The 124,233-nt window shown below is 37.1% G+C and overlaps 7 protein-coding genes and 1 long non-coding RNA gene across 20 annotated transcripts; 4 read left to right on the forward strand and 4 right to left on the reverse strand.

The window, feature by feature from the left end:
• The first annotated feature begins 8,081 nt into the window (after positions 1–8,081).
• Positions 8,082–11,960, forward strand: SNRK2-8 (Protein kinase superfamily protein). Its single transcript, XM_088891132.1, is given in 9 exon segments — positions 8,082–8,797; positions 8,971–9,045; positions 9,708–9,809; positions 10,070–10,120; positions 10,231–10,323; positions 10,406–10,498; positions 10,612–10,716; positions 10,810–10,908; positions 11,017–11,960. Coding segments are annotated over 9 exon segments (1,017 nt in total). The 5' UTR covers positions 8,082–8,677; the 3' UTR covers positions 11,296–11,960.
• A 4,557-nt stretch (positions 11,961–16,517) lies between these two features.
• Positions 16,518–19,833, forward strand: LOC104608653 (small ribosomal subunit protein eS6). 2 transcript variants are annotated; one of them, XR_016078393.1, is made up of 7 exons: positions 16,518–16,734; positions 16,821–16,885; positions 18,443–18,500; positions 18,591–18,699; positions 18,866–19,138; positions 19,271–19,681; positions 19,733–19,833. XR_016078393.1 is itself a non-coding variant. In XM_010274699.3 (6 exons), exons 1-6 carry the CDS (start codon positions 16,729–16,731, stop codon positions 19,507–19,509), a joined length of 750 nt encoding a protein of 249 aa, XP_010273001.1. In that variant the 5' UTR covers positions 16,518–16,728; the 3' UTR covers positions 19,510–19,833. The 2 variants fall into 2 exon arrangements, 1 of the variants encoding a protein (XP_010273001.1); XM_010274699.3 differs by having other exon boundaries at positions 19,271–19,833.
• Positions 19,834–31,238: 11,405 nt separating this feature from the next.
• Positions 31,239–33,378, reverse strand: LOC104608654 (peroxidase 17-like). 3 transcript variants are annotated; one of them, XM_088891168.1, is made up of 4 exons: positions 33,085–33,378; positions 32,789–32,980; positions 32,082–32,687; positions 31,239–31,907 (listed from the first exon to the last, which is right to left on the reverse strand). In XM_088891168.1, exons 1-3 carry the CDS (start codon positions 33,301–33,303, stop codon positions 32,091–32,093), a joined length of 1,008 nt encoding a protein of 335 aa, XP_088747294.1. In that variant the 5' UTR covers positions 33,304–33,378; the 3' UTR covers positions 31,239–31,907; positions 32,082–32,090. The 3 variants fall into 3 exon arrangements, with proteins under 3 accessions (XP_088747294.1, XP_010273003.1, XP_010273002.1); XM_010274701.3 differs by having other exon boundaries at positions 32,075–32,687; XM_010274700.3 differs by lacking the exon at positions 31,239–31,907 and having other exon boundaries at positions 31,945–32,687.
• Positions 33,379–35,782: 2,404 nt separating this feature from the next.
• Positions 35,783–76,400, reverse strand: LOC104608655 (putative glycosyltransferase). 3 transcript variants are annotated; one of them, XM_010274702.3, is made up of 16 exons: positions 76,060–76,400; positions 74,182–74,292; positions 73,739–73,794; positions 73,457–73,599; positions 56,962–57,159; positions 56,680–56,879; positions 51,890–51,989; positions 51,067–51,654; positions 49,357–49,479; positions 47,591–47,671; positions 47,170–47,501; positions 46,785–47,036; positions 39,589–39,673; positions 39,317–39,494; positions 38,176–38,344; positions 35,783–36,121 (listed from the first exon to the last, which is right to left on the reverse strand). In XM_010274702.3, exons 1-16 carry the CDS (start codon positions 76,203–76,205, stop codon positions 35,983–35,985), a joined length of 2,901 nt encoding a protein of 966 aa, XP_010273004.1. In that variant the 5' UTR covers positions 76,206–76,400; the 3' UTR covers positions 35,783–35,982. The 3 variants fall into 3 exon arrangements, with proteins under 3 accessions (XP_010273004.1, XP_088747265.1, XP_088747264.1); XM_088891139.1 differs by lacking the exon at positions 51,067–51,654; XM_088891138.1 differs by lacking the exons at positions 73,457–73,599; positions 73,739–73,794; positions 74,182–74,292; positions 76,060–76,400 and adding an exon at positions 58,778–58,850.
• On the reverse strand, positions 64,559–73,447 carry LOC148803663 (uncharacterized). The gene is made up of 2 exons (XM_088891155.1): positions 64,908–73,447; positions 64,559–64,671 (listed from the first exon to the last, which is right to left on the reverse strand). The coding sequence occupies exons 1-2, from the start codon at positions 66,106–66,108 to the stop codon at positions 64,643–64,645; spliced, it is 1,230 nt and encodes a 409-aa protein (XP_088747281.1). The 5' UTR covers positions 66,109–73,447; the 3' UTR covers positions 64,559–64,642.
• A 790-nt stretch (positions 76,401–77,190) lies between the features above and the next one.
• Positions 77,191–92,201, forward strand: LOC104608656 (uncharacterized). Of its 8 annotated transcripts, none has more exons than XR_016078402.1 (13): positions 77,192–77,590; positions 77,838–78,364; positions 78,491–78,580; positions 78,726–78,965; positions 79,891–80,112; positions 80,252–80,567; positions 80,679–80,989; positions 81,090–81,211; positions 81,309–81,415; positions 81,490–81,578; positions 81,697–82,185; positions 82,277–82,390; positions 89,497–92,201. XR_016078402.1 is itself a non-coding variant. In XM_088891148.1 (12 exons), exons 1-11 carry the CDS (start codon positions 77,425–77,427, stop codon positions 81,784–81,786), a joined length of 2,280 nt encoding a protein of 759 aa, XP_088747274.1. In that variant the 5' UTR covers positions 77,192–77,424; the 3' UTR covers positions 81,787–81,788; positions 82,277–88,500. The 8 variants fall into 8 exon arrangements, 3 of the variants coding, with proteins under 3 accessions (XP_088747274.1, XP_010273006.2, XP_010273005.2); XR_016078407.1 differs by having other exon boundaries at positions 81,697–81,788; XR_016078410.1 differs by lacking the exon at positions 89,497–92,201 and having other exon boundaries at positions 77,191–77,590; positions 81,283–81,415; positions 81,697–81,788; positions 81,907–82,455.
• A 171-nt stretch (positions 92,202–92,372) lies between these two features.
• Positions 92,373–98,129, reverse strand: LOC104608657 (ras-related protein Rab11A-like). Its single transcript, XM_010274708.3, has 2 exons — positions 97,578–98,129; positions 92,373–93,179 (listed from the first exon to the last, which is right to left on the reverse strand). The coding sequence occupies exons 1-2, from the start codon at positions 97,805–97,807 to the stop codon at positions 92,732–92,734; spliced, it is 678 nt and encodes a 225-aa protein (XP_010273010.1). The 5' UTR covers positions 97,808–98,129; the 3' UTR covers positions 92,373–92,731.
• A 227-nt stretch (positions 98,130–98,356) lies between these two features.
• On the forward strand, positions 98,357–99,674 carry LOC104608658 (uncharacterized). The gene is made up of 2 exons (XR_737133.2): positions 98,357–98,697; positions 99,136–99,674. It is a non-coding gene; the product is annotated as an uncharacterized LOC104608658 (long non-coding RNA).
• Positions 99,675–124,233: the final 24,559 nt, after the last annotated feature.

Below are 124,233 nucleotides of genomic sequence, written 5' to 3' on the forward strand. Positions count from 1 at the left end.
TGGGCCTTCTAGGCCCATAGCATCTCTTTTCTTTTAAACTCCTATCTATCTTCTATTCTAAATCTTTCCTTCTGGCAATGCCATTTCCAACTGGGTCCAAACATTCCATGAGATGTTTAATGTTCATTGAAATGTTACCAAAGGTTACTTTATCTTCTCAATTCACCTTTAAGATCAATAACATTCTCGACTAGCTTAAACATTTGTAATCCTTAAGTATTCTCTCTCCACACCCTATCAATAATATCCTTATAATCAGGATGAGTGGTCCAAGCTTGCTCAAACCTAAAAGACCAAGGGTGCCAATCCCTCAGAGGATTAGAGTCCAATATAATAGGATTGGACAATGGCCTAAATGTGCTCTTGGAAAATGCACTAACTTAACATCTTCAACCAAAACTCTCTGAGACAAGTTAACACAGCACAATCCAATCAAATCTCCACAAGATTCAACTCCCTATTGTTGGTTCATGTATAGGGGTAGCCACTGAACCCAAAATCCATAAGGCCTAGAGAGTCAAGCATTGCATTAGCTTCTTAAAGAGTAGATATGGGAGGTATGACACCACTAAACAATTCCAATCTCCAAGACAAAGAATGGGATAATTCACCTTTCTAATCGAAGATACCATGTGATCAAAGAGCAATCTATATTGTTACCTATTTGTCTCACCATAAACAAAATTGATGACCCATTTATTATTGTTATCATCAACCAAAACTACCAAAATACCAAATTTACAAATTTCTATAATAGTAACATCCAAAGAAGAATCTCAAGACATGAACATGCCACCTAAAAGACCTTATGACTACCAACCCACATTGATTTTAAATTTAAATTCTTCCTCACCTCTTGTCATTTACACTTTGTTTCTATCAAACAATTGAATTTTGGATTGTATGCTCTCAGAAGGTATCTAAGATGGTGAACCGATGAGAGGCTACCAATCCCTTGACAATTCCAAGCTATGAATTTCATGTTGCGAGACAACCACCAAAAGCCCTTCAATTTCAATATACAAGAAAGAAAATCAAAAAATTGTAACAGATGGATTCAAACTCAAGGATGCACATTTATTTAACCCCTATTATCTCTCACATTACTTCTCTTTGTATTCACCACTTTGAAATCAGTTGATCAAGACAATCCCTCTATCTTTCTATAACAACCATGATAAGAACATGGCTACAATTGTAAAACAAATTAAAAGTATTAGTACTTTGAGTGGGTACCTAAACCAGTGGTATGGTTGGACCAACAAAGCTCCGATCCCTATTTCAATAGAATGGTTGATTAGATTTTGATATGGTTTTCTCTTCTATCCTTTTTAGGTCAACTGGTTCAGGTCATTTTTTATACATAGATCATAAAAAAGCTCTCTTAACACATAGATTTTGAGCACTTTGGTGGTCAACATTCTTTTCTAGCAAAAGTCCACTTTCTTGGATAATTGTTTTTAAGACATGCCAGGATCACTTATTTTATAAACAGAGAAGTACGGACATGCCTAATGCAGATTTCTGATTCCCACTACAGATCTATAAACATTCAAAAGGTCAAAAACCCACACTCTATGCACCCATACCCGCCCGTGAATTGGCATCAATTCCGAGCTGGCACCTACCCCAAATGTACCTACAAATTCTGACCCAGGGCTGAACCGTCATTCTCCCTCTTATAAAAGGTTGAAATATGGGTTTATCTGTTTGTCCTTCTTACCCATTCATTCATGGTCAGCATTATCTTGGTTCTTAAGCACAATTTTGGGATCACCACTGATGATGGTCAAATCGAACAGAATTCCCGCTAGCAATGACATCTCGGAACTCAGCATAGTAGGTTAGCAGCTGAATTTACAAGAAAATGAATGTTAGAGGACCCAGGGGGATGACCCAGGCAAGGGACTCCGACAATAAGCAAGTACCGAGCTGGAAAGGTGATAGAGAACAAGCAAGTAGGAAGTTAGAGCAATAAAGTGTAAGACAAATAGTGAGCTTATTTTCTGAGGGTGAAGGGTCAAACTTATATAGACCTTGAGACTCATTTATAACATGTCTAACACATTCGGGGTGGTGATGCTCATCCGTCTATTGTTTATGGAAATATGATTACACGGCATTGCGATCGCCCTTATTCAGCTCCCTACGAAGCAGAGGGAACCAGGTTTATTATTTCCAAGTGGGTGTCGTGTCTGCGTACATCTTGGGGGTGCTATCTAGCATGAATGGATAAGATGCGACGTGTCATGTAGGTTTGGGGCATGCCCAAGTTGGCATGATCCCCAGATCGTAGGCTGCCTAGGTCAGAGAGGTAGGTGGGTGTCTGGAGCAATCATAGTGGACATGCACCCCAAGCCTGTAAGCCGGTCTATTGGTCTACTCTTAAGCGAGGTCAGAGTTCGTTCAAGCCACATAAGCCAATCTACCGAGGAGAATTCACATGAAATCATGCCACATGTGATGCCAAGGTGTTATAAACGATTTTGGCCACCACATGACAAAACATAATTGGAGGTTTAAATCGCCCCTCATCAACCACATATAACATCATCCTAAGAAGGATACTTTTCTTGTAAGTAATGAAGATTAGGGCCTACAGGCTACGTCTAAAACCTTAAACAAGTTTGGATTTGATTCTAAGACAAAGGTGGATAGAGATTTCACGACTTCCTTTATTGGGTTAAGAGAGGATTGCATTATCAAATCCATTTTTGACATTGTGTTGACTTTGAAAATCGAGCTACCTCCACGGGGTCTGTAAACCTGAAAGGTGGCTAGAATTTCATCATCGGTGGTGGGAGCTATTGGCAATGACCCTAACTCAAACGTATTGGATCACTTAGTGGGTGTTAGGCATTGATACCATTTTCTGAGAAAATGGCACCATGTAGGCACCACATTAGAGAAGGCGGTTCTTCAAACAACGTCCTCATGTTTGATACCATTTTTCTAGAAAAAGCATTGCTCCAGACCATGCCTTGGAAATCGAAAAAGTGTGGTATGGAGCAACGCCAAATTCAATGTTTTTTGAGAAAACGGTGCATTGTTGCCAGTGGTGCAATGATGTGGCATCATCTTGGACGTTGGATAATATAGACCATGTTAAAAACATTGTTGTCAACACCGATACCAAACAAAACCAGTGTTGTTTTCTCGAAAAACAGCCTATATGGCAGCACTGGTTCCAAACAAAAAATAAGGACTCCACATGCCCAGCACCATTTTTCTCAAAAAAACAGTGCAATGCTCCCAACACCAATGCCAAACACCTACTTATATTCTTGGAGTTGAGGTTATAGGGGCTAATCTCCATAGGGGTAGGGAGTATTTGGGCATTATATTTTGTTGGAGAAGACCCACCCTTGAACCACAAATCACTAGATCTTGAAGTTTTCCTCATACCATCATTTTGATTCTACAATTTCTAAATCTTTAAGGCAAGATGCAAGTGGTCAGGGACCCCTACATGGGCATTAACCAAGGACTAGAAGAGTGGGACCCAGGATTGTTGTTCTTCTTTATCGTTAAAGACTTACCATGAGCTCTTTAATCACTTCTCTAGTTCAAACTTGGTGGAGCACCTAGATTCTTCGTGAACACGAATATCACAAAAGTAATAAAACATAGCAAGTCTCTCATACTAAAAATTAAACCAAGCCTTCTCACCATAAGAATTAATACAAAACACACATGTGGGCATAGCGTAGTGATATCAATTCTAACTTGAACCTTGATGAACCTCCCCCATTGAGTGGTATAAATATTGTTTCTGAATTCAACTTTAATGGGTTTACCAACTTTCTTAATCAAAGCCATACCATCACCAACTGTCATGTAGTCCACTGGGAGGTCAACTATTCTAACCCAAAAGGTGTTAATGGAAAAGTAATCACTCATAGGTAAGGGTGTCAATGGACCGGTTTTGGATTGAACCCTATCCAGTAGGGTCCAATCCAAAATCAATTTGGACGGATTGGATGGACCAACAAGACATATTGGATTGGACCAATCCGATCCAAAATATTTATTAGATTGGACTGGACCTGGTTCATCCATAATAAATTTATATTGGATTGGGTTGGATTAAGCCAATATCTGGTCTATTGATATAAGATAAGAATATAGGTGTCAATGGATCGGGTTTGGATTGAAACCAATCTAAATCAAAATGAATTTGAATAGATTGAACGGTCCAAACATTTAATTGGACCGGTCCAAAATGGTCCAAAATATTCATTGGATTGGATTGGACCTGGCTCATTTATAATGGACTCACATTGGACTGGATCGGATTGGACCAAATCCAGTCCAATTGACATCCCTACTCATAGGGACTCCTAGTGTCCATTCTTTTAATATTAACGGTAACTTTTGATGGACCATGGTTGTTCATCCCAAACATTGTTTTTGTCTAGCTCATGATTAAACCGGAACAAGAAGATATTACTGTGAAGATCAGGAATCTTAAACCCCATCCTCACGTCTAAGAGTTCATGATAGCCTCCTTAACTCCATCAAGATTTAGAGGTTTATCACAAATCATCTTTCCTAAAAGGCATAGTTCACTTTCTTCATTTGCTAGAATGCCATCATTGAATAGAACTTCTAATATCTTTAGAGGCAAGGATTTAGCAACAAGAAGCTCTTCCAAATTGTCTAGCACATAATGATCCTTTGCCTCTTTTTGAGAACCTATAAGTTCATCTCCTTCCATAGTGGTCATGACACAAAGTAAGTTGTAGCTAAACAAAGAAGATGGGTTATTGAAAGGATAAAGGATTTACTAAGGAAACAGAAAAACTCATGAAGGAGTAGAAACAAAGAAACAAATCTACAATCTCTCTAGCAATCTCTCTAGCATGTAGAATCACTCACAACCTTATACTAAATGAGATTGGCATGATACCATTGGGCCACTAGAGGATCCTTTCCTCACTGACCTGGAGAGGATCTTTTGATCCCATGCCTAGGGTTGCAAATGGATCAGATCTGCTTTGGTAAAGGGTGTAGGATCACTCACAACCTTATATTAAATGAGATTAGCATGATACCATTGTGCCACTAGAGGATCCTCTCCTCATTGGCCTAGAGTGGATCTTCCGATCCCATGCCTAAGGTTGCAAATGGATCAGATCTGATTTGGTAAAGGCTATATTTGATCTGATTCGATAAGAAATCCAATTTATCCGGATATGATAAGAATCCATCAGATTTCCAAGATTAATAGATTATGATTTGAATTTGAACTTATTGGATATTGGATTCGATTTGGATTGTAAGAAAAACACTTTGTGATATAATATAAATAATATATTATATCATGTATATAGGCACCACTTTCCCCCACTTTCTCTTCAATTGTCTCTAATTCCTATTTATCTCCTAAGTTATCTCTAACTCCTATTTATCACTTAAGTTATCTCTAATTTAGTAGAGAGATTCTCTCCTAAACTATCTCTATTCCAATTTATTCTCTCCCCTACTTTTTATCTATATCTATCTAAAGAAAGTTTTAATTAAAAATTTTTAGAATTATTTAAATATTATAAAAAAATTATATACTAAATTTAAAATATTTATTCAAAATATAAGAGATTTAATAAAATTCATATTATTGATAATTCTATATTTTTAAAAAATTCATCACTAAATTATGTAGTAACAATATAAATTATAATTTTATGAATTATTCAATTTAAATGTTATTCAAATAATAACAATTTAACATTAAAAAATAAAACATTTTTTAAAAATTTCAATAACTAAATATCTTAAATAACAAAACATTAAAGATAGCTAGCAATATTGAATTATGTAATGATAGTACTAATTATAATTTTATGGATTATTAAATTCAATAAATAATTAATATTTTAAAAAATGAAATAACAATATCATTTAAATAGATAAATAATATTGTAAATAACTAATTTCACTTATATCAATTAATAATTATAGAAAATAACTTTCAAAAAAATAAATACTTATTAGTAATAATTTTATAATAATAGTCTATATTCATTATATATTTATATATACTAAAATTAATATTTATTTTATTTTCAGAAATTATTTATTATATTTTTTGATAAATATGTTTTCAATAATTGTTTATAAATCTTTTTTTGTTATTCAACAGAAAAATTGTCAATTATTATTGGAGGTTAAACAACTATTATTTAACTTTTGAAATTTAATTTATCGTATTTATTGTATTTTTGTTACAAATTTATTTTTAGTAATTATACATTTTTTATAATTTATAGAGTAATTTTTATTAGAGATTACACTATTTATTGACTAATTTAATATATCTTCAGTATTTAATGTATTTTTATTAGATATCTATTATGTTTTCATTATAAATTTATTTTCAATGATTGTGTACTTTTGCTATTAATTTTCAATAATTATTAAAGATTAAACAATTGTTATTTACTAGAGATTATACTATTAATTTATTTAAAATTAGGAGTGTTTAAGGATTGGTTCAGTTTAGTTGCAGGTTGTTTCAGCAACCAAATTGACCTAGTAAAGTGGGAGTTTGTCACCCGAATCAAATTGACCATTAGTGAAAATCTACCAACTCGGGTTGTATTTGGTTTGGGTCTATTTTTTATTTGGTTTGTTTGTTCAAAATATTTAACTTAAAAATTAAATTTAAATTTAATAAATTATAGTGATATTATTAAAAAATAAATTAAAAAACTTAAATTCACGATATAAAATATTTTAGACTAAGAAATATAGGAATTTTCCCACTTTCCCGTATTAAAAATTATATTTAAAATATAAAATATTAATATATATGGTTAGATCGATTCAATTTTGATCGGTTTACAAATGATCAAACCAAAACTGACCCAACTTGGTTGTGTTAGAAAATTACTAAACCAAAGCCGATCGGAAATACTAGAAAATCGACCAACTCAGGTTGAGTTTGATCTGATTGATTATTAAAAAGTTAAAATATAAAACAATTATATACTCTTATGTATTTTTATTGTTTAGCTTTCTCTTAACAAAACCCATATATCGCATAGTTCCCCATTAGTATAATATAAAATATTTCATAACTAATAGATGAGATCAGGGTATATTTAAGTTAAATTCAGAACTTTTTCTATTCAATCTGATTTATTCGGATCAAGGAAGGTACCCAAATCTGTCTCTTACCGGATCGAGTTCAAATTAAAATCCGATTGATGCCTGAGCCAAGCCCTCGTACCAAATTACAAGCCCAATGTCCAATAGCTTATTTGACATCCCTTGGGGTTGGTACTAGGTAGTGTACTCCAATTAGTCTAAATATCGATTAGATTGTTTTAAAAGTCAAATAAGCATATTGGCGAATAAAATGCATATCGAAATTGATTAAAACTTATCCAAACTAGAAACAGGATAATTTGGAAAAATGGGTTTATTTGAGTGAGAAAGCATAGATACTGCCCCTAAACTAACAGAGATCATTACCAATTTAGTATGTCAAACTTTGCTGTACAAAACAAGAATCCTCTTCTTCTCTTTGGTTCTCTTTGTTAAGGCATAACCTACCACCAAACTAACAGAGAACACTGAGCTAAATAACTTAGATGGGCTTGTCGCCTGGTTCAATCGGTCAATATACACTAAATCTGGGAAGGGACAGATGTACACGCAGCTTTATCCCTACAAGCTATAGATAGACAGAGAAGCTGATCCCAAGATTTAAAACTTGGTCACTCAGGTGGCCAAAGGCCTGCTGTTTCTCAGTAAAGGTTACTTGCAAGTGGAAGATCGCAACGCCTAAAGTAAGATTAAAAAACAAGGGTATTAATACCTAGAAATGTTTAAAAGATCAAAATCAATAAAGATTTTATCTTATCCCAACTTCTTAAATAGCCCCCTTTCTATATGATAAAGATAATCTTAAATTGGCTTCAGCCTGACACATATACAATTGTGGTTGGTCCCGATTCAATTGAATAGGATTGGATCACTGTGGATTTGCCCTTTTAAACAAAAAGAAAGGGATATGGCTGAAAACAAGAAATGAAGCAACCGCCAAGACACTCCGGTGGTGGCAGTGTTCTAAATTCTAATGTAATACAAATACACGGCGTGTAGTCGTGCACTCCTTTCGCTTTGAAATCAAATGGTCCCTCCCAACTTTATCCTGATTCCTGACCATTAGAAAATAATGGTGACTCCTACCAACATTCCCGTCACCATCATCTTTTGATTTACTGTTGTGACATGCGTTAACATTCGCTCTTTGGTGCGTTCAAAGACCGAAAATTTGTTCACTGTCACACCGTCGATCGCCCACGTATACCCTCGGAAAGATTTTGGGCTCCACTTTCATGTTTAGCCGGGTCAGTCCTTTTATCTCCTGCTAACGAAATGGATTCTACTCTGCCACATGTCTTTCTCGTTCTCCGTCTCTATGTATCTGTCTCCCGGCTGAAAATCTCCCCCACTTCAACCACATTTAGCTGATGGGAAATGCATTTCGCTGCTGCCTCTCAGAATCATCATTTGGTATATTTCTGTTTTATTTTTGGTTGGTAACTTCCTGTATTCGTTTGTTGTTTCTCCCTCCCATTCATTCATCACATCCATGTGGAAGTAAACAGCAGCGGAGAAGTAGCCAGAGAGAGAGTGAGATTGCTTTGTTTCTGTATTGTCCCATGTCATGGAGCGCTACGAGGTACTGAAAGATATTGGATCTGGAAACTTTGGGGTTGCCAAGCTTGTTAGAGATAGGTTGACTAAGGAGCTCTTCGCTGTCAAGCTTATTGAGAGAGGGCAGAAGGTAGGGTATCTGCTCCAACCCCCTAGCTTGTTTTCCGGGTTTCCTAATTTGATTTTCTTTCGTTATTTCTTTCCTTCTCATTGCATCTTTTCCATATATGTACTTAGTCTCACCATGAATTCTTGTATGGGTTTTTGTTGCCGTGGAGTAATCGATAGTTTTCTCGGTTACAGATTGATGAACATGTACGGAGGGAAATACTGAACCATAGATCCTTGAAGCATCCCAACATAATTAGATTCAAGGAGGTGTGTTTAATTTTATTGTTACTTTCTAAATGCCCTTCCCCCTTTATTTCTTTCTTCTTTTATTTTGTTGGGGTGTTTAACAACTTTAACTAGAAGTATCTGTACAAGGAGCAGAGTATTTATAATCAACAACAGAATATGCTACACTTTGTCCATATCCCTTCTCTTTTTGCATTTAGTCAGTATTTTTGGGGTTTTCCCCTTTATTTCTTTATAATTTAGTAAAATGAAAACTGAACGTCTATATGCTTTTATGCTTTGTTCAAAAGAACAGCTACTATGGTTTGATTCACTAAAAAATTTAAATCGTATTAACCACTTTGGTGCTGGGAGAAAAACTGTTCATGGTTGAGCTTGCTTCTTTCACTTTCTTAGGTGGACAAGGGTTTTCGAAGCAATTTTATCCTGATTGGATCTTTAGTAGTTGTCCATCATCTCTTTTATTTATTTATGATATTAAAGTTGAATTTTGAGAATGGTCAAGTACTGATTTAATTCGTGTATTATGCTCAAAGATGTAACTTGAAGTCTGCTCATAGGATTATCTCAGTTGTTTTTATTTAAGCATTCATTCAGTCATTTGGGAATCTCAAACAAAAAGGGACCACAATTGCTTTTATTGGAAAATGGATATTCAGGTATAACAAGCCTAATTCCTGCAGGTCCTTCTAACACCTACTCATCTAGCCATAGTCATGGAATATGCTGCTGGCGGTGAACTCTTTGAGAGGATATGTAATGCTGGTAGGTTCAGTGAAGATGAGGTAAAATAAAGAGATGTCATGATGAAAAATGAGAATCTTGTATTATACACATTAGAGCTGTGGTTACTGGTGATAGAAAGTGTTTGTAATTATGTTATTTGGACTTTGTTCTTTATGCTATTTTCTAGGATTCTTTCACATCTAAAAGATGGACTGTCTATTTGAGTTTGTAGTTATTGATGCATCTGTATCCATAGATGGAAATTGTGGAACAAAGTATCATTGCTAAGTAATATAAGGTTACCTGTTCTCCCTGCAAGGTATAACTCATACAAGAACTTATTTCGGGGGTCAGCTACTGTCATTCAATGGTATAACTCACCCTTCTTGTTTAAATGATTAGTGCATCCTTTCATGAAAGAACGAACTCTATCTCTTAAATCTCTAGTTGAACCCTTTTAATTTGATTCATTTATTGTAGCAAATTTGTCATAGAGATCTTAAACTGGAAAACACACTTTTGGATGGGGGCACAGCACCACGCCTTAAAATATGCGATTTTGGGTATTCAAAGGTAATTGATATTTACTGAAACTAAATGGCCCTAATCACTTCAATCACTCTGTTTACTAACTGAACCTCGCCTTGCCTTGCAGTCATCTGTCTTCCATTCTCAACCCAAATCAAAAGTAGGAACTCCAGCTTATATTGCACCAGAGGTCCTATCAAGAAGGGAATATGATGGAAAGGTGATATTAATGATGTATCTATCTTCTATTCACTTCAGTTTAACCATTTTTAACGTCCTTCAGTTTTAATTTGTTCACTTTAAAATGCTTTATGTAATCGTTGAGTACTACAGGTTGCAGATGTTTGGTCTTGTGGGGTCACATTATATGTAATGCTGGTTGGCGCTTATCCGTTTGAAGATCCTGATGATCCTAGGAACTTTCGCAAGACAATTGGGGTGAGTAATGCTAGCAACTGTAATTCATCCACCTGCTCACAGCTCACTCCTCTGTTATCGAATTTAAATTGGATGTATTATGACTTCTGGCAGCGCATACTTAGCGTCCACTACTCTATTCCCAACTATGTCCGAGTGTCCTTGGAATGTAAACATCTTCTATCCCGGATTTTTGTGGCTAACCCTGAAAAGGTAATCTGTTTTATGGTTTTGTACCCAACTATTTCATGGAAATTTTCATGTTCTTTTTCTTCTTTTTTTGAGCTTCTCTTTAGTACCTTTCACTTTTTTTCCTTTCAGTGGATAACCATTCCGGAAATTATAATGCACCCATGGTTCTTAAAGAACTTGCCAATAGAATTAATGGAAGGAGAAGTAAGCTTGCAGAGAAATGACATAAATGATACATCTCAAAGTATTGAAGATACATTATTTATAATACAAGAGGCACGGAAACCAGCTGAAGGGCCCAAGCTTGGCAGTCATCTCATTGGAGGCAGCATGGATCTTGATGATATGGATTCAGATGCTGACATAGATGATACTGAGACAAGTGGTGACTTTGTTTGTGCTTTATGACTGTATATATAACTTGCAATGTGATCCAGTTGAAGATCGGCAAAAAGTGGAGAGTTCTTTCAACAACTCTGTGTGTCCACAGTTCATCCAGTTGAAGATCGTCCCTTGCACACAGGAACCTTGTTATGTTGTATTTGTAGATATATGTGCTTTAAATGTGTGTTTGTCATTGTTGCATAGGGCCTGTTTGGGGGGCAGGGGCGCTGAACTGAAGATTCAGCTAAGCTGTTCAGCTGCTTTGAAGCACTCCAAATAAGCTATTTAAAGATGCTGAAGCCAACAGCCGTTAAAATACTGATGGACAGCCGAGTGGAACTCACCTCCGAAAACACGAGCGGCTGCACGCTTCATCCCTCCCAAATGGGTGCTTTATCTGCAGAGCACTGCTTTATCTGCCGGGCCCTCTAATCTATATTGTATTTATTAGTAAAGTTGATTTGATTATTATCATTACTGTTAAGTCTCGGAGAAATTTGTTACCAAAAAAATCCGGTAAAAGTTATTTTCTTTTTTTTTTTTCGTATTTAATACGATACATCAACTTTTTAACGTAGTTGGTAATAGCGGGATTCAATACGCATTTCTACTACGCGTACCCAGCTAACATGCCAATCGAGTTACCACTTGTTAATTATTTTCAATTGATATGTTGAATTGTATTAATATTTTAATAATCTTTATTTATCATATTAATAATATTTGTCATTTTTAATCTAACTTATTGGGGGTATCACTTATCCAAGAAAGTGATATCCATATCCTAGGTGGGTAAATAACTTTTCCACATAGGGCTAAAGTTGTCAACACTTGAATGGGACAAAAATGTCCCTTTTAATAATGGACTTTTCTTGTTAAAATGGTCATTTATTTACCTAAGAAATAAAAGAATATGTACTTGAGTAAGTGTTTTTCGAGAAAAATTTATCCAGGTAATTGCATTTACCCAGGTAAGTAACTTTACAAATTTATCAAAAACACAAGAATAATTATAATAGATTTAATAATATTTGATAATAAATATTATCAGGTATATCCCTTACTTCCTATTGGTTTCAGATCTAGTTCGGTTTTGGTTTCAGATCTAGGTAATTGCATTTACCTATTGGTTTCAGATCTAGTTCGGCAAGGGACTCCGACAATTGCATTTACCCTGCTACTTCGTATCAGGTATATCCCTTACTTCCTATTGGTTTCAGATCTAGTTCGGTTTTGGTTTCAAGAACAAACCTTAAAAATGCAGTTTTCTAAATTAGGGAATGCGATTTCCGGATAGGAGAAAAGAAATTTTTAAAATTTCACCCAACCTTTCTGCAGGGTTCGGTCATCTATATGATGGATCTTCCATCCCTTCATCTCTAACTTTTGAAACCAGTCATTTGAGAATAGAAATTTTCAAAATATAAAACTAAAGACATACTTTCTACAATTTATGGTGGAAATTATTTATATTAACTAATATGAAATTAAGAGTTTCAATCTGGGGATGCAAATTGTTTAGTTGATTACATATATATAAATAAAATATTCATCAGCTTCAAATGAGTAACCAATAATAAATATTTACCATAAAAAAGAAAATCCAAACTAAGGCCCCATTTGGTTCGTGGGAATAGGGTTTGGAATTGGAATCGGAATGGACTATTCCGATTCCAACTGTTTGGTTGACTGGAATTAGAATCCCATTCTCATTCCTGCTGGAATGGCATTCCCCCATTTGAGGGAATGGCCATTCCCTGCCCCTCCCTTGGGAATGAAATCTCATTCCTGCTAATTCCAATTCCCATTTCCATTCCTATCTGAACCAAATAGACTATGGGAATAGACCATTCTGATTCCGATTTCGGATATGAACCAAATGGACCCTAAGAAATTAACTCATTAAAATATATCAACACTTTTGATTATATTTCCTGATATAGAAGGGAAAAACGAAAAATAAAATAAAGAATCTTTACCTTCATGAATTAGGTTGCATAGTTTTTGCTATTCTCCAAAGTTACGTCATCATATTGAACCACCTTGTATCATATTTTTAAGTAGAGCACATAAACGATACATAGGGTGGGTAGGGAAGATGTGAGGCCTTAACCCAAAGAGAAAAAACAAAGCTCCATTAGTGCGGATGGATGCCGTTTACTAGAATGCCCCTAAGGACTTGTAGCAAACATGTTGCGTTGTTAAAGCATCTCCTATTGTTGGTCTCTAGAAGCCATTGGCATTGTGAAGATAAAAACATCTCTAGTAATTGAGGTCAACAAGATTGAAGTAATTCTTTGAAGTTGGGATGAAACTTTTTAGTTACAAAGGCTACTCACATTCATGTGATTGTTTCTTTAAATGTTTAAAGAAATAATCACCACTCATGTGGCAATACTGAAAGAAGCTTCTTTTAGTAATTTAGGAGCCTACTCAAACAAGAAATAGCATTCTTTTGGATAAATAATTGATAATTTCATTAAGAAACCACATGACTATTCAAGCCCTAAACATCTCTGTTCTAATTGGTCCATTCCCACCCTTGCTCTTTCCTTAGTATATTAGCACTTATAGAAACCTACTTGAATGACTAGGTGGTGTGCCTATTTCACCATCGGCTTAAATTCACAAGGAATTGATTCTTGATATTTATCCATCATATAATTGTTTGACAATATATCTCCACTTCCACATCTTTTATTCCCTACAACCCCATCATCTTCAATCTTAAATAGTTGAATCAAGGTCAACATTTTTACCCACAAAGAGTTACTAAGATCGATTGGTCCTGGAATGCTGAAAAGTATGTTGCCATAATGGTGTCTTACAACTCACAACTCACCATACACCTGACAACGTTGGATTCTTGTAACAACACCCATGAATAGAGCAAGAATTAATACTTCAAAGTCTAATAAAATTAGAGTAGAGCTCAGTTGGTTGGTTCTTTGATTCGTTGGAGTAGAGACCTGGGATCAAATCCCGCTGCCACTAATGTTGGGAGGGGGGGGGGGGGGGGTTAAGGGAAGGGGGATGGACTACCCCCCATTGTGTAGCCCAAAATTTCTATACTATTATTAAAAGTTTGAATGATAGTGTATAACTTTTGTTTGACTAAAATACCCCAAAGGGTTAAGGGAAGGGGGATGGACTACCCCCCATTGTGTAGCCCAAAATTTCTATACTATTATTAAAAGTTTGAATGATAATGTATAACTTTTGTTTGACTAAAATCCCTCTTTAATTGTAAGGACAAAAAAATGTAATTTATTAAATCTTTTTCTTGACTAGAATACCCTCACCTTTGAATGTGGTCCCTTTCTAATTGTGAGGGCACAAATATAATTTGAACTACTACATTTCTCTTCATTCAATCCCTTTTCATTAAGTCTTATATTTAGAGTATTAATTTCAATTATTTCATCGAATCTAACATTAATTAGTCATATTAAAGAAAAATAATTGTGATAAAGAGTAATTGATATTATTGATGATAAAAATAAAATACAAATTTACAAACAATTGAAAAATAGAGTTGCTTTTTTGTTTGGTGGCAAGTCAATAATTCAACCTTTTGATGATGATGATGCTTAAAAAACATAAAAACACAAAAAATATAAAAAATACAAGAATTATTCTAAAAAATATTTAGGCACATCTCTAATTATCATATATTTATCATTATTAAACAATAATGTGCGGCAAATAAGAATATTTTTTATAAACATACAAATTAATATAAAAAATTATAGAAAACTTTAAAAACATATTATTTACTATTATCGTCATCATCATCATAAAAAATTGCCACATGCACACTTACTAGTGGCTTCAAATAGAACGAATGAGCAAAACAAGATTCATGTAGCTACCCATATCCCATATGGTTGGGGTAAGGCATGAATTATAATGATGATTGGTATAATGGCATAGCATTTGGGTTGATCAAAACGTTTTACATGGAATAATCTCTTTCACAAATTTGTATTGATTGACGAAAAACAAAACGACAACCTAAGACCACTTTACCAAACACCCCCCTTAGTTTATTCATGATGATGCATGAACTGCGTTGAGTCCTTGCTGGCTTTGATAGCTTAAACGAAGGTTGGTGAAGTCGACAGGCTGGTTTTGCAAGAGAACACATCAGAGAGCATGCACACGGGCACGTTCAAGGGGGGGATGACCCGGGCAAGGAAGCTCCAACGGTTAAGTTAGTATTAAATACTTGATGGAATGAGAGCCGGTAGGCAGAGATTCAAAGTAGAGAGCAAGAGAGTGAGAATAATAGTGTAAGCATATGTTAGAGGGCAAGGGGTCACCCTTATATAAACTACAGAGTTCAGTCAAAGCATGTCCAACATATTCAGCGGTAATAGGCCTTATCCGTTCATACTTACGGAGTACTCTCACACAGCATCGCATTGACCCTTATCCGGTTCCCTGAGAAGTGGAAGGAATCAAGCTCACCGCTGTCAAGTGGGTGATGTGTCGCCGTGCGTTTCGGAGGCATTAAGTGATGCAAACAAATAAGGGAGGATATTCCATGTAGGTCAGTTAGTTCATCAAGTCACTAGTTGCCCGGGTCGGAGTTGTTGCAAACCGCCTAGAGGGTCTCATTTGCTGATCTATTGATCTACTATGTAAGCGAGGTCGGTGTTATTTATGTGGCATAAGCCAATTTGTTGAGGAGCATTCCGAGGTCATGCTACGTGTGACGCCGAGATGTCTTGAGACGGTTTAGAGCACCACATGGTAGCTCGTAACCGAAGGGTCATTTTACCCCTCAACAATTCATAATGTAACACATCCCCAGGTTTAGGCTGAGCTTAACATAAAATTATTAGGCTCGACCTTGAACCTGTTCCGAACATTGAGCGTAGATCTTGACCTTGAGACCAACCATATATAAAGCCCGAAGCTTAATATGAACAGATATTTTATAATATATTAATTATATTATTAATAATATATTATATATTATATATTATATTTTTTATTATATATAATATTATTTGATTGGACTTATTTGGAAAAGACCAAACCCAACCAAAAAAATCGGGCCTAGTATTTAAAGCCCAAGCCCGGGCCCGAGCCCGAGCCCATAGACTTAAAATCTTGTCCAAACCCGATAACGGACGGGCCGGTCCGGGCCAGCCCGTCGGATTACCCGGCCCATCAACAGCTAATTTTCATTAGCGATACAAAATTTTTACTTTTTATCCTGACTTTGCCTGTAACTACATGAACGGCTAAGATTTAGGATAACGTGCTCTACATAGAAGGAATTCGTCTCAACTCTTAAAAAGACTAAGCTACCATATGATGGTATAAATATTAGAGTGGGAGTCTTTCACAAAAACCCTAAATCTTTGCGGTAGCCCTGAAGGAGGAGAATTTCCGTTTACCTTCTTCGCTTCGTCTTCTCGCCGCTGCGGTAGCGACACTCTATTGAAGATGAAGGTTCGTTCTAAAAACCTTATTATGGAATTTCTTTCTGAACCGTAGCTCTCCTGTTCTCGTTTTAATCATCCTCATTTTCTCTGCAGTTCAATATCGCAAATCCTACTACAGGATGCCAGAAAAAGCTTGAAATCGACGATGATCAGAAACTGTGAGTGCCATTGCCCTTCTTCACTCTTCAAATCAATGATCTGCTCTCTATTTCATCATTGATCTGTATTTACTCGATAGAAGCAGACAATAAGATCCAATGGGTAACTTGTCGCCTGGTATTAGTGACTAGTCGTCATGTCAACAGTTCTCATGATCTACTTTTTAGGAAATTTTAAGTTTGTAGTTTTGTCACTATAGTTTATAGAAAACTTTTAATGCCTCAACCTTTGCTTGAACGTTTTGTTTTTTAGCGATAGCAACCAGGCATTTTGCGTTTTCTTGGTGGGAATTCTTGTTTAGTTTCTGAATTTGACCGACTGGTTCTAGTGGATCTAAGAAAAGTTAATGTTGAATTCTCGTAGTATGAAAGAGGGGTTCCTCTGTAAAACAGTACTATCTTGTATCTTAAATAAGCTCTGGGATGTTTTTCCCTTCTTGAGGGGCATCTCTATGCCTTCATTGATGAGTATTATTCCTTAACCCCATGATCTTTGGAATTATGGGAGGTAGCATTTGCTGGCACAGAAGAGGCCATTACTTCGTCTAATGTTAAAATCTCGATTTGGCAAGAGTGAGAACATGGGTTCAAGAATGAGAGAGGCCACTTTGTGCAAAAAAAGGAAAAATAGGAAAAATAGCCAAAGGTTACGACCTTGTCTAGTCTAGCCCTCTCAAGACCCAGATAGCTAGGATCAACATTGGGTATTGGCCTAGCATTTGCTGGCACAGTAATCAGTACCCTCTACCAGCGGATATAGGGGAAGCCAGGTGGAATACGCTGATGGTTCCATTAACCGTGGCCACAAGAGAATCGTAGTCGAGGAGATCGATCTAGAAGAGGTGGAGAGACGGGGACTCTTTTCCTTGTATAATCGATGTGCCATTATCTTCTGAACTCAATAGCGGTCAGCTAGGTAGAACCAAAATGGTCGAGTGGGATAGTGTTCTAGTAGCGTGGTGAGGAAGAAGATGAACAGTGTTATTTTAATTCATAAAAGGGTAAAATAGGTATTTTGAAAAAAATGATTATCTTTTTAATGTTTTCCGTCTTGGTCATTGATGGAAGGGAGGTATTTGTTGAATTTTTCAAAAATAGAGGGAGGTTTTTATGATTGTCAGAAACTTCAAGGGAGGTTTTTGTATTTTACCCAAAGGAAAAGGGGGGGCTGAAGGAAACTAGTGCAATCCCTTTACTCAACATCCCTGTTGAGATGGTGTTTCTAAACTGAATGATCTTAATTCTATCAATTGTGGATACGTTGCTTCATTTTGCACTGTATGTTATACTTTTAATCAGCAACCTAAGTAGTGGTGCTTACCATTGCTTTGGTGTCTAGGAGGATGCTAAATCTGTGTATTGGGAACACATATTCTTATTTGGTTCTTGTACTTCCACTTGACAAAAGACATAAAAGTTGCTATCATTACCATTTTCAAGAAAGATATTGCCATTGTTTTGCACTACTTTCCAAGAACTTTCAATTTTACATATGTTCTTATCTCCTTAAAACACAGTGTCCATGATTTCTTACTGACTGATGTATTATTGATACAGCCGAGCATTTTTTGACAAGAGGATCTCACAAGAGGTCAGTGGAGATGCTCTGGGCGAGGTATGTTTTCACTTGTATCCAAATGTGAAGTTTCTTTCAATCAGGGACATTCTATAACCTATAATTATAACATCTTGGTAAAACTTTCAGGAGTTTAAAGGATATGTTTTCAAGATTATGGGAGGCTGTGACAAGCAAGGTTTTCCCATGAAGCAGGGAGTACTGACCCCTGGACGTGTTCGCCTCTTGTTACACAGAGGTTGGTGGAAGGGGGACTCTTTATACTTTAAAAATATTACCATTCTAGATGCAGTTTATAGAAAGCTATTTAAGCCACACATCTTGTTGAACTTGGAGCTCTACTTTTAACAGCATCAAGCGGCACAGGTTATTGAACTAATTTCTATTCTTCCCTTTTTTGTTAGGAACGCCTTGCTTCCGTGGATATGGCAGGCGAAATGGAGAGAGAAGGAGAAAGTCTGTTCGTGGATGCATCGTCAGTCCAGATCTCTCGGTGTTGAACTTGGTTATTGTGAAAAAGGGTGAGAATGACCTTCCAGGATTGACTGACACAGAGAAACCAAGAATGAGAGGTCCAAAGAGGGCATCAAAGATTCGGAAGTTGTTCGATCTCTCCAAACAGGATGATGTTCGCAAGTATGTCAACACATACCGCCGAACCTTCACAACCAAATCTGGTAGGTTCTAGTCACCTACTGAAGCGTTGTCTTTAAGTGTAACTGGTATAGTCCATTAGATGTTGGAAAAGCTTAGTTGCCAGAAATCTTATTCAAAGAATTTAATAGGGTTATATTTTCTCTGGTCCACAGGAAAGAAGTGCAGTAAGGCTCCAAAGATACAGCGATTAGTAACTCCATTGACCCTACAAAGGAAGAGAGCAAGAATTGCTGAGAAGAAGAAGAGAATTGCAAAGGCCAAGTCTGAGGCTGCTGAATACCAGAAGCTCCTTGCCTCTAGGTTGAAGGAGCAGAGGGAACGTCGTAGTGAGAGCCTAGCCAAGAAAAGATCAAGACTCTCTGCTGCTTCTAAGCCATCTGTTGCAGCTTAGGTTCATATGTGAGTTTTTGGATACTTCATTTAGTTTATTATTCGCTTAGAGGGGATTGGATTTCACATTCTGGGGTAATTTGGCCTTTGTTTTCCTTGTTGGATGTTGTGGTATAGACATGGCAAGGATTTCACATTCTGGGGTAATTTGGCCTTTGTTTTCCTTGTTGGATGTTGTGGTATAGACATGGTAAAGCACCTGAGACTGTTCAGTGTTTTTGGAGGTGGTATCTGTTTATTTATATTTTAGTTTTAACAAATTGCTACTCTGATATACTTAAAATATATCTGCATTATATTTGAAAGTTTCTTATTTTGGCCTAAATATTCAAATTGCATTGCAAATTCGGAAATATTCCTTGCACAGTGGATGAGTTTCTGGGCCTCGTTCCTTTTAGAAGCCGAATTACTTTTTTTTATCATGCAAATAGAAACCGGATTACCGAGTAAAACAAAAAACCTTTGGCTTGGAAAACTCGAAAAGTAATTCTAGTTGTGCGATTCTATTGGCTTTGGAATGAATTGAGTATTTTCTTCTGTAGTTTTCAAAAGAATGTGTGCATTGAAGAGCCATACAAACTCGATTTTTTTATCTGGATGCAAGGCCCTTATGTGCAATTTATCCCAGGATCCCTGCAAAATGACGTGGATTATTTATCTCTATATTTGATGGCGTTGTTTTGGATCTCCGAAATCCAATTTCAACTTGTATGGGACCTAAACGTTTTAAAAACGTAATATTATTTTTGGTAACTTGTTGATTCCCTCACCTCGTAAGTCATAAATCTGTCCCTGTTTGGAGGGAGTGTTTGAATTCAAAATATTGAAAGACTATGAAAGTTTTACATGTAAAATATTAAAAGAAGCACATAAAAGCATCACTGTTCACCGGTAACTATTAAGCGATAAGTAGGAGTGTCAATGGTCTGGTTTTGGGTTGGACTCTTCTCGATGGATCAATAAGACCAATTCAGACTTCATGGTCCAGAGTATTTATTGGATTGGATCTGGGCCATCCTGTAATGAATTTATATTAGATTGGGTTAGATTGAGCCAATACCTGGTCATACAGGTGTCAATGAACCAGGTTTGAATTGAAACCAATATAAATTACAATAAATTGTCTAGACATTGAATTGGACCTCTCTAAAATGGTCTAAATATTCATCGAACTGGATTGAATCAGGTGTATTTGTAATGGACTCACATTGGAGTAAACCCTGGTGATAGATGTTGATCCAATCAGTTGAGTGTTAGATATAAGCGAAGGTCTAACCAAATGCATTAAAAGGGTGGTAGTTTTGGATTTTGGTCATTATGGTTACTGGAGTGCGATTTATTTCTTGTTTTACTGGTCCCAAGTCTATATTATGTTACAATTACTTAGATTAGAATCATGACTTTCAACAAAAAATTTAAATCCAAAAAGGTTTCATTTCTAGTTGCAACTGGTAAAGCATGGATATCTGGTCTTTCCAACTAGTTCTCCGTTCCTTCGTAATTTGCATCGTTTTAGAGCTTGGTTCTTTCTTTGTTAGTTCTTCCATGTTCCAGTGTCCAAGCAGGTGATGGTTTTAGCCAAGGTTCAAAATATTGATACGTCCGATGTATCGGGTATTTTGATATTTATTACTTTTTTTTTTAAATTATTTCAAGGAGCCGGTCTAGGACCCCTCCATCCCTTGAACCGGTCAGACCCCCGATACACTCACTGTAGGGGTATATCTAAAAGGTCACAGAATGATACGTATCAGCTGATACAAGCTGATACATAATGATACTTTGAATATTGGTTTTAACCTTCTAGACGTACAAATTTCGTTGTGAGATTTGTTTCCGTTTCTAATGACGTACATGTGGCGTAAATAGAATTGTCGAAATTTAGTGATATCTTGACATACAAATTTCGTTGATGGCAGGCTGGCAGCTGTTTTTGATGCGACCTTGCAAGCTTTTGGTTTGTAATAAGATCTGGCAATGGCTCTTTTCTGATGGTTAAAGCTTGGAAGTGTCAAGGCGTCACCACCGTTCATGGCGGAAGCAATGGGTCTGAGAGGAGTTATTGAGTCCAGGCTCAGAAGTTATCTGCTAATCGTCCTTTTCTTTTTGAAAGCGATCGATACAATGAGTTTGATACCCATAGGATTGTCTTAAGGAGTTTTTTTTCTCCCGTCTTGGAACTAGGGGTGTGTGTGATCGAGTCGAGTTATCAAGCTGCTCGAGCTGGACTTAGAAAGGCAGAGCTCGAAACTTGATTCCAGCTTTCAAAATTTCTGGTTCGAATTTAACTCGAGTCAATATTCACGAGTTACTTGAGCTTAGGGGTGTCATTAGGACTGGATATGGTCCAATCAGATCCAGACCAATGTTAGTCCATTATAAATGGACCAGGTCCAATCCAATCCAATGAATATTTTGGACCATTTTGGGCTGGTCCAATTCAATGCTTGGATCGTCCAATCTATTCAAATTTGTTTTGATTTAGATTGGTTTCAACCTAAACCTGGTCCATTAACACCTTATATTCTTATCTTATATCAATGGACTAAATATTAGCTTAATCCAACCCAATCCAATATAAATTTATAACGGATGGACCAGGTCTAATCCAATCTAATAAATATTTTGTACTGGATTGGTCCAATCCAATGTCTTATGGGTCTGTCCAATCCATCCAAATTGATTTTGGACTGGATGGGGTCCGATCCAAAACCCACTGACACCCTTACTTGAGCTTAGCTCAATTCGATCTGATTATAAATAGATTTTTATTAAAAATTATAAATAAACTCATATTAAGTATATTAAAAATGAAAAAAAGTAAAAATATATTTAGTATATACCAATCGGCCCCCACGCGTCTCCGGTGCCATGCACAAGTATTCTTAAAAGAAATTGTGACAAATAATATCAATTGGGCCAGCCAAGTGGTACCTAGTCTACCCCAAACTATTTTTGGGTTACATGTTGTTAGACAAACTTGTGTTAATTTTTATTATTTACTTTAACTTTTACTATTTTATTCTAATTTATTAGTTTTATTACTCTTAAGTGCAGTGCATAGGCTTTTGTTAAGTAACATTTAGACAAAAGTCTTAGAACATTCGTAATTGGACCAAGTTGAACCTATCCATCTTGGCATTATCGTTGGGTTATGTATTGTCTAATAAAGGATATTATTGTATTTTAGTTTTTAAGTAAAAATTACCCACACGTGTAAGAACAAAGAGATATAAGCCTTCGTGTGAGCATTGTGGAGCATTACCCTTCGCCTCTCCTCTTTCCCGTTTATTATATAGATATAGCTACTAGTAGTGGCCCGTGCGATGCACGTATTACTGTATTTTTATCTACATATAGTGCTGTATTTTAGTTATCGAGCTTCAAACTTTCCTTTTTATATAGTTTATATATTATGAAAGCACATCAACCAAGTGATTGTGGCTCAGTTGATACTTTATGGGTTGGGGCAATGGGCTATCTCCCATTGTGTGGCCCTATAAAACCAAAAAATGTGCTTAGAATGAGATTAATAATCAAATTAAAAAATAATTTCAAAATTGAACTTATGAAGATAACCAAAAACTCACATTAAGTTCTTTCTTACTACATTTTATTATTGAAACAAAACAACAATTCATTAAACAGATATGCATTAAATTAAAATTTAAAAAGGGAAAACTTGAACCCAAGGAGGGAAGTTTCAAGTATCATAGATTGGATGTGGATTGAACAATCCATTGCTTAATCGGATGTGGATTGAATATCCAAATCAGATGACATAAACACCTCATCCAAATATATGATTATCGGATCAAGTTGTGAATGTTTCAAGTATCATTGATAGGCCTACTTGATTGATTAGATTTTTTCTTTTTGTAATATTTAATCTTTTTGGTGTATCTTTTTTTGTTCATTAATAAAAAAATTATGATTTAAATAGAAGGAATTGAATGGGGTAAAAAGTAGTAGTTTCATTTACAATTTAAACATCATAATTAAATAGGGACTAAATTAAAAAATGAGTATATTAGTCAAAAGAAAGTTCCACAATCTTATTCATATTTTTAATAGTAGTGTAAATGTAGAATTATAGATGTGTTTAATTTTTTCTATTACTTTTTTTTTTGTATTTTGTCTGTAAAAATAATTCTAATATCTCACACTTACTTTTGTTTAATATGATAAATATATGATATTGTACATGTGCCTAAATGTTTTTTTTTTTGCAAAATTTATGTATTTTTTTTTTCATTTTTGTACTTTTATATTTTATTATTTATTTATGACATTAAAGGTTAACATGTTTGACCCAAAATTTGAACTATTGATCTTTGCCAAATAGTAAAATAATTTCATTTTTGGTCAGTTCTAAATTATGTATTTCATTTTCATTACCAATAAAAATAATTCTTATTTATTACACTTATTTTTTTTTAATTTGATTAATAAAAATATTATAAATGTATCTAACTTTTCTACATTTTTTTGTAAGTATCTATATATTTTAAAAATTTTATTACCTAACTATAACTTCCTAGGTTGATCAATTTGACTCAGATGGTTGAATTGCTTTAACCACAATTTGGATTAAAACTAGTTTTGTTTTTGAGTTAGATTTAAAATATATGGGTTTATATTATTAAAAATATTGACACATGTCTAATTTAATAAGGAAATTGGAGCTAATAATTGAAGTATAAGATTTTTAATGAGAATGGATTAAATGAGGCAGAAAGTAATAATTAAAGTTACACTTTTAACTTTACCATTAGAGATGGACTAAATACACAATTATAGGCATTTTAGTAGCCATTAAAGTTGACATTAAAGCTGTAATAAAATAACTTTTATACCCTTTTTCAAATAAAGAAGTAGGGGTAATTTTAATCAAAAAAGTTTCAAATTTCATTTACACTTTTATATATAGTATAGATATAGATATCTATACTTCTTTAAAAAGTGCAAATAGCATCAAGAATATTTCTGGAATTTTTGAGAACAAAATTTGCCCCTCCATATTTAAATTTATTGATAAAAAATGAGGGCAAATAGCATAATTGATCATTGATGCTAAAAGAGGTAACTTTAAGATATTCAATGCATTCAATTCCCTCTCATTAAATCCAACACTTAAGGTATTAATTTTTATTCACCTTCATTGAATCATATATTTAAGACATTTTTCTTTCTTCTTATTATTAAATTCTATCAGTTAAATTCATACATAATAAATTAATAATTCCAATAACATAAAAACTTATACTTTTAAAATTTATTGGAAAAAATAGTGTTTTCATCTAGGTGGTGGTAAGAAATTAAATCATTTTGGGTCAAATGGGTCAATCCATGTTGCCACAATTAAATAATAAAATTCAAAGATAGATAAAATGCAAAAAATTGGAAACATTTTTAACATCATATATTCGACATGTTAAACAATAATAAATGTTTTTATTAATGATAGAAATGGAATTTAAAATTTAAAATCAATGGAAATAAAACTATTTTTCTATTCTCTCTTATTAAATTTCATATTTGAGGTATATTCTCTCATTAAATCCTATATTTAAGATATATTTCTCTCATCATTAAATTCTACTAATTAAACCCAAAACATTAATTTTAATAGTATAAACATAAATATTTTGAAAGTAAGTTGAATAAAAAATCCATTTTCTTTCCTCCCGGTGGTGGGTAAGCAATTCAACCATTTGGGGGTCAAAGGGGTTAATAAATAATGCCATAATTAAATAATAAAAAAAATTAAAATAAACAAAATATATAATACAAAAAAGTAAAAAGAATTGGGCATATCTCTAATATTGTATATTTATTATATTAAACAAAAAGAAGTATGAAATGTAAGAAGTATTATTATTAATGATACAAATTGAATGTCAAAATTAAAATCAACCTAGAAATGAAATTATGCCATAATCAATTAATAAAATTTTAAAAATAAAAAATATAAAGAATCACAAAAATAAAAAAAAAAGAGAAAAATTTAGGCACATATCTAATGTTATATATTTATTTTTCCTCTTTTGTGCTGCCAAGGGAAAAAAAAAAGAATTATGTGGAGATGTGCAAGAGTTGTGTTGATCTGGTCCATGTGGGAAGAAAGGAATACCAAAACTTTCCAAGAAAATGAGAGAAACCTAGAAGAGATGAATGATTGTATTCTATATAGGGTGATCTTATGGCTAAAATTATTGGACCTATTCCATCAATTCTCATTTAATGATATTTGGAGGAATTGGTTAATAGTGGCTAATTGTTCATCTAGAAAGATTAAAGTGAGTTTGACTTGGGAAACCCCTCCTAAAAGCTTTTTTAAGTTGAACTTTGACGGAAATAGTCTTGGTGATCCAGATCTATCAGGGGTGGGAGGGGTATTGAGGAATGAGGCTGGGAATGTGGTTCTTATTTACTTCAGGCCCATAGGAGTTGGAAACTCTATTAGAGTGGAACTTGCAACCGTTATCCAAGGAGTACAGCTAGCTGTGTAGATATGTGTGGAACATCTGATAATAGAAGGGGACTCCAAGGTGGTAGTGGGATGGCTACAAAATCCGGACTCTATAACGTGGTGTTTTAAGAATGAAATTAAAAAATTCAACTGCCTAACAAGGAGTTTGACAGTGAGAACACAATGGTGGAACTTGCAACCGTTATCCAAGGAGTACAGCTAGCTGTGTAGATATGTGTGGAACATCTGATAATAGAAGGGGACTCCAAGGTGGTAGTGGGATGGCTACAAAATCCGGACTCTATAACGTGGTGTTTTAAGAATGAAATTAAAAAATTCAACTGCCTAACAAGGAGTTTGACAGTGAGAACACAATGCATGGGGAGATTAGCAAACTCTATGGTTGATGGTCTTGCAAAGCAAGGGGTAAATAGGGAAAGCTTATATTGGGCTCAATTGTAGATTGAATATGTTTCTTGTTTCCTATTTTCTTTCTATCTTTCTTCTTGCTATTAGGAGATGACGCAGCTCGTGCCTCTCCATGGGAAGCTTGTAATTGCATTAATTCTCTATTAATGAAACTTATCTTATTACTTATAAAAAAATAATGTTATATATTTATAAGAAAAAAAATATTGGGTACATCTCTAATATTATACATTCATTATATTGAAAAAAAAATAAGTATTATAAATAAGAAATAATTTTATCATTGATGGAAATGTAATACAAAATTTAATGTCTAACTAGAAATCAAACTATTTTCCTTTTTGGGTAGTGGTTAGGTTTGGGTAAAATGGATTAATCGAAGAAATGATATTTAAATAAGAAATTTTTAAAAAATAAAAAAGTACAAGTAATCAAAAGAATATATCAAAATTATATATTAATTATGTCAAACAAAAATTAAGTGTGATAAGTAAAAATTCTTTATATAAAGTAGATGAAATATATAATTTAAAACTAATCATAAAGCAAAACTATTTTCTTATCTAGATGATGGGTTAATGATATAACTTTTCAAAGAAACTCATGATGTCATAATTGAATAATAAATATTTAAAAAAAGATATAACACAAAATATGAAAAATGATGAAATTTTGTCAAAAACATTTGAGAACATTTCTAATGTTATATATCCATCATATTAAAATAAAAATTAATTTTATTTGTGATAATAATAATAATAATAATAATAATAATAATAATAATAATAATAATAATAATAATAATAATAATAATTGTTTTTTTTTAATTTAAAATTATCATGCGTAGTGAAAGTGCACATTTACTACAAGTGTTTAAGTTTATATTTAATCATATTGTTACTTTTGCTAATTTTCAATTTCTATCTTAACTATGGTATATCTAAAATTCAAGTAATTAATATGAAGAAAAATTACTTAACATGCAAAGCACATGCTAAGTTACTAGTAGATATAAATATATGCATTCTGTTTGTGCCATATTTATTGCTAACTTATGGAGATTTAAATCATTTTTTTTATTACTTTAATGCAAATCCTTTTTCGTATCATACTACTACAGGATGTTAAAATTAAACGGGCTTTAATTTTATTTTTTTAAACACCTTGATAGTCTATATAACCTATTAAGATATGTATCTCTGATGAATTTATATCTTATATGTATAGTTGCTTAAGCCTTAAATTCAACCTTATAAATGCACTTGTGGGATTCATATGAAACTATGTATACATGCATATCCTAATCATAACACTACTATATATCTTGGAATTGCGTTTCTATACCCTATCTAAATAACATGTAGATATATTTTTTTGATACTATGTGATACAATTAAATCCAACGAGGAAAAGGACACCCTCACACTAAAGCATGTAACAATACTATATAGTCTAAAACTTCCCCACATTACAAACATTGTCAACAATCAAGCCCTTTTGTCCCTCATATGCTAATCAGTCAGCCACCTCTTGAATGTGGTTTTACACAATCTCAAGTCCGCCCTCCCTTGTAATCCTCTTGCATTCATCTATAGTGTGTTAGGTGGTTGAATTGGTTCTCTCTATAGCACCAATCGTTATTTTTAATATGGATGCAGTGTCAACGGTATTCGAAAATCAAATCGAATTCAAATAACTCAAATATCATAATCGGTTGAATTTGGATATCCTATTCATACTGATTAGTTAATTGGATTCGAATTCAGATATGACCTTATTCAATTCGATAAATATCCAAATTTGATTGATTATTTAATTTTTATATATAATATATAAAATATTTAAATTTGAATTGAATCAAATATTCAAATATTTAATCGAATTTAAATTCGAATATTAAATTTCAATATTTGTCGGATATCAAAATTTTTATTCGGATTTGATGATGTGATCTGGTTGCTCCTAGCTAGAAGGCAGCTCTGACGTTTGTCAAACATGTGGTCGGTCGAACTACTAGAAACATAGTATTAGAGGTCTTGGGGCGCTTTATCTGGTGTGGGCACTCCGATGCTTAAATTAGCGAAGAGTGTTGTAATGAGCTGATTTGCTTATAAACAAGAGAGCAAGAGAGCTAAATCACGTATACCTTATGAGGCTGGTGGTGATGCCCTTATATAGAAGATCTGCTGTAGGCCTCACAAAACATATCTGAGATCTCTGACCCACATTATCAGGAGTCTGTTTCGCACCCAGAGATAGACTTCGTGTGAGATGATAAGGCTCGAGCTGACCTAGCATGTTGAGGTGTTTGATAATGGTGAACTGTCATCTAATCATTAGGTCGCTCCACATGTCCGATCACCAACAGGTCGGGCCAAATTACCCCTCATCAAGATTCAAATTCAATTTATTTACACCCCTAATTTTTAATTCTCCTTCAATGACCACCTTTTTTAATTCTTATTTCAATTGACAATTTATAGGCTTCTAAGCACGCTTTCATTTCGGCCACTTCTATTGACCAGATCCCAATGGATCTAGTACTTAGTTTGATAACTTTTCCTTTGGTTCCCTTGAGAAACACCCAAAATCACAGTTGTTTTCCATATCCTTTGATGCATCAAAATTTATTTTGAATACATTTTCCTCGAGTGGGATCCGATGCATCCATATTTTCCTATAGGTTTTGGACCCATGTCGATAATTGAAGTATTGAACCTTGACAACTTTCATCATTCCCTTTAATGTGCAAGCCACCCCTACAAGAAAAAGTCAGGCATACCCTCATCAGGCCATTAGGTTGTTACGTGAGCCAATTGGCCAGTGAACTGTTGCACTCAAATTTGTGAAAGAGAATAAAAAACGTAAATGGTTGGAAAATTTTAGAGTATGACTAGCATCTCTATGTTAAAGGACAAATAGACCTGTTAGTCCGATCGCCTGGCCCATTATTTATTGGATTTGGACAAAATTTAAAGCCTGTAGGTTCGGGCTTTTTAGAGTAAGTCTGGCCCCAGCTCAAAACTGGCTTAATAATATTATATATAATAATAATAGTTTATATATATTATATTATATAATAATAATAATAATAATAATAATAGTTTATTAAATTATATTATAAATAAAGTATTTTTACGTTTAAATCAGACTTTTGGTCTTGGGCTCAGGTTTTGAACTTTATATAAAGGTCGAATTTGGTATCAGATCTAGACATTTTCTATTAATAAAAAGGAAAAACCTGGCCTAGATCCATCTGTGAACAGGTCTAATGATAAAGAGTAGATACATATGGATAATCTTTTGAGCTAATTACTTTTCTGTAACTCACCATTATTTAACTAGGACCCAGAAAATGGTCATGGGTCAGTGGTTCAACCATCTGATCCCGTCTGAGTCTTAGACAATGCATTGAACAAAATCACGTATCCAATTTATTGTTGTTTGGTTGGTGGTTGTAAGCTCACATTCTTTGCCATAAATGCACAATTAATTAAGGCTGTACTTCTGAAACAAACTTTCAGAATTGTGATATGGTGTGCTCTACAATGCTACCCCTAACATAGTGTGTTTGAAGAGTTTACATCTCCGCGTGTATTGAGAACATCTCCCGATGATAGATGCACAATTAATTAAGACTGTACTTCTGAAACAAGCTTTTAGAATTGTGGTCACAAAATACTGAAAAAGTATGGTGTGCTCTACAACATTACCTCCAACAGTAGTGTATTTGAAGAATTCACACCACCACCCCACAAGGAACCGCCCCACAGCACATCTCCGCCGTGTATTGGGAACATCTCCCGATGATTAAGGCGTTGTGGGGCGGAGATGTGATCTCGTGTTTGAAGATCAAGGTTATAAAAGTCACCATATTCTTGATGGTGCATTGAATGTTGAATGTTAGGTCTGGTTAACTCAACACATAAAAAAGGAGTGTTCTGTTCACAGTGTTATGTGTATTTATTATTGGATGACAATAGTAGTAGTGTGATTGTTCTGAAACATGAGAAACAAGAGTGTCCCAAAATTCACAATATCTTCAGTTTGTAACGTGTTATGAAACCAGTAAAATGGACTTTTGTCAGAGTACCCCTAGTCCTCATTTGGCAGTGCTTATTAGTTAAATAAGTGCTTATCCTAATTAATGCTTATGAAGGTTTGGTGGAAAAGCACTTCTTTCATACCGGGGTAGTATAAGATTTTGAAAATTACTGACAGGCCAAGATGGATCAGAAGCACTAATTGAAAAAACGCTTAAAAATAAGTTGAAAATTTTGACTTTTAAAACGTGCTTACTTTCTGGAATAAATGGTTAATTCCAAAATGCACATAAGTGCTTATTAGTGTGGTCTTTACCCAAGATAAGTACTTATTATTTGAATAAGTTTTTAAAAATAAACACCCCCGAACGAAGATTAGAGCTAAATATGTTGGTTGTTGGACATTCTGGCAGCTCAATTTTGCAATTATAGTACACATTTTTTTTAAGCTTAAAACACAAGCAACCAGGATCAAAATTTCGCAATATCGTACGGGTGATCCACCCATACACAATGGTAGGGATGGTTTGGGGGTTCATATCATTTGTTGCTTTCTTTCCTTTTCTTTAGGGTAAATTTCTAAAACCTCTGAGTGTTGCTGAAATCTCTCATAAAATTTGGTAATTTTAATTTTTTCTCTGAATTTTTTGATACAGTTGCAAAGAATATATTAGAATCCTCTAACGAGAGCCATTAAAATGTCCAAAACACTCGTGGAGTTACCATTTAGGTTGGTTTATATGAAAAAACAATACAAATTTAAGAATAATAAAAAAGAAGAGAGAATTTAAAATTGCAAAGCTTTACCTTAGAGTGATTGATATAAATGACAAATTTGAAAAATAAATCAATTTCAAAAAAGAGATTATAAGGGTTTGGGATAGTGATTTATCCCAATAGATACTTCGAAAAATAATCAGATGTATGCGCATTTTGGACATTTTCATGCTGTTGCCTCTGTTTAGAAGATTCTAACGAGGAACCTACTTACAATTATGTCAAAAAGTTCAGACTTCAGAGGAAGTGATTGTAATTACCAAACTTCTGGGAAGGTTTTAGCAACAACCAACAATTTTAGAGAAGTTTGAGCAATTTACCCTTTTCTTTAGTTATTTATTATTCCCTCCACCCATTTGTTTGTTGATTTTCACATGCTAGCTAGCATTTGCCCTCAACCTAATGTCAAACTTGCTTCATTACTAAGTCGTCTGCTGCATTAATTGTTTGAGCATGCCAAAAATTTCTTTGTATTTCTGTTAGACATGGCGTGGTGAATGATGAATCCCGGAGCTCCGTGATAATCTGATCCATCCAGCTAGTAGATGAGGACCTATCCAACAATCACATTGTTCGATGCTTTTAGTCGTCTACAAGTGCGTTTTCATGGCCGAATGCCTCTCCATCAACCATACAAGATGGCCGACTGTCGACTGATGCAGGCTTGTATCTATGTTTCTGTTAATGCAATTCATGAAAAACAGAGGATCAGAGATTGATAATTAAAACACGCCCAAACACCACTAAAACCAACTAGGAAGACAGATTATGGCACTAGGCAGCATACTACTTGAAAAACTATAGATTTCCTCCAATAAGTAACTATTAATTCGGGTATACACAACTGTTTACTCTTTCTCTCTAAGTCTCCAAAAGCGCATGTAGGGGCCGGCTGTTTGCCACTCTGCAATTCCTTCGGATCTCCCCTGGTCGGCCGGACTGCAAGTCACCCATCTTTATCATCCCTTCGACGAAGGCCGCGAAGAACGCCTCTTGGTCCCTGCTAAAATATCGGACATACTTACGTGTCCGAGCGGCTGACGTGAAGAGTGTTTGGTCGGAATTAAGGAAGCCTTTAAAGGAAACGAGGTCCTTGAAGTACTGGTTGTCGAACACATAAGGAGTTGCGTCCAGGTCCCCTGTTACGTTCCCGTCTCCTCCCAGTGGACAGAGCTGGTCCAGCTTCTCCCTGTATTTGGGATCCATAGCTGGGTCAGGCCTCTCCGTGCCCGACTGGTTGTAGAGGCGAAACACGATCGAGAAGCATCGTCCTTTGCCGATGGAGTGAGAGCCCGAGAGGGCCACTAGGTCCTTCACTGAGAGGTTGAACTGGCTGAAGAGATCGACGAGGTAGCTCGCGTTGGCTCTGGGGCTCGGCATGATCCTGTCAGAGTCTTCTTGGCTGGCTGTCAAACTATCCAGTCTTCCCAACTTGACTTCCCAATTGGGTCCTCCACTCTGCAACCAAAACACAAATTACTCCGGTAAATGAAAGCACAATGTGAAATATCAATGGAATTAATTGGGTGCTTGCAGTTTCAGTAATTGATGTTTGTTACCAATACAACGGCATCTCTAGCGGCCATGATTATGATATCTGCGCAAGAAATGACCCCCGGACAGGCCTGCTCCAAGGCTTCCTTTGCCTCATCGATGACTTCATAGGATCTGAGCGAGTTTATGTTAGACAAAGAGAGTTTCTCGCCGAGCATATCGGGTGTGTCATCTAGTAACAGAGAAGCATCGCAACCCTGCATTGGCAAATAGTAAAACAAGCAATTTGTAGATTAATTACTGAATGTAAAGAAGAAAAGAAGGGAACCCAAATAACCTTAGGGACATTAGGGAAACCTACATTAACAAAGCAGTCATGGAACTGCAAGCGCATGACTGAGGCAGCACTTCTGAGCTCTCTCTTCATGGCTTTGATTATCACATCTCTGACTATCTTTTCGGCTGCCGGGCATGTCTGAGCATAGAAACCAGGTCTCAATTGGGTTGGTGCAGCAGCTGTGGTTTTTATCTGGAGGAAGAAGAGGAGGTAAAGGAATTGGATAAGAAGCGCATGCATCATCTTGTGGGTACAAGGCGAGCGAGAGATGCTTTTGGTGATGTGATCACTCCATTCGGGATAGCGTTAATGAGAAAGTTCCCAGATATTTTTATACGTTGGAGAAGCATGGGCGGATGGATGGGCATGGGGCATGGCCGCATGGGGCATGGGTTGATGGATGGATGGATGGATGATGTAAGATGAGGTTGCAACAAATGGCGCGAGATTCTTGCATGGGTGTCTCAGTGTCAGCCATGAACGAAGTTCGTTATCTCATTTGTGGGGGGGCCTGAGGGGAAAAATACAGGCCCAGATACCCAATGGGAGAGGGAGGTCGAGCCCAGAAGAGAAGATTCCTGAAGGTGTTAGTGGGTGGGCTCCCCGTTGATCGTCACTCCCCTTGGCTCTTGGCCCTTGCCCCATGGGACACGCCGACACCCACCTCGTGAGATTGTGAATACTTTTTGGCCGTGAATTCATGTTTATCCTACGCAACAGATTGGGCCCACCCTTTTTCTTTGGTTAATTGAATTGGTTCAAGCAATAAATATGGGCTATGAGGGGATCATCCCTAGGCCTCTGGGGTGCGCGGGGGCCCATAATGCATAAAGTAAAATTATACAAGTAAATATCTGATTGGGGTTGTGGAATGGGGACAGTCCACCCTCAGTCATCCAAAATGTTCAATTATTCATCGAATGTGGGCTTTGTGGCCCAATAATTGAGATGTTTCACCACCGTAAAGCAGATGATGTAGAAGAGTAGAAGACCAAGTGGGGGTGCCGGGTGGCCCCCTCCTTCCCTCTTCTTCCCGTGATCGGAATTAATTCTCTAATAATAAATAAAACTGAATATTGTCATATTGATATTGATGTTGGCTCTTCAACAGCGGAATTAAAATGATGAATATTGACCGCAAATTAAAGGCTTTAATGTGGAAGGCCTGCTTTTTGAAATAGTGATTATTTGGCGTGTGAGTACTGAGTAGTAGTAGTAGTAGAGAGTAGAGAACGAAAGGCTAAATTCCTAGTGACTAATGTCGATGACACGGTTGAGAGTGATACAAAACACTTGCTTGCTTTTCTAAATCTTCTCTGCTGCTAGGGAAAAGTGACTCATGAAAATAGATGAAGAGAATGACGTATAACCTTTGGCTTCCTCAGTGCAAATATGTCGTTCTATTCCAATTACTGATGTAATGTCGTTGTTGCGGTTTGGGTGGGCCACATTTTGCTTTGGCTCTAGTCCAAAGGCCATCATACTCACAGTCCACTACTAGCCTATAGTCATCCAACTTAGGGCAGCATTGGCATGTTATTTTTGAAATTTCTATCCGGAGCATAAGCATAAGCATCCAGCATTGAATATGCTTAAGAGTTGAGAGTTAAGATCGTCCAAATTAAGCCTTACATCTATGCTTGATGGTTAGGTTACTACTCCTTGGGCTGGGCCATACTCCAACATATACTATCTGGGTTGGCTTGAGGACCTTGAGGTCTCATATCATATGACATCGAGCATTTCGATGCCTGGGTGGGTGCGTACGTCAGAGGTCAGACCAAGTCGTCATTACTTTTAGGCTTTAGCTAATAAAGATGGATAATGAATATATTTGGTCGAAATAGAGGTTGAAGCTCTAACTTAAGTTTTGGATTGGATTAGTGGACAAAGATATATAAAGGCGTGCTGTACCCCCACCATTAAAATCCGAATGTTGCAAAGAAAGATGAGAGACTGGATGGAAATAAGATAAGGCTTCCTTGAAGGTTGTTGTCAACTTCCTTTAACTGAAAAGAAAAGATAGAAGCTCCGTGGAGTGTGGGAACTCTTATCCAGGAGCAGGAAGCCATCACCATCACCTGTGGCTGTGGGTACCCTGATAGAAAGTGAGGCTGGATGGATCAATGCGTCGTGTGAAGATAACAAAGCGGCCGGACGGACTTATTACTGATATCAGGATGGGCCTAGTAATAGGGGAAGGGGACCACCTAGCTTGGTCGGTCGGTCGGTTTGAATATCATCTGTTTAGCTAGGTTACTTGTTACAGAATTAACGCCCATTTTTGCGAGGTGGGAACCATCTGAAAAGACTATACACAAACACAATGGTTGGTTCAAATTCCAGAGAGCCAATTTTGACCGGTGAGAACGCTGATTTGTGATTGTCTGATTGGTTCATAAAAGAGGGTTTGTTTTTCTCCTGTTTGGGTTTAACTTCCCCCGCCCCCTAGGCCTAGAGGGAGCGAGGGACCTTATAAACACTAAATAGGAACAAAGTTTTAATGAACAACCTTCACAACAAACTGATTACCAAACAAAAAAAAAAAAAAAAAAAAACCTCCACAGCAAACTGCCTATAATGTAAGAAGTAAAAGAAGACTTAATAATACACGATCGTCAAATCACCAAGGTCTGTTTAGTTACTTTATATATATAAAAAATATATATATATATATATATATATATATATAAGAGCACAGTATAGCAGGATAAATAAGATATTGAAGCAAAAAAATATCAAGGAAAATTCTATGGCACAAAGTATGCAAGTTATCTGTTAGTAAAACCGCATCAAAATAATTAGCGGCAACAGCCGGTAATCAGCTTCTACAACAATTTCGGCAATAAGATGCCAACCGTCCAGCAGAGATTCCCCTTGACGGATCAAATGTTCCAGTCACTAAAAGAGGAGTTTGACTAATTAGCAGAAGCCCTCATAGTTGTTCAATTCACCCCACACAGTCTTTTCAACTTCTTCCCATGAATTGGCTCCTCTCAGTTCCTTCCACAAACTAAAGATGGCTCCTAGGACGTTTTCCTCATGCAAGATACAGTAGCACCTGCAATGATACGATGTCCATATGTAATATGCACTCTATAAAATTTTTCCTCGGCTACAATTAATAAATGATATAACATCTGTAATATGCACACTTGTCATGGAAATAAGTATTAGGATCATTGTGATGCTTACGGCACGGTACTCCTACTATAATAAAATAGAAGTAGGGCAAACATACGAGTACTTGTATCAATGGATAAAAATCTAATATGATGTAATTGGCCAGTATTAATATTCTTTCTCTACGTTAATTTGGTTTTCAAACTGTTAGGATGATCATCCAATTAGGGGAATTTTGGATTGTTAATCAATTAGAAGGGCCGCACCATTTCACAGTGCAGAACAACCTGCATGAGAACCATGTCAACAATTGAATCATACTTCATGCTGTACTGCATAAACAAAGACCCATATCCTTCCCAGAAAAGTATGACCTGCTTCTTCCCCTAAAAGGCCGGATACTACCCACGGAAACCAAAAAAGGAAACAAATATGATATTTCTTTGTACTCTTCATACCATACCATAACCAAAAAAAGAAGCAGAATTTATTAAACAAAACCTTTATTCATCAAATCAACTCTCCTAATTTTGATCACAATGATATATATAGACTCAAAATAAGAGCTCAAATATCCCTTTACAGACTAAAAAATTGAGTCAAACAACTTCTAATTGCATCAAAACCAAGAGAAACCCATAGGGACACTTAAATAAAGACTCTTAACTCCTAAAATAATGCCAATAACTCATTGCTAATCCCACTAAAACTAACTTAATCAAAAGAAACTAGAAATGACCAGAAAATAAATAAATAAATAATTTAGTAAAAAGTTACCATATTTGAATTTTGTAAGAATAGTAATAACCAAGGTTCAAAGTATCGATACGATATGCCCCGTATCATGCATGCCGTATCGTATGTTTGGGCCCCTGATACACCTGTTTATAGGTGTTTTCAGGAATCCATTTTTTTAAAACTAAAAAAAGGCATATGGTGTAAAGTACCGATACACCTCTGCCAATACACAAAGGTGTATCGATACTTTGAACCATGGTAATAACTCCAATAACTCATCACTACTTCCTATCACCCAAATCCGGAATTTAGTGTAGGAATTTGAATAAAACTGATTTCGTTCTCCATACTACAAATATTTAGAACTTCTCTTTGTCCCTTGTTTAGGATGAAGTGGTTCTTTTTTTTTGGCATTTGATATACACCCGAATCCCCATAGGGGCTGTTGAGTAGCACAGCACCACAACCCACTCCCTAAAGTGGTTCAATTAAACACCAAGAACTTTTAGGTATTATCTATGCAAGGGTATACTGAAGTGTTATCTCTCCAAGGATTATTGAAGGGAAGATGCCAATCAGTGGATTATGCTCAAAGGTTAAATCCTCAATTCTTGATCAGGTTTGGTTTTGAGGGTTTGGCAGTATTATGTAGTGCTTATACTTTTATATATTTTTTATCAGCATGCTTATACTTCTGTATTGTACTAGAGAATGACCCTCCGTACTAAGTACAGGGCCAGTATTCTGATTTTTTTTTTTGTTATTCATGTATTCTGATAAATTTTGTTTGACACCTATTTTTTTGTTTGACATGAGTTTTTGTTTTTGCTTCCTTTTTCTTTTTAGTGAAGGTAACTACCATTTGAAGCTCATGCTTTTTTTTTTTTTTGAGTGGGTAGACACATGCTTGAGGAAGGAAACTTTTGCTTGAGAGTGGAAGTAACCACTTTTGAGATGCTCTTTCTTGGGAAAATAAGATGCCACTTTTCTGATGGAGAAGCTCTCTATCTGAATATTAAAATATAAATTAAGAATATTGGAGTAATTAATACCCAGAAAATACCAAACCATTAAACTGATTCTCTTCTCAGATGTGGATATTGCCTTTTTTTGTGAAAGCCCAGTAAACAAATTAACATTTTAATAGCCAAAATAAATTCAAATGCACATCATGCACCTAGATTAACAATCTAACAAAAATAACCCTGCCAAGAGATGAAATAAACAGTAGGACAAAGCATATTCTTAACTTACATGGCATGGTATGAGAGTCGTTCAAACTTATTTCCACTTTCTAGTGGTCTACACTCTGATGTTTTCCTCATAAAAGGAAGCCTATAGCTTTCTAGGAAGCGCCAAAATAAACGTGAATCTCCCTTAAATACATCCAGATGTATTGGTATCAAATCATATATGGGGTCGCCTGCAAAGGAAATCAGTTATGGTGAGCTACCAATTGTAAATCATGAGTTAAAAGAACATATATTTCTTTCTAAGATAAAACTAGTACATAGTGTTCAAGTTTGTTATAGGAATAAACAACTAAACTTGGATTGAGCTTGGACTAGACATATAAAACTGATAGCCATTGTGGCAGGTTTACAGCTTAAGCAGTCAATTATGGGCTAGTGGCCCTTTCTTAAGTAATATGCTTATAGTGTGATGTACAGGACATTAATGCACTCACTCAAGTAATAATATGACTATCAAGTACAAACTGAAACCTCTCTATGCTCCCCTCAAGCTGAGAATAGAAGGTAAGCATGCCCAGCTTGACAAGTAATCAATCAAATCTTGTTTTAACAACTCCTTTTATAACTATGTTTACTATCTCATTTTCTGACTTCATAAAAGTGATACATTTCAAGTACAAACTGAAAGTTCCCTACACTAACCTGTGCAACTTGGATCAATTTGCACCCTATAGTGATGGTTTGAAAATATAAATGATTAGAGAATAGTATTTTTCATATGTTTTAGCAAAGGGCTACTTGCATCAAGATGAAATAACGAGTTCCCTTCTCATGTGTAGTACACATGACACATGTGTGCAAGGAGGACAAATAGGGAACTGTTTGGTGATTAAAAAAGCAACCTTCTCACATGCAAAGATCAACCTGATTTGATGATACTGACCATTCATAAAATGTCTTATATTTCCTTCTAGACCAAAAAGGAAGAAAAAGATAGATAAAGCTGTTAAGTCAGTAATCCAATTGGATTGGTTATGGCTTGAAAAAAATAGTAATGCCTATCCAAATGTCGACCATTTGTACACATAAGCTGGGAAGGTGGCACATATCCCATCCTTCCATCCTGATAACAGTGAATTAGGTTCCACTAAATTAAAACTTTGCAATGTAACTAGTGAAACCATCTTATTAAAATCATTCACCTATGGACAGGTCACTGAAGTCAAGAATGTGGTTAGGACTCCATTTCTGCTGCTCCCTTATGTCACTGCAACCATTTTCAGAACCAAGCAAACATGGTTCCATGTGAATATTGTCATCCATGATATCAGAGTGTATCCAGGTAGAAGTTCTGCAAGCCTTGTATTGTCCATCTTCATCCTAAAATAAGACAAAAAATAATTTTAGAGATCATAGGAAGAAGAAAAATATCATAAAGTTGTGAAAAGAACAAAGTGGGGAATTTTTTAAAAACCTTGAATATGTTAAGCAACACTGATAAATCATCTGGGATGTACTCTTCTACTTTCTCTATCAGATTGCTTGGAATTGGATCACCCCTGCAAATAGAAACTGACACATGCTATTCATATTTGTAGAGAGACTGGGCCGAATGGGCGCTAGTACTTATTTATACTTTACGTAGTGTTCTGTTTATATTTTATGTGTTAATGCATTTTCATTATAGGCCTGTTAATTAGTCTTTTTTAAGTGAGACTAAATAAAAGATTAAGAGAGAGAAAGAGGAGGGAATCCATCAAACTTTCTTCTCCATCTTCTTCCTTCTTCTGTAATCTCTTTTCTCTGTTCTTTTATTGCTGTGATCAGATTTGAAGGACTGTTTTACATCTATATTCATCTTTTAGTTCCTTTTTAAGATTATGCAGGATTCCAATTATCAAGTTGGATTTCTAAATTCAGTAATTGTGACACCAAGTCTATCAATACCACTGGATGCAAATAAAAGAACATAACCTATGTGGTAAAGAAAATACATTCAGTGAGACACAGAAAACCCATTTGTAGTCCAAATAATATTATAATATACTAATAATTATGGATGGAACAATGTCTTAAATCTCAACTTTGTCAGTCAACTTTCCAGTCAAAATACAAGCAAATTTGCTCCTCACCTCAAAGAAAAGAACATTGTCAATGTCGTCATACTGAAAAATTTGCATGAACAATGTCCGGAACTTAGTTGATGTTTAAAAATATAAAAAATTTAAAATTCAGTCAAATCAAATAAACTCCCAAAGTTGTTATTGCTTCATTAAATTCGAACTCCATAAAAGAGTTAGAACATGATCCCATGCTTATAATTAAGACACAAAGCATGCAGAAAATATGCTTATTGTTAGGTACTTTTATCTATATAGAGTGTCTCATAAGAAAGTCTGCATTGAGGTTTTTGAGCTTTAGGAAGTCATAGCTGGGACTGAAATTTGGTAATGGCCTTTTATTACCATACGGAAGTTTAGGACCATCAGCAATGGTCCCACCTTGACCTACAATTTTCAAATATGAGAACATCTGCATGCATAGAGGATAGTTACTGTTTGTTGGAACACAGCAGCCGAAGAAGAAGAAGAAGAAGAAGAAGAAGAAGAAGAAGAAGAAGAAGAAGAAGAAGAGAAGAAGTTTTGAGAAAGGCGGCTTACCCACTTCAGCCGGCCCTACAATCTTATATAGATGATTATAAAATAATGTTACATGAATGGACTAGAATGCCCCTGATTAGTGATGGGACACCTAGACAAATAAAACAAATAAAACATTAAACAAGTTTAGGCCCAATAATTAAGGCCCAATAACTAAGCATGGATGTCAGTTATGTTTAGCTTGCCAAGTAAGTTTGAGAACTTCGTTGAAGCTAGTCCTTTAGTTAACACATCTGCAATCTGCATCTCGGAAGGAGTATAAGGAATGCAGAGTTCTCCTGAAACGATTCTTTCTCTAACGAAGTGTCGGTCAATCTCAATGTGCTTCGTCCTATCATGTTGCACTGGGTTATTTGCAATGTTGATGGCAACCTTGTTGTCACAGTACAGCCTGAGTGGACACTCGACCTTTACCCCGAGCTCAACAAGAAGGGTCCTAAGCCACAGTAGTTCAACAACACCATGAGCCATAGCTCGATATTCAGCCTCTGCACTTGATCTAGCAACCACATTCTGCTTTTATATTCGCCATGTAACCAGATTTCCTCCAACAAACGTGCAATACCCAAAAGTAGACTTCCTGTCGCCAATAGAGCCAACCCAATCTGCATTAGTATACGCTTCAATTTCAATTTTATTGTGTTTTTTGAACAAAATTCCTTTTCCTGGGCAAGTCTTCAAGTACCTAAGAATTCTTTCCACTGCTCTCATATGAGGAATCTTTGGAGAGTGCATGAACTGGCTGACAACATGTACAGCATAGCAATATCTGGTCGAGTGAGAGACAGATATATCAACTTTCCTAGCAGTTTTTGGTATCTTTCTTTATCAAGGTAGTCCTCTCCAACTGATTCCTGTAGACCATGGTTCTGTTCTATTGGAGTATCTGTTGGTCTACACCCCATCATACCTGTCTCCCCTAGAAGGTCAAGGACATACTTCCGTTGACATATATAGATGCCCTCTTGTGACCTAGCAACTTCAATTCCAAGGAAGTATCTTAGATGGTCCAAGTCTTTGATCTCAAACTTAGAAGCCAAGAACTCCTTTAATCTTTTTATCTCTTCCAGATCATCCCCTGTAATCACCATATCATCCACATAGACGATGAGTACCGTAAGTCGACTATTTTGTTTCCTTATGAACAAAGTATGATCTGCACCACATTGAGTGTATCCCACTCTCTTCATGGCCCCACAAAGTCTCTCAAACCAAGCCCGAGGAGACTGCTTAAGGCCATATAATGCTTTCCTCAGTTTACATACTTTCCCATCAAAGCCATAACCTGGTGAAGGATCCATGAATACCTCTTCACATAGATCACCATTTAGAAAGGTGTTCTTCACATCCAACTGACATAGCTCCCATGAGAAATTTGCATCTAATGACAATAAGACCCGGATTGTGTTGAGCTTCGCGACTGGAGCAAAGGTCTCTTTGTAGTCAATCCCTTCCTTTTGAGTAAACCCCTTTGCCACAAGTCTGGCATTGTATCTTTCAATGGACCCGTCCTCCCTATGCTTTACAGTGAACACCCACTTGCATCCCACAGTGCTCTTCCCTTCTGGTTGGTCCACTAATTCCCAAGTCCTTGCTTTCATTAAGGCTTTCATTTCTTCATTCATAGCCTCTTTCCATCTTGGATCAGACACTGCCTCTGAGTACCTAGTAGGAACATGCACGGAGGAGAAAGCAGACACAAAGGAATAATAACGAGGAGATAAATGTGAGTAAGAAACAAATTCAGCAATGGGGTGTCGGATAGTACAAGAGCGGGTAGACTTACGAAGAGCAATAGGGAGATCCAAATCAGAAGTATTGAGTGATAGGATTACCTGGAGCTGCTGAGGCAGATTGATCTGAGTCCGATTGATTGCTGCCATGAGTTAGAGGATCTTTTTTCCTTCTGTTGTAGGTGATTCTTATATCTTCTTGTTGCTTACTGTTGCTTACTGGTGTCCTCAGTTACATCTGCAACATCAAGAGTGTTAATAGGTGCAATGGGAGCCTCACTAGGTTCACCCGAGATGCTACAACTAGGAGGATCAGGAGGAGAAGATGGAAGGCCCGAGGTAGAAAGAGGCACAAAAAAGGAGGGGAAAAAAGAATCCCCTTCCACCCCACTAGTCTCCCCCTGAAGAGGATTCTGGGAAGAATGAAAATAGGAGTGAGACTCAAAAAATACCACATCTTTTGTGACATATTTCTTCTTGGTGACAGGATCATAACACTTGTAACATTTCTGTGTAGGAGATTACCCAAGAAAGATTCCCTTCGTAGCCCTAGGATCCAACTTGGTCTTCTTTGGATCCTTTACATGTATAAAACATACACAACCAAAGACTCTAGGTGGAAGAGGAAAGCCGGGAAGATTAGGGCAAAGGACAGAGAAAGGAGTTTTCATACCCAACACCTAGGGTGGCATCCGATTTATTAGATATGATGCGGTAAGGACTACTTGAGACCAGTAGTGCTTGGGAACCTTGTGCTGAAATAATAAAGCTCGAGCGGTCTCCAATAAGTGTCTATTTTTGCGCTCAGCAACCCCATTCTGTTGAGGGGTACTAGCACAAGATGACTGATGTAGCATGCCAGCATCTTCCATGAACAAGTTCAAGGATCTTTCAAAATATTCAGCAGCATTGTCTGAACAGAATTGCTTAGTCTTCTTGTCAAATTGAGTTTCAATCATTTTACAAAATGCCATGGTTATCCGTGGCACTTCATCACGTCCTTTTAACAAGTAGATCCATGTGCATCGTGAGTAGTGATCAATAAAACTGATAAAGTAATGAAAGTCATTCACAGAAACAAGGGGTGAAGGGCCCCAGACATCAATTGGTAAGAAGAAAATAAAGAGGACATGTGTGTTATGTGGTTAGTTGCACCGGAATCAATAATCCAAGAAGTAGAGTCTATAGAACTAGTTGTGCTATAAGCAGAGACAATACCTGATTTGGCAAGAGAGGTGGAAGCAAGGGAATTAGTCCTTAGACGGGTTAGGGCCCGGCTAAGGACCTCTACCTCATCAGCAGTGAAACCCAAGGACCCGGATGTGGAGGAATTAGCAGTCTGTCCCATGGGAGAAGATGCAACTGTAGATGTGTTCTTCGAGCTATCACCACAGTGACTAGTAACATGGTTCCCAATTGCTGTTTGATTCTTCTGGGGCTTCTTGTCTTTCCTTAACGCAGCTGGTTTCAGATGAGGATAAAGAACCCAACAAGTCTCTTTTACATGCCTTTCACCACCACAATGAGAGCACTTAAGATGCCTCTTGTCTGAATGCTTGGTCCCCTTTTGGTTTGAAGAAATCAGGGCTGAATGTTCAACAGGCTGTTCAGCTGGCTGTATTTGAGTGTCAACTTGCATCTCTTTCCTCCTAACCTCTTCATTCCTTACTAGATAATAGACATGGTGTAAATTTGGCATTTTATCCCTTCCCAGAATTTGAGACCTTATGCTCTCATACATTGGGTCTAAACCAGCCAAGAACATAAAGGCTCTACCCTCTTCAATTTGTTTGTCATGCCTCTCCTTGTCTTTTGTATTCTCCCAATCAAGAATAAGATGATGATCAAGTTCTTCCCATAGTCCTTCTAGGGTTGCAAAATACGTTGCAACTGTCATATCTCCTTGTCTCAATGCAACAATGTCTTGGTTTAGCCTATAAATTCTGGCATTGTTCTTTCTCTGTTCATAAGTTTTAGAGACTTTCTCCCAAATCTTAGCAGCAGTAGGAAAGTGTTGAATAGTCCTGGCCACTCTTGGAGTCATCGAAACAAGCAGCCAGGACATAACAGTAGCATTTTCCTTACGCCATACTGCATACTCCGCACTACCCACTACAGGTTCCTTCTTTTGTCCATCTAAATAACCCGTCAGTTCCCGGGAAGTAATAAAGAGCATGGCTGAAACAGACCATTCTCTGAAGTTATATTCATCCAACAATACACTTGTGATCTGCAAGCTGTGCAGATTTGGATTTTCCAGATTAGGAGACCTCCCACCAGTTCTATTATCCCTAGAAGAGACTTCTCCCGATATTGAAGACATCTCCTTCCTCTTACAATGATCACAATTGAAAACTCAGTACAAAGAACACTATTTCAGACTTACCGAAGCTGTTGCAGGTCTGAAAACCCCTTGTAACAGGTCTGAAACCAAGAACAATCCGCCTCTGTGCTGTGCTGACTCTTCTGGACTAGACTGGGCTTTGATTTCTGCTCTCGTAGACTGGGATCACCCTTACGATCTGTACTAGGACTGTCGAAGTCAGTCCTTCCACCTAGATCTGTTCCACACAGATCTCTCTTAGCAGCCGAATGGCTACTACCTGCTACAAGGTGTCTAGTAGGGCATCGGTTTCTAGAACAAACTCCCCTTGGGCCCTACAACCAAGGGAAACCCTAGATACAGACCTTGCTGTGTTCTACGGTCAGCCCTAGGGTTTCTTCACAGCGACCAAGATAAGAGAGAGAGAGGAAAAAAAGGAATAGAGAAGAGCAAAGAAAGGTGGCGGCTGTAACCAGATAGACAGATTAGTGCTCTGATACCATGTTTGCTGGAACACAGCAGCCGAAGAAGAAGAAGAAGAAGAAGAAGAAGAAGAAGAGAAGAAGTTTTGAGAAAGGTGGCTTAGCCACTTCAGCCGGCCCTACAATCTTATATAGATGATTATAAAATAATGTTATATGAATGGACTAGAATGCTCCTGATTAGTGATGGGACACCTAGACAAATAAAACAAATAAAACATTAAACAAATTTAGGCCCAATAAATAAGGCCCAATAACTAAGAACTTAAGACACAAATATAACTAACATAAACACTAAAAACAGCCAAACCAACAGTTACAATTAAATCAGTGAACCTGCCACCACTGTCTTGAAAAAACTAAACAGATCAGATAGCTACAATAGTTTGATCATTTGACAACTGAAATGGTCCATACTTAACCATTTGCTAATAACAATTCACAGTTAAACAAGTAAAGAGGTGGACTAATGGTAAATAAGCAATATATGAAAATAAGAGGTCATGGGTTCAAATCTTGTTAAACACATTTTATTCATCACTGTGATTTAAAAGGTGTGCCTAGGCACACAAGTGAGGTGCATTTAGGGTATACACCTTGCCTAGGTCCTAGGCGTAACCCTTTCAAAAGGCGCACGCCTGGTGCGACTAGGTGTGTGCCTAATGCGCCTCAGCCCAGGCGTGCGCCTTTTGAAAATTTGATGCTTTTTTGCTTTTTTTGAACCTAGCAGCTGGTACCATAGCAGCTCTGAGAACCCCCTATTTGCTAATGTTGTTCATTCATTCGTCCTACTAAAATATCTTTTTAAAAAACAATTAAAATTATAAAATCATTATTTTTTTGTGAGAACTAAGAATTTAAGACCCTAACATGGACTTGTTTGGGCTTGCCTCGAGGGACGTGGCACAAAGGCAGCTCGTAGAATCAGGAATGTAAAATGTTTTGCATCACATTAACTACTTGAAGTAATGCAATTGTGGAAAAAAAGAGATTGTGGGTTTTACATACTTGAAAATGTTTTATATGTTTGATTTTATTTTTAAATTCTCATTTGAATACACTTTACATGTTATATTTATGTATTTTAATTTTAAATAATAGGTTTTTTTAAAACATTTATTTTAAAATTTAAGTTTATATTTTTATTTATATTGTGTTTAATATTTTTTGAAAATTTTGGCATTTTGTGAAAAATTTCACATTTTTTTATTTTTTAGCATTTTTTTTTGTATTTTTGCGCCTTGCACCTTGGACACAAATTGGCCCATATGCCTTTTGTGCCTTGCTCTTTTAAAACACTGATTCATCAAAAAAATAATAAAAAAAAACAGCTCACAGTTAATAATTACTATCAATAGAACTAACACGAAAGATCTATCCCTGTGAAAAACATCAAATGAATGCACATCTCAATGCCTTCTAAGCACATGGTACCCTTGGAAAAAGTTCTAGTATGGTGAAATAAGTCATACCATCTAGCCAAGCGGCTAGTGACATCCTTCTTCTTCTTGGTCATTGTTTCAACAAAAATTACCCATTCTGCTGGTACTCTGAACCTCTCAGTAACTTCTGTAAAAGTCACCAAAGGCAAATCTATCTTCCTTTGACTATCTGAGCATATGGACTCATCCAAAGCAGGTACTGGTAAGAGGTGAAGGTTACGCAGTTGATTTCCCAAAAATGAAGCTAAATTTAGATCATCATCCCATGATAGTATATCTCTTCTGCAAACAAAACAGAAACAATGTAAAGACCCAACTTAGTAAATTCCAATCATGTTACTTCAGGCATATCAGAAATTTTAGATATTAAGCTTGCTCAATTAGAAATGAAATGAGTAAATCTGGAGTAACTTACAAATGAGCAAATATCTGTCCTTTGCATCGTTTAGTTATTATATATGGCCATATCCTTGTATGTTCAACAGAACTAGTTGATTCATTTATTGGTGAGCCAACTTTTCTACACTCAAATATTTTCTTGCTCCATACACCAAAAGAGAAGCCATCTGCTGATATATTTCCCGAAGTCACGTTGTACTTGGAAATCACATCTGGAACTCCTTTTCCATCCCATGGCACAGCTTTATAAGATCCGTTTTCATAGAAGACAATCCCACTCGCAAAAACATCAGGAATATGATCTTTCAGAGGACATCTGACTTTATTAAGTAGACTGTAGAACTCAAGCTGTGACCAAGTGGTAGAAAATTCATAACAACGCATAAGACAAGGTCTAAATCTTTGACAACAAGATATAGCATAAATTGAAACAATACCTCGGTGCCCAAGCCATGAAGAGAAGATTCCAACCCTCCTTCAACGTAGATCTTAATAACATGGTCAGCAATGAGATAAACCTATTGAGAAGTTGGTAGATGGGTTACAATGGAACCTCCAGTAAGCTAATTAAAAACAGACACTTCACTTTTTATGCTATGAAAGGTGACATTTTCTTTTGTGGAGAGTATATATATATATATATATATATATATATATATATAAATGTCTATCATGATCAAGCAAGTTGCTTAAATATCATTAACAAACACATGGGACAGCTGAGCAAAATTCAACCAACAAGTGGTATTGTTTAAACCTTCTGTATCAGGTAATTTGAATCAGTATGTCCTAAAAATAAGTACATTAAAGGATTCTTGAGATGGCAAAAACTGAAGGAAAGATAAAAGAAATAAGAATATGATAGTTTGAGCATGTGAAATGAAGATTAATGGCTACATCATTGAAGACCAGTGATCACTGCAAATTGATGCCTTCAAGGCATCTACGCAATTCTGGCAACATTTGTGCACCTAATAGCCTAGTTGCCTAAGCAGGTGCCTAGATGATAAGAATTCTATAAAATAAAAAACTAACTTCTGGTTAGTTCCCTAGTTTTAATAATCGGAAGGCACTATTTTAAAACCTGGACCATACTGGATAGTAGGACTATACAAACCGGGAACCGGGCATATTATCAGTTTGGTTCACTAACTTTATTATCTTGATATGAAAACAAACAAAAACAGTTTGAACCCTTTGTTTTTTTGGATAAAAATGACCCTTCCTGTTTTCAGAGAACCATTCACTTTGATACGTACAGGGAAAATGGAAGAAACATATCAGATATCTAGGCTGAGTTCTCCATTCTGTTGCTTTTGTTTTCTTTGATTTCACTAACGACTCCGTGCTTCACGAGAATATAATCATTTGAACCTTTTTCCCCCAGTTTGTCACAGTATAAGAGAAGCAACAACATGATATACCAGAATGCAAAAATGGATGTTTGATTTTTAGCCCTTACACTTATTATTTCTTTTGGTAAGAGAAAAAAGGCCATGTGTGCCCCTGTCATTGTAAAATAGTAATGTAAATAGCAGTCAGCACCGCTCCATTCCATGGCCATTTAAGTTGTGATGCAACATTAAAGATCTATTCTGAAGATGTGCTAGAGTTGGGAGAGGTGGTTTTAGGAGGAATGAGGAGTAAAGGAGGTAAAATGATGTTCTTGAGCTTTAAAATGGTGATGAGAACAGGAAGGGTTTTGGTCTTGTGGAGAAAGAATAATGGATAGATAATATGATGTCTAGCATCCTATATAATACACAGTTGATACAGTGTGCACAAAGTATGGAACTAGTGACCAATCTACTATATGCATCACTGCATGGAACTAAACAAACCAACACTCAAAATTATGATGAATTGGACAACTCCTTTTCTATACACAGAAATCCCCAAGAATAGTATCATGGACCTCTAAGTTTCATGCTTCAAACTAGACACCCCACGATAAGTTGATTTGTTTAATTATTTCATACAAGAAAATCAATCTTTGTGGAAGGTTTACATATATATATATATTTTTTTTTAATTTATTGTCCTCTAACATGCCCTAGGAATTTAATAATTTAGATGAAAAAAAAAATCTTAATGAAGACTCCAGAGATATCTGGTGTGATTGGATAACGTTGAAAGAGTAGGTTTTCTAACTAAACTTTCATAATATCAGGATTCATGCATAGATGGCCAGGAAATTACTTACAGGATTACTACCCGTGCCCACAGGAAGCCTCTCATCATCTGAGGGAGAAGGTAAATTATGGAAGGCACATACTTCCGCCATGCATGCTAACCATTTCTCTGCATTTAGTGCTATACATGCGCCCTAAGACATTTCAAGACATGAACTAATCATATTATAGATGATGTACAAAGAAGTTAAGGTAATCAAAGAACTGAAAGTACAAAACCAATGCAGCATTAGTCATTGGACAGGTTCATGCAAAACAAAAGGATTAAATACCTCTTGCGTAAAATATTAGTTACGTATCCATTCATGTTGCACTTAGTTCCTTAAAAAATAAATGAGAAAAGGAAAATAGAGTCTTTCAGGCATCTTAGGAAGATGCTTTTCTTACTTATTCTCTGAGGAATCATGTTGTGGTGCACATGGTGATGGGAAACACAAGTAGCAAAAGGGTATTTGGCACATGACATGACTGCCACTGGGGCTCCATTTAAGGGCTCTCCTAGGCAAAATCTCAACTTGATTGGATGATCCTAAATATAATCCATTCTTTCTTTTCTGATACAAATGTCATGTACACGTCTGGTTAGGATCACCTGATGTGTGAATACTTGACCAAGGAGATTATGGGTCAATTTGCGCCTGAGGCGCAAGGCACAAGGTGAGGTGTGCGCCTTTTTGAAGCAAGGCGCAAAATACAAAAAAAAAATTCTAAAAAATAAAAAACGAATATCAGAAAATTCAAAAGAAATGCCAAAAAATTAAAAAAATAATAATAAAAAATTATTAAACATAATGTTAATAAAAAATATAAACTTAAATTTTAAAATAAAGGTTTTAAAAAACCTATTGTCTAAAATTAAAATACATAAAATAACATGTAAAGCATATTCAAATGAAAATTTAAAAACAAAAGCAAACATATAAAGAATTTTGAAGCATGTAAAACCCACAATCTCTTTTTTTCCTCAATTACATTACTTCGAGTAGCTAATGTGATGTAAACATATGGCATTCTTGATTCTACGAGTCGCCTTTGTACCACGCCCCTCAAGGCAAGCCTGAACAAATCCGTGTTAGGGTCTTAAATTCTTATTTCTCACACAAAAAATAATGACTTTATAACTTTAATAGCCTTTTAAGAAAATATTTTATTGGAACGAATGAATGAACAACATTAGCAAATAGGGGGTCTGGAGGCAAAGCCCCCGACCTAGCTGTTAGGATAAAAAAAAAAGAAAAAAGCGCAGCCATTAGGCTGAAAAAGAAAAGCAAAAGCGCAGAATTTAAAAAAGCGCATGCCTGGGCTGAGGTGCAAGGCACATCAGGCGCACGCCTAGGTGCACTAGGCATGCGCCTTTTGGAAAGGATGCACCTAGGACCTAGGCGAGGCGCATACCCTAAAATGTGCCTCACCTGTGCGCCTAGGCGTGCCTTTTAAATCACTGGGTCAAACTAAGTGATGGATCTCAAATGATGTACCACTATGATCTTGGTAGTTATCCTAGTGGTCTATATGGTGGACACCTTGTGTTTCCTCATGCTGTGTGCACATATTGAAAAGGTTGTCTTGTCTTCCATGTCCAACATCTAGAGCACTCTTTGTCCTTTCTCCAAGCTGTCTAACATGCATTTAGACATTCTATGACTTGTCATTCATATTAGGAACCAGTCTGTCAGATTTAAAAGGTAAATAAATAAAACAAAGGGATAATGTAGAACTACCTTCCATATTAATTCCCTCAGAGTTGGTTTTCCAACCCAAAGCTTGTACAACCATTCTCTCATCTCTCTTTGTCCTATGCAATTCCCAGAGCTCCAAGGGGAGTTGTAGTGGTCTCTCTTTTCTTCTAAAAACATGGATAAGAAGTCAATACTATAAGAGAAATCTTGATCTTGCAAATTACTATAACCTTTTGAAGTATCTTTTGTAGTGCCTTGCTCATTGCCACAAAATTTATTTTCCCCCTGTTCAAAAAGTCTGAGCCTCTTCTTTTTTCTGATAATGTCTGAGTAACTAGACTGATTTTTATCATGGAATCCATTCTTTTCAGCATTTTCAAAACTGCTATTGTCGATAGCAAGCAACCCAGCCCGAGTAACTCCCTTGTGATGATGGCCTGGAGCCATATCCAGACATACAAATTCAAAGTTCTTTGAATTCACAAAGTTCTGAGTAACAGCAATAGTGGTCTCCAGATTTAGTACACAATGCCACCATCCACTTGGAACGAATATTGTCTCACCAGGTAGTTGTGTACACTCTATTGGCTTGTTTTCATCTGTCAACATTGGGTAAATATCTAGCCACCACTGTTAAGATATAGAAACATCAAAGTGATTAATTTTTTTTTTTTTGAAGAATCAAATAAAAATTCATTAAGAAAAGATGAAGTACAGCAGGAGGTTATAAGACATCACCAGAAACAAGAAGAACCCAAAGAAAACCCAAAAAAAGATCCTAAAATTATTTTGGTCATATGAATAAACAAATAAAAGATTCAACTCCTGGATGGTTATCCACTGTTGCATTGTTAAGCTAGGATACCTGCAGAGATGATGGAGTCTCAACATTTACATCACCATCTTCTTCATTCACATGTACTGTAACACCCACAGGTACTCTGCCAGGAGGGTATAATGCCCACCTAAAAGTGAACAAAGAATTGGCATGTTTGTCAGCATGCAGTTCCTTACAATACAGAAAACAACATTCTAGAAGAGAGCAACTAAACAGAGAAAGAAATTAATTCTGCAAATAAAGAATGGAGGGAAAAAAAATCAAGAAGCATAATCTGTACTGAAAAACACAAGTCATTGGAAGATGGAGGAGAAAAAGTATTATCTTTCTGTCCTAAATGGTCACTTATGAACATAGGAAAAATCAAAATCTCACCCAAATATTCTAAACTCAAACTTATTTGTGGTTTAGCACCATTTTTATATCAGTAACTGAAAACTTTATTGACTAAAGTAAACAATTATGATGATAAATTGGTGTGCTTAAGCACCCCTTGAATTGGCCTAGCCCTGCTAACCACCCATCCTTTTTACATATTCCCTTCTTAGGGAATCAGATACCAGAAAAGCTGAGTTCTAGTTGCTCCTTGTTTTGCTAGCCCATCTTCTGTGGTTTGGTGCCATTAAAATTGGGAATTCCTTTTTATCCTATTTCTTGTCATGCACATTCTTTAGATTTGACAATGTATAATCGGTTTCATGTTTCAGATTTTAAGACATCCTGAAGTGCCACTTTTTTCAGACATAATCTCAATATGATTGATATTTTCTAATACAACTTCCCTGGAGGCTGGGCCCTGAATTGATAGTGAGCCATATTCATTGAATTGAGCAAGTCCCAGGTATCCTACTCTTGTTAATTATTACTTTATTTGTATTTTACTTCTTTCTTTAACTCCTTTTTTATCTTGCTTATGAACTTGAACTCTATCATGTTTGCTTTGAAATTATCCTATCCTGCATCAGTCTCATGCCTTTAAACTCACCTTACGACAACAACACTAGGGATGTGAATGGGTTGAAAATCTGCCTTGATCTAACCCTATTGAGTTGAGTTCAGAACAGCCTTGGTCAGATAGAGGGTCTATTTTGAGTTAAGTGAGCCTAACCAGGGTCAGGTTTGGATTAAGCCAATTCCATACCAAATCCAACTCCTTGATATCCCCAGATCATAGTTGCTGTTCATGGGGCAGTGCAGGGCAGTATCAACTGAGACCCTATAATGGCTTCTTGAAGGAATAAGAGAGAATAGGGAGAGAAAGAAGAGAGAAAATACCAGGAATCACACACAGGGTGCCTAGAATCACTCTAGGGCATGGGAATCACTCACCATAACTAGAATAAGCTGAAGAAAACTCAATATAATTCATTGCTTTCTGTATAATGTCCATACATATTTATAGACTCTGAAATCATAATAATCCTAGGAGTCGAACTGTTAAGGGTCAATAATCCTAATAGGACTCAAAGTAAGTTGTCATATCCTATTTCAATTCAAAGAACACTCAAATGACTCAATAACTCTAATCCTACTTATGCAATGACTCTGAAATTTTAAACATAAACAAACTATAACTAGACAATCAAACCCTATTATTAGATCCCACAAAAAAATGCAAAAATGACAAAAATACCCCTACTGTCCAAAAATACAGAAATACATAAAATTCCAATTCTGCCTCTTCATCTCCAGCATCATTCTCCTCCGGTTCAAAAAAACTCGTCCTTGAGTTTTAAAGAACGTGAGGATGAAAAGATGATATGCCCCAATTACAAAAGGAGTAGGACTTCCCACAGCTGCATGCTTGGACTATAGAGTAGAGGCCACACACATAACTAGAAAAAGGATAATGTATTTCTGAAACACTGCCTTCCATAACCATCTTTGTTAAATCATCAATAACATTAGTTTCTTGAACACTTAATTCATCAACCAGTGATTGTGATAAATCTTCCCTCGCTTATCCAAACTCCCAACTGCAACATTTGGAACTTTTCCTTCAACCTCTAGCTTAGGAATCACCATCTCTATGTGTTCTGCTATCCTTGGTTCATCAACAAACTCTAGGACTCCTTCCACTGTTGATGTTGGTGGACCATGTGCTATGTCAGGTTGTAATCCTTGAATTGGTTCTAGTTGAACTTGAAAGGTAAAGTCACTTACTTCCATACTAGGATCTACTACAATCAGCCATTTGTATCTTGCACCTGAATTTCTTTAGCTTGCTCCACTTCTATTTTTTCTTGACCATTAACCTCAAGCTAATCATGGGTGTTGGAAACTTCAGCAATTTCTGTTTTTTTCCTGGCCTGCACCTTCTTGATTTTTAATATCTACAACTCCTATATCTTGAAATTCTTCTTCTTTAGCTTCATCCTCTACTTCAGCTCTAGGATAGGCATCAACTTGCAAGGAATTATCTACTTTCTTTTGAACTCTGTACCTTCTTCCCATTGACTTCATGTTCATTGTTGTAACCTGCTGCTTCTTCTTTTGCTCGAAATTAGTCAACTCCATATATAGATCATCATAGAAGTCTAGAGGGATGTACTTTTCTTGCAAACACCTCTTCATCTCTGCCCATGTACTAATTGAATCATCGCCTTTTTTTCTAATTGTTGCTCAAGAGTTCTCACCATACTTAAGCATGACCCGTCAGCTTCATGCATACAAATCTAATCCTTTGTTTGTCAAACATATCATGCCAATCAAAATATTCTTCTAGTTCAGCAACCCAATCAAAGAATGCTTGTGGATCATCATCTCCTTTGAAATCTAGTATTTCTCTTTCTCTTCTAACATGTTTGAAAACCTTACTCCCATAGCCAACATTATTAGATCGGTTTTCTTCCACCATCTTCTCAAATAAGTCAACCAAAGACTCTTCATCTGGTTCAGAGACCCAATCATCATTGATTCTAGACTTGTAAGATTGTCTAAAAGATACCCTAGGCCTATAGAATTGGTCACTTTGTGAGAACATAGTGAATAAACCATTAGCTCTGATACCAAACTGATGTAGGACCAGCTCAGTTCTAGTCCTTAGAAAATGTTGAATGGTCTTCTTGGATCAGAATTTTATGGCTGTTGATGGCTGTAATGGCTTCTTGAAGGAATAAGAGAGAAAATGGGGAGAGAAAGAAGAGAAAAAATACCTGGAATCACTCACAGGGTGCCTAGAATCACTCTAGGGCATGAGAATCACTCACCATAACTAGCATAAGCTGAAGAAAACTCAATATAATTCATTTCCTTTTTGTATAACGTCCATACATATTTATAGACTCTAAAATCATAATAATCCTTGGAGTCAAACTGTTAGACTCATAATAGTATTAGGAGTCAACTGTTAGGCTCAATAATCCTAATTGGACTCAAAGTAAGTTGTCATATCCTATTTCAATTCAAAGAACACTCAATAACTCTAATCCTATTTATTCAATGACTGAAATTTTAAACATAAACAAATTATAACTAGACAATCAAACCCTATTATTGGACCCCACAAAAATTACACAAATGAGAAAAATACCCCTACTGTCCAAAAATACAGAAATACATAAATTTTCATAAAATTTCAATTCTGCCTCTTCAGCTCCTGCATCACACCCCTAAACAAGGTCAGGAGTGGAATAGAGTTTATCATAAAATCAAGCTTTTGCTCACTTTGATAATTTTTTCCAAACTAACCTCATCCATTTAACATGTTACATGTTCTTGCAACTCCTTCAGGTCTCATTTCAAATAAAGGATTTCTACTGAATGTTAAGGGGTTGAGCCAATAGCATGGAATGCCATTTTTAGTGATCACATTACAACCGTCTGTTGGAACCAATTGTTATTTTTAGGGTGAGCCTATTTCTATTCCACTAATTTGCTATTGTGTCTTCCTGTTGAATATTTTCAGTACGTGAATATTTTTAAGAAAAGGAAGAGGTTTAAATCAAGTTAGATGCATTAAAGAAGAAGATCAAAGAATCATGATAAAAGATCAGGAAAGATGGAAAAACTATTATTGGTCATTCTTGTTAGGTTGAAGGTTTTCATGTATTGATGGTTCGGCTGATAAGAGTTCTTATTAGCCTGTATTTGAGTTTAAGTTGTTATGTACTGGGCCTGTGTTAATGGGCCTAAGTTTGTTTAGTGTTTTAAGTTGTCTGGGTGTCCCATCACTAATCAGGGGCATTCCAGTCATTTCCTGTAACATTGTACTGTACTCTAATATAAATAATAGTACTGTCGACTGGGTCATTCAGTTCGACATTCTCAGCATCTCTTGGTCTTCTCCTCTCTTCTACTGCTTCGGCTACAGCATTTCAGTTTTCAATGCTAATTTGTTTAAACCTTCATCATCATCATCAAAGCCTTACCCCATAGTACCTAGGCGTCACCTTGACAAATGACAACTATGGTTCGGGTTGAGGCAAACCCATGCTGAACCTCACCTGTTGACGTCCCTACCATAATATGTTTATTATCTAGGTTTCAAAGATGAAAGTCATTTCTTAAGACTTACATATTGTCAAATTTAATTAACTTTCTAACATGTACAGATTTTTTATGATATAATCTGTTAAAATATACCATGTTACATGTTTTAAGGGTATCAATGCTATAGGATACATCTAGAAATGTCCATGCACTATCTAGTATTGTATCTGGTAAGTATTGCATCCAACACCAGTATGCTAGGCATGTAGAGGTATCTGGGTATCATAGACCAATAGGCATCTGCCCTTACTATGATACTGATACACAACACTGAATCTGATCAGGTAGAATAAAGAAAGATTGCTTCCATCCAGCGATTAACTTACCTTTTCCGTCCACACAAAAGAGTATTCCAGGCACTGGTAAGAGCTGGATCAACATGCCAAGATGCACCAGACCTCTCTGGCCCAATAATTAGCCACCTAAAAGGTGGTCGTTGATCTCTATCTAAGATATCAAAAAAGTCTTCCCGGAATAGATGAGGCACATCATAATCCTCCAACAAACCTGGTGCAACTTCCCCAAACTGTAAGAATACAATGTTAGTAATTCAAGCAGTTTTAAGAAGCTCTGCATCTCAAAGATATCTTTAATATTATTTGAAGTACCCTGTCATCAAAAATGTAGAGAGGGTCCTCATCATGCTGAAAGTTCATGTATGAGACATAATCCTTGAACTTCATAGTGATTTTCCTAGAACTTCTTTGAGAAATCTTGAATGCTATCTCTCCATAGTTTAGTAATAAATGTTCTGCCGACCACATACTTCTTGCTGGCCAAGTTTCAGCTAGTTCAGTAAGCAAAACCTGGAAAAGAATTACCAACCAAAAAATAACTGAAGAAGAATTTAAGATGATCTCATATGAACAAAATAAACCATTTATGATTCTTTAGAGGTAATCAACATAGATTATAGAACTATTATTGGCAGGAGTCGCTGGTTTGTGTGATGGTAATGTATTAGGCTGATAAGTGTGGGGAAATAGATTCAAATCTGAGACAGCCACTTTGCAAACAACATTTGGTCTGTATCCAGTTCACTCCTCCCAAGACCATGATGTCTGGGACCAGAATTGGGTAATGGCCCTTTTAGATGATAAAACCATTAAAAGGAATGGAAAGAACATCTGTTATAAATTTGTGACCATAAGAGAGGCATGAGGAAATAATTTGACAACAGCAACAAATCATTTGCTTCTATAACCATTTATTATGAATAAAAGGATTCAGTTGCCAAAATAATTTCAGAATGTATAATTTAAAGAAACAAAACAGGAAAACCATACTCAATGTATGGCTATAGCAATTCCTAAGGAAGCCAAGAGTTTACAAGTTTTGGTTACTCATTGCAAAAAAAAAAAAAGGTTTGAGACACAATTATTGAGAGTACAATTTAGAACCCCTAGCATACTCCTTCATACAACACCCAAATTTGTTCATCCTTTCATACTTCATATAACACTTTCATTAGTAATGATAAAAAGAGATCAATGCATAGAAAGGGCACTCAAAAACAAAAGGGGGCCAACCCAAAGAGAAATTCTAAAGGAGTGAAACACAAAACACAGACAAGTACTGTAAGAGATCTTACCTGGGTTAGAAGATCCCTGATATGACTTGACTGTATCCATGCGACTCCTTCCCATACTATAAAATGATAAATGGTGCAACTGCAATATTCATTATGAAAAGATGTCCACTTTTCCAACAAGGCTTTGACCTGGCTAACTCTAATATGGTGTTACATCAAAATGGCGCTAATGGAATCACCACATACACCCAAATGACCACCTGAGATTTACGTTCAGCTTCCACACTTATGTGTGTCTATACCAGAAGAAGAAAGAACTCAAGGTCATAGAGGTAGGTTATGTATGATTTTTTCAAGAATGAAGTCTCCATGTCCTTGGGCCAGAATCAGACCACAATAAATTCATCAACTCCACCAAGACAAGGTTCCATTGAAGCTTGGCTTAATGACTCCCATGGAAAGATGTTAGCAATCCTCAAACCATGGCCATAGAATCTGCAGTTAGGAAATGATTTTCATCCTCTAACACAACCAATCCCCTAAAAGCATCCCTCATCAAAATCCAGGTGCAGTTCTGATTATAGTGGCCAAGTTTAAAACAATCTAATGATTTTGTCTTGTATCTGAGAAGTTCCTGTAGTTCGCTCCTCCCATAAACTCCATAACATGGCATCCCTACTAAACCAATATCTTTCTTGTCCATTATTCATTACAATGTTGAAAACAGAGCAAGAAGCTGGGTTGTGGACAAACTTTTTTTATAAATAACAGAACTTTTTACTAATAAATTAAGAAACAGATACAAGGAAGCAAGGGGAGGGGTAAAATCTCTTAACCCTCCCCAAGTACAAATTCAAATATTGTGGACAAACATTTGGTGCAAATATTGTTACCCTTGGGTAGAATTTCCTTGTCTTTACAATCTTTTTCAGCTCCATGGATTCTCTAGCATACAAGATGATCTCATACTACCTTTTAATATCTCTTGGAATCTGAAATTGAAAAGTTTTAGAGATGTTTAACTAATAGGATTAGCTTCTAGCTTGTAAAACTAAGGACTCCAACTCTAAAACATAAGAAATGGACATTAGAACCAAGTAATCATTGTATAAATCAATGTCAGCATTTAATAACTAAATTTGTTTTTTTTTTTGATAGATAAAAATTCAATTGATTTCATTAGAAGAAAATGATAAAGAGTCTGTTACAAGCATCCCAATATGAGGTGCAAGGTGCAGCCTCACTCATTAATACAGAAACATCATAAAGTTACAAGTTGGCCTAGTACAACTGATCCCTAGTTACTCCTTGTTTAGCTAGAGAATCAGCAAAAGCATTTGCCTCCCTCCTCACCCATTGTATAGTTACATCCATCTGCTGAGTTATCCACTTGAATTTCTTCATTTCATTTCTGTAAGCCCAAATCACTAAATCTAGTTTTTTAGCCAACCCACCACCACCTTGGAGTCCCCTTCTATCACCAAATTTTCCAATCCTAACTCTCTTGCAATCTGTACGCCTTGTAGGGCTGTGTATAATTCTGCCTTTAAGGAGTATCCATTCCCCACCAGTCCTGAGAAGAATGCTCTTAAATTTCCTTCCTTGTCTCTGATGACCCCTCCTATTCCAACTAGGCCTAGGTTGCCTTGACTACTCCCATTGAAGTTTAGTTTTAGAAATCCTCCAATGGGAGGTGTCCAAGCCAACCTTGCCTTAACCTTCTACACTGAGAAATCACTAAAGGACAATTCCTCCAAATATCATCAAATGTGAAATTTTTGAATAATTCCAATGTTTGTAGCCAGTGTATAACCCTAGTCATTACACACTCCATAATTTGTCGTTTTCTCCTTTCTTTCTCTTGGAAGATTCTAGCATTTCTCTCTTCCCACAAAGTCCACACCACTGCTGCTCTAGTGTTCCTCCACATTACTCTTCCCCTCTTCTTCGGTAAAGAAAAGGTAGATGGGTCAAATAGCATTTTTATCTCTGTTGGCATATTCCACCTGCACTCAAACAAAGAGAGAAACCAATCCCATATATCTGTAGCAAGTGAACAAGAAATTAGTAAATGGTAACAAGATTCACCATCAGATTTGCATATAATGCACCAATTCGGGAAAATACACAGAAAAGGCCTTTTCTTTTGCAAATAATCTAGAGTGTTAATTTTCCTAAGAGCCACTTCCCAACAGAAGGCTTGAATTTTAGGGGGAATCAACTGAAACCACACTTCTTTCAAAGGAAAGGACAGAGAGGAAGGGGACTGACAAAGAGCTTTAAAAAAGGAGGCACAAGAAAAGGAACCTTTAGAGCTTGGGAACCAAACTCTTCTATCTGGACAAGGAAGCTTTAAGCTGACACTATCAAGAAGAAGGAGAAGCTCTGACAGACAAGTTGCTTCCTCACCCCTTCAAAATCCGAGATTCCAAATAAAACTCAAAGGCAAAGAAGGAAGAACAAGAAAATTTGAAATGACCTTTATAGAAAGAAATAGAATACAAAGAAGGAAACACCTCCTTTAAAGGCTGGTCACCAAACCAAGTGTCTTCCTAGAACCGAATTAAATTCCCTGAGCCAAACACCTCCTTTAATAACTAAATTTGTTCCTATCCAAGAATGGTGTATTCCTCAGTCCTTTCAAAGGCTAGGGCTTCATACCAGAGTCAGTTGAAGGCAAGATTCAGACATGTGAAAATTCACAGAAATGAAGTATAAAATGAAATATCCAATTTTTATTTGATGTCCATAGCAGTCATGCAGTCCATAAATCATTTATCCACTAGAGCAAAAAGGCCCAAGAACTTTGGTCCCAGCTTTTGAATTATTAGAGATGGTTCATGATGGAGAGCCAAAACCTGCTAAGGAAAAGAGGATTCTGTTGTGGGCTCCACAGCCCACACACCATTCATGGGCCTACTAGCAACCAAATGCATCAAGAGTTTTCTATGGATGTAACTTATTAGATCCACTCAGCCGTTTTAACTATCAAAGCTGCCAAAATCTCCTATTTTGAAAACTTGGAAGAAAATAAAGTTTGCATTGAGATGTTAGTAGATAATAATCTTAGTTGCCGAGTTTATTATTGAATCGTCTTCTAAGCTATTTCCTATTTTGAATATAGTTAGGAGTGTTAGACCTTAGGAAATATTAAGAGATTCAAAAAGATCATTAAAGATAATTTGTTCCCTTTTTCTAAATTAGAAGATGATATTTTGTTGTAATAAGAATATCCTATCCTATAAGTTTATAAATAGGGCAGAAATTTTTGAAAGGGAATGAAGTGAAGGACATGCATTTTTTTTATCAGCAATAAGGATTGATTCATTAATTAAAATATGTGGAGTTAAGTACAAAGTCTACAGACTAATGATCCAAACGTCATCCCCAAGAATTACAATCAAAGTTACAACAAGGCCCAATATAAAAGCTGCCTTGTAGCCCCTTGTTTGGCTAAAGTATCTGCTAACCCATTTGCACTCCTCCTGATCCACCTAAAATCAGCATTTATATCCTTTGCTAATCTCTTTACATCTCTAAAGATATGTTTGAGGGTCCATGGGACATGTCTATTACATCTTGCCTCTTGACAGTGTAGCCGGCCAGAGATAAGTGGAAGAGGAGAGAAGAGAAGAGAAGAAGAAGAGAAGAGAAGAGAGGAGAGAAGAGAGAAGGTTTGCAATGTAACAGTACTGGCGGCGCCAGTGTTTATGTTACTATATATAGGACGACAGAAATAACAAGGGAAAAGACCCTTGTGCCCTTGAGTACAATAATAGACATAACAGAAATAAAAAAAACGAAATAAAAAAACACTTTAATTAGCCAAACAGGCCCTAACATCTGCAACTAAGTTGTTTTAACATTATTCCAACACTCCCCCTCAAGTTGGAGCATAGATGTCAATCATGCCCAACTTGTCACACAAATCTTTGTGCCGCACATGATGAAGACCTTTGGTGAAGATATCTGCAAGTTGCTCTTCCGAGCTGACATATGGTGTGCACACTTCTCCACTTTCAAGTTTCTCTCTGATAAAATGCTTGTCCACTTCAATGTGTTTCGTCCTATCATGCAGAACTGGATTAGCAACAATATTGATGGCAGCTTTATTGTCATAGTAGAGTGACATAGGATTGCTTACTGCGAAACCCAGTTCACCTAACAGATTTCTTATCCACATGATTTCTGCAACCCCATGAGCCATCGCTCTATACTCTGCTTCAGCACTGGATCTAGCCACCACTCTTTGTTTTTTGCTTCTCCATGTGACAAGGTTTCCTCCTACAAAGGCACAATAACCACTGGTAGACTTTCGGTCATTGACTGCTCCTGCCCAATCTGCATCAGTATATACTTCCACTTTTAAGTGACTGTGTTTCTGGAACAACAAACCAGCTCCAGGAAACTTCTTGAGATATCTCAAGATCCTCTCTGCAACCTCAAAGTGAGTTGTCCTCGGGCTGTGCATGAATTGACTAAGGACACCCACTGCATAGGCAATATCAGGCCTGGTCATAGACAAATACAGAAGTCTCCCCACGAGTCTCTGGAACATCTTTACATCTTTAAAAAACTCTCCCTGACTGTCTCCCAGATGATGATTAGGTTCAATAGGTGAATCAGATTACCCCCAACTTGCCTGTATCTTCTAGTAGATCTAGTACATACTTCCGTTGGGAAATAAAGATGCCCTTGTGAGAGCGGGCAACTTCAATTCCAAGAAAGTATCGTAAGGGGCCTAGATCCTTCACCTCAAATTTAGTGGCTAAGAATTTTTTTAGTCTCTGGATTTCAGCCTCCCAATCTCCTGTGATCACTATGTCATCCACATACACAATAAGAGCTGCAATTTTACCTTCACCTCTTTTTACAAACAGGGTATGATCTGACTAGCATTGTTTGAATCCCATCTGTTGGACTGCTAAATGGAACTTACTAAACCAAGCCCGAGGTGATTGTTTCAACCCATATAGGGACTTTTTTAACCTACACACCTTTTGTTCACTGCCTTTGGCACAGAACCTTGGGGGTTGGGTCATGTACACCTCCTCTTCCAAGTCACCATTCAAGAAGGCATTCTTGATGTCCAATTGGTGAAGATCCCAGTCAAGATTTGCTGCCAAGGAAAGGAGAATCCGGATAGAGTTCATCTTCGCTACTGGAGCAAAAGTCTCTGCATAGTCCACTCCATATACCTGTGTGAAGCCTCTTGCTACCAGTCTAGCCTTGTACCTTTCAACAGTTCCATCAGCTTTGTGTTTCACTGTGAACACCCACTTGCACCCCACTGGTTCCTTCCCCTCAGAAAGATCTACCAACTCCCACGTACCATTTTTGTGTAAGGCATCAATTTCTTCCTGCATTGCATCTGTCCATTCAGGTTTTGACAAAGCTTCTGCCACGGTCTTAGGGATGGGGACACTATCCACAGAAGAGAGAAAGGCACGGTACGAAGGTGAAACATGCTCATAGGACACAAAGTTAGAGATAGGATGATTAGTGGTACAAGATCTAACACCCTTTCTCTTAGCAATAGGAATATTAAGATCATTGGGGACAGGTGAATCAACATTTAAAGGAGCAATGGGAGCAAGTGTACCTGGCTGATGAGACGGATCTACCTCGGGTGAATCCGATGATGTTGTTGCATAGTGTCCGGCTCCACGGCTCTTGAACTCTGCTAGCTCTTATGGCAACGATGAAAAACCCGGAACGGAGGAGGATCGGGTAAAGGAGGTAGTTGAATCTGAGTCGTCGCCTGTTTCTCCTCAACCCTACTCTCCCCCTGAGGAGAAACCGAGAAGAACGGTTGACTCTCAAAGAATGAGACATCAATGGAAACATAGTACTTGCGGGCAATGGGATCATAGCAACGATACCCCTTTTGAGATGAAGGGTAACCAAGAAAAACACAAGGAATAGCCCGAGGGTCAAGTTTACCACGAGTAGGTGACAGGTTGTGGACAAAACAACGACACCCAAAAACACGCATCGGAATGGTGGACAGCGGGGCAGTAGGGAACAAGAGCTGATGTGGGGCCTTATACTCTAGTAGCCAAGAGGGCATGCGATTGATGATATATGTCGCACACAATACTGCATCCATCCAGAACTGTTTTGGCACATTCATATGAATCAGCAAGCCACGAGCAACTTCGAGAAGATGACGGTTTTTTCGTTCAGCCACACCATTTTGTTGGGGTGTCCTGGAACAAGAGCTTCGCTGAAGTGACCCACTCGAAGCAAAGAACTTCGTGAGATCACTATGAAAATATTCCTTTGCATTGTCCGACTGGAAAATATGAATTTCCGTTTGGAACTGAGTGAACACCATGCATTGAAAATCTTTCACAATTTGTGGCACTTCATCTCGATATCGCATAGGGTAAACCCAAGTGTATCGAGAATAATCATCAATCAAAGTAACAAAATACTTATAGCCAGACGCAGTAGGTAGAGTAACAGGGCCCCAAACATCAGAATAAACAATATGAAATGGAAATTCGGATCTTTTATTTCTTAAAGGTAAAGAATTTCTACAATGCTTACTCAACTGACAAGTTTGACATTGTAACTGACTCACTGACAAGGACTCAAACAACTTTGGGAACATAACTTTTAACGACTCAAAAGAAAGATGACCTAAACGACTATGCCATAAATAGGCCTGACTCTCACTCGACGAACTTGTGGACTCAGTCGCCACTAGACCAACATTATTCTCCAGCACGTAGAGACCATCCACCATGCTTCCTCTACCAATCGTCTTCCCCGAGGTCAAATCCTGAAACACACACGAAGACGGAAAAAAGGTGACTGAGCAGTTCAAAGAGTGAGTAATACTACTAATGGACAGCAAATTAATAGGTAATTTCAGAACATGCAGGACATTAGGAAGAGTAAGGCCAAGTGGGAGAGATATGGTGCCTCGGCCAGCTATGGTAGAAAAAGAACCATCAGCCAGTCTTACCTTATCTCTCCCAGAGAGAAGGTTATATGTCTGGAACAAATTTGACTTACCGGTCATGTGATTTGAGGCTCCGGAGTCAATAATCCAAGGTGAATCAATAGTATGAGATGACACATGGAAGGCTGTGGCATTACCTAATGTAGACGCAAATGAGGTAGAAGAAGTAGGCCCAGAATCCACCTGGCGGAGAGTCCTACCATACAATTCCAAATTTTCACGAAAGGAGTTGATAATATCTTCCTTAGGGTCAGAACCGGGATGTCTCTCCTGAGTTACGGAAGGACTAGTCTCTGTCGATGCCATATTAGCTGAGTTATACCTTTTTTTATTCTGCTGGCCTGGTTTCTTGCCTTGATCCGGTGCTGACTTCTTACCAAAATCCTGTGCCCATTTAGGTTTTCCATGAAGATCCCAGCATGTATCTTTAGTGTGTCGTGTCTTCTGGCAGTGAGTGCACCAAAGCTTGCTTTTATCTTCTGATTTTTTCTGAGTGTCACCCCTTTTAAAGCCACCTCCGACATTTGTATCTGAATTTCCCCGGACTGCTAGGGCAACTGACTCCCCTTCTACACCATTCATCACACTTCTTCTGCTTTCTTCTGACTGCACCAAGGCATACACCTCCTGGACTGATGGCAAGTCTTTACTACCCAAGATTTGTACCCTAATGGACTCATATGACGAATTCAGCCCTAGGAGGAAGGCAAACACGCGTTGCTGTGATACAAGTGACTTATAGGCCTTTGCATCTTCATCACACTTCCAATTCACATTCTGATAGTGATCAAGTTCTTTCCATATTGATGTCAAATCAGAATAGTACATCGAGAGACTCCTCTCCCCCTGCTTGCAAGTAGAAGATTCAGCTTGTAGTTGATATATCTTGGCATAGTGTCTCTGTTCTGAATAAGTGGACTTCGCTTGTTCCCATATCTCACAAGCAGTTTCAGCCCACATAAAAGTCTTCCTTACTCGTGGCAGCATTGAAACCAAGAGCCAAGACATCACCATACTGTTCTCTTGGTTCCACCTATCATGCTCAGCACTTCCATACTTCGGTTCCTTTACTCTCCCATTGATGTATCCTATTCGCCCCCTAGCAGTGATGTAGAGTTTTATCCCCCTAGACCACTCAAGGTAATTCAGACCATCAAAGGGAATGACAGCCATGGAAAAGCTCATACCCATTCCCCCACTCACTCCATTGTGGCTCCCTGAGATCTCTGAAGTAGCAGAATTCTCAGTTGACATGGTCAAGCAGTTAATCAGTCCCAAACACCGGACTTAGGACCCGTCCTTACTCCACAAAACAATGCTCCACTCAGTTCACACCCACACACTCGGGTTTACCAACCAGATTGAGCACAAACAGTACCAAATTCCGGACAAAAACTGAGGTAATATTCGGCAGATTTCAGACCTGTATAGTTTTATCAGTCCCCACCTACCAGAATTCCAGAATGTCTAACAACCACTAATCAGCAGGAGAGATCCTTCTTACTTATAGTCAACTCAAACCATTGAGAAGACAGGTCAGCATTGACCTACAGTTGTCTTAACACATGAACAGGATCACACGATCCAAGAAAACTAGGGTTACACAGGTTCGACAGCATTCAGCCGCCCCAGATTCATAGGGTTTTCACTCGGCACATGACCAAGGAGAGTAAAGAAGAGAAAAAAATAGGGAGAACTGTACCAGTTGTAGCTATTCTGTAGTCCAGAATCAGATTTCTTTTCTACTAGTCTGTTCGATTTGTTCTTTGGGTTGATCGATCTTCTCTTGACAGTAGGGTTGATCGATCTGCTCTCTTTTAATCAGCATTCCCGCTCTGATACCATCTTGACAGTGTAGCCGGCCAGAGATAAGTGGAAGAGGAGAGAAGAGAAGAGAAGAAGAAGAGAAGAGAAGAGAGGAGAGAAGAGAGAAGGTTTGCAATGTAACAGTACTGGTGGCGCTAGTGTTTATTTTACTATATATAGGGCGACAGAAATAACAAGGGAAAAGACCCTTGTGCCCCTGAGTACAATAACAGACATAACAGAAATAAAAAAACACTTTAATTAGCCAAACAGGCCCTAACATCTGCAACTAAGTTATTTTAACATTATTCCAACATTGCCCAAGATATAACAACTTTTGAATCCCTTTCCACTTCCACCTGACGAAAAGCCAATTGCTTCGAGCTTGTAATGCCAATTGGCCCTGAATATAGAACCAATATCTTGCATTCTGCATTCCTGGTTGCTCCCCCTATTCCTGCCGCTCCTAGGTTGCCCATAGAGCTTCCATCAGAATTCAATTTTATTTTGTTAACCTCTGGCTGTTTCCACTCAACTCTTAGAATTCCCATGTCTCTAGAGGGCTGTGCTATTTTCTTCAATGAAGAACATGCATTTTTTTTATCAGTAACAGAATCAATTTATTAATGAAAACAATTGATTCCTTCCCACCCCTTGTTTGGCTAGTGCATCTGCAAACAAATTAGCACACCTCTTTACCCATTGAAACCTCATTGTCATGTCTCGGATCCACCAATTGAAAATTCTCTTCTCATTTAGGTAACTCCACATTCTGATTTCCTCTTTTTTGCAACCAATTTATTGCCAGTTTCAAGTCTCCCTCAATAATTAACCTCCTTAAGTTGAGCTCCTTTGCCTTTTCGACACCTTCCATAACAACTAGAACTTAGGCTCAGAGAGAGTCTCCTTCCCCAATTGGACCTGAGAACATAGCAATAATCTCGCCCACCTCATTCCTAATTCCTAAAGACCCCTCCAATGCCTGAAGGGCCAGGGTTTCCTTCGCTACTGCCATCAAAGATTAGCTTTATGAACCCAGGAGTTGGAACAGTCCATAATGGATGAAGAACACTTTTGTTGGGAACATGCATTCTATTAGCAGGTTTCCTTCTTTTGTTTGGTTCAGACTCTAGACATTTTTGAAGGTGCTGCCTCCTTCAAGTTATTAAGATAACAAGGTGGTTTTCATATATTATGGTATATTTGAGAATCACATTTGAAAAACACAAAGGCATTCATTCCTCCCTAATCATCGGTAATCAAGAAGAAACCAAGTAATTCAAGTATTTCAATACAAGGGGATTCAAGAAATGCTAAGTCAGGAGAAAAAAAAAGAAAGAAAATGGGACTTGGAGATGCCCCCAAATCAGAAGGGAGATCAGAGACCTAGAATTTCTATTGGAACTCGATATGCTGGCTGTCTAAAGGAAGTAAATCTGTAAATGATGTTGGAGATGATTTGACTTTTAAGGGTACCCATATAAAGTATAAAACTATGCTTCATTTCCATTATAGATTGTATTTTCATTGGACACCTTCTTTGCATACCCTCTACATAAATCCCTTGTATCTACAGAATTGAAGAGATAGAAAGGAAAAGAGAGAGGAGGAAATAAAGGCATTGGGAGAGTACTATACGATCACAATGTTGATGGGGCTGTTGCATGGGCTTTCAGTGGGCCTATTGGGGATGCTGATGCTGCTAGAGCTCAATTTGTTATCCTCCTTACTGGAGTCAGGATAGCCAGAGAGAGATGGCTGGGCTCTTTAGTCATTGAATACAACTCTGCAAATGCGACAGTGTTGCATGGACTATCCTAAATGGATGACATGTCCATGTGGGACAAGCATCAGAAATGCAACATCAGAAATGGATGACACTCCAGATATTCTTGAGGACACTTCTGCATAACATTTCCTTTTTCTCCCAGCTTATTTACATCAATGAACAGATAATGTGCAAGATGAATTTCATATCAAGGGTTACTTGGTAAGAAATGCAACATCTATCTAAGACCCTTTAAAATGTTAGAACACAAAAAAAAGAACTTCATTAATAGTATATACTTTTCCATAGACATGCCTGTGAGACCATGCTTTCTCATCTTGCCAAGGCAGACTCTTGGGCATGTGTCAGATTCCAACTCCCCTGCCCATGCAACACTGAAATGCAACCAGGTGGAACACCAATTACATAAAAGAGAGCATGTTGCTTTTCTCAACCCAAATCAGATGGATCCTTAGACATCTAAACCAAGTGGCTGATGGGTTTACTACAGCAGGCTCCCTTCCTTAGTTTTAGTTTTTGTGGTGGGCCATCTGCTTTTTTTATTGGAAATGGTGACTTTCATTAAAATTAGTAATTCTTCATCATACAATGTCAACCAGTCAGAAAATGAGTGTTGACCCAATCAAACTAGGAAGTTACAATACAGCCCAAAAAAAGTTCTCCCTAAAGGCGCCCTGTTTTTTTTTTTTTTTCTTTGATCAATAACACTTTCATTAAATCATCAATAGAAGATTTACAAGAGGAAGACAAACACACTTATCTTCCAAGAGCAACAAAGAACCTCAAGAACTGGAAAAAAAAAAAAAGAAAAAAACACTAAAGTTACAGCTTAGCCAAAAACAGTGAATCCCTTTCTGCCCCTTGTTTAGCTAAACCGTCAGCTAGCGAATTAGCCGATCTTTTAACCCAACATGTCTTAACTTCCATCTCCCGCACCAGCCACTTGAATTTCCTTCTCTCATTGTTGTACTTCCATAAGCCATTGTGATCTTTAATCAGCCACCCTATCACCACCTCTGAATCCCCTTCAATTATGAGTTTCCTGATGTTCAACTCCTTAGCTTTCCGGACTCCTTCTATAACTGCAAAGATCTCAGCTCTAAGGGAGTCACCCACTCCAATTGGGCCTGAGAAAATGGCAGAAATGACCCCATTTTCATCCCTAAAAACATCCCAATCCCCGATTGTCCCGGATTCCCCCTACTACACCCATCAAAGTTTAATTTCAAAAATCCACCAGGTGGAGGGGTCCAAGCCACACTCATTATTGACTTGGTCTGTGTGCAATTTGCAATTTCACCCCACTTCCTCAACATGTCATCCACAGTGTAATCTGTGAATAGCTCCAAAGATTTCAACCACTGTACCGCCCTAATATGTACGATAGCCCTCAGATCTGCTGCTCCTCTCTCAGCTTCTGAGAATATCCTGGAGTTTCTTTCTTCCCAAAGTGTCCAACATACTGCAGCCCTTAGTCCTCTCCACGTAGTCCTTTCCCTTTTTATCCGACACCTGAAAAATGAAGGGGAAAAAAGGCCCTACAAGTCTGATGGAGGATTCCAGCTACATCCAAATAGGGAGAAAGCCCAATCCCAAATTGACCTCGCAAAATGGCAAGACACCAGTAGGTGAAAACCAGTCTCCCCATCCGCTTTACAAAGAACACACCACTGAGGTGACAAGCAATTATTGGGTCTCTTCTTTTGGAGTAGATCACCAGTGTTAATTCTTTCCAGATAGGCTTCCCAACAAAAGCTACCAACCCTAGGTGGTATTGCTTTGCACCAAACCTCATCAATAGGGAAAGGGGGGAAAGTAGGACTGGTGAACTGACTTAAGACTTTGAAGAAAGAAGCACAAGAAAAGATGTCATTGGGGGTAGGTGTTCAAATTCTAGAATCCGCCCTAGTGGGGTCTAAGACAACGTTATCAAGAAGTGCAATAAGGCCCGAAATACTATCGAAGTCTGAGTCCCTCAAATCCCTTCTTAGACCCAAGTTCCACCCAATCCCAGAAGTGGAAAAGGACGGGGTGGTGAAAGACGAGATTGGCTCATTTTTCAACTCAGAAAGAGCATACAAAGAAGGAAACTAATCCTTTAGAGGGGCACTCCCCACCCAGGTTTGTTCCCAAAATTTTATGGAGTTACCGGAATTCAAATCATACTTGATATTAGGGGAGAAAACTGGTAGCAGGTCATGAATGGCTTTCCAAGGAGAATTGCTTGTGGTCTTAGCTCTGGTTCCAGCGTCCCATTCATTGTGCTCCAGCCCATGTATACTTGCCACTATTCTAGCCCATAGCCTCTCCTTCTCCATAGGGAACCTCCACAACCACTTTCCCAACAGGGTCATATTCCTTCTCCTAATACTCCCAAGCCCCAAACCACCACAAGTCTTACTCCTACGCACTATCTCCCAGCTAACTCTATGATCCCTCTTCTCCTCTCCCGGCTCCCATAGGAAATCTCTCATTAGCTTCTCCAATCTGTTAGCAACCTTCACTGGGATTTTAAACATCGACAGGAAAAAGATGGTAAGTTAGCAAGCATGGCCTTAATTAGTGTAATTCTCCTACCAAGAGAGAGGTAGTTCTTTTTCCAGGATACCAGTCTTTTTTCAAACCTTTCCACCACCGGGTTCCAAAAGCTCTCTCTCATAGGATTATCACCTAATGGCAACCCTAAGTAGTTCAAAGGCCACCTAGAGACTTCACACCCCAGCACTTCAACACTCTCCCTGATCTCTCCCTCCTCCAAATTCACCCCCACTACACAGCTTTTCCCAAGGTTAACCTTCAAGTTGGACATTTGCTCAAGCAGTTGCATCACCGACTTCAAGTTCCTGATAATGCTCACATTACCGCCTTCACAAAACAGAATCGTGTCATCAACAAACTGTAAGTGAGTGAGGGGGGTTTCCACCCTCCCAACTCTCCAGCCTTTAATGAGCCCCCTATCTGCTCTATGAATCAGTTTCCCCAAAACCTCCGCAATTAGAATGAATAAGAAAGGAGAAAGGGGATCTCTTTGTCTTATACCCCTACTGACTGGAAAGAAATCTACCACTGTCCCATTCACTAGCACTAAATAATGACAATTCTGAACACAACCCATGATCCACTTACACCATCTAGCCCCAAACCCAAATTTAGTCAAAACTTTCCTCAAGAAATCCCAGTCTACCGAGTCATAAGCCTTTTCCAAGTCCAACTTACAGACCACTCCCTTTTTCTTATCCCTCTAAAGGCCCCCTGTTTTGCCAAACCATCAGCCACAGAATTGGCTGATCTCTGTACACATTTGAAGATTACCCCAGCCTCCCTTGCTAAGCATAGTATTTCCCTTATCTGTTGTCTGAAAGTCCATACATCCAGATTTTTTGTCTACAACCATCCTATCAACAGTTTAGAATCTCCCTCCACCTCAAAGTTCTGAAATTCCTATTGCTTAAACAATCTCAAGCCTTGTAGTATAGCCATAATTTCAGCTCTCAGAGAGTCTCCCACACCTATGGGACCAGAATATAGTGCCATTAGTCTGCCCTCCCCATCCCTAAAGACCCCCCAACTCCAGAGGGTCCTAGATTACCCAAGGAGCTTCCGTCAAAGTTTAATTTTACCCTTTGTTGTGCTACAGGAGTCCAATAAGGTTGAAACACAGACAATCTAGTTGAAGAATTTTCCACTGCTGACCACCCCCTTAGTATATCATCCACTGAAAAGTCTTTGAACAAGTCAGTAACTTTCAGCCAATGTATAGTTTTAATGGCTATACAGTCAATGACTTGTTCGTTTAATCTTTCTACCTCTTGGAAGATTTTGTTATTCATTTCCTCCCATATAAACCAAAGGATGGCTGCTCTTGTTGCCATCCACATCACTTTACCCCTTTTCTTTGGTAGTGTGAAAAAACATGGGTCAAAAAGGCTTACCACATCCGGGGGAGGGGTCCACCTATAGCCAAATAGGGAGGAGAACCAATCCCACACAAGGGAAGCAAATGGACAAGATATTAAAAGGTGTGCAATTGTCTCACCATTTCCCAAACAAAGGCAACAAGCATGAGGAGAGAGGCAATGATTCGACCTCCTTTGTGGTAATTTATCCATAGTACTGATTTTCTGGAGCACCACCACCCAGCAAAAGGCTCTTATTTCTTTTATTTTATCAATAAGCAAAAGGCTCTTATTTTTGGGGGTACAGGATTACACCGAACTTCCTTTATAGGAAAAGAAACTACCGGGTGTGAGGAGTGAAGGAGGGTAGAGTAAAAGGAAGCACATGTAAAAGAGCCAGAGGGGGACACCGACCAAATCCTAGTGTTCCGACAAGAAGGGTCCAAGGAAGCACTGCTAAGAAGGGCAATGAGATCATCTATTATGCCCAATTCAGATTCCCTACCCTCTCCTTAATCCCAAATCCCATGAGTTTACATTAGCACACACAGAAGAAATCACTCTCCCTTTGTTGAGGGATAAGGAGTGGATAGGTGGAAATCTGTTTTTAAGAGAAGTATCCCCAAGCCAGACATCTTCCCAAAAACACACTCTATTGTCAGCACAAGCATCATACCTGATATACAAGAGGAAGGAAGGTAGCAAGTTGTGGATTGCTTTCCAAGGAGATGCCCGTGATGCCCTAGGATCAAGACCAGCATCCCATCCGTTGTTTGCCATGTCATGTATACATGCAATTACATTATGCCAAAAATTTTCTTGTTCCAAAGGAAACCTCCATAACCATTTGCCCAATAGTGCCAAGTTCTTGAGTTTGATATTTCCTATCCCTAAGCCTCTGATATCCCTGTTCCTTGACATCACCTCCCACTTTACCAAATGATCCTTTTTTGTTATGAAATAACAATGTTTGGCACAAGTGTAAGATTTAAGAATTGGAGGATTTGGAGAAAATATGAAAGTTGTACAGGATGAAAACAAATATTATCGTACAAAATTTTGCATAAAATCAACTTCTTTAAAATTCAATAAAAATATTAAAAAAATTTACCGGTTTTTGCCCATCATATAAATGATGAAAATCCTCTAGAGAGAGGTTTTTCTTTCTTTCCACATTTCCTTTGTCAAAAGAGAATGCATTCAATGTGGTACAGCACCTATACAATCTTTTGTACAGGAATAAAGAGTTGAATCCTGCAAAAGGAAAATAATATAGTAATTGTTCTGAATATTGAAAGAAAAAGGAAAGGAAGATAGGAGGGGGAAATTGGAAAGAACAGGCATTGCATTTCCATCAAGAAACAACAACTCATAACACAACATACTATATTACCATCAAAATGAATTGGTTTCCTGGCAGATCCAGCAACTTCATCGGGTATATTTTGTCTGGCAAAGTAAACAAAATTTAGGTTGCAAATTATAGGCGACAAAGTGAACAAACAAAAAGAATAAAGAAAAGAAACAATGAAGCTTTTGAAATTTCCTGTGAGTTAAAAAAAGATTCATAAAAATAGTTAAGGCTTAGGTTGGTGACATCCTTAATCAGGGCCACTTGAAGTCAAGGCTGGTTTTAGACTTTTGAAACTGATTTTTTTATTGGCTCTTTTGAAACTGATTGTTACTCTGTTGGGACATATATATACAGGTTTTGACTGAAAGGAAAAAGAATCTGCTGGTTCAATAGTTGGTCCAATTCATAAGGACCAATAGGATCCAAGCTTCAATAGTGTATTGAAATCTCTGCAACATTTGGACATGAGATATTAATCATACTTGTGTAGTGTTGTCTTTTTCCAGGAGCCTTTGTACTCAAGCTGACCCTTGACACTGTTAAGGCATAGATTCATCCACAGTGGCTCTTCATTGCATAGTATGTACATCACACTGCGTATTTACACAAAAAGAGTTTGATCAATAGCAATATAAAATAGAACAAAGAAGCAAATATATTACAACTAAATTCCTTCAAGCCTCTGAGAGGAAAATAACGCTACTACTCTAATAACCAAAAAGAGACCATGGTCCATATGGGGTGGTTTCATTACAAATTTAAAATTTTCAGCAGTACTAAAAGTGAAATAAAATATAAAGTTATAAAGCTTATGCCAATAGTCAAACTACAAGATGTGTTGGCACTCCACCCAAAAAAAATAAAAAGTAAATTCAAACCACAGTAGCCAAGTGCCCTGTCTGGCAACTAATGTGCAATACCTCAAACCTTAGAATCTTTCAAGAAAAGGAAAGGAGCAGTCAGGTTTTGAAAGACTGTGTGTTAAATAGGGCAATACATTGGCTGAAGACCTTGGAAATCTTTCATCAATTCTCCTTTAATGACCTTTGGAGAAATTGGTCAGCAGTAGCGAGGTGTTCATCTCTAAAGGACAAATCAATTACAAGCTGGTCTCCTCCATCCGAAGGCTCACTAAAGTTGAACTTTGATGGAAGTAGCATGGGTAATCCAGGTTTATCCGGAATGGGGGGTGCTTTGAGAAATGCGAAGGGAGAGATTTTGTTGCTTTACTCAGGTCCCTTGGGATTTGGGAACTCCATCAGGGCAGAACTTTTAGCTGCTGTACAAGGGGTGCAATTTGCAAACCAGCTGGGGGTACAACAACTAATAATCGAGGGGGACACCAAAGTGGTGGTGGGTTGGTTGAAAAATTCTGAAGAGGCTATGTAGCGATACAAGAATGAAATGAAGAAATTCAGTTGGTTGACAAGGAATATGTTGGTCACTGTACAGTGGGTGGGGAGATCAGCAAATACTTTGTCAGATATGTTAGCTAAGCAAGGGGTAAATGGGGAAGAATTATTTTGGGCTCGGTTGTGATACTTGTTTTTCTTTCCTAGTTTACTTGTAAGATTCAAGGAGGGGCTGCAGCTTGCGCCTCTCGCTGGGATGATGTATGAACTCACTCTAAATTTACTTCCGAATCAATAAATTTATTATTATTCATCAAAAAAATACCTCAAACCTCAGAGCTATTCCTCAAGGCATTCCAGCAACAACTGATTGGATTATGATGTACAAACATTTTCTTATCAGCTTAACAACGTAAATCATAACCTTTTCAGAGCATACTTTAAGGAAGATTTCAAACCAAATACAATCTAGGGTGCAAACCTAGTCTCCATAGCCTGACTTCGGAGTTCATTAGTTTTAACTCTTCTACCACACCTCAACAATTTTATAGCACATTAAAAAAAAAAAAAGAGAATTCTGTAGAACAAAAGACCATCTTTTCAAAGGCAGTAACAGGTCTAAACGAATAGAGCCAAGTTAGCAAAATATTAGTAGTACCCGTCCTTCATGGATATACAAATGGAGAAGATATGTGAGCACTTAGAATCATTATAACTTTGTAGTGGACTTCAGGATACTAGATAGAACAGTTAGAACAAAGATTCAATACGAAATGAGACATCGCCAAACCAAGAAAAGGAAAATGTGGCCAATGTTATTTGAAAGTGCCCTTCAATGAATACTAACAGCAATAACAATAATAATTCTACCTAATAAAAATTAACAACAACAATTCCAACCAGGTGTGAAGTTTTGCTTTCGAAAGTGAGATAAAGAAGAAAAAAACAATTTACAATTGAAATTAAAAGAAAAAATAATACAAAGGAAACCAAGTGAAAAAGAGAAACCTGCTAACACATGCAAGGCGAGCGACGTCTCGAGGAGTGAGATTCTCCAAGATAGAACAGATGACTTCGTCGGGGAGGACCCGCAAGTCTCCAAGAGCATCCGGTCTGCGATCTTTCATCTCCAATTGGTATTGAGAGATCTCCATTAATGGTGTGCGACCTGAGATTCAAGAATAAAATTGGAGCTTCTCTAGCCTCTCTTGTTCTTCTTCTTTCCTCCTTCGGTCTGTGCTTTAGAGTTTAGATTGATCGCATATAGCCATATAGATTTGGGAGGGAGCACGCTGACTTACAATAAGCGCGCGGAACGCGGGAGGAAGGAGCAAGTTACGCAACCTGCCGGCCGAGCCCGCGCGTGCGTTCGTTTTTCTTGCGCGTGTAATAACCGTGTGTCATTGGGCCACAAGGACCCCGGGATCTCCAGCAACTACAAGGGAAAAAAGAAACGCTGTTCACATAACATCCTGTCACACATTGGGAATATCTCCCGTACATTGTATCTTAAATTCATAGGATGGGAGATGTTCCCCATGTGCGACTGGATTAAAATACTTTTTAGTGTGTGCAGAGTTTTGGTCCCCATCACGACCACACGTGATACGCGAAACGAACTTTTCCGATTGGAAATTATTCGCCCACTATTGTCTTGCTGGGTTCCGATAAAGTGCATCTTAAATGAACGGCTCGGATGCTCTTCTTTTTCCTGCGTAAGAATAACGTACCGGAATCGGATTCATAACTTGGCTTCACCCAAAGTGTCATGTCATCCAAGAATTCCGTGATGCTTCATTGTAGATGCGAAGTGAGATACACATGGGATCAAAAGTCCAAAAAATATCCAAATTGAAGGGTCCAGTATCACTCGATCCTTTGATCTGGTACGAAAGTAAAATCGTTCGTAGTGGTAACGATTCGTATAGTCTCAGTCAAGCAAGTCTACGACAGACAGGATCGCCAAGTGGATTAACAGATGGACCCAACGAGATTTCAATTGGCTATACTAGCCACGTGTCAAAGGACAAGCCGACAAGGGATACTCTTACACTGCTACAGCTAGGGTTTTGAGCTCTGAAGCTATTGGGCTCCGGAGTCTACGCATAAAACACGCTGGGTCTACTGCAAAGCGTATTTTATTTCAACTTGCACAGTTCCACGTAGTTGATCCATATGAAGTGCAAGGGTGAACGGCGTCAGATACACGCATCAAGTCAACGGAGATAAGCAGTCAAAAAGAACGAATAGATTACTTTTCAATCTCATAGATCGAACTTGTTGCTTGGATGCGAAGAGCTTAGCTTAGCTTTCCTTCTTCAAGGTATTTCTGGATTTTGGCTCCGTTACAGTTCTGCTATACTCAATCCGGCGATGCCGCCTCGCGCAATGAGACGACCGTCCACCGCCACCGCAGCGAAGAAGAAACCACCAGTGAAAATCTCCATCGACATTAATGAGGAAGCTAAAGATACTGATAGCATTGAATACAAGAGCATTAGTAAGCAAGAACGCCGAGAAGCCTCTCCACCTCCAAAAGGTTATTTTCTCTCCTCTTCCTCCTCCTTTTTCTTGTCGAAATTTTACATCTTCTTTGGTTATTTTAAGATAAAACGTGTTAAAGGAAGCTAAAATTACAAAGCCCTAGAATGAACTATGGAAACGGAGAAAGAAGAGGAGAAAATGTAAGATTGTAGATAATATTTTAAATAATTAGCTTTGTTTCTCCAAGAACCAAAAGATGAATAGCATAAAATAAAATTGGTATTTTTCTTTAAATCTTTTAGCATCACCCGAAAAAGAAAAGGAATTTGTGTCGTTGAGTTATCACGAGGTCGATCGATCGGAAAGACTGGAGCTTGAAGATAACGACCCCCAGTCTGACGCGGACGACGAGGGCGGGCCGAATATAGAGATGGAAGAGCATAGAGGGGCGATGGAAGATGAGGAAGAAGAGCATGAAGAGGAAAGGATTGATGAGGAAGACGTGATGGAAGAAATCATGGAAGGTGAGGGGGAGGAAGAGGAGGTGGAAGAAGATATGCATGGTGAGGAAGTTGATGTAGAGGAAGAGGAGCATCATGATGTGGTGAAGGAGCGACGCAAAAGAAAAGAATTTGAGGTCTTTGTGGGAGGATTGGATCGAGATGCAACCGAGGAGGATCTCAGAAAGGTTTTTAGCCAGGTTGGTGAGGTCACTGAAGTGAGACTTATGAAGAACCCGGTAACTCAGAAGAACAAGGGTTTTGCTTTCCTACGCTTTGCAACTGTTGAGCAGGCTAGGCGAGCCGTTAATGAGCTTAAACATCCAATGGTACTCATCACCTTCCATTTCTGACAAAAGTTTTTTTTTTTTTTTTTAATTCTGCTCCTTTTTCTGTTTGGCGTACTAGGAGGTTTGCTTTAAGATGATAACGTGTAACTGTATCGTTACCGTCAGGTTAATGGCAAGCAGTGTGGTGTGTCTCCTAGTCAGGATAGTGACACCCTGTTTGTTGGCAACATATGTAAGACGTGGACAAAGGAAGCTGTAAGTAATGATCAAATCCTTCTGGTGAATTTGTATTCAGTTGGACTATTGTCTCAGTTGTAACTTCTCTTCGACCCTCAGGTTATCTACCCCAAGTTTTTCTTCATGGATTTCATTATGTTCAATCACTTTCTTTCTTCTACAGCTGAAGGAAAAGCTTGCACATTATGGTGTTGACAACTATGAGGATTTAACATTGGTTGAGGACACTAAAAATGAGGGTATGAATCGGGGATTCGCCTTTCTGGATTTCTCTTCCAGGGGAGATGCATTGGATGCATGCAAGCGTTTGCAGAAGAGGGATGTTGTTTTCGGTACAGATAGGACAGCAAAGGTTGCTTTTGCAGACACTTTTATTGAACCAGATGATGAGATCATGTCACAGGTTTGTTATTGTTTCTGACATTAATTTCTCCTCATGCAGATCCAATGGTTTCCTTTTTCTTTCCACAAATTCTTTTGGGGACTTTTAAGACACTGCTTTCTTGTATAAGAAAGTAAAAAACCAGATCCAGGCATATCTGGATATTATAACTGGTGAATTCATCGTATCCTTCCCTTCTGCATTTCTGTGCAGCTGTTGAAATAGTTTGCTACTTTTAGTGCAAGTACGTTAGAAAGTCAAGCTGCCATGTGTGGTTTATGATTTCTTACCGGTTTCTGTTCCTATATGGTGGTATTAAGTTCGTTGTTTATATCTTCTAATCATCATCATCATCATCACCATCTAAGCCTTGTACGAACTATATGGGTTGGATACATGCGTTATCTTTTGCCATTCCATTCTGTTCACTTTTATGATCCCTCAAAATCATTTCTTACTATTCTACCCAGGTCCTTCTTAGTCTGCCCCCATCTCTTCTAGCCCCATCAACTTGTGAAGATCACTTCTTATGGGTGGTGTAGATGGTTTTCTCTGATGATTAATATAAATTTTCTCAAGTAATACAAGTATGAAGTGTCCAACATATGCAACATTGTGTAATGGGAGTCCTGCATACTTTCGTTTGTGATGCATTTTTTATCAGCAACATAATCATGAATTTATTGATCAAAATAAAGGCACAACAGTAAAGATTGACAAAGCTTGCCTCTTAATCCTTAAAATAGGATATAAGAGGTAGAACTAGGTATCCTGACACACCATTCATCAGTACTACATAGTTGTATGTCATGCATAATGGTAATGTTAAATCACCATAATCCAGATTCCTTCTCATAAGGTTACAATGCCTGTGTCTAAATAGGGAATGCGGATTCTAATAATAATTAAAGTTCTTAAGGATGCTACATTCACTGTTATTATTCAGGTTAGGACAATATTCCTTGATGGTCTGCCTTCCACCTGGGATGAGGACCGTGTCAAGGAACATCTCAAAAAGTTTGGGAAGATTGAAAAGGTTGAACTTGCGCGGAATATGCCTGCAGCTAAAAGAACAGATTTTGGTTTTATAACATTTGACACGCATGATGTGGCAGTTGCTTGTGTTGAAGGTCTTAACAACACAGAGCTTGGGGATGGTGATAAAAAGGTTGGTTGCTAGTCTAATTCTTTAATGTCAGAGGATATAAGAAAATTACTTTCCAAATTAAATAAAAAAACATTGTTTTTCCAGGATGTTGATGATACATATACTTTAGTATTCATTTAGATACATATTTTATTTACAGGTTAAGGTTAGGGCAAGGCTTTCAAGGCCACGCCAAAGAGGTAAGTCAACAAGACATGCTCGAGGAGGCTATTTAGTTGGGCGTGGTAGTGGTAGGGGTGGAAAGGCTCCTTGGGGCTCTGGTATATCCCGCATGGACTCTTGGAGGTTTTCAAGCCGCAGTGGACGAACCATTCCAAGCCGTAGCACATACAGTGGTAGTTTTAAGAGGCCCTTTGACTATAGGGATAGACATCCAGTTATGGATGTAGTCCCTGATAGAGTTGGGAGTAGAAGATTACCTTCTCCAGAAAGGTCCTTTGATAGGAGATCCCCAAGTATGTATCTCCTGATATTGATTAGCATTATTCACATTATGTTGTTGTAGTTCATTATTATTTTCTCCACAACTCATATTACACCCTCCGCTCCCCTCCCCTTTCAAACAGTTCCAACCTACAGAAAGAGCAGCTCAAGAAGGGACTACATCAGACAAGATGAACCTTTCCCTAGATCATCTGATTTTACTAGAACACCTCCTGAGAGGCGTTCTTCCTATAGAGATGCTTATCCATCTCGTGGATCAGGATACTTTGATAGTCCTCCTCAGAGCACTTACCGTGGTGGTGACCGTAGACCACCTCCTCCTTATGCTGAAGAGAGTTATGGAAGGCAAATGGAACGACCCTCAAGCTACCGTGACAACCATAGCCGTGAATATGGTTCTCTTTCTGGTTCAAAACGCCCTCATTCTGCAGTGGTTAGTGATTCCATGAAGTATAGTGCAGCCCTTGAATTGTTTATTAATGATGGTGGCCTTTATTGATATTCTCTGTCAATTTCTTCTCAAAATTTTTTAGGATGATCTTCACCCTCGTTTTGCTGAATCTACACTTAGGCAGTCAAGAGCCCGATTTGACTATGGAGGGAGCAGTGCTTCTTTGCCATACGATGATGGTGCTTATGGAAATGAGCCTACAAGGTTTGCCATTTGCACTTAATATCATATTTATCGTCATCAGTCTCTTCATTCTGGCCGTATTCCCTTTGTAGGCTGATCTCAGTAGTTATTATGTTAGGCTGGGGCATAGTTCTCATATAGGATATGATAGAGGTAGTCGGAGTTCTGCAGGAAATTCTCATGGATTGTACGAGTCACGCTCATCAAGTATGGGGTATAGCAGAGGTATGAAATTACAGCATTTTGACTCTCTTAGTTCATAGTTTGGGAGTTGTCTTCACCAGGCATAGTTCTTGCAGAGGAGGTGAGCAGAGGTGATGCAGGAGGAATGTACTCCAGCTATAGCAGGAATTACATGTCTAGAGATTACATGCCTTCTGGAGCTGATGTAGGTTTATATATCTTTGTTCATAAAAATCATTTATTTATTTGGCCTCAAGACCCCAGTGTTAGCTGTTATCCTCACTCTGTTTCTTTCTTTTCTCTCTTTCTTTCCCTTTATTCAGGTCAGTGCAGGTTCATATTCATCTCTCTACCATAGTCGTCGTATGAATGATGGATATTTAAATGGGAGAGATTCAGGATCATATTATTAAAGGTAAATTGGCAAGTGGTTACTCCAAAGTTTCATCCCTAGATGTGCTTCACATATTACATCTGAGACTTAGATTATAGAACAACACCTCCTGGGACTGATTAGTTGGGAGCTTATTCAGGGATATTGGTTGTACTTTCAACAACATTGTCTTCATGAATGGATGGAATTTCAAAGCATTGATGAGACATTGCAGAGCTTGGATTATTGAAGACCCTTCAAAACTGATTGGCTTATTCACTGCATCATGTGTATTCTTGAAATTGACTGCTTCTGAGATTGGTAATTTAAGATGGTTAGCTCCAAGGATGAGACAGACATTGTAAGGTTAACTTAGGGGAACTGAGAAGATTGACTTGGTCACTTAATTAAATGGTGCTTGAAATGAGAAGGCTCTTAAGTTAGTACTATGTGAAACTTGATGCCATTTATAGATTTGTTTGGCCTTATCTCAACAGATGGATAAACTGAACTCTTATAAGGTATTTCAGGTTTTGTATCTTTGAGGTTACGAGCTGCTTCATGGGTCTCCAGTAGTTTGCTTCTTGGGTTCTTTTTAATGCAGGCCTGCTGTATGCTCTCAAGTCAGTATTAAGCGAAAAATGGTATTTCTTTGACTTGTGAAATGCATGAGATGTTAACTATTAATTATTCCACCAGGATTTCTAAATTTCTGATGCACATTGGTTTGCTTATTTGGATTCAAGAGGGTGTTGAGTTCTTTGAGTATTTTATAATTTACCTTCTATAGAAGGACCCAATATCATTCAAGATTTTTCTTGTCTCCAGTAGTTTGCTCCTTGGGATGCTTTTGACTGTGGAGCTGCAATTTGCTTTTAAGTCAGTTTCAAGTGAAACATGTTATGCCACATGACTTAAGTGAAATGCATTAGATGTCAAGTACTAATCATTCCACCAGGATTTCTACTTATTTGGATTCAAGAGGGCATTGAGTTCAATTTGAGAATTTTATGATTTGCCTTATATAAGACCCTATATCATTCAAGATTTTTCTTGAAGGGAAGGTCTTGTTTTGGCTTGTTGCAGCTAGTTTGGGATTCAGGATTTGATATATAATATGTCCTATTCAATCTGAATGTCTACAAACAGAATGAGATTTTGTTCAAATAGTTTATTGATTGACAAATTTAAGAAAGATGGAAGTTTACTCCAGTGAGCAACAAGGACTGATTTTGGTAGACTTTGGGTGTTAATTGTTGAGAAAGTGATATCACTGAATGTGAAACATGTTCAGCAGACATTTTTTATCAGAGTTGTTTGCAAATTGAATCCAATTAAGTATCTCTTCTTCATTTACAGTGCATCTACTCCACATATTTAACTACACTTAAGAGATGAAATTTAGTGTACAACTAAATTTTGAATGTTTATATTAGATTTGATGGATGCAAGGTGTTGAATTGGGCCTAGTTGTTTTTATTCTTATTTTAAGTTATTTAGTTAGGAAGTTGTTGGGCTTTAGGCCCATTAGTTTATGTTTTTAAGTTGTGATTGTCCAGCTACATTAGTAGCCGTCCTACTAAGGGCATCCTTGTAATATCTCAACCTTTAAGTTAAGTATAAATACAATGAGGGGTTGGCGGCTAGGGTTAATCAAAGAATCCTAGTTGACTTCCTACTCTTTTATTCTCTATTGCTGAAGTCTTTATTTTCCTTCTCTTTCCTTTCACAAGAAATTCAACTAAATCTGCAATCAGTGATTTCTACTTGGTATCAGAGCCGGCCGAAGGTTCCTTGGGTTGTTTACTCATGCATCCCTAGATCAGCCGACTACATGGTGATTTAAGAGGCTGATCGAAGTTCTCAAGTAAGCCCAGTTTTTGGATTTTTTTGTGGATCTGTGTGCCCTGTAGCTGGTCTAGGGTTTCTCATCAAAATCAGGAAAAACTAGAGAAAGGGAAAGAATCTTGTTTTTGTTGGATTCTTCAATTTTGACCTAGGAAGTGGCGCCCTAATTTTTTAGGGTTCCTTTGGAGTTTTCTATAAAGAGCGGTTCAAGTCCTGCCTGATTTGGAGGCTTCTAGAAAGAGCAGCTACCTCTTCTCTCTCTTCTCCCGTCCCACAGAAAAGGAATCTTTTGTGGGAAGAAAGTTTAGGACACCAGAAAGGTGTTGTTGGTTCAAGAAGTGTTTTATTTGATCTTGTTACATATTTAAGTTATTTTCTTTACTTTTTTTTAGAAGCATGGAGGGTCACGGAGTTGAAAATAAGCCCGGAAGTGAAATGGGACCAGTGGAATGAGGTGTTGGAGACCTTTTCAGGACTGGAACCATTACTACAGTTAGGTTGGATGGTGCAAATTACTTAGAATGGTCACAATCTGCAAAAATAGCCATTGGTGCTCGTGGGAAATTAGGGTATATCACTAGTGAAGAAGTGAAACCCGAAACTAGCAACTCCTGGTAGGTACAGGAGAATTATATGGTGATGGCTTAGTTGTGTAATTCCATGTCGCCCCATATAAATAAAATTTTTTTATGGGCAAATACAGCTAAGGAAATATGGGATGGGGTTGCAGAAACCTATTCACAGAGGGAGAATGTTACTAGGGCTTATCAGTTGACAAATCAGATTATTTCTACAAGGCAAGGAGATAGACTTGTTGTAGCCTATTTTTCAGCCCTTAAAACCCTATGGCGGGAGATTGACCATTTGGAGACATTTGCTTGGGAAACCACTAAGGATGCAACTACCTATCAGAAACATCTAGAGAAGTATAGGGTGTTTGAATTTCTTGCTGACCTTAATCCTGAGTATGATATTGCAAGACAGCATCTTCTTTCCAGGGACAGTGTTACCCTCTCCCAAGCATGCCTTTGTGCCAGGGGAGGAGAGCAGGAGAGATATGATGAAAAATCCTATTTCTGATCAATCTGCTATGGTGAATACTATGAAACCTAAACAAAGTGGAGATCGGGGTGGCAGTGAAATCAAGAAGGAAGATAAAAGATATTTGATTTGTGACTACTATAAGAAGCCTAAACACACAAGAGATACTTGCTGGAAGCTTCACCCATATCTTGTGCCGAATAGATTGAAAAATAAGAAGGGAAATGCACACATGGCAGTTACTGGTGACATTCTGGCCCCTCCTACTATAGCTGCTCTGGACTCTGTTGCCGTTGCTACAAGGGTCGAACTTGGGAGGTATGGGCAACTTCTGAACCAGCGAGATACAGCTAATTCCAGTTCAACAGCAAGCAGACAGCAAGGTACAGGTGGCACTGGTGGAGTCCACTCTACTTCCTTTACTCACACAGGTAGTTCACACGTCACTGCAAATTATGTTTCTACTTCAGGTAAGGAGGGACCTCCTTGGATTATAGATTCTGGAGCCTCATAGCACATGACCCATAGTTCCACTATTTTTTCTTCTTACCAGCTCTGTCCTGGTAGAGATAGGGTCTCTACAGCTGATGGATCCCATGTTCCCATTGCTGGGAAGTGATCTATCAAGATTAGTAATTCTATTTCTCTACCCTTTGTCCTTCATGTTCCCAAATTGAGCACAAATTTGTTATTTGTTAGTAGTTTGATTAAGAACCTGAACGATTGGGAGTGGTCGTAAAGTGAATGGGATCTAAGTCCTGGATGTACTTTCTCCTCATCAGAGTCATCATGTAAGCAGGGATAGTGAGTCAAGGTCTGTGGGTCAAATTATGCTTTGGTATAATCATTTGGGCCATTTACCTTTTTCTTCTTTGAATCTTTTGTTTCCAAAACTTTTTGAGTCTGTTAGTTTGTCAAGTCTGGAGTGTGAAGGTTGTCAATTTGGAAAGCATTGTAAACATTCATTTAAACCTAGTAATAAAAGGTGTTCTTCTTTTGACGTTATTCATTCGGATGTGTTGGGACCTTACCATGTTTCTTCTATGGGAGGCTATCGATATTTTCTCTTATTTATGGATGATTTCTCATGATACTCTTGGATTTACCTAATGAGATCCCGCGATGAAGTACCATCCTTGGTGAGGCAATTTCATCATATGGTGCTAATACAATTTGGAACAAGAATAAAGGTGTTAGATTAGACAATGCTAGGGAATATTTTGAAAAACACCTTGCCTCATATCTATTAGAATATGGTGTTATCCATCAGAGCAGTTGTCCCTACAATCCACATCATAATGGTGTTACAGAAAGGAAGAACAGACACATTGTTAAGATTGCAAGAAGCATGATGATCACATCTACAGTTCCAGTTCGGTTTTGGGGTGATGCAGTTCTCACAGTAGTATATTTGATTAACAGGGTGCCCTCTCGTATACTTAGATTCAGCACCCCATTCAGTCTCCTTTTTCCTAAGGGGGAGATGTTTCATATTTGTCTCAAGGTATTTGGGTGTCTGCTTTGCACATATCCTTAGTCATCACTGCTCGAAACTTGATCCCAAGGCAAAGAAGTGTGTCTTCCTTGGATATGCAGAAAATCAGAAATGGTATTATTGCTATGATCCAGTCTCTGGGAGCCAGTATGTTACCATGGATGTCACATTTTTTGAATCAATTTCTTCTCAAAGAATCCTTCTCAAGGGGAGTGTTTTGGGGAAGTGAGTTAGCAGTCTATTCCTCTCCCAGTTCCAGTCCTTGTGTCTATTCTTGTGCTTGGCCATCCTGTGTCACTTACCTTATCACCTCCTTTGCGTCCTGCGTCTCAGCATTACTTACGACAGATTTCATAAGGAGGTTGATTCCACTACAACAGAGCTCACATCACTTCCTGTCGGTTCCTTGGAGACTACAGATTCAACTGACATGGATTCAGGTATTCCTCTTGGTCTCGCTACTATTTCAGTTCCCATTGATTCTACTAACCCTGCTACAGATAACCTTGATCTTCCTATTGCTCTTAGAAAAAGGAAGAGAAAGTGTACTGCTCATTGTATTTCACAATACTTATCCTACAGTGGATTTTCTCCTTCCTACCGTGTTTTTCTTTTCTCTTTTGACTCGGTGTCTCTCCAAACTTGAGTGGAAGACAATTATGCAAGAAGAGATGACAGCTTTAATTAAGAATCAAACATGAGACATTTTGGATCTACCAGAAGGCAAAGTGATAGTTGGATGCAGATGGGTTTACACAGTAAAATATAAGGCAAATGGAAATATAGAAAGGTACAAGGCAAGACTTATTGCAAAAGGTTACACACAAACCTATGGCATTGATTACTTAGAGACCTTTGCACCAATTGCAAAGATTACCTCTGTTAGGATACTTCTTTCTCTTGCTGCCTCATACTCTTGGCCATTATTTCAACTTGATGTAAAGAATGCTTTCTTAAATGGGGATCTACAAGAGAAAGTGTATATGGATCTTCCTGTTGGCTTTTACAGTGATACTAAAAAGGGAAAGGTATGCAGGCTTAAGAAGTCACTTTATGACTTGAAACAATCTCACAGAGCATGGTTTGACAGATTCATAAAGGCCTTAATTGCTTTTGGTTACACTCAGACTCAATCCGATCATACTTTGTTTGTGAAGCGAAGGGGATCTTTGATGTCAGTCCTAATTGTTTATGTGAATGATATTGTTGTCATGGGGAATGACCTAAGTGAGATTAATTGTCTGAAAAGGAATCTACATAAAGAATTTGAACTTAAGGATCTTGGAGAACTGAGATACTTCTTAGTCATTGAAGTTGCAAGATCAAAACATGGAATTTTTATCTCTCAAAGGAAGTATGTTTTGGATCTTCTTCAAGAGACAGGGAAGCTTGGAATGAAGGCAATCGGTACCCCTATTGATCAGAACCATAGAATCAATGCATCAGAAGGTGAAGCAATAAAGGACATTGGGAGATATCAGAGACGTGGGTCGGCTATTATACTTGTGTATGACAAGACCAGACATTTCCTATGCAGTAAATGTGGTAAGTCAATACATGCATGCTCCACGAGTCCAGCATTGGGAGGCAGTTGACAGGATTCTTGCTTATCTGAAGGGACACTCGGGCATAGGCATATTGTTTACTAATCATGGACAGTTGAAACTAGAGGCTTATACAAATGCAGATTGGGCAAGATGCCCTGATGACAAGAGATCAACTTCAAGAATGTGCACCCTTGTTGGGGGTAACCTTGTCTCGTGGAAGAGTAAGAAACAAACATTGGGTGGCAAGATCAAGTGGTGAAGCTGAATACAGGGCCATGGCACATGGAGTTTCAGAACTTCTCTGGATCCGTTCCCTATTAAAAGAAATTGGTGTACAGGCAAAAGAACCTATGATGTTATATTGTGATAACCAGGCAACAATTAACACTGCCATAACCTAGTCCAGCATAACTGAATTAAGCACATTGAAGTTGATAGACATTTTATCAGAGAAAGAGTAACTTTTGGAGAAGTTTGTCTTCCATACATTGCTTTTGATCTGCAGCTCGCTGATGTTCTCACAAAAGGTGTTGCAAAGAACAAGCTGGAGCATGATCTACGCACATTCCCAACTTGAGGGGGAGTGTTGAGTTGGGCCTAGTTGTTTTTATTCTTATTTTAAGTTATTTAGTTAGGAAGTTGTTGGGCTTTATGCCCATTAGTTTATGTTTTTAAGTTGTGACTGTTCAGCTACATTGGTAGCTGCCCTACTAAGGACATCCTTGTGATATCTCAACATTTAAGTTAAGTATAAATATAATGAGGGGTTGGCGGCTAGGGTTAATCAAAGAATCCTGGTTGACTTCCTACTATTTTCTCCTTCCCTTTTCTTCTCTACTGCTGAAACCTTTATCTTCCTCCTCTTTCCTTTCACAAGAAATTCGACTAAATCTGCAATCAGTGATTTCTACCCAAGGGTAGGTGAGAACAAAATTGAGAGATGGAGATATTGGCTGGTTCAGCTGGTGTAGTTCCCACTGACTTGGGAACAAATTCCACCTTCACCCTCCTTGCCCCTAAACCCAAGTTTGTCGAGCATAAAAGGGAAAAGTAAAATTGAGACATTATGATCTCAAAATAGACTAGAAAAAACATGTGATTTGGTAGATGCTGTGAAAAAGTTCCTCCTGTTACTGAATAATGTATTTTGGTGGAAAAGCTCCTCTTGTTACTTCAAAATCTAGCAGGTCTTTCTAATGTTCCAAGTGCAAGGTTATATTGAGTAGTGTTCATTGTCAAATCTTTAAGCTCTTTGGTCTTTAAATATGTCCAGTTCAATGGCATTAACATGGTTGTTCCACCATGTGGCTAAAAGTAGATTTAAGGAAGTTTACTGCTTTGACCGCTTACTTCATAAATGTGATGCATGCCAGAGGTAATATGAAAAGAAATTTTTATTCTTTCACTCTTGATTCCTTGAAATGTGGTCAATGTGTTCTGTCAACTTTGTGTCTGCACATTGTTTTTAATCTTCTAGCATGTAAATCATATTTAGTATACCTGTGGTTCTTCGTTTCTTTTCTAAATCCATGTTCAATTCGTATACTTTAGTGCGTTTATAAAGTTCAAATCATAGACATTAGTTTTTTTCCCTCTTTTCTACATAAAGTAATGTTTGCTTTCCAGTTCCGTAATTCTGAATTCCTTTGAAGTGTTGTTATTTTGTGTTTATTCATTTGTATAAACTTATGCATGTGAACCATAAGTACTGTGGTAGTCTAAATTTCTCTGTTTGAACGGATATTTTATTAGACATGAAATAAAGGAAATCAACACAGAACAGTCATTGATCATCTTATTGGTTTTATGCGTTGTGCAGCTTAAACTATATTATATTGTATGAATTAGGTAAAAGGGTGCAAAGGGCGTTATAGAAGGCCAATTTTAAGTTATGTTTTTTCCCTTTAAATCCTCTGTGATCCCTATTCTCTTTCTAACTTCTTTTTTTTTTTTTATAATCGGTTCTCTTTATAACTGTTACCAAAATAAGAATCTGTCATTTCTTATTTTCACTTTTCTCCACATATGACACATGTAGACTTACATATTCTCTCCTCTGTATCTTTATGCCATTTAAAATAACAAAGTCTTGCTGGGTGAGCATTTGGTTTATTCAGTTAAAAACTGAATAAACCAGAGGATTTGGTTTATTCACTTCAGTTAAAAACTGAAGTGAATAAACTGAAACCGAATCAATCTAAATTTTAAGAGGGAAAATCAAATTGAAACGAATTAAAATAAAACTGACTGAATTTGAAAATCTGAAAACCAAAATCAATTACTGAACCTCTCAAAGAAAAGCTGAAATACACTAGAGCCCAATTAACCTAAAGTGAAAATTTCAGTTCAGTTTTTGGTTTAAATTGAATGAATAATGATCATCCTTAATAAAAAACAAATAAATAAATAAAGGGTAAATTACAAATAGGTATTTTATACTTGGGGGGATAGTGATAGGTACCTCAAACTAGAAAATTGACACTTGAGTACTTTAAACTCCCATAAATATACACCATGGTCTAGTGTCATTAACCCAAAATGCCCATATAATACTATATTATATAGCGGCATAGGCCACATAAGCAGCCCTCTCCTCCCATTCCCCTTCTCCCATTTCTCCTTAACGCTCTCCTCTTTCATCTTTACCCCTTTCCAGCTCTTCCATGTAGTCGCATGGCAGCCCTCTCTTCTTAATTAGAGTGTCTCTCTCTCTCTCTCTCTCTCTCTCATGTTCTCAATCACTTAGCCAACGTCTCCTAAATTATCTCACCTAAAATTCCTCCTAAAACACTTCTTAATCTATATTGCATGCCCAATAGACCATCTAAAAACCAAAAATGTGGTTAAATTACTTAGTTAAATTAATTTGGGTGGTTAGATTAATTTGTGAAATATTTTTTATATTTTCAATAATTATTGATATCATTGAATATTATTTAGTAAACATCAACACCTAAACTATAATTTTTCATAATTTTGGTAAGTTGGAAAATGTAATTACTAAAAATTACTTGCTGAAAATTACTGATTTTGGTAATTTAGTTTCAAGAATTTTTGAAAATTCATTAAATCAATAATTACTAAAAAGTAATAATTAATTAAAATATTAATAAATACAATTTTAATAATTAAAAATTATCAGTAATTTTTCATTGGAAAATTTATTTCAATAAATATAAATATAATTTTTAATAATTTTCATAAGTATTGGATACTACATCTATAATTACCATGATTATTGGAATTATATTTATAGGCTTGGGGGATGACCCCATAAATATTGGATACTACATTTATAATTACCATAATTATTGGAATTATATTTATGGGCTTGGTGAGGACCCTCGGGTAAGAATGGAAATGGTTGGGTCTAGGGTGAGGATCATACTCCCCGTCTTGACCCCAAGTTTTAAATTAATCCTTGTCTTTGACCCCAATCCTCGTCGGGAAAAAAATTAGTTTGCATCCTTGGTCCCTGACGGAGATAGGTTCTCCATCGGGGACTTGAATCCCCAAATTTTTTTAATTAAAAGTTTGTTTTCAAAAGGCATTTATTTAAAATAAAGGAAAAATTAAAATACAGAATATTTTAAATATATTTTGATATATATATATATAATATAAATAATATTTTAAATAACATAAATAATATTATACATTTAATATATATATATATATAATTCCACCCCCAAACTTATTAATCCCGACCCCACCCTGTCTCCGTTACGGCAGTCTCCATCCCCATCCCCACCTGATCGGGGAGGTCGGGTACTTGGTGGAGATGGGAAAAATTAACATCGTTACTACCGGATTATGTAGTCCCAAAGAGTAATAAGATTTAAGCACAATAAGTAATAACATCTTTTTTTTCATATATCACACGTGGGCACAATAAGTCCGTTCCTGTAAATGACTATCTCAAGAAGTTACTACTACAATAAGAAAAGCAACTTCTTTTAATCTTTTATTATTATTAATCATTAGGTTTATCACGAATACTTGGAAAGAATAATATATAATAAATAAAGAAGTGAACAAAATCCAACCCACATTCTGGCATTACCCAAGTGAGTTCTCCATTACAGGAACGGGATCCCTGACTGTTGAATGAGACCCCAGTCAGCCAGAACTTTACCTGGAAAGCAGCTTGCTCCATAATTGAATTAGAACTATGCGACCCACCACCAATTGAATAATTGATTTACGTGGCAGTGAGCAGCAGTAAACGTTGATAAAAAATTAAAAATAGCGGCAAAAGCAAACAGTATCTAAAGGCCCGGTTGGTTGTCACTCCTAAGCTGATAAAAGCTCAGCATGATCTGGTGTCATTTACTGCTGTGTTTGGTTATAGTGCAATTTTATTTGTAGTAGCACAATTTATTGGAGTGCAAATGAATGTAAATTCTGATTTAATTTTGTTGTGTTTTACTCTATTCTGTTTCAGGTCTTGTTTTATTTCATTTGTACTACAATTAAACAAAATAAAATAATTTTTGAAATAAAAATAATAATTTGCATCGAAAACATTTGCACTACCATGGTTTTACATCAGTGCAAATAAGATCACATTGCATATTTGCATCCAAACAAAACCTCTGGATCTGCGGATCATCGTTGCACGTACTAATTATTACATGCATTTTAATCACCTGAGTTTATAAATTGAAAAATCAAAACAGCAATCACGCTTTCAAGTAGATAAAATGATAATTACCTGATAAAGCCCAATAAATATCCCCTAGGGGACCTATTCAATGGTGGGTCTCTATATTGAACAAATTATGGGAGACCCTTGGGGGTTGTTTGACAATGCCTCTCTTTCATATCCCCCTTTACATGGAGATCCGGACCAGTAAAAGCAGTCTATAAACCAGCCTCAATCATGTTTAAATGCAACTTTCCAAATTCCAACTCCCATCCTTTAAAATATATAATCAATCGGTACCTCCAAATATACAACTACAGCAATCAAAATTTACAAGGAAAATACAAAGACAGCCAGAGAGATACTAGCAGAAAAATAGAACCAAATATTGAATAAACACAAACCTCGATCAAGAAGATTTACAGCACATCTTGCTCTTAGGTGGAATCTCTTGTGCCGGACCAGGAATAATGATTTTCTTCCCAGAAAGAGATCCGGGATTGCCATTACCTTGATCCTCACCTGCAACCAGGTTCTTCTTGTTCACAATGTTAAAAATCTCAGTCAAAATAGTCAAGAAGGCAGTTTCAACATTTGTTGCTTCCAATGCTGATGTCTCCAAAAAGAACAGACCTTCCTTCTCGGCAAACTCTCTTGCATCCTCTGTGGAGACAGCCCGCTGATTCTCAAGATCACACTTGTTTCCGATCAGTATGATCACAATATTCTTGTCAGCATGACCGCGCAGCTCTTCTAACCAGCGAGGTATATGATCAAAGCTTTGGCGTTTAGTTATGTCATAAGCCAACATTGCCCCAACAGCACCTCTGTAATATGCACTTGTTACAGCTCGGTATCTGCTCATGAAAAGACATCAGCAGTGTGTGAATGATCAGAAAATTGGCCAGTTTCATAATTGTAAAAAATTCTATGAATAGTGCAGAAAAAAGAACGTATCGTGTTATGGTACACTATCATAGACCAAGGTGGAAAGAAAATAAGTTCTTTTGAATAACAAATAACATTCAGAGCTCAGTGATATTAAATGCAATATTTTACACTCTGGGATTAATGACTCCAATTTGCCCATAATTCTTAACGCATTCAAACTGAATGTTTCTGTAACCTGTTTGTCTTGCCATCCTAAGCTATATTTACCAGCACCTTCACGTGTAATTGATATTATCTAAATGCCCGGATGACTAAAAAGTCCACCCAAAGGAAAGAAAGGAGAAAAGGGCATAAGTTTATAACCATTTGGTGGATTTCTAATGGATCTCTTCATGAGATTTCCCCTTCTCTATAATAACATTAAGAAGTAAACTCATGATTATCTAAAACACACTTGAGTGAACAAAGCATTATCCTAACTATATGGGGTTGGATAGACAAATCTTGTTTTGCAAGCTCGCTCTATCAAGGCCCATGGCTATCCAAAACAAGGAGCAGTTTCCTTTTTCTTTAACATATTTAAATACTCTTGGTCTACTTGACGAATTCTAAGAAATAAGATTATCATTTGTTTGTGCACACTGCATCCATCCACACATTTGGAATATCTCCCATACATGTATGTTAAATTCATAGGGAAATGTTCCCAATGTGCTGCTGGATGCCTATGCTTGCAGTGTGTGCTGAGTTTTTGCTTGAAGGAGATCCCGTTGTCCATAAAAGGCACTCAAACTTTCACAGAGCAAAAGAGTACATGAGTCAGGCCTGTTAATTAGGTACCCCCATGAACTTTTAAGGTGAACAATAATATGGCAGTAGACTAAGCAGGACATTTCTTGATATCCAGAGGTTAGGCCGGTATCCAGTTCACCTCTCCCAAGACCCCCGTATAGAGCTAGGAATAGCATTAGGTAATTGTCCTTGTATTATATACAGGTATCCAAGATAATATCATGGCAAAAGTGCTTTAACAGCACATAACCATGTTCCTTATGCAGGAAATAAGGCTCACAAACGGAAATTAACTAGCAAATAGATAGCATAGTAAGGAAACCTAAAAAGTTCACAATAATTCCTTGATATGCTGTTCAAAAGCTTACTTATCCACACTACAACCACAGGTGTACAAGATTACCATGTGGTCTTACCAAAAAGTAAAACATCGAAATATTTAAGATTTTTAGTAATCTATTTGCAGAATGGGCAATCAAAAAACATTTCCACAAAATGATGTAGATGTGGCGGACAAGGGGCAATACTAGAAAGGATAGAATTATGAATGAAAGCATTCTGGATAACTTAGAAATAGCCCCAATTGGTAAGAGGACAAGGTAAAGTCGTAGTTTTGCCATGTGCATGTATGACCAATGAATGCACCAGTGAGGAGTAAGATTGAAGTGATAAGAAATGAACCAAGGACTTAATTGACAGAAAACATGATTCTTAAAAAAAAAAACATTATGGGATAGGATTTGTGTAGCTGGGACCAAATAACTGGGATTAATGCTGATTTGAGCAAAGTTCAAATCCAATGGCAAAGTGTTGAATCCAAGGATTTGAAAGATACAAAAAAATGGTGATACTGAAATTGCTAAAAGTACGCGAGCTGAAATAGATAGATCATAGAAACATGTATAAGCATATGCTTTTGTGTTAAATGCATGTATAACTATATATACATAAAAGCAAACAATAAATAATAATAACAACAACAACAATAATAATGATAAACTCAATTAAGCTAACCACTAGGATATATGGTATGTTTGGGCTGTTTCCCCATCTAAGGTGTTTAGTTGGGGGGCCTTTGTACTAGTTTTTTCTATCAATAAATTTACATTACCTTTTCTCAAAAAAAAAATAATAATTTCATAATTTAGTTACTGTAACATGGCTTCTCTTCCTAGATCAAACTTTTAAAAAGAAACAGATACAGCACGTAGAATTTTGACAACTTAAAATTGGCACAGAATCCTCAGAGAGGTTGCAACAGGAGAATGGACTGAAACAGTTTGTGCTGCTCAGGCTGTAAAGCTTCCAAGCAATGCTTTAATGGTGATTTCACCAAAATTAAAAGAAACAAATTGCAGTGAAGAATAAAGGAATAAAAGAATTAGAGAGGGATGGACTGGATATGGACCTAACTTTTAGCATTTTTAGCACAAAGTAGTTGTTCTCAGACTCAAACCTGCACTCTCATGCTTGTCAGCCAGAAATTTTACCATTACACAATCAGTGATATTACCTAAAACCAAGTTAGAAATGGAATCCCACCAAACTCGGTATTGAAGATTGGAATCACATAATCTCACTTCAGTACTTCACTAGGACCATTACCCATGTCCCATCTATCTGAGGTCTTGGAGGGGTGGACTGGATACAGACCCAACTTTTGGCGATTTTTTTTTGGCACAATATGGCAGCTCTCAGACTTCAACTTGCCTGTCAGCCTGAGATTATTTTTGAGAAAAGGTGAAGTATAATTTCATTAATCAAAACAAGCACCCATGTACAATACTTTCAAAAATACCCTAACCTTACCCTTTGGAGTCTGCTTTGGAATATTCCCCTTCTAGTAACTTTTGCTTTGGACCTACTGAAATAGGCTTTGTATGGGCTTGCATAAGAGCCACAGGCTGGGCATCCGAATAGGTTTGTGAATAAAAAAACTGGGTTGTGGATGATGGACCAAGAATATTGGGTTTATAAACTAAGACAACTAGATAAGGCTCACTGGTGCTACATCACATGCTCACCAAATTGAATTAATACTATGTTTCTCAAGGAATAACTTGATAACATTCTGAAATAAGTTTCCTTTAATGGTAAACAATGCTAGACATGCCCAATGGCATCCAACCTATTTGCTATTGTTGTTCATTCATTCGTCCTAATAAAATATCTTCTTGAAGACAATTAAATTATAAAATCATTTTTTTTTTGTGTGTAGGGGTTAAGAATTTAAGACCATAAAATCACATTGGCTATTTGAAGTAATGCAATTGAGGGAAAAAGGAGATTGCACGTTTTACATGCTAGAATATGTTATATCTATTTGATTCTATTTTAAAAAATTCATTTGAATATGTTTTACATGTTATGTTTATGTATTTTAATTTTAGATAATAAATTTTTTAAAACATTTGTCTTAAAGTTTAAGTTTATATTTTTAATTAGTATAATGTTTAATATTTTTTTTTTGTTTTTTTCATTTTTTGAAAATTTTTGGCATATTTTGTATTTTTGCGCCTTGCTTAAAAAATGCGCACACCTTGCCTTGCACCTTGCACCTCAGGGCTCAGGTGCAAATTGCCCCTTGTGCTTTTATAACATTGTGAATTTGTGATGACATAGCATGTTGACATGTATCTGACGAGACCAAATCAGCCCCCCACAACGTCCCACAGCACATCCCCACCATCTATTGGAAACATCTCCCGATGTCATCATCATTTCTGGGATTATCATCAGGAGATGTTCCCAATACATGGCGGGGATGTGCTGTGGGACGTTGTGGGGGGCTGATTTGAACCCGTATCTGACATGGACAAATCTATTCTCACCCACTACATAGGTTAGCAGCCTACCCAATGTTAAAACCTAAGGAGGAAATGATCAATCTGTGACCTAAACCCAAATTGGAGTTCCCAACCTTATTAACGTGAGTCTAGTTTGCTTAGCCTGATCCAGCTGAATCCAATTCACTCCGGGTAGCCAGGACCAACATTGGGTAATGACCCTTTAGAAAAGAACTATGTTTTTGGCCATTCAAAGCCATAAAAGATGTCTCCTTTCTAATATTCACAGTGAATTCTAGAGGCAACCCCACATCTTTGCAATTTTTCTCCTATGAGCATGGGGACAAATTACATTACACCAAGGCTCCAAAGCACCAAGGAAAACAGTAGATATAAAGTTTGAATACAAAAGACCCATAATCAGTAACTACTAGCTACACTTTAGTATATGTCAATGAACTGTTGGATCACAAATCAGGGGAAGGAACAACCTTCAGATCAAATTGTCGACACCTAAGATATCTCAGATCTCTCTTCAAAGAAAGATCGAATTCTCCTAACCAGTTAATATACTCTAAGAAATCCAATATATGTTGCAGCAAAATCAACAACAAACTTTACAAATTCAATAGGCACAAGGACAATAGAACGAACTACAAAATAAAACTACCGAAAATTCGAGAAGAAATTTCCGTAAAGTCAAGGAAGTGATCTAAGACACCAGAAGAGAGTATAAAAGAAAAAGAGAAGAAACGAAACTGAGAGAGATCTTTGTTTCTGTTTTACCTTTCTTGTCCTGCTGTGTCCCAAATCTGAGCTTTGACACTCTTGTGCTGGATTACCAGGGTTCTAGTCTGAAACTCGACACCGATGGTGGCCTTGGAATCCAAGCTGAACTCATTTCGAGCAAAGCGGGAAAGAATCTGAGATTTCCCAACAGCCGAGTCGCCGATGAGGACGACCTTGAACACATAATCGATCTTCTGACTCGTGTCCCCGTAGCCACCACTCGCCATTGCAGACAAAAACTCTCTCTGTTCGCTGCTGTTGTAACGAACAAGGAAAACGGACGAGAGAAGTGAAGTAGCTCAGATCTCACGTTGCCAGTTGCCAGTTGCCAGTTGCCACAAGAAAACAAGGGAAATCAGAGGGGAAAAGGTACGAACAACTCTCTATGCTGTCTGTGTGCGGATGTTTCGGATTGCTTGTCTAGTCTTGGGCAACTCAACAGAAATTTCATAACGATTTATACCCTGCTGCTGCTCATCGGCGCCCCATAACACATCCCTACCGTGTACAGTGAAAATCTCCCGATGACAAGTACTGTGAACATCTGCGCTGATGTGATCTCAGATTTAAGAGTGAAGCTGTAATCAAATATCTAAATCTAATGGCTGGAGTCAAAGGAATCTCCACGCGGACGAATCTGACAGGACAGGTTAAGGGTATATCATCCATCATCCATCGCATCATATATGTAAACAATGAACTGGAGCCAGCTAGCCAGTGCTTGATTCTTTTTTCGGAAAAGTACGGATAGGCCTAATGTCAATTCCATTGCATTTTTATAACCATTCACAATGTCAAAAACCCCGCTCTATATATATATCAATAGCCGCCCTTCAATATTCACGGGAGATGTTATAAAATATGCGTGTGAGGCGCCCATTTGTGAGGAGCAAATCCCGTCTCGCAGTTAAATGCTTGATTTGATTGATCGATAACCATCCGTTTAATTGGATGGGAATGGTCTGGTTCCTCTCTTTCTTTCTTCCTGAACCTCGAATAAAAAATCGATCTCTGGACTAACTGAACTTGACTTGGGATGGTTGATTGCTCAATTTCACGGTCACGTGCATCTGCGGCAACCTCTGTCGCCGCATTATCCAGCGACCTCCAGTAAAAGGTGAACACGTTAAAACTTAACGGTGCCTTGTTAATTTTATTTCATATTTGTTTTTTGGATTCACGAACACAAATCCTATTTATATTTTTGCTCTCGCGCTCATAGATTGGCAGTCACCAATCACCAATTCAATTAAAGAGTGTAAGGTTTAGAAATGAAATCCCCTACTATAAATCTTTACCTAAAATTTTGGATTTCGCCCAGAAAAGAAAACTCAATAAAAACAAAAGATGATGCCATCGTTGGTTGTAATTTGTAGAATACTATTATGTTAAAAAATATGTATACAAATTGAACTGCCAAAACTAAGATTAATGAGAGATTTGTCCTATAACTGACAGGAGAAGAAAGGGTATTCTCAGATTTCTTACTATCTAAGATGACAGATTTGGGTTTATTAAGGTTTTGCTAGAATTATTTTTCATTCCTTTTTGGCAGCAATCTTTCTTGTGCGCTCAGAGGCATTCTTGGGAATTTCAAACTTTTTGACCGCGGGTAGCGGCTTTGGATTCGTGGGTTTCTTCTGGTTGTAGCTGAACAGGGGAGGGAAGAGGAGAGAAGAAGAAGATAAAGGGGGGAGAGAGAGAATGATGGATGACTGATTTGGTTCTCTTAATTGCCTCTGTTTTTGACTGAATGAAGATAAATAATGACCTGGGGATTCAGTTGCAAGTTGTGTGCTGCAGTAACTAAGGAAAGAAGAAAAGAAGAAAGAGAGAGAGAGAGAGGTAGATGGATCAGATCTATCACTATTGTAAATGCATGGGAGTGCAAATAGATAAAGTGTAATCCTGATTATTTTTGCTTCAGATTTGACTTTGCCTTGCCTGTTTGTGAAAAGTAAGATAGGTGGTGCAAATTTTGTTCTAGTTTTTGAGATGTAATAATAAGTGCAAATGTGATAAAAAAAATACAAATTTTGTATCAGACAAAAGTACAAATCATAACTACAAACAAATAAATGCAAAATTGATATCTAATTGAGATTCACACTCTAACCAATAAAGTTTCTTTGAGAAAGCAGCTCTACAACTAAAAGAACAAATCAGATGATTAAAAGCAAGCAATCCGATTAAGCTGATTTTTGTCACAGCCAATCAGCCATTGTTACAGTTTCAGATGAAAGGTAATAGACCTATGGTTCTTTAAAAATAGGAACATGGGACTGGCGCAAGAAATTGAGGTAGGGGCCAAGAACAAATACTTTTGGGATTAAGCAGGGCTTGGGCCCAAACGCGACTCAATGCACTAGACCAAAAGCAATCCCCATTCAGTATATTGCACCCTCGGCCCATCCCAGAGTTTTAGGTTATGTTTGGTTTGAAAGAAAAGGTAGGGAAATTCATACAAGGTTTGTAAAGGTTTCTTACCTTTCCTTTTTTTACTTTTTCCTTCAAAACAAACACAGTGTTAAGGAAAACTGAAAAATCAACCAGCACAAGTGGTATAAATTTTAAAATGGGCATGATAGTAGAACAAAGAATAGCAGAGCTGATCTATTATACCAATAATAATAATAATAAGTGGAAAGAAGAATAGATTTTACACCTCTTCAACTAATTCGGATTAGCTGATCTAGATGGCTGTGTATCGAATTGGGATCTACTCTTCACAGAGCACACCTTAGACCGACCTCACAGCCACATCCCACCCTGTAATGGGAACATCTTCCCATGAATAATAAATATAAGTACAGGAATGTTCCTGATGTGCAGTCAGGACACGCTGTGAGGTCAGTGTAAAAGATTGAATGATCGTGCTGTGGAATCAATGATAACACCCCCAAACAGTCAAAAAATATTTTGGGCCAAAGTGAAAGATTAAATGATCGTGGGCTCAACTATTTTAAAACTGGTATGAAAGTGTAATATTTGGTTCCATAGCCCACCGAACAGCTATTGTCTTCAGTTAATCCTAACTCCTCTTCAATGACAATATGGGGAAAAAACTTTAGCTGTTGGGGGCCAATAGTATCAGTTTCTGGAAATGCCATGTCACACCGTGAGAATGGGTAAATTAGTAATTACATCTCAATTTATTTTGACTAAATATCAAAGCATGTGCATGAATAGGTGAACTGCCCAGAACGTGCCCAGCCCAGAAACTGTCTCAACAGTCTACGCTGTTGGGCCCAACAGTCAAAATTAACCCGGCATTAAACAGATCGGATTTGAATTTGAATCAGATTATAAATGGGATGAACTTGCACTATGTATGGGTGAAAAAGTTGGCGAGGCTCACACAATTTCCTGGCCGTCCCACTTAGAACCTGTGGGAAGATTTCTATGGTGATTGAGCTGCGTTGATTTGAATGATTTCTGAGACTACCTGTGCTAATTCCAGGAAGTTGATTTTAAGCCTATTTTCAGCTTCCTCCATTTTTTCACCAAATAAGACTTGACAATTTTCTGGGTTAATTAGAATTACCAATCACATTTCAGCAACTATTAAAGGGATATTTTATATTCAAGGGAAATTGTCTAAAATTCATCCTGAGTTCTCTGCATTTCTCTTAAACTCACCACAACTTTTCATAATGTCCAAAGAGTCTTATGTCAGTGAACTTTTGTTTTCCAAAATTCACCATCCATTAAACTACCATTAGTGTTCATTGACAGAAGTTGTCCATTTTAATGACCAAACTGCCCCATGAATGAGGAGTTTTATGACTAATATGTAAAAAACATTTTATGACTAAAATGTCCTTAACTGCCAACTATCTTATACATTTAGGCTATGTTTGGTTTGAAAGAAAAGGTAGGGAAAGGTAAGGAAACTTTTACAACCCTTGTATTGGTTTCCTTGTCTTTCCTTTCCTTTCCCTACCTTTTCCATCAAACCAAACATAGCCTTAGTGTAAAATATTGGAAATTGTAAAAAAGACTTAGAAAATAATAAAAAAAATAAATAAAAGTATAAAAGATAAATTGTAAAAAAACATAAAAAATTACACAAAAATATAGGAAAATTGCAAGAAATTTCAAGAAAATGAAAAACACTTGTAAAAAATACAAAAAATTAAAGAAAAACATAATTTCATAAGAAACAAGAAAAAATATAGAAATTTTAGAAATACATTAAATGATAAAAATTGGAGAAAACACATAAAGTTATAAAAAAAATTAAAGACATATATTTCATCCAAAATCATAAATTGCACAAAATGCATAAAAATAATAAAAAAACAAATATATATATATATATATATATATATATATATATATATATATATATATATATATATATATTTCAGCTAATGCCAAAAAAATATGTATAACTAAAAAAGTTAAAATCATAGAAAATACATTCAATGATAAAAAAAGTCATAAAATACACCAAATGATAAAAAAATTCAATATAAATTCAGTCAAAAATAAGAAAATGGAAAATTGTAGAAAATTATAGAAAATGCAAAATATAAAAAGCTGCAAAATTGCAAAAATGCAAAAATGCAAAAATACAGAATTTTTGCAAAAGAAATTATAGAAAAAATGTAGAAAATGCAAAATTGGGAGACTTTCTTCAACTGTCTAAGGTGAAAATCTACCATTGCAAGACCTTGATTTATAGAGAATGTAGAAAATTTTGGAGCCTGAAGATGAGGATGTTTTTCGTCCCCAAAAAATTCAGGATACGACGACGTTGTAGCTATAGATCGAGAAGTTTGGAGTTTGAATCTCTCGTTATCCCCCAACGACAATACCGGCGAGAATGAAAGTTGTCGTAATCATGACCCCTAGCGGTCCAGAAATTCTTCAAGTAACCCTAAAGTTGAAGACGACGAAGTACTAATTGCAAGCTTTGAAATTCATTTAATTGACAAAGAGTCAAACAAAATAAGAAATCAGATTTAGATGTGCATACCTATTTGAATTCCACTCTGTGTTTTGACCTTTGTTGTTAAATATGTCTCTTTTGCATTTCTTTTTTTATCAATTCTTGAGTTCACTGGTCTCTCTGGATCTTGAGGTCAATCGTGATAGGTCTAAAACCACTAATTGGTTTTTATAACCCCCATTCAGAGGTGATCAGGACTCTAATAATTCTTATTACTGATTGAGATTAATTACCCACCAAACTAATCTCAATTCAGTCTTACCACACTGAAAATCCCACTCTAAATAGGAGTTTCTCTTCAACCTTTAAAACACTCTCATAGATCTATACGTCTTATGCGTCAACCCAATAAAAAAATATATTTTATTATTGTTTTTTTTAAATTGACAAATACTAACACTATAAAAGATTGAAACAACTACGCTAAATAGAGCCAATACGCTTCAAAGAAAGCCAACCCCTATCATAGCTGGCAAAGCCCAAAGGTATGTAGACATGTCAATTCGTTTACTGTAGTCAGAAGGCCAATCTAGTGGTCGGCAATGTGTTTCCACTCCGGTCGATTCCTGAAGGGGTTGTGGTTTGCAATTCCAAAGACCACGTTGGTGATTGAGGGGTCTTCGCCAGGTCTTTTGGTGATTATGCTATCGTTATAAGTCATAACCCTGACAACGACACCACTAGCTAGAATCAAGCTTCCCTTTGGTACAAAAAGGTTGTGCCAAGTTGGTGCCATGCAATGATGGGACAAGTTGTAGGTGGGGGAAGAACTGAGAAGCCACTGCTCAGGGCTATTAATGCCTACCACAAAGGTGATGGAGTATGTGATCTTGGCTCTCCTTATATCCAAAAGCAACAGGTGGATTTCAAAATCTACAATTTAATTAACCATCTAATGGGGCTTCTCCAACGATAGTCCAGACTCCAGATTTACTACTCACTTTTCCTACCCACTCTCTACCTGCCGTGAATTGCGGTCACACACATCTCTCAATTCATGGCGGGTAGAGTGTGGGTAGGAAAAGTGAGTAGGAAACCTCATTTGCTCTAGGAACACCATATTCGTAGCAAACTTGACCTGCAGCAAGATGAAGGCATAAAAAGTTGAGGCAAAGGATAAAATGGTAATCTATTAACACCTGTTATAAAATAATAAGGAAGGCAAAATGGAACTTATTGGTAATCGCTATTCAAATCGGAACTCGTAAGAGTTTGTTGTTGCAGAATCTCGAAATTGGGAATTGCAGAGAGAATGAGTGTTGAGTCATGCCACTTGGTCACTCTCCTCTGCATTTGCCCCCATGGTGCAGTCGGGTGATCGCAAATCGGTCGTCAAGATAAAACAGCCCACAGGCCACTAGTAGGCGTGCACTCACTTACCAGAGGTGTCCATTCGGACAGGAGCTCTTCAGAACAATGCACCTGTTCGAAGAGGCACAAGGAGGAAGAGACACGAAAAGAGAAAACGCTTTAATTTAAAAATTAAATCTGAATTCGAAGAAACACATTTTAAAATGAAAAGGTTTAGTCTAGTTAAAACAAAACACTGATTCGGTGCATTGCGTACATGCATATGCACCCACACCCTCGCCCACGCCTCGGCCCAGTTCGTCTCGGCGCACGCGTGTGAAAAGCACCCCCAATCCCCCTCACATGCATGGAATATCTATAGTGCTCTCCTCCTATAGGTCCTTACCCATAGAGAGAACAAAACTATAAATATACTCTACTTCCACTCCTTTCCCAAGCAATGTGGGATAAAGAGTCTTCCCATGCACTCAAGAGTGGGAAGAGGAAAAGACAAAACAAGAGAGGGAGGAAAGGGATTCTTGAAATTTTGAATCTCCCTCAAACAATCCCCCATAAGATTCAAAATTACAAATTGATTAAACAATCTAAGCATCGTAGTGAGAAAAGTATTCATGGTGATGCCTTTTGAACTTCAATCAGCACTTAGGTATGACAAATTATGTTACAGAGTACGGGTGGAGTCTGACTCCTTCAACCTTTCTTCTTTGTTATAATTAACTAACTGGCCAACCAACTCAACTCACAAATTCTTTAGTGGTTCTTTTGTTTTGGAACATTTTGGCCTTGTTCCTCTCTTGGAATCATGAGTGTTTTAGAGAGTTAGCCTTAGATCCCTCTTAGAAGCGGCCACACTTCACACTCACTTAGGTAAGTTATTAGCGTGCACTGTAACACACCATTCTTAACTGATTAAGAATGGGACACAAACGATAGTGCTTTCCCAAGTCATCTATTGACTCATTTTTACCCATTCAACCTAATTCCAAGGATCTCCTTTCACATAGGTTGGGTGTCCATCACTAATAACTTTGTAACGGGCTTCAACTCCATTCCTACTGATGCCTCATAAACTACTTTAGAAGTCTATGGTTTGGCTAACAAATCTACAAGGTTCTTTTCAGACTTTACAAAGTCTAGAGTGATTGTACCTTTGCTGAGGTATTGTCTTACCTGGTTATGCCTTAAGCGGATGTGCCTTTTTTTATCATTGTACATCTGATTCTTGGCTCTGGCTATTGCTGCTTGGCTGTCACAATGGAAAGATATAGACAAAACCGGTCATGCCCAAAGTGGTATATTTGTAGTAAGTTCCTTAGCCACTCTGCCTCGGACCCCACCAATTCTAGTGCAATAAACTTGGCCTCCATTGTTGAACTTGTATTGCATGACTGCTTTACCAATTTCCATGATATTGCTCCACCTAGAGTAAACACATATCCACTGGTGGAAGTACTATCATTTGAATTTGAAATCCAATTCACATCAGTAAAGCCTTTTAAAATAGGAAGGAAACCTGAGTATTGTAAACCAAAATTTATGTTCATTTTAAATATTTTAATAATCTTCTTAGAGCTTTCCAATGTTCGTTTCTGGGATTATGAGTATGCTGACTTAACTTTCCCACAACTATAGTTATGTCTGGTCTTGTGCAGTTCATTAAATAAGATACAAGTCCAATTATACTTGCATACTCCTTTTGTGAAACAAGTTCTTCTACATGTTTCCTCAAGTGAATACTACAATTAAAAGGTGTTTTAACCGGTTTACAATTATAGTGTCCAAATTTTCTAAGAATGCTTTCTACATAATGTGATTGGGAGAAAATAAAGTTTCATTGTTGTTCATGGATTTTAGTCCCTAAGATTACATCCGACTCACTCAAGTCCTTAGTGTCAAATTTGGACATTGAAAATTGTTTTGTTTCTTTTACTACATCTATACTTGTTCCCATTATTAGCATATCATCAACATATAAACAGATCATGTCTCTTTTATCATTTCCAAATTTGTTATAGACGCATCTATTAGAATCATTTATGTTATATCTATTAGTTACTAATACATTATCAAATTTTTCATGTCATTGTTTGGGAGCTTGTTTTAAGCCATGCAGAGACATAATTAGTTTATATACTTTATTTTCTTGTCCTAGAATTATGAAGCCTTCAAGTTGCTTAATATATATTTCTTCCTCTAATTCCCCAATTAAGAAAGTTGTTTTTACATCCATTTGGTGAACTACTAGTTTGTAAATGGATGTTATGGCAAACAAGAATTTAATTGTTGTTAACCTTGCAACCAGAGAGTAGGTGTCAAAGAAGTCTACATCTTTCTTTTATCTAAACCCTTTAGCAACTACTAGCCTTGAACTTATCTATTGTACCATCTGGTTTTAATTTTTTCTTAAAAATCCACTTACGATCCAATGCCTTAGTTCCAAGTGAGAGATCTGTTGGACAGTTATGCCCTTAGCTCCGATCAGATTGATGTATCTTTTGACATTTATTGTAAATGAATAAAGTACATAATTGATTCATGTCATTGTGGTGTGTTTCTGTGTAATACCCATAAACTGAACACTTAATGAGACTCGTGTTAGTTTAGAATCTTCACAGCCGTTGGATAGATCTAGGGAGATTTATCCTGCCAAGGCTGACACTGATGTACCACCAAATTGGTTGGGGTGGTTTGTCTCAACTGCTAGGGTGAAACCTGAGGTACATGCAGTGTGGGTTTTCTTGAAACCCTGAACCGAACCGAAATTTTAGTAATGCCCTGGACCTTGGAGATAGATAGGCAAAACTAGAATGTTACACCTGACCCCTAGACTCGATTATGGTACTGCACTAAGTGTCGGATTGAGCTATCTTTGATATGTCAATCAGTGAGATCCTTAGAGGGGGTCAAAACCCAAGTATGTTGGGACAGTCCAAGAATTCATCTGAGTGGGTGATCATAGTGACAGGATTAGCCCCTTTGTTGGACAAAGTGAATGATCGGGGATGCACTCTCTCTAATGGAAACCTAAACTGCCGGCAATTGATTTCAACCATTGAAATTTGTTTTGAAAAATATATTTATATAAAAATATACATATATATTATGGTTTCAAAATGGTTGCAAAAGGTTTTAATTACTGTGATACATGTGAGTAGAGAGTGCATCACTGTTCCTTGCAGTCGAGGGAGATGTCCTCTCTTGTCGGGCAGCGTTTGATCATTATGGGCTGAGAGATTAAGTGTAAGACCATTGAGGGTAATACCTGATGGGCTAATCTTGCATCTGCCCACAGTCCTTGGGTTTTCATAAGGTGGCAAGACCCAATGACCATTTAGTGTAAATGTTGGGCCCATTAAGAGCCCATGGTGATGGACTCAGGGATTCACTGTCTCCTCCAGTGAATTTGGCCAGGCCTTGTAACAAAGGTTGGGTTGAACCCATGTGGTTGATGTGTAAATCAATGTTTGGATCACACGCCATACAAGGAGAGTCAAATGGGCAACAGGTTAAGAGGTTAAGTGAGCACATAAACTTAATGGGCCTAAAGTCTAATTCGAACTAGGTTAATTAGATTAATTAAATAGGGGCAAATCTAGTTTTGGATCAGCAGATAAGGATAAGAGGATAAGTCTTATCCACTTAAAGAGTCCATATTCAAATAAAGATTTGGATCAGGAAACTCCTAATTTGTTTAGGATTAAATTAATCTTAAACTGTAGATAAGATAAGGAATTAACTTTATCACTTAAAGAGTCCAGATCCAAATAAAGATTTGGATAAGGAAACTACTAATTTGATTAGGATTAAGTTGATCTTAAAATGTAGATAAGATAAGGGATTAACCTTATCATTTAAAGAGTCCAGCTCCAAATAAAGATTTGGATTAGGAAACTCCTAATCAGATTAGGAGGTTGTCTCTTCATGGCTATAAATAAGAGAGTAGGGCAGACATGCAAAACACACCAGACAAGATATAGAAAAGTGCAGAGCTCTTCCCTATTCTTTCCGCCCCTACCTAGTTCGATCTCCACTTGTGGGAGTGATCAAGAATTGTTCTTGATATTGCTTCTTGGTAGAAGAAACAATCTGAAGTCGTGTTCACTAGCCCTCTACCCCATTCTTGCTGAAGAATTCGGTTTTTGTTGAAGAGTCGTCTTACTGATCCTGCCTCACCTCACACTATGTCATCTTTAGTGGAAGCAGTTTTTGGTTTTCTCCTTGGGCGTGAACACCTTCATTGGGAGTTACTGCTACTCCGTATTAGGTATATCCCTCTCCTTCCTTTTGGTTTCAGATCTGGTCTAGTTTGGTTCAAGATTGATCCTTGAAAATGCAGATGGAAGAGAGAGAAATTTTTGAAATTTCACCCAACCTTCCTGCAAGGTTCTTATCTATTTTACCATCTGGTTTTAATTTTTTCTTAAAAATCCACTTACAATCCAATGCCTTAGTTCCAGGTGGGAGATCTACAAGTTCCCAAGTGTAATTAGTGACTAAAGAGTTTATTTAACTTTTTATGGCTTCTTTTCAAAATAATGCATCAGGTGAAGTTACAGCTTCTTGATAGGTTATTGGGTCCTTGTTCACTAGAAAGGTGAACATTCTGTTACTCAAGTTTGTTTCTTTCTTTTGTCTTTTACTTCTCCTTAGGTCTGGTTCTTGACTCCTATAATTAGGGTTGTCTTGACTAAGGGAAGTATTGATTCCTTGAGTACTCAATTGTTCTTGGTTTCTGTTTTGGATTTGGGAGGGTTCCTTATTACTTTTTCATTTTTCTAAGAAAAAATGTGTTCAAAGAACTCCGCATCTTGGGACTCTATTATTGTGTTGTTTTCTAAAACATTATCAATTGTTTTAATCACAAGGAACCAATAAGCCACACTGTTTTGTGCATATCCAATGAACACAGTCACAGATTTTCGGTCCTAATTTCTTTCTTTTAAGTTTAGGTATTCCAACCTTTGCTAGGCAGCCCCAAACTTTTAGATAGTTCAAACTAGGTTTTCTGTTATGCTAAAGTTCAAAAGGTATTTGTCCTTTCTTCTTAGGTGTTATTCTATTATATAAGTGACACGTTGTTAGTATTGCTTCGCCCCAAAAATTCAAATGTGCACCTGAACTAATTAACATTGCATTTATCATCTTTTTTAGTGTTCTATTAAGTCTTTCTGTAACTCCATTTGATTCAGGTTGATAGGGGTTATGGTTTCATATATGATTCTGTTTTCTTCAAATAATTTTCTAACAGTTTGTTCATCATATTTAGTCCCTCTATCAGTTCTAAGTCTTTTTATTTTGTTTTCCTAACTGATTTTCTACTTCAGTTTTGTAGTTTATGAAAGCTTAATCAGCCTCATCTTTTAATCTAAGTAGAACTACTTTTGCATATCTAGAGAAGGCATTTATAAATGTTATATAGTATTTTTTTCTTCCTCTAGCTTCATGACATTTAAGGTCTCCTAGATCACTATGTACAAGTTGCAATAATTTGGTTTCTCTTTGTACACTTTTATGAGGTTTCTTAGTGAACTTTGCTTCTACACATACTTGGCATTTTTCATTTGTAAAGTTAATACGAACATTCAAAACTCCTAATTTACATAATCATTTTAAATAAGGAGCACTATGATGTCCTACTCTAGCATGCTAAATATCAAAAGATTCAACGATATAAGCAGAAGAATAAGCATTTTTGTTCATAATAATATTAGAAATATTCAGTACAAACAATCCTCCAGCATTGTATCATTTTCCAATAAAAACATTATTTTTAGTTAACACATTCTTGTCTGCTTCAAATGTGAGCTTCAGTTCTATTTTGTTGAGAAGTGCTCCCGATACCAAGTTTCATCGGATCTCTGGCACATGCTGCATCATTCAGCATTAGAACTTTTTCTGAAGTCAGTTTTAAAAGCACCTTTCCTTTGCCGATGACCTTCAAAGTTTGTGAGTTTCCCATGAAGACTTGCTCTCCTTCTTGCTAAGTTGTATACTCATAGAATGAGCTATGGTCCTCACATATGTGCTTGGTTGCACTAGCGTCCAATACCCATTCCTTCGACTTATCAACTAAGTTTGCCTCAATTATCATGGCTACGATTACATCCTCAATCAAATTGACTTTTGGTTTCCTAGAGTCCTTTCGGTACCAACAGTCCTTCTTGTAATGTTTGGGTTTGCCACATACATAGTAATTTCCTTTCTTTTGTTGCTTCTTAAATTTCTAATCATTTTTCACATTCATGTTCTTTTTGAATTTTGCAGTCATTTCCTCAACCAAACTAGTTTTAGAAAACTGATTATCATCATTCTTTCTGTTCTTTTCTTCTATCTTAATTCGGACCACTACTTGGTCCAAAGTAGTGTCCCTCCTCTTATGCTTCATACTAGTCTTGAAATCATTCCATGTATGTGACAGTTTCTCTATGAGAGAACCGGCAATGAATTCATTTGGCAGTATCATGCCTTCTTTTGCTAGTTCCCCTACAAGAACCTGTAACTCATCTATTTGGGCAGACATGTCCATGTCTTCTTTCATGGTGAAATGTAGGAAGTTGGCAATTACATATTTCTTATTTCCAGCATTTTCCAAAGCATACTTATTGTCCAATGCATTATAGAAAGAATAAGCATTATAAAGGTCATTCGACAGATAGTTGAGGATATAGTTGGTGTAGAGATGGTCGGCTATAGTCCAATATTCTGCAACAACAAAACAGGTTGGTTCCTCCATGTTTAGTGGGTTCGGTTCGATCAGAGCAAAGGCTACCCCTAATTGCTCTAAGGCAAATAACAAGCGTTGTCTCCAACGCTTGTAGTTGGTTCCATTAAAAGGTTCAATTTTAGAGAATCCAGTTTCTCATGAAGGGGTTAGCAGAGATAGGTTCCATAAATGTGGTTTTAAGATTGTTGTAAAATAATAAAGAATGCAGATGGAACTTACCGGTAATCACTATCTAAACAGGAACTTGTAGGAGTTTGTTGTTGTAGAATTTCAAAACTGGTAATGGCAAAAAGAATGAGGGTTGAGTCGTGCCACTTGGGCACTTCTTTAAAACCGCATTTACCCCTACGGTATAGTCGGGTGATTGCAAATTGGTCACCAAGATAAAACAGCCCACAAGCCACTAGTAGGCATGCACTCGCTTACCAAACCTCTACAAACCACAAAAGACTAATGCTCAGATATACAGAAAAGACAGAGAGTCAAAAATGTTGTGTGTAGATTGGATCAACCAACACTCCTCTTATAAAGTGTTCTCAGACCCGAATGGACACAGAGGTGTTCGTTCAGACAGTGCACCTGTTCGAAGAGGCATAGGGAGGAAGAGACACAAAAATATAAAACGTTTTAATTTAAAAATTAAATTCGAATAGAAGAGACACATTTTAAAATGAAAAGATTTAATCCGATTAAAATAAAACACTGATTTGGTGCATTACGCACTCGTACCTGCCCTCGCCTCAGCCCAACGAGGCACGCGAGTGTGAAAAGCACCCCCAACCCATCTCACATGCATAGAATATCTATAATGCTCTCCTCCTATGGGTCCCTACCCATAAAGAGAGCAAAAGTATAAATATGCTCTACTTCCACTACTTTTCCAAGCAATGTGGGACAAGGAGTCTTCCCATGCACTCAAGAGTGGGAAGAGGAAAAGACAAAAACAAGAGAGGGAGGAGAGAGATTATTGAAATTTTGAATCTTCCTCCAACAACACCATTAGTCTTTTTAATGTTAAGTTACTTACATGGGGTTCTGGAAGCTTTGAAAAGTTATGATGAGTTTAAAAAAAATGTGATGAATTTTGAACAATTTTAATCACATTACAAATTTTCTTGAACCTTGTCATTTTTGTTTTTAATTTCATGGGACTACACAACCGCCTGAGGGGTCCCAATCCCATCCCCTTAAACCCCCTAATCCCGGTGGCAATGAGATTTGATCTCATGTTTCTACATGAAGTTAGAGACCCTACCAATTAAGCCACCATTAGTTGGTTTGTATTATCAATAAGATTTAACCCTCATATAGCATCTGGGTTTTAGAATTTTAATGTTACCTATCCATTATAGATTGGTTTTTCATTATTTCATTATAGATTTTAGTTTCCATTCTATATTAGGTTTCTTATTTCATTGTAGATTTATTTGAGAAAATATTTAATGCTTGCTTCTTCTGGGTGTAGAGCTGAACGCTTTTATGCCTATCTTCCCAGTTCTGTCTTTCTTGGATTCAATGTTTCAACAAGAATGATAGTTATATTCTAGCACGCTTGTAGTAATTGATTTCCATCATAGACTAAGAATTTTCTATAGATTCATTGGTTGTTTGAAGACGTGTGTCTTTGAACTCTTCTTCAGCAATTAAGATCCACTTTAACACTTTTGGTTCTTTTTGTCCTCGGTGCCATTGAGGATTTGAGGCAACCAATCTCCTATATTGGGTGTCAGCGGTGAGAATTTTTATAGGGAAATGAAGCAACTTTTAAGTCAGATTTTATTTTTCCCTTGGGCTCACGAAGCTATTTATCTAGATCAAGGTTCAAAGTATCAATATGTATTTACTCGTATCAGTCGATACTTATCGTGTTGATGGCTTTTTAATACATCTCTTTAAGGGTTGTATCAGGTCAGACCATGGTTCAAAGGGTAATCGAGCCTTAAACTAATTCCTTAACCGGTTTTAAAAAAATAAATAAAACTAAAAAAAATAAGTACCAATACAGGCCAATACGCTCTATCGGTGTATCGGCATATATCGATACTTCGAGCCAGATAAGTGTTTTTGAATGATCACTTTTATCTATGTTCTTTTATTTTTCAAGTAAATAAGTTAATGATTATTTTAGCTATAAAAAGTTATTATTAAAATGGACTATTTTCCTCTATACAAGTATTGCCCCCCAAATGGGAAAGTTAATTATTCACTAGAAGGAGAAAATGAATTTTCTATATACATTATATAAATCTGAAAATATATATATCTCAATCAATGGGAACCAAAATCTTATTGATCGACTTTCTCCAGTTCAAAATCCAAAAAACGAATGGATTTTTTGATGTTCTTTTTTATTTCTCTGACTAATTGGTTTTTGGTTTGTTTTGGATGCGAAAGAATTTGAGATAGAAGAGACATAGACAAACAAGCGAGTCCGTTCAGAGTGCTACAATCATGGATTTAGATCCTGCATGCACTCGTAATTAAGCATGCATGTAGACCACAATCGGCGAGCAGAGCAGATCAAAGTTTTGAAGAACGATATTCTCCACTCAAATTCTATTTTGAGAAACGGATTTTGATGCAAATTCTTGATTATGAATTGGTTCGTGGAGGCATGGAACCAAACATTACAATAAAAAAAAAAAAATGGAATTTGATACAAAGACGATATACATATATATTTGACCGAGGAAGGAAGTTATGAAGGACCCTTTTCATCCTGAAATCTTTTGAATTTTGAAACTTAATTTGGAAAGGATGACAATCGAATATTTGTTTCAATGCGGTGTATAGAGGATGGACGTGATCCAACATGTCCCAGGACAGGTCTTAAAAGTCATTGCAACTTGCAAAAAAATCAAAATATTTGTCCTGCAAATCTTGCTTGTGCAATCACTAGGAATTAAACACTGGTATTCAAATTAAATCAACTGTGCAACTTCTTAGTGAAGCTTCTCTTCCTTTGACAAAATGCATCAAATGGATTTTGAATAATAATATATAAGAACTCTGTAGAGAGTATGCACCACCCATCAAGTAGATACAAAAGAAAGTATGCTGATATTGTTGTTCTCTTCATTAATATGCTGAAAAACAATCTAATGGCGACACTAGTCATATCAAATCGTATCTTACACTCCTATGCTCAGCATGGGCTATCTACTACCATGAAAATTATATGTGTAGATATACAAGTAATTGGTGGTTTGCTTTTGATATCTATCTAGACAGTTCATGTCACCATGATAGTATTTGGAAGCATGGGTGTTTTTTTAAGACCCGTTTTTTACAAAGAAATGCTTTGATTTTGTTTGAGAGTGTTTCTGCCACGTAAGCAGTGAGCAACACTATGTTGTTTGGTAAGATGATTTTCATCACCATTTTGCATGTATGTACACACATTACCCTATAAGATGATGTGCACTAATATCATACCAAAATATATAACGATGCTTACCAAATGGTCCAGATTAATTGGATCATTGTTTTATAATATTTGGCATAAAACTTTAAATCCAACGGTTGAAAATGTTGTTGAAATAGATCAACAACATCAGCATGAATAATGGCACCATATCCAACGGCGGTGCATGATCCAATTCACCTAAATGCTTCTGATTACATCCATGATATACAAAGGTTCTCAATTCACCTTTTTTCTATATGTTTTAGGTGTAAACACCCTTAGTAAATCACTTCCCACCCAAAGAAGTAAAGTACAGTAGTGACTAGTGGGAAGAATGAAGAAGAAAATATGTTTCATTGCTTAGTGGGCTAAGTCTACTGTAGTTTGTAACCAAACATCCCCTAAATGCTTCTGATCATCCAGATTTAAGAATGATGGCAAGTTACGTGGCTCAAGCGACCAGCCTCTCTGACCTAAGGATAAAGTCTTGTCTCTTCGTTTAGCCTAGAAGGCTGGAAATACATACACTGATACACAGGAATGAGAGAGAAAGCTACCGACGACCATTGTAAAACCTGTAATGGCGACGCTTGTGAAAGTATATGGACCACCCATGTCCACTGTCGTTTCAAGGGTCTTAGCATGTCTCCTCGAAAAAGAAGTTCAGTTTCAGCTCACCAGAGAAGCATTAACATGTCTAAGGGCGAACACAAGAAACCCGATTTTCTCAAGTTTCAAGTATAAACATGATGCGACCATACCAATTCTCAGACTCTTAATTGCACACATTTTTATCCCCTGTACATTTTAGTTCCATTCTGAACCTTCTTCTCTGCAACAGCCCTTCGGACAAGTCCCAACCTTTCAAGACGAAGATATTTCTCTGTTTGGTAACTGATATATGTTCCTCCCTTGTATTTTTCTTTTCTTTTGAATATGACTTCAATCTTCCCATCAAATAAGCTTAATTTCTTCCAAACATCACATAAATACTTCTAATCGTCCAGATTTAAAACTAATGGCAAGTTACATGGCTCAAGCGACACCGGTGACGACGACAGTGACGAAGGAAACTGAGTAGAGGTTACAAAGCATCAATGGGCCAAGAAGCACCGAAACATTCCCACTAGTGACAACTCATTTGACAAGTAAGTGCCACATAGGATACAGGGAGGAGCAGGCATATCGATATTTTGAACCTTGGATACAAGTATTTGCCATATCAATCAACCATTGGGGGAAACGGTTAACCGATCAACGATTGGGTCCTGATTTACGAGGCATGCACGTTTTTTTCAAAAACGTGGATCCGATGTGGGTGTTTGTTGAATTGCCTACGTGGATCCGATGAGGCGTTGTTTTTCAAAAAAATGAACACGCTTCCAAACATCCCCCATGTCTCTCCTTGCTCCAAACCCCCTTCCTAATTTCTTATTTTTTTTTTATTTTTTCAATTCTACATAATTACTCATTAAACCAACAACTAAATAACATAGGCATAACTATTTCTAACAAGAACATAAAAAGGAGGGATATGTTTTTCTAATATTTAGCCAACTGGCACCACTTTCTCCTAAATTGTCACCAATTCCTATTTATCTCCTAAATTATCTCTAACTCCTATTTATCTCTTAAATTATCTCTAATTTAGTAGAGATATTCCCTCCTAAACTATCTCTAATACCTATTTATCCTCTCCCCCACTTTTTATCAATACCTATCTAAAGAAAATTTCCATTAAAAATTTCTGAATTATTTAGATATTATAACGAAATTATATACCAACTATAAAATACTTATTTAGAACACAAAAATTAATTAAAATAGATTTAATAATATTCATACTATTAATAATTTCATATTTTTACAAAATTCATCATGAAATTATGTAGTAACAATATAAATTATAATTTTATGAATAATTCAATTTAAATATTACTCAAAAAATACAAATTTAACAATAAAAATTAAACATTATTTAAATATTTCAATAACTAAATATGTTAAATAACAAAGCAATAAAAATAGCTAAATAATTATATAACAAAATATGTAATATTAGGTAATAACATTAAAATAAATAAAATTCAAACAATGAAAAAATTTAAAAATTTTAAATATTATGTAAATATTTAAACAACAAAATATTTAACATGAATAAATTTTAAATAGTTAAAATAACGAAAGTATGTAATAAATTAAAAAAATAACTTAAAAGTAGAAAAATAATTATAATAGATTTCATAATATTAATATTAATAATAATTTAATATTTTACAAAAATAATGACGAATTATGTAATAATAGTACTAATTATAATTTTATAGATTATTAAATTCAATAAATAAATAATATTTTGAAATTTTAAATAAAAATATTATTTAAATAAATAAATAATATAGTAAATAACTAATTTCTCTTAGAACATTTAATAATTATAGAAAATAACTTTCAAAAAAATAATATTTATTAGTAATAATTTTACAATAATAGTGTATAATCATTATATATTTATATATACTAAAACTAAAATTTATTTTATTTTTAGTTTTCATTTATTGTATTTTTTTAAATATATATTTCAATAATTATTTATAAATCTATTTTCATAAATTGTCAATAATTATTGGAGATTAAACAACTAGTATTTAACTTTTGAAATTTAATTTATCATATTTTGTTGTATTTTTGTTATAAATTTATTTTAGTAATTATGTATTTTTATAATTTATTGATTAATATTTATAAGAGATTAAACTAAGATTATACTATTTATTGACTATTTAATATATTTTCAGTATTTATTGTATTTTTATTAGATATCTATTGTATTTTAATTATAAATTTATTTTCAATAATTGTGTATTTTTGCTATAAATTTTCAATAATTATTGAATATTAAAATATTGTTATTTATTAGAGATTAAGACTATTAATTTAGTTGAAATTAACAGTGTACAAGGATTGGTTCGATTTGATTGCATGCAAGCTGTTTCACCAACCAAATCGACCTGGTTAGGTCAAGAGTTTGTCAGCTAAAACTGATTAACCATTAGTAAAAACCTACCAACTTGGGTTATATCAGTTTGGGTCTGTTTTTGGTTTGGTTTGGTTTGGTTGTTCAAAATATTTAAACTTAAAAATAAATTTAAATTTACAAATTAGAATAGTATTATTAAAAAATTAAATTTATGATATAAAATATTTTAGACTAAGAAATATGAGAATTTTCCACTTTCCCGTATTAAAAAATATATTTAAATAAAAAATATGAATATATATCTATGGTTGAGTCCTTCAATTTTGGTCGATTTACAAATGGCCTAATTGAAACTTACCTAACTTGGTCGAATTGGAAAGTTGCTAAACCAAAGCCAATCAAAAATACTAGAATAAAACAAATAAATCATTTAAGGTAGATAAATAAATCTTAAATTGTTTTAAACATATAATGCGTCTATTTTTACATATAATTGTAAAACAAAACAAATAAATCATTTAAGGTAGATAAAATAAATTATTTATAATTTTCAGTTTTTACGGGAAATTAAATCTTAAATTATTCATTTCAGTTTTTATAATTATAAATTTCTGTTTTCCATTAATTTTGTTGAGAAAATTTATTTATTTAGTATTTTATATAATAACTCTATTTTTCAAGCAATAACCATGTTTTCATTTTTAACATATAATTATGTGTAAAATAAAATATATAAATCATCTAAGGTATATGAAATATATTATTTTTATAATTTTTAGTTTTAATTAAATTTAAAAAAAATAAATCTTAAATTATTTATTTCAGTTTTCATAATAATGTTTTTTTAATTTTTATTAAAGATGAAAAACAAACCAAAAGTAGTCAATATATAGTTTTGTCAAATTAGGCAAGGATACGCCTTTGTATTGCAGTATCGGTGTGTATTGAATCATATCCACCAATATGGAGGCGTACCATGCTGATTGATATGCACGATTCATGGGATACATATCTAGTCATGGTGTATCCTGTATCCATGATCATTATGAATTTATTTTCAACAATTATGTATTTTTTCTATAACTTTTCAATTATTATTGAAGATTAAACTATTGTTATTTATTAGAGATGAGACTATTAATTTAGATGAAATTAGGATCCTTTAAGGATTGGTTCAGTTCGATTGCAAGTTGTTTCACCAACCAAATCAACCTAGTCAGGTTGAGAGTTTGTCACCTGAAACCGATTGACCAATATTAGTGAAAACCTGCCAACTCGGTTGTATCAGTTTGGGTCTATTTTCGGTATGGTTTGTTTATTCAAAAAATTCATACTTAAAAATTAAATTTAAATTTAATAAATTACAAAGGTATTATTAAAACTAGATTTATGATATAAAAAATTTAAGACTAAGAAATATGGGAATTTTCTCACTTCCCCATATTAAAAAAATTTATATTTAAAATATAAAATATAAATGTATATCTATGGTCAGATGGGTTTAGCTTGGGTCGGTTTACAAATGGCCAAACTGAAACTAACCTAACTTGGTCAGGTAGGAAAATTGTTGAACCAAAGCTAATCGGAAATATTAGAAAACCAACCAACTCAGATTGAGTTCAATCGGATTGGTTATTAAAAAGTTAAAATATGAAACAATTATATACTCTTATGTATTTCTATTGTTTAACCACTTAACAAAGTTCGTGCATTGCGTGGGTCTCTACTAGTATATACTAAAGTAGAGCTTGCCACATCAGCAACCCTCTCATGCTCAATTACCCAAACCGAGCAATTCTAGAGGGGGTGCAAGATTTCCTCTAGAAGCCCATGGAGTTGCCACCTAGCATGGCAATCTCCCCTTTTTTCCCCATTAAATTAGGATGAAAACCCACTAACTCTATTTTAGGAAGAAAACCCATTAACTTAGGAAATCTTTTCCTATAATCTCTCTCTCTCTAATCTTTTCCTATAATCTATTCCAATCCACACAAATGGAAACTTGCCTAAAACCTAAACCATCCATGTAGGAACGTGGCAACCTTCTCTTCTTCATTAGAGTCCCACTCCAACTCTATTATCTCCCCCCCCCCCCTTTCTCTCTCTCTCATGTTCCCAAACACTTAACAACCCCCCTCCAAAAATTTCTCTTAAACTATTTTTCCCATCTATAATTCCTCCTTAATCTATATTACATGCCCAATAAACCAACTAAAAACCAAAAAAAGATTGTTAAATTAATTTGTGAAATATTTTTTATATTTTCAATAATATTGATATTATTGAATATTATTCAATAAATATCAACACCTAAACTATACCTTTTGGTATTTTGGGTAAATTGGAAAGTTTAGTTACTAAAAATTACATGCTGAAAATTACTGGAAATTAATTATTAAAATCAATAATTACTAAAAATTTGATAATTAATTAAAATATTAATAAATACAAATCTATTAATTAAAATTATTGGTAATTTAAAACAAAAAATTTATTTTGACAAATATAAATTTATTTTTTAAATTTTCAGTAACTTTTCAATCTATTGATATTTAATGATTTTATTAAATAATAGTTAAAAATTTTAGTAATTTATTTTTTAGTGGAAAATTAATTTCAATAAATATAAATTTATTTTATATTTTCAGTAATTTTGATATTTACTATAATTTTGGTAAGTTAATTACTAAAAATTACTGACTTTGATAATTTAATTTAGTGAAAGTTAAACTATAAAACTTCCAATTATTCAAAATGTTAATAATTTCCATAAGTATTTGATACTACATTTATAATTACCATAATTATTGGAACTATATTTATGGGATTGGTCGATGACCCCGTGGTAGGAATGGCAATGGGAGGATTTGGAGCGGGTATCATACTCCTCATCCCGATCCTGAGTTTTAAATTAACTCTTGTCTTTGACCTCGATCCCCGTCGGGAAAAAATTTAGCTTGCATCCCCGATCCCCGATGGATATAGGTTCCCCATTGGGGACCTAAATCCCCACGACTCTCTCTCTCTCTATCTCTCCCCCCCCCACCCCCCCCACTACTCGATCAGGTACGACTCAGTTTTCATTAATCCCAACCCACCCAGTTACGACCCATTTACTTTGAATGGTATATTAAAAATATCTTATAATTAATAATATCATTTTATTTTATTATAATTCATACCAAAATTAATTAATTATTTTTGTGGTTAACTAAAAATTCCCAAACAATACTATTATTTCTAATAATTATTAATATTTTAAGTATTAAGTACTAATGGAGGATGATTTGATCCGACCTACTAAGACGATGACGTGTGGACCTGACTCAGCACGAGCGACAACTCAGCATTATGGCCTGACCACGACTAAGTAACGAGCCTGTAAAGCAGCTTGCTACGTCATAGCTCGTTGTGGGGGGAGCTCGCTACAACGCGAGCTCCAGGTCCCCCGAGCTACTGAGAAGGGAATACTCCAAGACTATTTCAACCAGCGAGCTAAGGAAACCAGCTCGCTCTAGCACTTAGGCAAAAAAACTGCCCCAAGGACCGACCTTGATAAGGGTCACCTCAAAGTACCCCTAAGAGATTGCTACAAAGTAGCTCGCGGCAAGGATAACTCGCTACGAAATAGCTTGCGACTGAGCAACGCGACGTTCTCAGGAAGCTTCTATCGGACAAGACCGTACCGGTCAGACTGCGCCACGTCTCTCGACTGACGGCGCAACCCTTGTCCTTTCGATAGTCTGCACTCACATCTCTCGACAGATGGAGGCGTGCCTGCCCCTTTGGGATGTGTCACTCATCCAAGCGGATAGTACACAGGAGCCCAGTGGTGGTTATGCCCGATTTGACTAGAACGCCCCTATAAAAGCCTTTTAGGCGAAGGGGAGAGGACACACTCTCATACTCACCCTCACACTCTCGGATTTTATCTGAACTCGAATTCTTACGTGCTCACGAGCTAACCTCACGAACACAGTGATCTAGCGCGACCTACACTCTTAGCCTTTTACACTCTTTTCTTCCTCCCCAGCGTTCTAACTTAAGCTTCAGAGTATTCCCACCGGGCAAATCCCCAGGAATCCTTCTTCTTCGTCTTCTTAGGTGTCGTCCATTGCTAGCAAGGAGCCAATCCGCAGCTAGCTAGGAGTGCCTGGATCGTGCCGCATCATTTGGCGCCATCTGTGGGAAACACTTCTAAAAGCCTTCCTCTAAGCTTTTACAGTTCCTTCTTCCAAAAACATAGTATCCTTCATGGCTTCTTCCAGCAATGTCTGACGTGGTACCAGCCAAAATGCTTATGGGGAGCAGCCCCAGCCTCCTACTGTCTGCATTGGACAGTTTACCGTTCCCCTCTCTGCAGACGGAATCCCTAGTTTGAACGTACCCCTCACCGTGGCATCCGCGGTCACTCCACTCCCTTCCATAGTTGAAGCAACTTTGCTGAACCCTCTGTTGTGCCCCTAGCGGCCAACCCGAACCAGTTGGAAGACTTAATGCAGTGAATGCGAGCCATGCAAGCTCAAATGCAACAATTTCAACAATTCCAACACTATCAACAACAAGTGCTGCACTAGGTCTCTCAGCACTAGTGTCAGCAGCAGTTTCCTTCTTTGCCTCAGGCCCAACCGTCGCTTCCCCCTCGGCATCCGGCCATGAAGCAGACCAAGCCCTCCCACCAGAGCAAACAACCTCGCTGGGGAGAGGCCTCCCAAGCCCAGGATCCCGCCAAGAGTCAAGCCTCTTCCCATAGCTTGAAGGAGAGGCCAGCCACCCCCGCCTCACAGCCTATGGGCAGGTCGGGGGCCTCCTAACCAACCAAGCCCGTATCGCCCCGGCCTTCGCGGTTCGAGCTCCCGCTCGCGGAGAATCCATTAGAGGTTCTGGCCGCGGACTATAGACAGGGCCCTTTGGTCCAGAGTCGTCACCAACGGTCTGAGCCTATCGAGCTCGACAACACCAAAGCGTCAAGCTCCAACACCGAGCCAGCAAAGCAGTAGCGAAGATGCCGGCGAGCTCGGTGAACCGCTACCAGAGTCTCTCCCGAGCTCAAAGGAAAGCACGAGGTGTGCTCAGGCAAAGTGAAAGCTACCCCCCTCCTCTCAGTTTCTTCCTTGCTATCTCCAGAACTCCTTGTTGTCCCCATGCCAAGGGACTTCAAGCTCCCTCCTCTGGATAAGTATGATGGGTCTTTCGATCCAAATGACCATATTGACACCTTCCAGTCCCAAATGCACCTAGAAAGAGCCAGCGAGTCCTGTATGTGCATGGCCTTTTCTACCACTTTCAAAGGAGTAGCCCTCACCTGGTACCGAAACCTCGTGCCCGATTCGGTAGGAAGTTGGGCGCAGTTCATGCAAGTTTTCACCTCCCACTTCGTCACCAGCAAAAGGTGTCCGCGAACTCAGGAAAGCCTCCTTGGCATAGTCCAAAAGGAAGGGGAGTCCATTCGGAGCAACATCAAGCGGTTCAATGACGCTTGCTTGCAGATACCCGACCTGGATCCCGCAGTTCGCCTCATCGCAACCAAGTGAGGTATCACCCACAAAGAGTTCAAGTGGCACGTAGTTGTCAATCAACCCAAAACCGTGACCGAGTTCCTCAAGAGCTTGCGGATCGATTCATAGGAACAGAGGAGGAAATCAACCAGAAGGGCGAGAAGACCCCAGAAGAAAGAAAGAGGGAACCAGAGCCCCTGTCTCAGGGAGACAGCAGGAAGAAGAAGGACCAAGCTCGGGGGGCAAAGCCAAATCAGCCTTTTCGAGCTCCAGCAGCAGAAAGGGACTATACACCACTCAACGCGAAGCGGGCCGAGATCCTCATGGCGATCAAGGACGCTCCGTATGTGAAGTGGCCACCTCGGTTGAAGGCCGACCCTAATGCCAGGAATAAAAATTTGTATTGTAGCTTTCATAAAGATCACGGTCATAGTACCGAAAGTTGTAAAAACCTCTGCGATGAGATAAAAGAACTCATCTGTCACGGATATTTGAGAAATTTTGTATAAAGTAATAATAATAATAATAAAGCAGGTCAACAAGGGAAGCAAAGTAAAGATGCCCCCGAGTCTAGCAGGCAAGCGGAACAACCGCAGAAGCAGCCCCCCGAAGAGAGACCAGTTCGGGGGATCATCCATGTTATAGTCGGAGGTTCGATTGTGGCAGGCTGCACCTCAGCAGTAGCTCGCGCATCAGCTCGCGAGACCGGCAGGGAAGAGCAGAACCCTCCAAAATGGCCAAGGGCGGAAGACCCCATCTTCTTCACAGAGGACGACGCGCATGGGGTTTACTACCCCCATGACAACGCGCTCGTCATAAAGGTAAAGATCAATGACTTTGAAGTCAAGCGAGTCCTCGTCAACTTAGGCAGCTCGGTGGATATCCTCTTCAAAGGGGCCTTCGATAAACTCCAGCTTTAGGAGAGCGACCTAAAGCCTACGAACACTCCCCTGGTAGGCTTCAGCGGAGAGGAAGTTTGGCCCCTACGAAGGGTGACAGTACCTGTGGAAATCGGCACCTGGCCAAGCATAGTGAGGCTCAACCATGATTTCTTAGTGGCCGTAACCCCCTCCTCATACAACGCCATAGTAGGTCAGCCGATTACCCATGCCTTATGGGTTGTGGTGTCCACCTACTACTTGGCCATGAAGTTCCCCACGTACTTCGGCATCGGGGTAGCGCGAGGTGACCAGCTTGAGTCTCGCAAATGCTACATCGCTGCCCTCAAGGGAAAAGCCAAGTGGCCGATGACCTCGAGTTGGAGTGGCCTACGGAGCAAAGCGAGGAGCGAGCTGCACCCATGGAAGAGACTGTCTCTATCCCAGCCTCGGTGAAGGACCCTGCCCGAACTCTTCAAATCGGTGCTTCCATTGAGGAGCCTCTACGATCTAAATTAGTACGCTTTTTACTTGAAAATTTAGATGTTTTTGCATGGTCCACGGCATAGACCCTGGCCTCATAACTCATAAACTTAATACTGATCATGTGGTTAGGCCCATTAGACAGAAGAAACGCAACCTAGCCTCAAAGCGATGGAGGGCAGTTGACGAGGAGGTCGGGAAGCTCCTTGCAGCCGATTTTATCAGGGAAGTCCACTATCCGAGCTAGGTGGCCAACCCCATTCTGGTGAAAAAGGCTAACGGTAAGCTCCTTGCAGCTGATTTTATCAGGGAAGTCCACTATCCGAGCTGGGTGGCCAACCCCATTCTGGTGAAAAAAGCTAACGGTAAATGGTGCATGTGCGTCGACTACACCGACCAGAACCGAGCTTGCCCAAAGG

This window comes from Nelumbo nucifera, chromosome 1 (genome assembly GCF_055504915.1).
Source record: "Nelumbo nucifera cultivar China Antique chromosome 1, China Antique-T2T, whole genome shotgun sequence".
Lineage (NCBI taxonomy): Eukaryota > Viridiplantae > Streptophyta > Magnoliopsida > Proteales > Nelumbonaceae > Nelumbo > Nelumbo nucifera.

Excerpts from the sequence above, each read along its gene's own strand:
- LOC104608653 (XM_010274699.3), top strand. Across the intron at positions 16,886-18,442 it reads ATCGACGATGATCAGAAACT|CCGAGCATTTTTTGACAAGA; the intron begins GTGAGTGCCATT and ends TTATTGATACAG. Across the intron at positions 18,501-18,590 it reads GTGGAGATGCTCTGGGCGAG|GAGTTTAAAGGATATGTTTT; the intron begins GTATGTTTTCAC and ends TAAAACTTTCAG.
- LOC104608654 (XM_088891168.1), bottom strand. The coding sequence starts at position 33,303 with ATGATGCATGCGCTTCTTATCCAATTCCTTTACCTCCTCTTCTTCCTC. Across the intron at positions 32,981-33,084 it reads TCCATGACTGCTTTGTTAAT|GGTTGCGATGCTTCTCTGTT; the intron begins GTAGGTTTCCCT and ends TTGCCAATGCAG. Across the intron at positions 32,688-32,788 it reads CTAGAGATGCCGTTGTATTG|AGTGGAGGACCCAATTGGGA; the intron begins GTAACAAACATC and ends TTTTGGTTGCAG.
- LOC148803663 (XM_088891155.1), bottom strand. The coding sequence starts at position 66,108 with ATGTCAACTGAGAATTCTGCTACTTCAGAGATCTCAGGGAGCCACAAT. Across the intron at positions 64,672-64,907 it reads AGCCTCAAATCACATGACCG|GATTTGACCTCGGGGAAGAC; the intron begins GTAAGTCAAATT and ends TGTGTGTTTCAG.
- LOC104608655 (XM_010274702.3), bottom strand. The coding sequence starts at position 76,205 with ATGGAGATCTCTCAATACCAATTGGAGATGAAAGATCGCAGACCGGAT. Across the intron at positions 39,674-46,784 it reads ACTAGCCGCTTGGCTAGATG|GGGTGATCCAATTCCAAGCA; the intron begins GTATGACTTATT and ends TTCTATTTGCAG. Across the intron at positions 39,495-39,588 it reads TGTTGCTTAACATATTCAAG|GATGAAGATGGACAATACAA; the intron begins GTTTTTAAAAAA and ends GTCTTATTTTAG.
- LOC104608656 (XM_088891148.1), top strand. The coding sequence starts at position 77,425 with ATGCCGCCTCGCGCAATGAGACGACCGTCCACCGCCACCGCAGCGAAG. Across the intron at positions 80,990-81,089 it reads AACGCCCTCATTCTGCAGTG|GATGATCTTCACCCTCGTTT; the intron begins GTTAGTGATTCC and ends AAAATTTTTTAG. Across the intron at positions 81,212-81,308 it reads TATGGAAATGAGCCTACAAG|GCTGGGGCATAGTTCTCATA; the intron begins GTTTGCCATTTG and ends TTATTATGTTAG.
- LOC104608657 (XM_010274708.3), bottom strand. The coding sequence starts at position 97,807 with ATGGCGAGTGGTGGCTACGGGGACACGAGTCAGAAGATCGATTATGTG. Across the intron at positions 93,180-97,577 it reads GACACAGCAGGACAAGAAAG|ATACCGAGCTGTAACAAGTG; the intron begins GTAAAACAGAAA and ends TTTCATGAGCAG.